The 113,314-nt window shown below is 39.9% G+C and overlaps 2 protein-coding genes across 3 annotated transcripts; one reads left to right on the top strand and one right to left on the bottom strand.

Annotated features, from left to right (window-relative positions):
* The first annotated feature begins 1,041 nt into the window (after positions 1-1,041).
* On the top strand, positions 1,042-40,884 carry pigk (phosphatidylinositol glycan anchor biosynthesis, class K). Its single transcript, XM_049599253.1, has 11 exons — positions 1,042-1,161; positions 1,368-1,421; positions 1,497-1,588; positions 2,681-2,816; positions 5,581-5,692; positions 6,740-6,836; positions 9,242-9,359; positions 11,220-11,330; positions 14,476-14,648; positions 26,565-26,640; positions 39,223-40,884. The coding sequence occupies exons 1-11, from the start codon at positions 1,096-1,098 to the stop codon at positions 39,337-39,339; spliced, it is 1,152 nt and encodes a 383-aa protein (XP_049455210.1). The 5' UTR covers positions 1,042-1,095; the 3' UTR covers positions 39,340-40,884.
* A 3,133-nt stretch (positions 40,885-44,017) lies between these two features.
* Positions 44,018-112,362, bottom strand: st6galnac5a (ST6 (alpha-N-acetyl-neuraminyl-2,3-beta-galactosyl-1,3)-N-acetylgalactosaminide alpha-2,6-sialyltransferase 5a). 2 transcript variants are annotated; one of them, XM_049599095.1, is made up of 5 exons: positions 112,226-112,362; positions 111,230-111,439; positions 71,669-72,081; positions 56,532-56,639; positions 44,018-46,702 (listed from the first exon to the last, which is right to left on the bottom strand). In XM_049599095.1, the coding sequence occupies exons 1-5, from the start codon at positions 112,238-112,240 to the stop codon at positions 46,444-46,446; spliced, it is 1,005 nt and encodes a 334-aa protein (XP_049455052.1). In that variant the 5' UTR covers positions 112,241-112,362; the 3' UTR covers positions 44,018-46,443. The 2 variants fall into 2 exon arrangements, with proteins under 2 accessions (XP_049455052.1, XP_049455053.1); XM_049599096.1 differs by having other exon boundaries at positions 56,532-56,636.
* Positions 112,363-113,314: the final 952 nt, after the last annotated feature.

Raw genomic sequence — 113,314 nt, 5'->3', positions numbered from 1 at the left:
AGAAATCAAATAACACAGTGAGATCCAATTTGCAAGTCCATAAAATCATTGTCTCATGATATCCCATTGAGTGCCTTTAAAACAACCCATATGCACAGTCACTGTTATTAATTATAATCTTGGTTCTCTCAATATTAACTTTGAAATCAATTCGTTTACTCCAACATCAATTCAGTATCTGTCTCTTTAACGATAAGCCACACATGCACAAGCTGCATCATCTGATAACCACATAGAGCTCCTGCGAATAGTCACTCTCAGCAGTCTTGTCAGCATGTATCCACCAATATTAAGTATGAAGTTAATTAAAACACAATATTTCATATTTTCCACAAAAAGATAACACAATAACACAATGTAGTTTTTGTTTTTTAGTTAGCATTTGTGAATTAAATTGTAGCAATGCCCACATTTCCCATTATCATCCCACTGGCGGTAATTTGCCTTCTGTAATATTGAATATGAATTGTAATTGTGAAATGTCAATAAGTGAATGATTTTGTGTTTCACTCAAGAAAGGTTCTTATCACTGTAAGTTTTGCATTAATAATGATTTACTTATTTGTAGTTCTTTCCCATATGAAATTAAGATGTGTGAAGTTAATTTGTTTTCAGCATGTATTATGTAAATATCTGTGATTTATGTTTTTATTTCTCCCCTGCAAAAGGTCTGAACAGGCTATAATATATAGGCTCTTTCTGATATACTAGGGAGGTTATATAATTTCTGTGAGCATGTACAACAGTAGAGTAAAAGGAAATTTTCTCCAGACTCACTTTTTTAGTTGGGAAACAATCAATAATTGATCACAAAATGGACAGTGTTGTATAATGTACAGTATACGTCAGTGACATCTTTAAATAGACATGATGTACAAGCTCAGTCATAAAATGTGTTTGCATATGACTTTGAGGCAGAGCAGCTTACTGTGTGACCTTCACATGTCATTTTTCTACCAGTTAAAAATTGATGTTGGGTCCATCCACATTATTCATCAACCGAAGCTTTTATTTTGACACACTAACCGGAAGCACTAGCTGGGCGGAGCCACCGGTGTTCACTTCCTTGATGCACACAGCTAACAGTGCTGCACAATGAAAATACTCACGTTACTGAGCCTGTTTTCCACATTCTTATCAGCGAACAGCGTTAACATTGAGGTGAGTATGTATTCTTTCGCATGCAGCAGTGAATATCCCGATATTTATTTGTTTAATGTTGAATTTTACCTTAAATGTCTCTCCTATGTTAGTCCTATGTGCTGTCATGCTAGCTGTCATGATGTTGAGTATTGTTGCTTGCACGAGCCGAAACTAGGTTTAAAAAAAACTGTTTATTTATTCATTTTCCTCCGCTTGTTTCTCAGGATAGCGCAGGGCAGTTCTTCAGCAGTGGTCACACTAACAACTGGGCTGTTCTGGTGAGTATTCATTCATTTATTTAACCGTCACATCTTTAGCTGAGTATATGCTAATTGGGTTTTTGCTTTGCACAGGTGTGTACATCCAGATTTTGGTTCAACTACCGTCATGTGGCCAATACTTTGTCCGTCTACAGAAGTGTTAAGAGGCTGGGCATTCCTGACAGGTAACTGTCGTACAATGTTTATCATTCTTAGGTCTAAACTATTGTGTCATCTCCAGATATTTAATGGAGATAATAATCTGCTGCAGCTAGACACAAGCATTGAATTATATATAGTTATGAAGGGTTGAGTTGATATAAGCCTTTTCCCATGGTTATGGTGTCCTGACATTGCAACTACTGATATGTTGGAGGCTGCTAAACACTAGAAGGATAAATTACAATTGTATTTTCTTTCTGTGTGACTGTAGGTGTATTGTTGTTGTAGTGGTGGTGACAGAAGGGATGAACTAACATTACATACATTGTGAGGGACCAGTTAGAATACCAGCAGTACATGTCCATTAACACAAAATAAGAAGCAGTTTATAAAGCTCTTCCTCAGTATGAAATGTTCAAACACAGGCTGTTAGCTCTAAAAAATAAATAAATAAATAAATAAATAAATAAATAAAAAAGTCTTCAGTCTGAGTAAAGGTGTTGTATTTTTTAAGTAAAGGAGCAGTGATCAGGTGCTTCTGGTGGAAAACATTAAGATTGTTATTGCTTTTAAAGCACACACTAGTCAAATGCTACTGCTTTTTATTGTTTAACATGCACCGTCATTCATTGTTAACATTTTTTAATTGGTTTCTCTGCACCAATACCAATATGAATCAGGATATGATGTGTCCTGAATCATTATTCTGTAAATTACCTGTTTTGTATCATGACAGATTATCAAGTACATACAATTTACTGTATATTACTGTATATTAGCAAAGTAAATTTGTGTTTTCACTCATTTACTGGCGCCTATAGCCTAGGTGGGTCAGCTCTTAACTATAGTGTTGTTGGTTCAATCACTGGCTACTCCTGTTAACATGATGAAGTTGCATTGAGGAAAACAAAGTCATATTTCTTCCCATTTGTGTATGCGGAAAAATAAAGTTTAAATTGCTTTGGACACAGACATGATGAGCAAAATGATTGTAATGTAACTAATCATCAACATAGAACTGAACATATGTTGAAACATTAGTGCAGCGTTTGTCTTTCCACATATTTTCTAATGATATAATGTTAAAATGTCTTTGTCATTTTCTGTTTTTCCAGCCACATAGTTCTCATGCTGGCCGATGACATGGCCTGTAACCACAGAAACCCCAAACCTGCCACAGTGTTTAGCCACAAGAACATGGAGTTGAATGTGTACGGTGACGACGTGGAGGTAGACTACCGAGGGTATGAGGTCAGTTCCCATTTCAGTCGGACAGTTACACAACAGTTTGTCTCTTTGAAATCTGTTTTAAATTGAGTTTTAAAAATGCATCTTACTTTTTCTTACATTTTCCACTGGCTTCAGGATTGTAATATTAACATGTCAATATCTTGAAAGCTGAATAGGCAGAACACTTCACAAGGATAAAAAAAACCAAAAACAACTCAATGTACATTTTTGTCACGCTGTATTTTGTTTTAGCCAGTTACTGTGGTTGTTCCACCATTTCCATTCACACTACTTAGGACAGTATCTGCAAATAACTTGCACTGATACTCTTTGGTAATGTGGGATAGCTACCAGGGAAAACAAAAGCTCTATCCTCTTCCTGTGTTGGTTTCACAATGGTTGAAACACTTCTTTTGTACCATATATTGAGCCGCCAGTTTCTCTGGGTATCGTACCTGTTGGCAGACAGAATTACATATCAGTGGTGGAAAAAAGTTTTCGGACACCCCATGCATTTGTGAAATATTGCATTAAGAATCACTCTTAGGTCTTCAAGTGCAATTTCTTTTAGTACAGTCACAGCCAAAATACTAAATAAATCCTAAAAAAGCCATTAAAAACTTAAAATTGATTGGTTCCATAAAAATACATAAGAAATTTTGAGTATTAGGTCATTTTGGTACCAGTGATGAAGGTCGTTCTTTTTATTAAAAGACACAATTTTTGTTGCCAAGCTTCGTGTCTACATAAAGCCAGCACATTTGAAAGTTCTTCAGACACAAAAATGGCTAAAACAAGGAACCTAACGCAGGAAACACGCCTGAAGATAAAGATTCTCAGCCAGGAAGGGTACAGCTGCCGCCAGATAGCCAGGAAGTGCAGATGCAGTCCTTCAGTAGTTGGATACACTCTGCAGAAATGCAGACGAACCAACAGCTTGGAAGACAAACCAAGATCTGGGCGTCCAAGGGTTTCTTCAGCAAGAAATGACCGCATCCTGATCCGCATGTGCAGGCAAAACCGCTGAATGACATCACAGGAGCTTCAGCAGCAGTGGTCAAACCAAACTGGTGTCCAGTGCTCCACCCGCACTGTACGTGGCCGACTTTTAGATCATGGCTTAAGGTCCTACAAGGCTATCAAGAAGCCCCTGATCAATGAGAGACAGAGGTTAGCCTGCGTCGTTGGGCCCAGGCACACAAGAACTGGACAGCCAGGAATTGGAAGAAGATTTTGTGGTCAGATGAGTCCAGTTTCCAGCTTTATCTTCCTCCTACTAATGTGAGGGTATGCAGAAGGCCAGGCGAAGCATTATCTCCAGCATGTACAGTACCTACTGTCAAGCATGGTGGAGGCAGTATCATGGTTTGGGGATGCATGAGTGCTGCTGGTGTTGGTCATCTCACTGTCTGTGATGGCACATTGAACTCTACCAAGTATTGTACCATTCTTGAAACCCACATGCTCCCTTCTGCAGTGCACTGTTCCGTCGAGGTAAAAACTGGACCAACAAGATAATGCCCCTTGCCACACATCCAAGGCCAGTAGAACTTGGCTGCAGGAGCACAGTATCCAGGTCTTAGAGTGGCCAGCTCAATCCCCGGACATGAGCCCCATTGAAAATCTGTGATGGATTATCAAAAGGTCTGTTTCAAAGCATAAACCAAAGAATTTAGAAGAATTAAAAGCAGTAATTCAAGAAGAATGGGACAAGATTACCCCTCAACAGTGTGAAAGGCTCGTGGGGAACATGCCAGCCAGGATTAGAGCTCTACTACGTGCCGATGACAGGACTACTAAATATTAATTTGATGATGTGATGGTTTATTTATTTTTTGTTCAGTTTTGAACACATTCTCTGTTATTTGTTGACTTTGATACCAACAATGTTGAGAACTGACATATTGAAACTGTCAAGAATTTAGTTTTGTTAGTTTTTCTTGTAAACAATAAACAAAAAAATATAATTTGTATTTGTTTGTATCTGTCTAATGCAGCCACACCTTTTGAAACACAAAAAAGATTTTTCCACAAATATTTCATGATAATATTTGAGATTGTGTAAAATTTTAAGGGTGTCCGAAAACTTTTTTCCACCACTGTATGTGATCTGTATGTCTTGCTACCTGTGCAGCACAGGGGGAGGTGTCACATACAATATTTCACCTGCTTTATAACAACTGAGTACTTAAAAGCATCACTTGTAGGCAGATATTATACAGGTGCTGCAGGGTATTAGAGGGTGTTATGGTCAACACTGTTTGTCTGGTGTTTGCTCTGTATGTTTATCAGGAAATGACTTGGTATCATTTGCATTCTCAAATAGAGGAGCACCCAAGTGTTTTGTTTGTTATTCTAAGGCAGAGTCCCAGTGGTGTATCCACTCTTTATCACAGTTTGATATTTACTTTGCTTTGTGCTGGTCCTTTAAATATGAATAAACACCTCACTGCTGAACCATGTTTGCATTCAAACGGTAATCAAGTGCAAGAAAGATTGATAAAGATGAAGAGGGGTAAAAGAAGAAAAGAATACAATGAGTGATTGATTTTCACAGTTTAATTAAAAGATAAGTAGAGCAGTTACGTAAAGTGCACCCCACTGATGCAGATGTTTGTGAAATGTGTTTGGTCAAAGTTTTTTGTTTTTTACAGTTGCAATATAATCACTGTTTTATTAAACCTATGTGCATAGATTTAGAAGATGTTCATTGCATAATGTATCGCTTCTAATCCATCCTAGGTTATGAAAATCTTTTCCGTTTCATATCTTGTCCATGTTTTAGGTGACAGTGGAAAACTTCCTGCGTGTTTTGACTGGCAGGCTGCCGCCCAGCACTCCGCGCTCAAAACGCCTCCTCTCCGATGACCGCAGCAACATCCTCATATACCTTACAGGTAGTTAAAGGATCCACTCTCAAAATACTCCACTCACTCACTTTGTTTAATTAATGTGCAGTAGACAGTAATAGGAGCTTTTTTATGACTGAAGCATTGGTTTGTATGTACATTTCCTACAGTGTCTACACCTCTTATTTAGTTAAAAACGCCTTACATTTCTCAGAATGACTTTCAACAACCCAAAGAGACAAGATCAAAACATACACCTTTGGGCTTTCAGTTACATGTGAAGGCAAACAGAGCAGGAACAGTAAGGTTTGTTCCAGGAATTTCTCAGATCTTGATGCTTCTAGTCATCAGTTCAGTAAGTAGATGATGGCTTTAACAGCCACAGTAATTAAATATACAGTAAGGCAGTTGTGAGAAATAGCACCTCTGCTCTTTTCCCTCAAACGTTAATGTTACTTTAAATCAAGTTAATTAAGTTTTATGATTAAAACAGAGGTAGCTTTTGTTTCAAGTGATGTATTCCACCTCCTCTATAAAACGCCGCAGGAGGAAACCCCACATAGTAAGAGCAACAGTTTTTATTCTTGAGGAAAAAGGGATAGTTGTATGGTATTACTTAGACGGACTTGGTAGCTTGTCACTACATTGCATTTTGGGGTACTTTACTGGAGTATATTGCTGCTTGTAGCTGGGACAACAAAATTGTCCCAGATGTTAAAATCACAAGAGGGAGTATTTGTTTCACCAGAACTGAAATGCAAAAGTCTAAAAATGGCAACTACAAAAAGGAAGCTGTAAATTTGTCACTTGCAACACTGACCATTATCTACCACATATTAGTAAGTTATAAAAAGCCCTTCACATCATGCAAGTTGTGTGTTTTCATACTGAAATATTAAGTTGTTATCAAACTTTTTCTTTATCTCATTTATCTGTGGCTGAGTGGAGCTACAGTCCTTCAGTTGTTCCTCCCACAGAGTGCGTACTGTTGCTAGCCCTTTGCATGTTCATCTTGTTATTTTCCATTCTGTATCATATTTTTGCATCATGAATCAGAAATTAATGAATTATTAACAATATATGTGTGTTTAATAGGCCATGGCGGAAATGGCTTTCTGAAGTTCCAGGACTCCGAGGAGATAAGTAATGTGGAACTGGCCGACGCTTTTGAGCAGATGTGGCAGAAAAGAAGGTAAATAAACTAGAAAATGACATGAAACTGAGATGGAAAGGGTCTTTCTGAAGTAACATCAAATACTGCGTTTCTCCTACTGCAAGTCCACTTCACTTGGTCCTTCTGTCCCCTGAGGGCCAATTAGCTGTGGTGCATGCCAACAAGCATTTAATGGCATGAAACTTAAAAACCAGTAGATAGAAGATGGGTTTTTCCTTTTGTTTTGATGGTACAGACTTCTAATAGCTCTTTGCTCAAACACTACTATATTCATACATACATTTTTATTGCAGCAGAGTGTTTCTTCTAGTAGACTGAAGCTTTTGATTTTATTATTCCAGTAGGCTACCACATGTTAAATTTGTAATTGTAATATTAATAATTTAAATGATAAAAAATGATACATGGCACAGTGTATAGATATCGTATTGATTGATTGATACTATGCTATATAGATTCTTTCCCCAACCTCATACATTCATATACATATAGTATGCTGCACAAGTGCATAGTGTTTGTTGATTGTCTCATTTACAACACTTGGATGCAGCAGTGCTTTTGTGCAGAACAGTGGGGTTTTCACTTAACTCAAAACAGTGTTTTTCATTACCTCCTGTGCTTTAACTCCTCTTCTTGCTGCAGTGATGTAGAAGTGTACTCAGGGTCAGTGGTCAGTACATGGTGAAATTGCTGTTAGATGTGACTACAAATGCAACAGACCACACCTCTGTATCACCCTTGGGTTTGTCAAAGGTGGAACAGACATTAAACTTGTGTAACGGAGCTTTTCTGGATGGAATTCCTTTACTTTTAAACTCAATGTATTTAGTTTCTAAGGAACTGCCTGGTGATTTAGGGCCTCTTGCATACTCCTTAAGCCCCTTTCACACTGCCTGTTCAAGGCAGAAATGTTGCGCTGTTATTTGGCCTTGCTGTTCTGTATAAAGTGTGCGAACATGGAATCTGGGAACAGAGTTGTTTGTCGGATAAACCAGCAGTGGAGGCAGTAACCGAGCCAAAATAACATCTGTGTAAACGGGACAGCTAGCATGGTGGGACTATAGGCACGCACAGACACAGTAGATGCTGACATTGCAGTGTTACATGTCATACCTCTTTTTCCTTCACACCAGCATGGCATCTAAAATCAAACACTGGGGCAGCATTGTGCTGGTGTTGTTTGGTTCAGTGCAAAAAAGCAAAGGTGGCACAATGGCAGATCTACTTTATGGCAGTATTGCAGTGTGTGAAAGGAGCCTCAATTCCCTAACCGCCTAGTATCACAGAGTAGTTTGGCTGGATGTGGTCAGAAGTGAGCTCTGTTGCACATGTAGCTACACCCAACAGTGTTGCCACAGGGGAACTGGCTCACTGGCCTTGTATGGCCTTGACAGTGCAATTTTGCTGTAATTTGCTTCAAGTGTGACACATAACCAACAATGTGTTTGGAAACTAAGCTGATGAAAGACTGTAAAACAAAACCAATGAGTGAAAAGACCCAGGAATGATGTGGTGTGGTCTGCTGATAACTGTCTGTGGGAGTCGCACTATGCAGGGGACCTTTCTCATAACACATATATATTTGGTCCTTTGTTAGTATAGAAATACTGATGATAAAAACTTTCTATAAACAAAATGAATTCTGTCAGTGTTAGTGCTGTTGAAACTGCCATGAATGTGACTTGTTTCCCACCTATTAAACTAATGAAACACATCATACATCACTTTAACAGCAAGGGAATTACTGTTATACATATATTAACACAACTGCTTATGAAGGAGAGACTGTCTCTGTTTATAAATGGAATTGGTCGCCTTTTAAGGTGCTGCAGTGTTTAATTTGTGTAAATTGTGAGACACTAAATGAGCAAAAGCGGCTCTCTGTTACCAGCTCCTCTATTGTCCTCCAAACCTATCAATAGAGAGTCTGGGTTACAGTCAGGCCCCAGGCTGCTTGATAAAAGCTTAGTGACGCCAGCTTTGATGCTGATGTGATAATTACCGGCTTCAACTGCCACATTACTGTCACCATAGAGACTTGGCCACCTCCCTTCATCGTCCCCAAACCACCGGTTCAGTTAAGTCAACTGGATATAAAAGTCTTATCATGTTTGACTAAACAACCGAGCAAAGTTAAAGGGAAATTTCTCTTTAATAGAGGAAGACAAAAAGGGAGGAAGGAGGAAAGGAGGGAGCAACTGAGGAAACTGTGTGCGTAGGTGTGTAAGAGGGGCAGAATGAAGCTGTTGGTTTTTCTTGGTCACCATGGCAACTGCAGTATGAGAGATGGTTAGGAGGTTTGTGTTATGCCAGGTTTTATTAGAGCAAATGGGCGAGTGATATGCCAGCTGTGTATTCTCTCAGCAGCCTTGTTTGAGAATGTACATAAGTGTGTGTGTGTGTGTGTGTGTGTGTGTCTCCAGGTACAACGAGCTGCTCTTCATCATTGACACCTGTCAGGGCGCCTCCATGTATGAGAGGTTCTACTCTCCCAACCTCATGGCTTTGGCCAGCAGTCAAGTTGGAGAGGACTCCCTGTCGGTGAGTTACCTGCCCTCATATGGAAGAGAGAAATTAAAAATCATCAATCAGGCTGTCATGTTTACTAATAAGCAGTGTGATTTGATAACAGCGACTGGAGACTGAGCCTGGGCACTGTGTTCATTCCTAGTCACCCCATAATACAGTCTGATGTGTCAAATTTCTGCAGATTGGAATATAATAGGTGATTTCATGTCCTGCTCTTCATTGGATTTGGATAAGTTTACCCTTAAGCAACCTGTTCACATTTTATACTTCTACTCCACTAGGGGGAAATATTGATCTTTTTACTCCACAACATTTAGTTGATAAATGAAGTTACTAGGGCTGGGCAATATTTTGATATTATATTGTGATATGAGACTAGATATCATCTTAGATTTTAGTATTGTAAGTTGTTGTCTTTATGAAAATAACTTTGTGTCACATTTCCTGAAACTGTCATTATATTCTGAAAGAAGTACGACATAGATAGTCTGGGAAAAATCATGCCCCTCCTCCTCTTCCTTCTGCCTCTTATGGCATTTGCTAGAATCTACTGTGGCGCAACCAAAACAACCAATCAGAGTCAAGGAGTCTCTCAATGCAGCTGTCACACTGTCAAACTAGGCAGCGCTGATCAAATTTTAATCATAAATCTGTTACTGCATTGTCTATTTCTTGCCTCAAATGTCTAAAGAAACATATTGTAGTGTACTGTTCAGGTGTAAAATGAAAAAGTTTGTGACTCCGCCTCCATGCTGGAAACAAGATACCAAGCACCGCCCGAGGGCTGGACCAATATATCCACATTACTGATTATTGTTTATTAAAAATCTCATTGTGTAAATATTTTGTGAGTGCATAAATAAACAACCGTACTATATAGTGGCGTCCATATCGGTATTGAGGTATTTGGTCAAAAATATTGTGATGTTTGATTTTCTTAAGGTCACCCAGCCCTACTAGTTACTTTCCAGGTTCAGATAAATGCTCTAGTTACACAGTGGATGACGTTTAAGGTTGGCTGCAGCTGCCTTCTTGAAAGACAGATGAGACTGCCTCCTTTCAGAACCTCTTCACGCCAAAATGTTTATTTACTGTTAAAAAAAAACTCATGACCTATGTTTAATCATCTAAATACTTTGGGTTTTAATGTCTTAAAATTGCGATCAGTTTTACCTTACTGCATACTCATTATAGTTCCCATAAAACCTGACATGCTTTTTGACATGTGTCCTCTCTACATCACAGACTGACACCCATGTCACTTGGCTTTACACACTTTGCCTCACTGATTAGGGGTGAGGCAAAAGTGGCATAGTTTGAAGACAAGCTGTCAAAATATTTCCTTTTTGATGTCAGTATCTTTTGCTGTTGGTGCTATTTATTTCACCCAGACACCATCTCGGAATACAAAATAGGCGCTGTTCTTCAACCTACATCCACAAAACCACTGCGGAGTTTGAGGTGATGGCAGTCACTCATTATGGCACCCTGCCACCACTAACCACTGATTAAATTCCCTCCTTACAATAAAAACAAATGCACTTGTATTACTTTAATATTTCTGTTTAATTGGCAGCTATGGGTTGGCTTCCATTTATTAACCTGTTAGAGTGTTAAATTTCACAAATGAGACTTTGATAGTACTTTAAAACTTACTCTGCACACTGTAATTACACATCAAAACAGAGTGACATATTTGTTGTGATGTATCCTTTTGAGGGGAATCAGTTATTTGTGGGGGATGACATATGACTGTTACTTTGTGTTGATAATCAAAAGAAAATACATTTCAGTGTGTCCAAAAATGTCACCAAAACATCTATACTGCTAAGTGCTATTGGATATTGAATATTCATATTCTTGTATTTCTAGCACCAGCCAGATTTGGCCATAGGAGTGCATTTGATGGACCGTTACACCTTCTACCTGCTGGAGTTCCTGGAGGACATCCACCCTGCAAGCAAAGCCAACATGAATGACCTGGTGAGGATGTGTGGGCCTTTTCACCAATGATCATGTGTAGCATAGAGCATAAGACAATGTTTATTTTCATTATCAAATATAGAGAGACAGGGGCGTCAGTGGCTAAGTGGATAGAGCAGGCGCCCCATGCACAAGGCTGTTGCCGCTGGACCGGGTTCGACTCCAGCCTGTAGCCCCTTGCTGCATGCCACTCCTTCTCTCTCTCCTTCCTTCACACTTGACTGTCCTATCAATTAAAGGCTAAAATGCCCCAAAATATATCTTTTAAAAAAAAGACAGAGACAGAGAAAAATGCTTATTATAGTTTCTAAGAGGCAGGAATGACTTATGGAGTGGGTAGGGAACTTAGAAAGTATCCTCCTCTCTGACATTGCCACCAGAGAATCCAACTTCACCCCCACAACATTACTGGCCGTGTGGGTAACTTTGTTGAGTCTGCTGAAGTCTGCTTCCCTCAACCTTCTGCCCCAGCATTAAACAGCAAACAGGATAGCACTGGTCACAGCAGATTCATAAAACATCCTCAGTGTTTTCAGGCAGATGTTGAAGGACCTCAGCCTCCTTATAAAGGAGAGAAGGCTCTGGCCCTTTTTGTGAAGGGCTTTGGTGTTTTTAGCTCAGTCCAGTTTATTTTCAGTGTACATTCCCCGGGACTTGTGGTACTCCACAATGTCCACACTGACCCCTAGGGTCACCAGTGCCTTTCTCCTCCTCAGATCCACAACCAACAGCTTTTGTCTTTGTCATGCTGAGCTGTAAATGGTTCAGCTCAGGCCATGGGGCAAAGTTAAGGTCATCAAATCTTTTGTAAACATTTTTACTGGATAAATAAGTAGTGGTAATTGGATTGACTACTCAATTCAGCTCTAGAGAACCATGCACACTTATATACACTAGTGCAGTGCTCATTTCCTATTTGGAACAGGCTGATTGGTTGGCCTCTGGTGTTGCTGCTTGCAGCTTTCTAGAGAACCAATCATCCAAACAACTTCACACGCGACACCACACTTTCTTGGGTCTGAACAATACACCTGCCATGACACTGTTGCGTCCCCTAGCAATGCTAGGGTACATGTGTCATTTGCTAACAGCTAGCTACGTAGGACCAGGTAGATCCAGGAACAAAAGCATTCAGTCTGAAAGTTACATTAATGATGCTTGAAACGTCTGAGTTTGCTGCAGGGCAACATTTCCCATCTCCCTTTCTTCATCTGTTGCTAAAGCACTGTAGTGAGGAATGAAGAGTGAGCTGTACGCAGCATGCTGTTCGACAGTGTTACAGCTAATAGGGGTCTTCTCTTCATACACTACACAGTGTGTAATTAACACACTACAAATAGATATATTCTATTGATACATACAGTACATAGAAACCAACAGAGACTTTTTTCTGTATTAGTTAGATGTCAACTCTGCATACACTATTGAATTCTATATAAGTGAACACGCTGCTACCTGGTATAACACATAGACGTGCCTGTACACATTTAAGCAGTATAAGTTTGTTTTATATAAACACTAAACACAAAAATAGTGTCTTCTCTGTTACTTAGTGTTCACTTAAAGCTACAATTTGAACCCCTGTTCACTTCCAAGGAGTCAGAATACAAAAATACTGAAAAATTTACATGATTAAATGACAAATCATATGTCTAAACTATTAAACTAAAATAATAGATAACAAATCTGATGATAATTAATTGTATCAGTTAGTTATATAAGCAAAAATGTCAAATATTGACTGGATCTCAAATGGTTTTATAGGTTTTATACCATAATTAGTACTTCACACTAAGTTGATTATCAGTAGATTTATGTCAGACAACACAAGAAATTTGAAGACCTCAGTTTAGGTTCTGAGAAAATGGGATTGATTAATTGATTAACCAAAAAATATCATTGTTAGATTATCATTTTAAGATAATTCTCAGTTGATTAAAAGGGTATCCCTGCAGGAATCCATTTTTTTGTGGCCTGTGGCCTGTGGCACAGTGATTCTGTTCCAAAGCATTTCAGCTTTGATACCTAAAATATTGAGACAGTTATCTGTCCTGCCATGCCCTCCTCCTCTGTCTGCTGTTATGACTTTTCTGGTCCTAAAGGAGCCAGATAAAAGTCACCCAGGACTCTGCACTTGAAGCAGAATGTCTGATATTGTGGTAAGGTTGTTGGCCTTTTGACACATGACGTTGGTGATGGCGAATACATGCTGCTCCGGGCCACGGTTCAATCTCAGCGGCACCTCTCTTTTCATCTTTTACACTCCTGCAGAGATCCACTGGCCCCAGGGACCACAGCTCCCCACTGCCACCCACCCCACCTCCCAGTCAAAACACCTTAAATCCTTACTCCTGCACTCAGTCCCGCCTAAATCAATGTGCTCTGACTAATGCTTATTATTCTTTCCAACTTTCCTGATTCTGGAGATGCGCTCTTTGTTCTAGAGCTATTCTGTGGAATTAAGGATCGATACTATGGATTTCCTGGACGGGTCCACCAAGTTTTTTTTTTTTTAATCCAAGCTGCAAAGGCTTGCCCTTTGATGAGACAGAAATTGCCTCCACCTTCCCAACAATACTCTCCACTAGTCTTGTGTTTTTCAAGTCCTCTTTTACTGATAGAGATAACGTTCACCTCAATTTAATGATTTTCTTTTCTTTTCAAATGGAGAGCACAGTTGGACAACTGTGTGATGAATCGCACACTTAAGTGGATTAACCCACAAGTGTTCACATACCAGGCACTGAAAGATTTGTAATTGACATCGACATGCACAAATGTCATGCTCCTTGCCTCTAATCTTCTTCAAACCCTTTTGCATATTTTGACACCTCCCACTGCAGCTTCAGCCACGTTTAATGCAGCTGGTTACTATCTGTGGTGTTATGAAAAGTAGGAGACCCAAACTCTTTAACACAGTCTGAGTATTCAAATCCCCTCTCTCCTGTTATTAATGCTTTTATCTAAAGCTCCTGGCTGCACCATAAGTCGATGTTTACAGTATTTACATATTAAGAATAATTTATTGAGTGGATGGCTCTAACCTGAATAAAGCCCCCAAACTTTAGCTGTTTGTGTGCTGTTTATCGCACCAGGTTACATATTTATAACGCACTGCTTGTGTTTTGTCTTCTTCCCCCCTTAGTTCAAAGTTTGTCCCAAGAGTCAGTGTGTGTCCACACCAGGCCACCGCACTGACCTTTTCCTAAGGGACCCAGGAAGTGTGCTCATCACAGACTTCTTTGGTAGCGTGCGCAAAGTGGAGATCACCACGGAAACCATCAACTTGACCGACCCCATCAAGCAGGCGGAGCAGAGGTAAGCTAAGTTTCTTTCTTTGTTTTTGTTGTTAGTGTCATGTTTTCATTCAACTTTATTTTTTTACATGACAGTAATTATAATATGGATAGCAGCTTTTGAGACATAGAAACATACCCTTTGATAAGACAGTATCTGTCCTCTGCAGGCTCTTAAGCCAGAGATAGACTTGGTTTAACTATCTGTTTGGAGTGATGGATTGTGTTCAAAATGCACTGCTAGTATTAAGTATGATGTAAAATTGAGTATGTAGTGTGTTGACACTGCATAGTATGTGGATTTTATGTACGCGAGACATGCCTAGATGTATACTACATGAGCAAAAAGTACAAGACGTGAGCTTAATGGACATACTAAACTGCCCCACAGTGCATTGCATCTCTTAAAATTAGTGCAACGGCAGAGATTTAAAGCTAGGAAAGAGGTGTTAATATGTCACTTTATTAAGTTTATATATTTCTATAGACAGAAAGTAACTATGTAGATTCTAGGGTTGGGAATCTCTCTGTGATAGACGATTCGATACGTATCTAGATACATGGGTTACAATATGATTCAAAAACGATATATTTTTAAAACAGAACGATTCGATACGATTTGATACAGTGTAGGAACGATACGATTCGATACAATTCTATGGTTAACATTTGTTGATGTAGACATTAATCATACATTATAAAATAAAGAAGCCAACTCTATAAAAGTGACGTTCTTACAGTATTTTCAAATTTGTAAAAGACCACATCCTTAAGCATTGTTGCTGTATGGCACTGGCAAAAATAAAATAAAAAGTCAAACAACAACAAAATCACATGTCAAATGTATTTAGTTTTAGACATGGACCAAAAAAAGTCTTTGCTGAATGAACATCATTTTGTTGAATGGGATCAATATAAAAATGAGAAGAAGTTTTAAAATTTAAGTGAAGTGAACTTTAAGTAAAATTTAAGTGTTTTAAACCTACTTGTTGTGTTGTTTTTATGGTATTGTCTGTGTTTTTGTATGTATCTTATATGGACTTGAGTCTAGAATAAAGTTTATCATAACGTTGTACAATATAAACATAAAGCAGAATATAGGGGCAGAATCTGACATCTCCTGTTATTAGTTGATATCATGGACTGTGATGACTAGCAGCTTATCACTTACAGCATGTCAGACTATTTCTCTGTGTTTGTTACACTCTGTTTGTCATTTATAAAAAGATAAATCACTTTTCTATAATACATCAATGATATTTCAATGGAATAAATTACTTATTGACTTATTCATACCTCAAAAACAGCATGAATAAGTGATGAACATAAGGGGGGGATCAAAATAAAATAAATAAATAAATAAAATCAAAATCAACCAGCCACCCTCCTCCCCTGACAAGTAAAGAACAGTCCCTAAAGTGCGCTGAGGTTTGTGGAAATGTGAACTGCTCGTTTCTCCTCTGACACGTCACATACCTGTGTGCTGGTGCTGCCACAGCTCGGCTTTTCAGGTATTTCTGGGCAGTCATGACACCGACGAAGACTTCTTGGACCTGGAGCTGGGCTTGTCGGTTACCGGTAAGCCGTTATCATGCGCCGCCGTATTTGACAGGAATACGTATTTCTGTCTGTGTCTGTGACCCCGCGTTCAACCCACAACCGGCAGGATTCGCCTTTAGTTTCTGCTGCGGCTTGGCTGCTCCCTGGTTTATCCAACCAGCATTAGCTTCTGTTCCTCAGCTCCACCGGTCAAGCTGGCGTTAATGTTTACAACCATCATCGTTGTCAGTCATGCCTATTACGAGCATGCCGCCGGCTCTCGCGTTGTTTTCGAGATGCAAACTGTTAAAAGTCAGTCAACCAATTGCTAGTCTCGCGATACCCGATCCATGACTCTACAATCGATTCATCTAAGGATTCATGGCTGATTCGTATCGATTGAGGAGGCTGCTACCAACGTAGCCGTATCTCTCGCTTGTCAAACCGGATATCCGGTCGTATCGGTTAATCGTTCCCAACCCTAGTAGATTCCTTACATGGAATTTGACAATGTTCTGGGACATTTGTGGAGATGTGAGAGCAGCTGGCCAATGTAGACAGGCCAACTGTTATGTGATCCAGTCATGTTGCCTGTGTGTACTTCTGTGTGAACAGTCTGTTGGTAATGGCATACTTAATTGTTTATTTAGTAGTACATACAGACATGCTTTATGCATACCATCTTCGATGGTGCCGCTGTTGGCTTTTCTGCCATCATCTGCAGAGGTGTCAGAATTAAGAATACAGGAACCTGTTTGAGTGTCGCCATGTTTATTGTTTACAACATACAAATTTAAATGCTCTATATGGTCTAAGTTCTCTGGTATGTCCTCTTGTACATGTATAGTACATAGGCAAGTGTATGAACTTTTCCTTTCACGACACAACAGGTTGTCTACATGAACTTGTGGTTAAAAACCAGGTTTATCTCAGCCTTTAAACCTAAGACCTGACCTACGAAAGGTAGTCCAGCCTTTTCACTGAAGGCCATTTGGAACAATCTGCCACTCCCAGCAAGGCTTGACAAATTTGTTTCTGCTTTTAAAGGGAAGTTTCGGTTTATTTTAACCTGTCTCCTATCGTCCTAAATTTGTTTCAAGTGACTAGTGACATAAAAATAATAGTTAGCATGTTAGCCGTTAGCCTAGATACAGCCGGGGCACATAGTAGCATCAGAGCTGTTAAAACCTTAAGTGAACGGGCATACTTCAAGTGCAAAGTTAGTCCACTAAACAAGCTTTTTTTCCACAAAGACCGCCTCATATCGTTAGGATAAATGTCAGAGAACATATAGAAAACGACATGTAAACGTGTTTGTCTTACCTTACCGGTGTGGTGCCATGTTTGTTTACCATTTAGCTCTGCTTTCCAAAGCGTGGCCGAAATATATCTCGCGAGCTCTAGATAAAGCCCAGCTGGATACTACTCCAGGCGGAGGTGTCTCGTCCTCGGTCACATCCAGACCTTGAAAATAAGGCTGCAACCGGTCTCATTCCTTGCAACAGAGGCATTCCTCTTCTGTGGGCACTGGGGCACAGCATTCACAGGTACACCACCAATCTCCAGAGCTAAAGCCTTGCAGCAGCCAATCCTCCTCTCTCATCCTCTACCTGTTGCGTCTCTCTCTCTCCCCTCCTCCGTTCTTCAATTTCACAAAGCTCTTCATCAGTGTATTCTGGCTCAAATAAATAAGGCCGGCCATCAAACTCTAAAATAAATGAATGAACTTTTCAGGCTACTGTCCGGTTCTGCTTTCCAGCTGTTGCTGCTTGTTCTCTCGAGATTTCAGGCACGGTATGAGATCGCTGCTTGTTCTCGCGATAATTCGGCCACGCTTTGGAAAGCAGAGCTAAATGGTAAACAAACATGGCAGCACACCGGTAAGGTAAGACAACACGTTTACATGTCGTTTTCTGTATGTTCTCTGACATTTATCCTAACAATATGAGGTGGTCTTTGTGGGAAAAAAAGCTTGTTTAGTGGACTAACTTTGCACTTGAAGTATGCCCGTTCACTTACGTTTTAACAGGTCTGACGCTACTATGTGCCCTGGCTGTATCTAGGCTAACGGCTAACATGCTAACTATTATTTTTATGTCACTAATCACTTGAAACAAATTTAGGACGTTAGGAGACAGGTTGAAATAAACCGAAATTTCCCTTTAAATATCCGTTAAAAATCTTTTTTTCTTCTTGATTCCTCTTTTTACAATGATATTTTTAAAGGCTAAATACAAGAGGAAAGACATTATAATGCATAGCAAATGTCACTATAGTGCAAAGAATACCAGTCATCCTGGTGAAAGTTAGTGTTACTTTTAGCTGTTAAGTGAAGTGATTTTTGAGGTGGATTAGGGACAGCCTGGATGTAAAAATCTTAATTGGGGTCAGCCTCTCTTAGTTTTAATTGGAGGGCTGCGGGCCAAATTCATTTTACATTTCATTCCCAACTTACCAGACTTTGATTTCTATTTAGAACATCTCTCAATATCACTAATGAGAGATGTTCTATTTAGAACATCTCTCATTAGTGATATTGATTTCTCCACTAATGATGTGTTGAGTGGTCGGTCCCTGGGAGAGTAAGCCTCGCAGTGGATGTTGCTATGACTACCCTGTATGTAATTTAGCACCTGATTTTTAAGGCTGACCAATAACATGATTGTGCGAGGTAATAATATAGCTCTTTTAGATAGTATTTATAATCGGTACTGGCACTTAATGCTCTATTTCGCAGCAAAGTGAAGAACATAATTAGACATTTTCCTTTTCTGGCTTCAGGCTATAACTGCAGTACAAGCAGTAACTCTTTGTAAGTGGCATTTAGGGAGCTACAGTTCATCTGACGTGTTATCTGTGGCACCACCCTGTGTTGAACTGGATAAAATGCATCCAGTGAAGTTCTTGCCATCAGGTTGACACATGCTGTGATAAATACATTTGGCCACTAGATGTCTGTAGAGAGCTGTCAGACTCTTACACAGCGTCAGCTCAGCATCCTCTGTGCTTGGTGACATACTGTTTACTTGCTCGTATTAGCTCTCAGATACACTAATCCCATAATAAGGACAATCACCTGGAGTTTTAGGAAATGCGCAGCTAATTTACCAAAATGCAAACAGTTCCCCATATATTGACTCATTAAACTGGGGGGAAGGAATAAATCGCAGTGCTGTACAAACAAATGTGATTGAAATTAAAACTTTATTCCCGATTACACCCCCACTTCTATTAATTTCATTAAGATGGGATTTAATTGAGCCACAGGGAGGTGTCATACTGAAAGAATCTAATGTGGTTGACTGCTAATTAGTAATTAGAGGCAATTGCCATACCGATTTTAGTCATCAGCTGTTTTGGCCTTAGGCAAGTTAGTCATTGCACACAACTTCCCCTATTACTTTATTATTGATTAGGGCCAACACATTAGGTCTACTGATCCCCCATGCAATGCAGAAACACACCACCAGCGTTATTGAGCCGGCTGTTGCCCTAATTCAGTCCTAGAGAGAGAGACGTTTTATCTCCAATTCTGATGTAAGAAACCAGCAATCCCCTGATTTATTTGATGTTTAATAGAGTCACGTTTACTGATGCAGCAGAGCAGTAGTTGTGTCTTTGTACTTTTAGGAATGATAGAAAACACCATTGTGAAAGGTTAAAGATATTAGGGAGGTTAACGACACTTTTTGTCTTTTTGTTTGTCACATTACAGTGTGTCATTAGCATTAAGTGCCGGACAAGATTAATATTGCAAGGGGATGTGGGTGATCAAATATTTGCTGGCAAACTGAGAGGGAGGTTTGGTATGCAATGATATTCTGCAGGAAAACCATGACTTTCATCACCACAGATGCTTATCAAATAATGTAAATTAATGTTACTATGTTTGGGAAGAACAGCAGTTTTCAAGGTGACAGTGTTGCTGGTGATAAATATGCACATAATAACATAACACTTGAGCTATACAAAGGTAGATTAACCACGTCAGAATCACCTGTGAAATGACATTAAAATAGCTTGTTGGATAATCTTTCAGTATTATGGTTTTATAATGCTCCAGTTTTCTTTTTTCTCTCATGATATGGGTTGACTGCTTGTTGTTGTCAACAAACTGCTATCTATCAGGTTGGAAAAAAAATCTCTATTTCCTCTAGTTACACAAAACTGAAATTGTGTGCTGAGTTGATGGATATTCAATAACAGAAATCCATTGTTATGAACACACATACAGAAATGTAAGACTTCAGTTATGGGAAAGACCAGAAATGCAGTAGGTAATTGGGACTGTAATTATTACCGGGGTATGGATTGTATGAAGTGTTAATTGATTAATTGATCCACAGAACAGTACTTTTACTATTTTGATGATCGATAAACCAAGAAAAAAGGCTGTCCGCTGGTTTCTGCTTCTCAAACATGAGGACTTGGTGCTTTTCTTTGTCATATATGATAGCAAACGAATTATCAATTCCAATGGGACACCTTAGGCTCTAATTAAAATGTGAATTTTTCACCTTTTCACAGTCAGTGAATAGAAAAAATGATGTGCAGATTATCAGTACTGAAGTTAACCATTAGTTGTAGCCTTGCCTACAGTTCTCATCCCACCTTCTATTAAAGAAATAATCTCACATGGGTTTGGCTATTGTCCATAAAATCAGGACTGAACTCGGTTAAACCCTTTGCCAACAAATCTGGATCATCTCAAAAAAGCAATCACTAAGAAGGATCATTATGAGACCTCTGTCAGGACACCACTGGTAAAATTAAATAATAGCGTTTCATAAGACCTGAAAATGGGTTGTACTGAGCTCTGCGTGTTCCCACGGAGAAAATATCACAGATGTTCTCTGAAACAAGCTGTTATTAAATATAGTGCTGCTTTAATCCACTTTTGTCAGTTCATTCGGCCACTCAGACAAGTGCAGCAGGATATTTAGAGAAGACGGGTACATGTGTGCTCGAGTGTGTAAGTCTCTTACTCATTCTCTTCTCTTGTTCACTCTTGTCCCTCTCTTGTTCTCTCTTCTCCTCTCACCCATCTCTAAACGTCCGCTTTTTCCCTCAGAACAAGCGCCTCCATTAAGTGAATTGCTCTTGATGGAGAGGACGTTTTAATGGACCCCCTCAATCCTCTTCATTATACATGGGCTTAACAGTGTAATGACATTGTGTAGTCACTCCCTCCCACCCTAGGTACTTGTTGACCAAAACATCATTGTCATCTTGTGGGTCACAAAGCTCCAAGGATAATGTCAATTATCAAATTAAAACTGAATTCATATCCCATTTGAGGGATAAAATACATGTAATATAATTAGTGACCTGCGGCTCTGAATAGAGTCCACAAAAACGACTTGGGTCATTAGTTGTGCAGATGTTAAAAGGAAATTTATTTGACCTAAAGATGGCAGCTGGAGACAGCAGTGATATGGAAGCTGAAAGTGCGGGGAGGGGCAGTCACATCCATTAGAATCAGCTAAGTGGATTGAAAAATCCTCTCCAAAAATATCTCTTTATATGGAAAATAAAGTGGAAAGTGGTTTGAATTGAATTAGAGTTCATCTTTTGGGCTAAATGAAAAGGGGAGGGGGGTGGCGGTGAGACGTCGGTGCTCTCTGTGACATATTTCCAGTGGCAGAAAGAGCTTGGAGCACATAGAGGGCTCAGCAGGAGATCGCTTCTCTGCCTGCCAGCTTGGCCAGTTTTCTTCTGTCGGTGTTCCTGTCTGTCAGAGCAACTCCTGCACTACCACACAGACGTGGTGTGATGAGAGACGGGCAAAGAAATGGAGTTGAACAGAAAGGGGTAAAGACGGGAAAATAAAGAAGGAAGGGCAAGAGCGAGAAAGCCGGGGTGAAAGAATTTGAGCGAATGTAACTCAGAGGGAAGAAAGAAGAGAAAAAGGAGAACAGGTTGCTTCACACAGCAAGCGGTGACTCACTGGGAGATGTGGCCCACTTTGTCAGCAGCTGTCTGACCTGAACTTTCTTTGATTAGACAAAGACAGCCACTCTGTCAAACCTCCACTCGACTGTGACCTTTAGCTGAGACTCTTCTTCCTGACTCTCGACTGTGATGTTGGAGACAAAACAGTCTTTCAAAAAAGGTACATGACGGAGGCATACAAACATGTCAAAACTGCCCATGGCAGTGGTGGCGTATCGGTGGATCTAAGTCACTGTAAAAGGTTTGTTTAATGGCATGTTGACCGTCTTAAGATAAAATAAGAAAAGATAAGATAAACTTTATTTATCTCAAGCAGCAATAGGAAGTGGAAATAGTGCAAATATAAACACTGCAAATATAAAAGTAGAAGATGTAACAATAACCAATTAAAAATCCAAAATACACACAATATATATGATGCCAGCATCAGGTTAACAGTATGGATCATAGAAATATACACACAGGTTGAGATCAGTAGTGTTGAAAATAGATTCATATGTGTTTTCTCAAATCTACTGGTAGTGTAAGAGTTTTGTTTCTTTGCTTTTATGTTTATTTTTCCATATATATTTTTCTTGAAGCTCTAATAGTGCTTGCAAAATTTGACATATCTAAGTTTCCCATTAAACAAAGTCAGTATAACACAGAACATGGTTAACATATAAGAACACAGAAGATATGTAGTAAAGAGTGCACTATGTGATTAAACAAAAACTAAAATTTAACAATAATAATAATTTAAAAAAAAAAAGGTTAAAAAAATAACAGTATAGCTAGTAGCAATTCTAGACTGATCCTCTGGAGTTATCAGAGTCTTATCATTCGAATAGGTATGGACTTCCTCCAGAAAAGTGATGAAGACATTTTCCTTAATTCATAAATTATATCCCTCAGAGCAAATCGGATATTTTTAGAGGTGTTGGGTACCTGACAAGTCATTTAGCTAAAACGGTGCTGAAGGTAGTTCTGATCTCTTCCAGTGTTGTAATTAAGTTTTAATTCATCACTTAGTGGCAAAGATTTCTAACACGGAGTAAAGCTGACACCAGAAAATAATGCTTTGGCCAAGTAGAGTAAGTCAGCTAGTAGTAGCCAGAAGGGACCATTGCCAGCTTAGCTTATATAGTAGCTGAATAAGGCCGGCAATATTTTATATCTCTATGACTGTCAACAAATCCCATGAAAAGACCAAAATCTATTGACTTGTCTGCTTAAACACGTCTCATTTCCAGATTGCTTGTTGCCCATTCATTCTAACTACTGTACAAATGTAAATATTTAAAAACAGTCACAGACATAAAGTTTCATTAAAAAAATGTAATTAAGCCAATAGCAGGCACTGTGGTGTTAGTAGAATAAAACAGGAGTTAATTTTGGATATGTTGGTGGTGCTATTTTCAGATGCGGTTTTGGTGCTCTAGTGAGTATTTACAGCAGCAGGATGGTGTTTGTGGGTTTGACTCAAAATAAACTACAGCGCCCATGTTCGTTGTTATGATGGAACATGTAACCCAGTGTGGCTCATTATGTTTTTTTTAATTGCTTTTGGGCAACAATGGAAGCAGGACAGCTCTGTGACTAGTTTGATAACCAGTTTTGTGTCTGAAAGGTCACAGGTTTAATACATCTTGTCTCACATTAACTAACATAGATCCATCAACTGCCATGCAGTGACCTTTTTCTATGTCCTTGAGGAAGACACTGAACCTCAACTTAATTCATTAATTTAAGCCTCCGTAGCTAGGAGCGTTTAATGCTTTACATGTAACAGCTTTTTTCCTAACTCACTATTCACAGATGTTTTAGGGTCAGATTTCCTAAAGGAACGAAAGGCCCAGAAGAGTCCCTTTTACTTTGAAAACTGAGCAGAGTTTTGTCCTTCATCAGTTTATTCGTCTTTGTGTACCGGCCTTGAACACAAGGATACGCACACAGAGTTTTCCAACCAAGTGCTTTTTCAGAAAAATGCAACTCAGAAGACACAAACTCTGATAGTCTGTTTGTTTCTCAAAAAACCCAAAAGTGATTAATCAAACCTTTAAAGATACCCTCCACACAAAAATGTGTTTTTCTTATGTTTATGTCCCCTAAAATGTCTGTCCTTAGTTGACTATGCTGACTTGTATCTGTGCAGAGTTGGTCATCAGAGACTTCCTCTACTGAGGGGGGCGATGTCTGTGCACTTCACTAAAATCTGAGATTCAAATGTACATTCAAATGTAGATAAGCTATGTCACTAAGTTAAAAGCCAATCACTAGTCCCTGTAAATTTCTTGTTCAAGGCGGTAATATTATTGCATTCTGTATAAAAGGTACAATCGCAGAATTGGGGACAGAGTTGTCTCGCCTCTGAGCTGGCATTGGAAGTAGTGACAGCACTGAAATGTGTCTGTATAATTGGGACAGCTGGCAAAATGGGATCAAGGGCATCATGGGTGCAATGTTTTAACCCCATGGTGTGTGACCCACTGAGAATGATTTGAAAGTAGCTTGTAGCAGCTAGCGGCTAACTCAAAGGGGAAAAAAACAGCTGTCAAAAATGTTGCAAATTGGGAAAACAATGCAGTCTGGGAGCTCCCTAACCTCCGAGCAGAGGACGAGATCAGCTGCCATATAACAGAGATGGTACATGACTGTTAATGCCATGTTATGCCATTGTTATTGTTTATAAAGCCCTGCTGACACATATTTTATGTGATTCACTGGAGGCTGTGTTGCTGCGTTACATGTCATGCCCGTTTTGCCTCTTATGATTCTGCATTGCCGGAATGCTAAATAAAATCACACATGGGAGCGACATGATGCTGCTGTTGTTTGGTTCTGTGTAAAAATGCACAGGCAGTATGAAGGGAATTTGTAGTGGCCCTATAGTGTGATCATTGTGCAAAAAGGGAAACTGTCCAATACGGGAAACCTGTATCTGAAAAGGAACAGATTTCGACACAACACCAGAAACAAAACCTGAAACCTGCAGCGCAGAGCAGATTTGTCAGTAAAAAAGGCAGAGTTTGGACTAGCATATTAAAAGTTTTGACAGTAAACATGGTGGAGTCTGCAGATTTTGGATGTAAAGCAGAACAATGTATGGCTCAGTCTCTCCGATGTTTGTTCTTATGAGCACACTAGCCTTCTTACAAGACCTCTGTAGACCTCTGTACAATCCTCTGTAGCTTGAGGGTATGTAAGCCACTACCAGCATAATGCACCCGAATCTCTGACCAAACTGCTGGCAGTTGAGTTGCATTGTGGGTAATTTAGATGCCAGGTTTTGACCAGAAAGAAGAACAGAATGGAATTAGAAACATGATCATTTTGGTTCCTGCTGCACCGATTTTGGTACTTTTTTTTTCAGTGTTCAGAGTGCAATGTTTAGATGTTCATCATAACCACCAAATGTTGGTTGTACAGACCGACTTGGGTAATTTGGAAAGTCTGAGGAAGACTGCCCAAGTTTGAAATACACAACAATCCAGAGAAGTTGCCAGTTGAGGCCCTTTTGAGTTCTTTGTCATTGAGTGCCGGTATTAAATGCTCAGTTTTCTGCATACTTTGTGTCATTGCTGACCCTCTTTTAGAAGAGATTTTTTCCACAGTTTTTTGTGGATTCAGGTAATTCAGTGCCTTAGGATGCACTAAAAGTTGAAGCAGAATTTTCATTGCATTTCTGGCAAAGAGCTACCAAGGTAACCAACCAGAGTACTGCTGGATGTTTGTGAAATCTGTTTGCTTTGAGGCATCAACAACAAACGTTAGCTCTTCTTGACGTCGCTGTGACATCATAATTTTCTGCAGAAACACTTTTCTTGCCATTATTTAACTTCATTACTCAGGAACAGAAGAGGAGACAGTCAGTCAGACACTGAATTGGTGACAGTAATCTTGGTCGTCCATCTTGAAACTGGGGATTGTGTAGATCACCTGTGCTGCCAGTCCGGAAATATGTGTGAAGCATTCACATTTTCGCATATGTAGCTTCTTTGCAGCAACATCCATATTTGGGGCATTGTCAACTCTCATGGCTACATATGAGTCGGACAGAATTATGTGAACTGTTACTTGACTGGTTGACTGAGGCATACAACTGCAAGGCGGTAATTCTAGTTTCCATTTGTCGTCTGTAGTTAAATACACAGGACAGGACACACATTGACAAAATAGTTTTGACTCTCTCATAGTTCCGCAAGATGATTTTTTTTTAATTTATCAGGAAGTAAAAATGGATTTACTCGCATCAATTTGTGCTGCAGTCATTGACTCAGCTCTGAAATGGTCTGTTAATCACACACACCCCGTCTTCACACACACTGCCAACAGAAGAGCTGGAGTCTTCATCACTGAATAATTGCATCCCACAAAACAAAAGCTGAATGTATCCAATGTGCAATTAACTTACTTCAGGTAAATGTTAAAAAATGCTGTTTTGTTTTGTTTATGTCATGTCTTTCAGTCCTGTGAATGGAGAGCTGCAAAAAAAGACGTACTCGTATGTGGACCAGCTACCAGTGTCTGAGATCATTCATCAGGTAAGAGGCCGACACAAACACCAGGGTCACTTGGGGACACATTAAAACACCATGAATTGGCCCATGTTGAGGCAATCCTGACATTTTTAACATCCATTTTATTTGGGATGGCATGTCGACTTTTTATTTTTGTCGCTTTTTTGTGTGGGGAGCCATTTATCTGGGCTCCTGTGTTTTTTTGTAATTTGAAGTGTGTCCACGGCCTCGTCCTTAATTTGGACACAGAACAGAAAGTTATGTGCAACATCCACCAACAGATGTCTTTGTGTCGTTTCCATGGTGACAGCTCTAAGTGTGAAATGCAAGTGTCTCCTGGTCTCAGTGTGGAGGGGCCACCGTGAAATCCAGCAGAATGGATAGGCAGGATTGTGGCGAAGAATTGTGCATTCACCTCATTCCCAAATGGATTGCGGCTTTCACTCGGGCCGACCTTCACAAATGAACACCTATTCCTCCTCATTCCACCTTTAGAACGTGTGCTCTGCATTCAAAACAGACGGTCTTGGGTCCTCTGTATCACTCTTGTAAGATTTTCCATTAAGAGCCTATTAAAAATACTATTTCTATACTTCCCCTTCAGCTTGTGCCTTAGAAAAGTAAAGAAATCGCATTAATCTTTGCCACAGGCAAGAGCAGACATTAGTGGTGCTTACATTTGAGGTTCAGCTGCCTCTGAGAAACCCATACTTAAAAACACTAACATGACCATCGAGACAGAGTTATGCATTGCAGTATCCTTTCAGTAAGAGACTGTCAGAGAAGTGTTACTTCAACTCTGTAGTTATTGTTTCAGCTGTAGCTGTATTAAATTGCACTTTGACAGCATTAACAAGTCACATTGAAAGCTGCACATAATGCTGTGCTGTACACACATTTCTGTTATTGTGCCCCCCCCGCGCTTCTGTACACACCCTACTTTTACCAAACCAAGGAAATCACATCTATTAAAACAAGACAGGTGCGTTGGAGAGAGAAGACAGACTGTGTGCAGGAGTCCATTTGCAAGCTTTTACCAAACCAACATCTTATCCTGCTTGTATGTGTTGCCCTCGAGTGAGATTAGTTTAAGGTATGCAGGATTGTTGGTTAGTGATTGTAATCACGCTTGCTAGCAAAAGTGAAAGTAAAAGCCAACTCCAGATTTACTCTGGTTTGATGTTTCACCTCGCTGTTTTTTTTTTTGTTTGTTTGTTTGTTTGTTGTTGTTTTGTTTTTTGTTTTTTTTTCCCAGCCCTGCGTCTCTTTGATGCCTGCTGCTTGTGGTCTGGCACCTTGTCGCTACTTTTTTATAAAGCCGCAACCTCACCTGAGCACTGTTGGGGTACACACCCATAAATGTCCAAAGCACAGGAAATGAGAAAAAAATAACAAAATACAGGCAGAGGGCAAAGATTACTTCTGTATAAGGTCTATACATTGTTGTGTGTGTGTGTGTGTGTGTGTGTGTGTGTGTGTGTGTGTGTGTGTGGTGGGGGTATAGTAGTATATCTCTGAGGCTGCCCTTACTTTTATTTTAACAAAGGAAAAAAATGATTGATTGTGTCCAAAAAGGGGGTCTCTCATAGTGATGAATCCACAGCTGCTTTGTGTTTTAGTGTATTTCAACTTATTGTTTTGGTTTTCCATCCAGCTGTGTATTTTGATTCTCTCTCAACATTGTTTTCAGCAGTAACAGACAGCTGCTAAACCAATTGTACACTACCTGCTTAACACCACATAACGTACAGACAAAGTTAGTGACTAGCTGGTGAACGTAGTGAAGCACTTCAGCCAGCAAGCCAAATACTTCCCTCGGGAGCTGTTTAGCAAAACAGAGCAAAAAGAGTGTGGCTATTGGATTTATATTTGCTAACATGTTCATCCTTATATCAACATTAAAAGGATGATGATATAAAAATAATAGTCGATGCATCAATCTGCCAGTATCCCATGTAACAAAATTTGAGCGCCTCATCATTTTAACAAAGATACACTACACATACTGTTTTGTGGGTTACCAGAGCAACAGTCAGCAACACTTCCCTTTTGATTAGTTAGCAGCGGTGTTGGGCAGTAATGTGTTATTAGTAGCGCGTTACAGTAATGCCGTTAGTTTTGGCAGTAACTAATACTCTAATGCGTTAGTTTTTAAATTCACTAACTCAGTTACTGTTACAGGTTTTTAAACCCCGCGCAGCATACAGTATTCCTTCACAAACTGAAGATCCCTTTCACTAAAACATTTTAGCCCTAAACAATAAAAGATAGTCAAGTCAGATAGAGGTATATGAACAATTCTTACCAGAGCATCTTAACGAAACACGTCTCTCACCATCTCTGAAGGCACTGTCGACCTGCTGGCCTCACCACAGTGATGTAATGTTACATTAAGCGGTAGCACTTCTGTGTACTTTTAGTCCCAGTAACGTTATATCTGGTGACATGATATCCATTGTTATCCCGAGGAAACTTGTTGTGGACAGACAATGTCTGTGGTGGGCGACAGACTCGACATCATCATGTAGCTCTTCAGATGTTCTCTTTAGCTCATTTTCCATGTTTGTATCCAAGTACCGTTTAGCTGCCTGACAGCGAGTGACTCCACTGTAGAAGACATGTTGCATGTTACCTATACCGTTGAATTGTTTTGTCAAGTTGTAGTCTAACAGTCCCTTGGTTAAACTCCATCTGCTGTCGCTTAGGCGATGTAGCTACGAGCCAATGCAGTTAGGGGAAACGTCCCCACTCAGTCATCTACAGCCAGGACATACTCAGAGTATAGATGACACTAGTGCGTGTGCGTCAAGGTCTTGGCGTGATGGCGAGCCAAGACGAGAGTCCTAAGTCGGGTTTTTTAAAGAGTCAGCTGTTTGTTAGATATTTGATAGAGCTGTTTCAAATGCTCATGGTTCAGATTTCAGTGACTGCTGTAGAGTTGAAGCTGCTGGCATTTGATTTGAAAATAATGTTCCTCTCCACTGTGTAGACAGATCCTAAACTATTGGTGTTAATACCAAAGGTCAGATCCAGCTGAACCAAGTAAGTGATCAAAAATAATTAAATATCTGAAAATCTGTGGGTCCTGCTGCTGGAAACATGGCTGGCTGACACTGACTTTGGTGTGAACAATGGTGTCACAGTCAGTTGGCAAAGAGAAATGAAGCTGACCACAGGCCTGAGCCCTGTCAGACGCTTATTGAGTATCGTGATGGGAAACAGGAGGGGTCTCCACACCCAGTGGCCCTCTGGGAAATTGATTGCTGAAGACTGCCTCAAAAACCTGGCAAATGCAGGCTGATTTCAGATCTGTTGCCCACTGCTCACATGAGAGTGCCCCATAAACTGTGTCTGTAATTTTCAATACACAGAAGCAATCACACTATTGAAAGACGCACGCTCACACACAAACAAACCCTATTAAGCCTCCGCCGTCTGCTACTTGGCTTCATATCTTGGCTAGCTCTTTTTTTGTCTCTTCATCAATACATCTTTTTTCTGTCTATACACCCCCCGCCTCTTTTTAAATGCACCCACACGAACAACGCACAAACACACTCGTCGACCCGACGACCCCTGTCAGAGATTTCGATTATTGGCTAGCACTCCTGCTGAGCTGAGGATGGGAGTCCTGACAGACTGAGTCATCTCTCTCCCCTCACCATAATCCATCTGCACTGCAGCAGAATGACCAATGTCCATAAAGCCTACTGACAGCTCTCCTCGTTTTGATTAGCTGTCATATTGTGCACAGCACTCTCTGAGATATCTTTGTTTTCATGCCACGGTGGCAGCGTCCTTTGCTGTCGCTAATCAGATGCACTCATCTGAAGAACTGGATGTGATTGAATCTCATAAGATTTGATGTCTAAAATATTCCCAAGTGGTTTGATTTCAGTTGTGCCACCAACAAAAACAAATTTTCTCACTGTGTTTATCTTCTAAGAAAACCATTTTTCCATTTGCAAGTAGACCAGGCGACGGCTTGTAAATAGAAAAGTCATCAGAGTGACTGACAGCGGATATATAAGCCTGTGTTGTATGGTGTTTGTGTACAAACTTCCTCTCATTGTGTATGTGGAAGCGTGTACGTGAGGAGTTGATTAATGCCCTGTCACCGTTGGCAGTTGTCTCGCTAGTGGTGACAGGGTGAATCCCCTCTTCCTGCCACCTTCTCTTTTCAACCTCGCACATCTCATCACGTTGCCAACACCTAATCACAATATGTTCAGTTCTGGAAATAACTAGAAGGAGCTCCTTTTTTCCCACTCTCTTGTGTATTCTACTTTTTTTCCTGCCTCACTGCTGTGAGTTCTGGTCTCTGGCGTCAAATTGTTATTTGTTCTTTTGCCAGCTTGACGCCACACCATATGGCTCCAGAGAATTGAAAATGGAAACACTGAAAATTAATGCTTTGCCTCCCTTCCATCTCTCGCCAAATCCCCCTACCCTTACTGTGTCTGCAACATTGACACTTTTTAAAAGTGGATGTTGGGATTGAGTGGCTCATGCTTGTGCACAATGTTATACAAAAATAATATTGTCTGGAAGAGCAAAACATGCTTTATGAGAGAATAATACACCCGCTGCTTTGACTTTCCCAGCTCTTAAATATCTAGGCAATACAGTGGAGTGTCCTGGCGGTGCACAATGGCTGCTGTTCTCTCATCCAGCTCCACACAACATAAATTTGCTGCAGTTTTGACCTTGGAGTGCTGGTGTTTGGCAGGGCGTTTCAGACCTCCCTCAACGACCATTAGCATCCTGCATGGCCATGTTAATTAGCTCCAATCAATCAGATGGGTAGCTGTTAATTGATTTTACTTGTGAATTGAATACGCAACACAAAGCGTGTGTAATGGAGGCAGGCTGCTTGAGTCTAAGTCCCTGTCCTTGGTTGTGGGATGTGAATGGTTCCCTCAGTCAAGGTCAGCGAACACTCCCCTCTTTTCTGCTCCTCGCTGTTATTTCTGTGCATAATATGTTTTTTCCTCTGCTTCCCTCATGTCTGTCTTTTTTCTGAAAAAGCTGCATTCTTTTCATTGTGTGAAAGTGAAAAACCTCATACTGAGAGGAGACCTGTTTTCATTTTTTGTGGTCTTGATTTCTGTCCAAGGCTTTCCAAATTTGATATTCAAAGCAGTTATTAAATTAGTTATTAAATTCAGGGCTGTATCAATTAGTCATTTAAGCAATTAGTTTGCCGACAGAAAATTAGCAAATTTGATAACAGATTATCTGTTGAAGTAATTTATCAAGCAAAAGCTCCAAAACATTTGCTGGTTCCAGCTTCACAAATGTGAGCACATGCTGCTTTTCTCTTTTTTATTTAATTATAAATTGAATGTGTGCGTTTTGGGCTGCTGATCAGAAAAAAGAAGCAATTCAAAGATGTCACCTTGGACTATGGAAACTTGCCATGGCCACATCACAGTTCTTTCACATTTTAAACCAGACCGATAAATAAGCTGGACCAATATATCAGGTGATAATAGCATATTACAGATATATGGGTAATGATGCATGCCTAGGTTGATTGATTTATTTTATTTTATTTTTTTACAAGGAATGTGAGCACAGAAATGCCAAATATATATGTAGAAACCTAAAGTGAGGCCAAAAACAGTGCTGATCTTTTTGGTGAAGTTTTATCAGTGCATATTGATCACAATTCTTTAATAACTATCAAAAAAGTTTGTATGCTAAAAAAAGTGGGTGGGCTGCATCTTACAAACAGACAAATAAGCAGTTAATGAAAAAAATAAAGGTCCAGTGTGTAGGATTTAGGGGCATCTATTGGCAAAAATGGTGTATAATATTCATAATCATGTTTTCATTAGTGTATAATCGCCTGAGGTAGTGTTGCATGGTATACCAGTACTAAAATAGTACCGTGGTACTAGAGTATTCCAAACGGTACTATACTGCATTCGGAAAATACCGGTACTTTGAAACTGATTCAATTCATTAATTTAGTTAATTTATTTTACTCAATTATGCACACAAACGCCTTTCTTGTTCCTATTGGAGCACAGATTGCGCAAGTGGTGTGTATGACAACACCTGTATCAACATTCGCAGCTGGCGCATGTGAAAAAAGGCAAGAGAAAGTCTGCCTCGCAAAGGGAGACAACACGAGACAACACAAACTTGGTGGAACATTTGAGTTACCAAACCGTGACGTCCGTACCGAGGTACTTACCGAACCATGATTTTTTTGGTTCCGTTACACCCCTACTATTTATTGTTCCAAAGGTTTGTATCCAAAAGGACTTTTCCTTAAGAAAAGTACCGAAGAGTATCGAAAAGTATCGAAATTCATATTGGTATTGGTACCAAAACAAAGATTTTGATATCGTGACAACACTAGCCTGAGGATAAGAATCATTGTGTTTTCATTACCTTAGAATGAGCCGTTAATATCTACATACGGAGCAGGTCCTCTTCCATGGAGTCCGCCATGTTGTTTCTACAGTAGCCCAGTAAGGACAAACTAAACACTGGCTCTGAACAGGGCCATTTGCTTTTTTGCGTAGTTCTTCTACATGCCTGGCACATGGGAGAGATTACAGTTCTGCAACCTGACAGCTAGATGCCACTGTATCCAACACACTGGACCTTTAACTGACAAATTATTTCATCGTGAAAATTAGTTGATTAAATTTCATTCGGTGAAAATGTGTGGTTTCCTCTGGCTTTATGTTGCTTACTTCTCTTATAATGTCTCTCTTTCTCTTTCCTCTTGACATATGCTCCTCTCTCTGCCGGCGGTGCTGACGTGGCTTCCTGTCACAGTCGATCCATCTCCTTTTGCTCTTCCTTACCCAAGGGGCTTGCACTTACACACATACACACACACACACGCACACAGAGTCACGCACACCTCTGCCTACCATTGTCACAGAGGTCAACTGCCCCCAATGGCCACACACTCCCAGTCGTCTCTTATGAACGTCCCCAGCCAGGCTCTGCCTCGTCCTCCAGGTGTTTAACCCTCAGCTCAGCTTCTTGTCTTCCCACCGGCCACTTTGTCACTAAGGCTGTAGCTGAAAGTGTCTCAGCTCAGATTGTGTTATGTAACACAGATCTGATGCGTGTAAGTATAGCGAGAGCAGAAAAGAAAACACAATGAGAACATGATTTGCACCTCATTTTTTTGCTGTTTTAAATCATTACAAATGTGTGATGGCAGCCGAAACTGTCAGATCAGTATTCATCTGATTATGTCAGCGTCTCAGTGGGACAGATCACTGTTGTCATAGCTCTGTCTCCATTTGACCGTAAAACATGGAGGACGACAACTCAAGCATGCTGTCAAATTTAATTGGGATTTGGGGAGTTTCAGCTAAACTAGAACAGATGGGTCAAAATCGACCAGTGTTTGAAACTGTGTGAGGAGTCAGTCAAAATTGAATAACAATCTGAATAATGCTCTGGTCCTGCTGCTGGAAACATGGCTGGACATTGGTGTGAACACTTGTTATGAAGCTTAGTAAAGACAAGGGGAGCTGCAGTTTCAGGTAATAATTCTCTGTAGGTTCACCACTACAGGTGATCCCTTTCACACCATCGCATTGTCTTTTGATATTCTGTTTATTATTAGTATAACACTATTGATCATGGTACCATTCAGTATCCATGACAAATAAGCAACCCTCAGCTCTGAAGTCAGTAAAGGGCAGCCACTTAAACGTTGACAGTGAGTCAACATTTTGCCAGTCCGGTCCCTGAATTGTTTTTAAGCTACGTCATGCAGTGCAGGAACATCAGCATGGCAGGCTATAAACTTTTACGTAGTCTTGTCTCAAAGTGACCTAACTACAAAACTAACAGATGGAAACAGAGGGCAGAGTAATGCAGAGCAGTGTGGCTTGTTCTCGTTACTTCACAGCAAAGTTAACTGAATTACTTTTGAACCAGATGCTGGTGAAAACCTCCTCTACTCTCGTCCTGTGTGATTGACTCCTTGGCTCGAAGCGCTGTCAGCAGCAGGAGAGATGATCTGTGGTGGATTTTATTACTGCCTTATGTGTGTGGAAATCTATTGTTTTCATGTTACAGATGACAAACATTAGTAAACTGTGAGCAGGTATGAGACAATATGAAAATTTTGTTTCACAACTAGCCACTAGCCAAAATAAATGTGATTTATGATATTGTGCTGATAATCATCAAAATATGCTGAAACTCTAAAAATATCACTACAGCATACTGAAATCATTTTACACTTTGTTAAGAAACAAATACTTTTATTGCATCACGGATAGGGCACACATCTCTTTTTATAGTGAGCATCCTCTTTAGTGAAAAGCAAAGAATCTTAAAAGCCAGGGTTTCTCAGTGTGTTTGCAGCCTGTCTTTGCAAAGTCTCTTTTAATGTTGGTTGCCCAGAAGTCTCTTTAAATTCTACTGGATACGATATTTACAATTATCCCGATAATTAAATTTCACCAAGATCAATTTCTTGTTTTTTTTTGTTTTGTTTTTCTTTTTACAAGCCACTATAAAATCTTATATTGTGCCATCCCTGAGCGTAAACCTTCTCCATGTAGGCTGTTGCATTAGTTGAGTGTAGGGCAGCTTTTCTGCAGAGACCATAAATAAAATATTTGTCATAATTGTGGATGCGGTGTATTGACAAAAAATATCAGTATTAATGTTAAGTATTTATAAATCTGTTGATAAAAAACTGCGAAAGCACAAGACATAAAATACCCACTGAGTTTATGCATTGGTCACAAGTGTTGAATATTCTGGTACAGTCCTGGTCTTTAGGTATTTCTCATTAACACTCAACCCTGCTAATCTGTGGTTTGATCAGATTTGAAGTCTTTCTTGTGAAATAACGGAGAATGTTTTAACTTAGAAAGTATTGTGTTCATGTTGGCTCCTATCATTCACTGTGAGAAGTTGATTGTGAAAATAGGTTTTCAGTATTGTGCCCATGTTGTCTCCCATCATTTATTGTAAGAAGTTGATTGTGAAAATAGGTTTTCAGTGCCTTTTTAACAAAGTTATTTTTGGACTAAACACCTACTTTGATGTCTGCTATTCTGACGTCAGACAAACAAGACCAAGATGTGTCTGTCTGTGTCTGAGATGGTTGCTGTAGTTTCTTTAACAAAAGCACCACTGAATCAGATGCTGAAAACATCCCTTTATAGTTTGAGTTTTCATTGTCTCAGTGCTTCATCAGACAGTCTGTCTGTGAGTTCTTTCTACCACATAACCTGCAGCTTGGTTTCTGTCAGACACTATCTGCCGTAGATATAGTGTATGTAGGAAATGTGCCTGTGACCGACTGGAGGATTGGCCCATTTCACAACATGATTGATGTTCTGCAGCTCCTCTATAAACCTGAATATAAATTCAGTCCTTTTTTTTCCTCCTCTGATTCCATTTCATACATGGTTATTGCCCGGCATTGTTGGCCAATAAAAAAAAGAATATAAGCAGAAAATATTAGGTAATATCTGCACTGTGAATGCGGTTTTAAATCAGAAGTGCTTTGCCTTAGACCAGCAGCCCTAACATTGTCCAACACTGTGCCTAGTCTGGAGCTCAGGGCTCAGATGCCTCGCTGTCTCTGCTTTAGCATTCTGGATGGCAGTGGAGCTCTATTGATTTGACTTGATTGAGCTGTTAAATAAATTTGGAGTCAGACGTAATCCAATTTTACTGCTGTCTCCAGTCTTTCTACGTTAGAAATTGGCAGCGTTGTTACGTAAACCTGGAGTTTGCATTGGAAAGACAGCCTTGAGAGGACCATGCCCTGCACACAGAGGCGTGAGTACACAGCCACACAGAGTTCCTGAAATTAACTTTTCGCCTCACTTACCAAGAACTACTAAACTAATAAGAAATTCCAATAATTTTCACCAGCCAAAGTATTTAATATTCATTACTCTAAGAAACATGTAGTCATGCCTGTTCTAAATGCTATTTCATGAATAGAATTGGGTGCAGTGTGTTATTTTAAGATTCACTGCATTATGCAGTGGGTCAAGTTCATCGTCATCCCCTCTCCACAAGCTGGAATAATGCTGCTTTGTAGAAGGAGCATGAGAGTCAGCCACTGAGAAGCCCGTTTGCGACAGAGGGCCTGTTAACACCTGGTATTAGAAAGCATCTCCACATGTGTCTCGACTGGTCACTCATTATCATCAATCATAATGCCTCATTCTGTGGAAAAATAAACGTGAATATTTCTGTTTGCAAAGGCCAAATGCATTTTTTTAATACAAGTTAAGTTTTTTCTCAAAGAAGGTACATATTGTGACTATTGCCGTTGTCACCTGGATTTCAGCAGGCAATGTGTTTTGTGTGTATTCTATTGGAGGTGGGGCCCCGTTCATTCCTATGATAGTTGTTCAGTGGTGCATGAAGCCAAAAAAGGTTCAGTTTCGTATGAATCACCCAAATCTTCGAAATCCATGGACCTATAGAACAAGTGCACAAGTGTTTAATCCCCTGCCTTCTAACTGCTCTGTCTCAGACATGCTGTAATGAATGACAGGAGAAAAAATAAGTCCGTCTATTTTACGAAGTTTTAGGACATAATGACTTGGTTAAGGGCAGTTTAAATCTTCATACTGGGAAATTGGTGCACCTCAAAAAATATAGATCTGCTGATTTACAGATGCCTATTTCACAATGTTAGCCTATGTGAAGAATGTCAAGTGACTGACTGGGAAGTTGTAATTCCACAGTTTGCCCACTATGTGAAATTGGCTTCAAAACATGGCGCTGCTTCATTCACAAGAATCCATTTTGCCTGATGTTGTTTCTTCTTCTTTGTCGTATTCTTTGTCTTTGTGTTCTTCTTCTTCTTCTTCTTCTTCTTCTTCATCTTTTATTGTTATGAATTCTTCTTGTTGTTTCACACTTAAACAAGTGCAATTTTGCATGCAAAAGAATACATACTTTGCAAAGAACATCATCTGAGCAGGTGGTCGTTCATGTGCCCCGGAACACATTAACATACATACTGCTCAAAGAATGTGGCAATTTGTGGCCCAGACCAACTCTGAATGTGGTCTTGTCTATGTATAAAGTTCAATATGCATTGGGTGCATTGATCACACCTCTACTTAAAGCTGTTCACTTGTGATCAGATCACCCAGGATGTATGTTAAAACCAGGTGTAAACAGGGCCAGAGCCATTGTTTTGCTTTGATTTGATTGGCTGATGGTCAGCAGGAGGAGAGTTAGAGAAAGTGAATATAACTGAGGTGTTATCGGCCAGTTTTGTAGAGATTTTAGGTGCCAAAGACACATTTTAATGGCACGCTTAATGGGTGGTAATTTCAGACACTACACATACTTAACTCACTACAGTATGTGCCAGTCTCTTTGCATATGCGCACATACTGTCGACTGTATTAATACCAACTGAGCAGTTCTCAACCTCTCAGAAAAGGGATATGCAGCAATATTAATGTCCACTTAAGTTGTGCAGGTCAGTATGGTCAATTAGACAGTTTTAACAAATTAGATGGGGGACAGGTCAGCAATTTTTTTTTTTTTTTTTTTTTTGGTAATGGTTTCACTATGTCATTGTATCACAGAAGAATTATCATCAGTCTGAATGACCCTCAAAGGAATGAAACAGAAAGGTTATTTTGAGCTGAAGCTGAACAAAGGATATTAACTCTGAGCGTCCCTGCTCACATTGTTATATCAAGGCTGCAGTCGGACTGAGTTTGTGGGTAATAATGACCCTGGCCTCAGCTTTCACACTAGCATCTAATCCTCCAGGGCCTGTCAGTCTTCTGTCAGCCTGGTTCCATCTCCTGCTGCTGTGTGTGTGTGTGTGTGTGTGTGTGTGTGTACGTTGATACTTCAGAAAGAGTAAATGTACACAAGGTACTGTAATAGCCAAGTCAGCCAAGTGTGATAGACATGGATCTCCGAAGTATTTGTGTAGCAGCTTTACTGCGCTGTATGTCGTCCTGACGCTGTACAGTTAGTGACTCAAGCAGAGTTGGAGTGCATGCTGTGTGTTCATCCTCTTTTCCAAGTCTCTGGGTTTTGGCTTTGGGGGATGCCTTTTCTGACTAGTGATTTCTTGACTGGATAATGGCAGCATGTATAGCGAGGGATAACAGAAATCTCTTAAGTGCGTCCTCGCAGCCTATCTATAGCTTTGTCGCCAGCGGAGGAGTTAGGAAGATTTTTTAGAGGTTAAATCTCATCTCTCCACAGAATATTGTCGCCCGCATTAGCATATAAATGTGCTCCTTGTGAGATGCATGTTTAATACGGGGGAGATTTAAAAGTATAATCATACACAAAGTGATGATGTGGCAGTGAATGGGACAAACACAAGACAGGGGAGGTGTACTGATGAGCTTTACCACCCGCGCTTTGTGTGAACCTTGTGTGTGTGAGACAGCAGATAGTGTACATAAAGTGTGCGAAGAGATAAAGCAAGTGTATATGTGATTCTGCGCCTGCCTGCCTGTGTGAATGACAGAACAATCAGCGGTGGCCTCAACAGGAGAAATATACACACTACTGCTAACCTGCAATCTCCCCCTTTCTCTGCTTTCCTCCCCCATCATCCCCACCTCACCTTATCTTGCCTCACCCCCCTCCTCCACTCAGAAACCAAAGCAGAAAGACTGGCATCCTCCTGATGGCTTCATCCTGGGCCTGTGGACTCTAATCCTCCTGGTGTTTTTCAAGACGTACGGCATGAAGCACCTCAAACACATCTTCTGAGACCTGAGCATTTATGCCACTGGGTATCTGCAGACAGCTTTTACTGAAGGGATATTAGAAGGAAGGTGTGGTTTGTGACAGGCTTATTTTCCTGAAAATGGAAAAGAGATGTATGGCACGAAAACTGCTTGGCCAAAAACTGTGTGATGCAAATGGTGCCTTTTTTGGATGATTGCTCTCCACTGATGAAATGTAAAGCTGTTTGTGTGACAAGAGTTGAAGGGACAAATACTTGAAAGTGATGCATCAAATGTGTGGGTATACCATGGGTATACCACAACTGTTTTAACTGTTTTAATTAGTTCTCTGACAAGGACTTCAACTTATATTTATTTCTCTTTGTGTCAAAAGTTGTGTTTTGTCAAGCCATTCCATAATTGCATTGATCTGGTTAAAAATGCACTGAATCGAGTCCGCAGATAAGAATTTAATTTATTTTCAAGAGCGCGCTTCTCTGCATATTTCAGCAGCCTTTTTGTTTAAGTACTACTCAGAATGTCTGCTCGGTCAGAAAAAGGAAAGTGTGGCACGAGGGCAGGCTGATTGGCTGTGAGTGGGCTGTGAAGAGATTACCATTTAATGTCTCCCTTGTCCATATACATTACACCCCTTGACCGTCATATCGCGCTTGTGAAGGATAACAATCGCGCATAATCCCATCTTGCATGATGGACCCATCCACTTTCCCATTCACCAAATTGCCCTCCCTGTGGAAACATCCATTAGCTCCCCAGCCGTGTACTCCGCTGATTGTATTCTTGGTGATGGACAGCTATTTCCCTGGCCATTCCACGTCTCGCGCTACAGCAGCGATAAGTGAGTGATAACCTAGTAAGCCGCTGGCTGTCCCAAATGAATCTCCTCTATGCTGAGACGTGTTTTCCTCCTTTTTCCCCCCTCTCCCTTTCTCTGCATGTGTAACCACTCTGCATTAGGCTCATTGTTGGGGGAGTGACGGATGCTCAAAGCATATGGATTGAACCTACGGTAGTTTATCTTTGCTCCTTGGCGCAAGGACCCGCCCATCAGGTGCCCGCTGCCACTCTCCCTTGCGGCTGAAGTGGAAAATAGATGGAGTTGGAAATGAAACCATATGTATGGGAAAGCAGCTGCTGCGTCAGCTGCCAAGTACCTTTTCTTATACATTATTTATCCAACGCTTATTTCCTCTTCCTTTTTCCTTCCTGTTTCTGATTTCCTGTAATTTCATTCCTCCTGGTCCCCTTTCAGAGAGAGCAAGCTCATTTTACTTCCTCAGTTGGGAGAATTTTGATACCCTGATTAAAGATGAAATACTGAATCAAAGAAATGTATTTGTTGTTTTTGTTTGTTTGTTTTCCTTCCTTAATGACCCTAATACTGTATAAAAACACACGATCTGCCTTTACTGTTACAAACCCTTGAAGGTATGCCTGGCAGAGCTCAATCTAAGCTTATTTTATACCACAAAGACATCCTTGAAATCTGTGCACTCGAGTTGACTTACATACCTGCTGTGTTGTTTTCTTTACTGGAAACATTTCAAACAATCCAGAGAGGCTTTTCATAATGTAGTTACTTTCTGTTCCAGTCTGCTATTTCAAAAGGCAGAGCAGCCATTGGATCCAACCAAGCCTCCGTATACAATCAGTGTAGCAGCAATCAGGCTGGCAGCAGATACAATAAAAATTAAAGCCAAACTATCTCAGATGGATTTGTTTGTTCTTAAACCCACTTCAAAATTGACTCCATCTCTTCTGTGCCTCTTGTTCTTACTTCAGTGCTCGCAGATGGAATTGAATATACTCAGCCTTTCACTGTGGTGATGTACTCTCCCATCTCCTCTGTCACTATGGTTTCCCTATGCTAATAAAGATCTGTGTCTGTTTTCCTTCACACCTGACTTGGTGGGGAGAAAAGCCAGTGACAGGACAATATTAGAGCAGCCATCTCCAAAGAGACAGCGAGATTTCAGGCTGAAGAGTCAGGCAGGATGCTCTGAATATGTCACACAGGTTGTTCAAACGGCAAACAGCGTCGGTATTCACCAGTGAGCGCACACGCACATACGCTCGTTGTCTTTAGAAGTGGAACAACATCGACATTAGCCCCATGTGGCAGCCTGCTAAATTTAATGATTTACGCACAAACAGACACAAGCGCACACATGCTGTTTGGAGATGGTGACAGGATGTCCAATTTCCATGGAAACTCAGGATTTCCAGCCGCTTGGTTGTCAGCGAGCCTTTGTAATGTCAATCATTCCAAGGAATGATGATAGTAATTTTAGCAGTCAGATTTTCATTCTCATCTGCCACAATAGCTGTGGCATAAATCATGCTCAGTGGCGCTTGCTTACTGTAATTTTTTTTATTTATATACGGCTTTCTCTTCAACTTAGTGTAAGAAAACAAAACTGAAGAAGAATGGAGAGAGTGTCACATTTTAATGATGACTGCTCAGACAGACAGTCCTGTAATAAATATGAGCGGCTTTCTTTTCCTCTCCAGATTGCATTATTTGAATGTTTCATTCATTTATGCAAAGGCAATTTTTCACAGAGTATAAACTAAAGCAAAAATAATTCAACTCAAGGACTGCTAAAATAAACACTGTGTGCATTATAAGCATAAAAATCAGTTTGGTATGTTTAAATCCCAAAGTGAATAGATTGATAGCATTTTTCAGTAACTGTAGTAGACTGCTTTATTAATTGCTGTTTCCAAGGAGACAATTATTTCCACGACAACTGGGCATGCTCCATCTACTGCTGAAGACTGAGAGATCTGGTTGAAAGCTCCAGAAAAAGGTAGTAAGTGGACCTTGAGGTGAGGTTGTTTTGTCACTTAAAATATATGTTTAATGCCTTGATGTGCATGGCAATAACTTTTAAGGCAATACAGTATACCTTTTGTGTGACATTTCCCAATTTTGAAACATCTTAACTTATGCGCTTACTAGTTATTCCTCTGCTTTCAGGCCCATCTCATGGTCTTCATACTCCCAGCCATATGCATGACAACTGAGCAAACTTGTGAACTTTCAAGTGGACAAGGTTGTAAGCTCCAGAAGAAACTGGTAAGTAGACCGTAAGTTTATTTATTTTTTATTATCTTAAAAGGTCAAGAATTAACTTTTACCCTTAGGTCCCAAGCTCCTTATTTTTTTTATAGGCATTAATGTAAACACAAGAATTGTGTATTATGTAGTGTTTAAGCTAACAGGGGAGAAAGAAGGATGACATGCGGCAAAGGGCCATTGGTTGGAATTACACCTGTGGTTGCTGCAGCAAGGACATTGCCTTCGTAGATGGGCTGTGGGAAATTTGGAACAGCACTTCACTATTTTCTTATTTTTTCTCAGGGTATCTGCCAGTCTTTTAGAATTCTTAAAAAGCACCATTCTTCACAAAAGGCGATAGAAGGTATTAAAAAACTCTTAGACATAATTTACAAAAGTCTCCTCCTGCTGTAGGCTGTAATGTTAGCTGCTAAATGTTTCTGTATGCGATTACTGTCTGACGTTTGACACCTGTAAACTAAATGTGATTATTGTGACAGTGGATTGTGTGCGCAGGAAGCTCTTAAATCCTTTTTTGTGGAGTTTTAATCAGACCTCGAGCAATCACTGTCACTGCTCCCAGCTACAGTAGCCAGGAACCTCATCTCTACAATCTTGATTTTTACCAAAGACTCAAACTAACTTTAATAACAGCAATTTAGAGCAATTTCCCTCAGGATAAATACAATTCTAAATTATAAGGTTTTTTATTGATTAATCTAGCCCTTTATTTTTTGCCACTTATTGAGGCCAGGCAGCACTGATTTCATAAATCATGTCATTAGAAATTATTGTTAAATACTGCTTACATGTTAAAAAGTGTTTTCATTACACTTGTACTTATAGCTGGCAGGACTGTAAAACAGATAATAAATGACATTCTGTGCAGTATTAAACATGTCTCATAAAGTCTTAAATTTAATTTGGCTAGCCCTGCACAATCCTGTGTATAGGCCAGTTTAACGCTCAAGTAAAAAAACAAAAAAAACAAAAACAGATTGATAATGAAAAAAATAGTTGTTAGTATTTTTGTATATGTTTGAAGAGGATGAAGAGAAAAAGCACTCTGTAATTTTTCAGCCCTGTTCATAGTTTTTTGATACACTTTCATTCATATCAAGTACATTTAACTGATCTGGCCCAGCTGTCTAATAATTACTATTTAAGATCCGCTGCTGAATACTTGTTTTCCCTTCATCATCTCACAATGTTACCTAGATCTGTCTGCTTTACCCTCAGTTTACACGGCAATGCTATTTTCATTTTTCAAAAATGCTCCAATGCTCCGTCATGAAGACAGTCAGGGATCTATTTGTAGCTCCAGGGAGTAATGGCCTTGTAACGCTGCCTGTCTTTCATTATTATTTCAGTGTGACACAGCCTGATGTCACAACCAGACAGGAAGAGAGAGATTGAAAAGTAAAAATGGCAGCTGCCTTCAGTGGAGGGTGAAGGTGAGTCACTGGCCTCTCATCCGCCATGAAACCTCCATGTTTCATCTTCATATCTGCGAGGCTACGACACATACATACAGATGTTACATTCAAATGTTTGCGCTCACATTTTTACCATGTTGTTATTGTTACATATAGACACTGCTGAATGCAGGTTTATTGATAAAGTATTTTATTGAGTGGAATGATACATTTCTATCATGTGAAAGAAAAACAGATTAACAACATCAGTGCTGAAATGATTAGTCAATCATTCCATCAACAGAAAATGAATAGGCAACAATTGTTTCAAAGGAATAGCTGGATATTATGAGAAATGTGCTGTCTTGTTGAGAGTTAGATGTTCAGATTGACTTTACAGTAAATGTTTATGGAATAAGCAGCCAGTTAGCTTAACTTAGAATAGAGAGAGGAAACTGCTGGTTGCACCTGCTTCAACCACCTCTATAGCTTACTGATTTTTATGTATGTATTATATCTTTTTATCTATAATGTAAAAAACACAATTTTATGTTTTATGGGGAGGTTATGTGGCGGGACTTGAGTTCCCCTTTATGTTAAGCTAAGCTACACTAAGTGGCTGCTGAATCTGTATTCACAAGAGATGAATCAATCCTTTCATATAACTCTCTGCAAGAATGGAAATAGTCACATCCCCCAAAATTTCAAACTAGTCCTTTAAGTTATTCACGAAGCAAAGATTCCAAATATTCCACTGTTTTCACCTTGTCAGATGTGAGGTTTTACTGCTTTCTTTTATATCACTGCCAATTGAGTATCTTTGGGTTTTAGAGTGTTGTTTTTACAAAACAAGCAATCTGAAAATGTCACCTTGGGCTCTGGGAACTTGTGATTGGCATTTTTCACTATTTTCTGACATTTTATAGACTAAACAATTAATCTGAAATGAAAACAGCAGTTAGTTGCAGCCCCAAACGACAAACTGAGACTCAGTTAATTAGGCAAACCCCAGAAATATTCAAGTGCTTATCATTTTGCTCATACAGACCGTTGGTCACAGCCATTTGCAGATGAGTTTATAGAAAACAAACATATCTCTGGCTATTCAGCAGCAGGACTCTCAGTACAGTAGCACCCCTCCTGCAGCTGTGTGTGATGTATGAAAAGTAATCGCGTCCTCGTCTCCACCGAGGAAACGCAATGTGAAACATGTCCTCATGGTGTGAGCACCTATGTATCTGACCCTCAGCATCCCTCCTCTCATTACTCACATTACAGAGATGAGGGCAAAATCAATAGGGACTTAGCACCAGGATGTGTCATTAAGATAACCACATGTCTCATCACTTTCTTCAGACCGACACCTGATTCTTATTCATGGAGGAGAGAAGAGGGGGAAAATAGGAGATCTCAAAGAGGAAGGGGCAGTCTACAAGCAGCATATACTCCATCAGATGAGAGGAGAGTGCACATAAAACACAATTGAGAGGGAGAGAGGAGAGGACTGACAGATCACATACTCATCAGTTTAACAAAAAACGGTGTAATTCTCCTGCGAGGCTATTCAGGCTCACGGAAGAGGCAGCAGATGAATACTGTATAGTAGGATGGATGGCGCTGCTGCAGCCCTGCTCTCGATTTTAATCTTCCACTTGTCTTGTGTGACATGGCTGTGCATTTACATGGAAATCCAGCTTGTAGCTATATAAATTGCGCTATTAAGTGGTGACAGGAGCCGACAAAGCTTTATGATACACGTATGGGCGGGACAGAGGAGGTGCACACACATGACATAGCCTCCCGGTTAATGTTACACACTTGTCACTCAGCCAGGAAGTTGCTGCATTGCAAAGTTTGACTTGGGTGACACTTTAGTGAGCTTACAATGCACTCACATCTGAAAGGCAGTAAAAATGAAAGTCGGGGTAGTGATTCATTCCTGCTTTTAAACGTGTCTGAGCCTTTGTTACACGACACAGGAGTCTAGAGAATCTCATCCTACTTGACCTCCTCAATTTTGAAAAACTGCAGAAGAATATGACTCTGAACAGTGATTCACACTTCAAATAGCCAAATTTTCCTACACTATTATTAGTATTCAGCTTGCACTGTTGCCAGCACTACATTATTAGATTTCAGGCATTGTGATGGTATTTTTCTTTCAGTGAACTGTAAGCAGTGAATCCTGCGTAGATCCTTCACCCAATGGAGGCTTTGTGGAGAGCCCAACCTCAAGCTTGTATCCTCTGTGATCCCTCAGGTAAACATCCAGCACATACACACTCATACACACATACAAAAGACAAGGAGGATCCACAGTAAGACACTGCATGCATGCACTGAAAGTGGAGTATGTAATTGTGTTGCCTCCTTTATAAACTCACTTTACAGAGTTGTACAAAACATGTACAACTTTGAACTGGTAAACAGAACACACTGCTGGAGATGCAGTGGTGGAGCTGGAGAAATGCTCAGAACAAATGTCCAGCAGGATCAACAAGTATCGGTCCTCATCTGGGATAATAATTTTCCTCACCTACTTCATGTTTACCCTTTCTTTTTAGGGTCCAGCAGCCCTCAATGCAAACGTTCCCCATTCTCAGTCTTTCTTAGATACATCTCTAAGGCCTGTTCTCCTTCCCAACACAGGTCACGTCTTCTGGGGTACCAGGGGCGCCGCTGTGACCGTCCCTTCCAGGGTCTGGTTGGCTGGGAGAGGTGGGGGGCTCCAGTCCGGCTGGTAGAAGTGGATGTCAAAAGTCCGTGCCCAGTTAGCGAAGACCCGCTTTTCTGTGATGAAGCGGTGATGGCTTCCCCGCCGCCCACGCTCATGAGAGATGTACATAGCACACTCATCTGGACCACGTGGCTCGTAGTAGTGGTAAGGGACGGAGTGGTGCTGAGGCTCCCTGCAGTGGCAGTGAGAGAGGAGAGATGGCTGACATTTAAAAACACTTTAATGAGTGACTGGAGTTTCATGTGACACCACAGTGTGTTTGCATTCCGTGGTGGGAGAGGGCAGGGGACTTATTTGCATTCATTTGTTTGTCTTTGCATGGATTACGCAACCAAATATTACCCATTTTAATAACTTTTAAATGCCACCTGCAGCTCAGCACTGTATGAAAAAGCCAAATAAAGAAACAACATCTGAGCACGAACAAGGAGTTCTAAAAATGGAGCCTTTTCACAGCTCGGGCAGGCACGAATGCCATTCACAGTTACATGTATGTTCTCTCTTTGACAGCAGTCTGCACACCATACCTGCATACCAGTCAGCATATTGATTATTTACAAACCCATAATCCCCAAAAGTTCTGGAATGAAATCAATAGATTGGGTCCCAGAAAGTCTAGGGAAATACCTTCTAAAAACTCGAGAATGGTGAATATAGTTCTGTTTTAGGAGTAGTATTACAAAAGTGGGAAAAAGACTTCACAGATCTATTTTGTGGTTGCAAAAGTTCTTTTGATGATACTTTTTTGAGTGAAGTAACTAGTATAAATGACGTTATGGAAACTGAAATGAGAGTTGATGTAAATAATTGTAACTCATTTTTGAATGCAAATTTCTCTGTTGAAGAGGTAAAAAATGTTGTGGAGAAATGCAAGCGGAAAAAAGCCTCTGGAATTGATGAAATTTCGAATGAAATGTTAAAGTCGCCGAGATTGTTTGATGTGTTATATGAGTTATTTCAGTCCTGTTTTGACAGTGGCATTATTCCAACACAGTGGCACAAGACTGTTATTAAACCTATTCCAAAATCTTCAAAAAATGATCCCAAACTGCCACTCAGCTACAGGGGAATAAGCCTCATTAGCTGTGTCTATAAATTGTACTCTTCACTTTTAAATAAGAGACTTGTAGACCATCTTGAGAGGACAGGTTTGCTTGTAGATGAGCAAAACGGATTTAGACAATCGTATATGCAGTAACTTCCATTATACGTGCAAGAATTAAGTTGAATAAGTCCACTTTTGTTTGCTTTATTGATTTTAAAAAGGCTTTCGACTGGATTAATAGGGAACTTCTTCAGTATAGGTTGTTAAATTCTGGTGTTAATGGAAAGTTTTATTATGCCATCAAGTCTCTTTATCAAGCACCTGTTGCCTGTGTTCAGGTTAATGAATATACAACTGGATGGTTTCCTCAAAAATTTGGTGTGAAGCAGGGAGATGTTTTGTCTCCAACATTGTTCTCCATTTATGTAAATGATTTAGCTCTTCGAATTAAAGCATGTAATTTGGGAGTTAAAGTTGAAGATCAAACTGTAGGAATATTATTATATGTGGATGACGTAGTTTTAATGGCGAAACACGAAAAAGATCTGCAGTTTATGCTGAACATTGTGGTGGAATGGTGCTGGAAATGGAGACTGGTGGTTAATGAAGACAAAACACAAATAGTACACTTTAGGTGAAAATCGCTGTCTAGAAGTCCAGTTGTTTTTAATCTTGGTTCAATAGTGCTGTCATATACTGATCAATATAAATATCTTGGTATGACACTGGATAAGCACAGCTCTACAGTTCATGTGTTTGTCCTGTGTCTGATTATGCTTCGGGTGTTTGGGGTTTCCGGGAATACTCAAGTTGCAATGCTGTGCACTATAGAGCTATTCAATCTTTTTTAGGAGTGCATAAATTAACTTCAGTTTTAGCTATTTGTGGAGATATGGGATGGGAACCTCCAAACATCAGACATAAATGTGAAATGCTTCGACTGTGAAATAGACTTGTAAGGATGTCAGATCAGAGACTCACTAAAAAGATTTTTATCTGGGACATTTTACATGGTCATCCCTGGGCTAACGAGATGAAATCCTTATTTAATTTGAATGATTTTTCATTTATCTTTCATAACAGGTTACTTTGTAATATTCGGGAGTTAAAGAATAATATGTTTCTCAAGTATAAGGAAAAGTGGTCTGTCGATATATGGTATAAACCAAAATTACAAACTTACTGTCTCATAAAAAACTGTTACGATGTTGAAATGTATGTGAAGTATAATTTAAACAAAAGACAAAGATCATTATGTGCACAGTTAAATTCAGGAACATTACCCTTGGCTTTAGAGACCGGCAGGTTTAATGCCATTCCAGAGGAGGACAGACTTTGTCAGGTGTGTGAGCTCGGTGAAATTGAGAGTGAGGTCCATTTTCTGTTTTACTGTTTTGTGTATGAGGACTTGAGGGATGTACTTTTTATTAAAATGTCCTCTATTTATGCTGATTTCTTTTGGCTGGACGAGTATGAGAAACTTGAGTTGTGTTTTAGAAAGGGAATCTTTTTTGTTGCAGATTTTATTTGTAAAGCGTGGGAGAGAAGGAAGAATATTCTGTTTAAAGTCTGAGCCGTAAAAGGGGCTGTAATTATGTATGAAATGAAAAATAAATAAATAAATTAATAATAATAATAATAATAATAATGTACACTGCAACTGTACTTTTTTTGGTGTCTTATAAACCCATGAGGGTTGGGCACTATAAAAATAATCAATCAATCAATCATTCAATCAAAACCTATAGTAACAGGCAAGCTCGCCGTCCCTGCTTTCAGAAATTCAGCTCACCTCTGTATTAACCTTTAGTTGTTGGTGAATCTGTATCTTTGGTTTGCTTTTTATTCCTTTAACAGTTGATATCCTTGAATTTTGTTCATGTTATTTCAGTTAATCCTTCTGATGCACAGCTCACACACTTTACCCTGAACTGTCTGTCAAAGATAATACATTCTTCTCTCCTGCCCTAGTCAAGCACTAGACATTTTTGCATACCCACACATTTTACTACTGTCCAAGCTGTATACACTGACCTATGGAGTATCCATATTTATGCCACTGTTTGCAATGTACAGATGTATATGTATGTATGTATATAATGTCTCCTGTTAGTATTACTGTAATTATTCCTGAACTTTATATTTTACACTATACCTGCAGAACTGTGGTCATCTGTGTGTATCTGAATGTATTCATATATACTGTTAATATTTTTTCTGTTTATTCATTCATTACATTCTATTTGTTCACTGTACACTCTGTCCATTACTCAGCACTTTACTGTTTTTTGCACTGCTAATCAGATGTGCAGCTGCATTCATCGTCTCAGTACCTGTACTCTGTGCAATGACAATAAAATTTAATCTAATCTAATTTATCCACATATATTAATCACCGTACCATATTTTGGACTGCATTGACTTTTTAATATTATCTTGAAGCAAAAACAAATTAATCCAGCTATCAAGAGAATCATTTTGTATACAAGAGAATAAACAAGACTATGAAGCCCGGCGCTGTCTCATTTTTTGTCTCTTTCAAATACAGATGCTTATACTGTTTGTTTTTCTATATATCAGAGACTTAAAATCATGTGCTTTTGAAGATTTTGGGTAAAGCCAAGCCTCCTCTACTGTTTTTAAAAAGACATTGACTGGTTAATATGGCAAGACTATGAACTTTTCTTTATTTGTCCAGATGCCCTACACAACAGACTTGGATTTGGTGAAACTTTTGAAACTGTACTCGTTCATCGGTCTAAGATCCATACGTTAAATAATACAATGTCATAAAAATCTGATCCATGTCCTATTGTAGTCTCTCTGTACATATTGACTATAAATGAAAGGGCACAAAATCTGCCGAAAAAATAATAACTGGCGGAAAGACACTTTCACTCCACTGTGCTCCAGCACTTTCAAAAGTAATGCAGGCTTATACACAGGGCCACCAAATTAAAAAAATTAAAGGTTGGAAGTGATTAAGTAGTCTGTAAGAAGTCATTAAGAACAATGATTCCTTTGTGAGTTGACATTTTTAAAATGTATTTTTCGAAAAAACGGAAAGGGCAACACTGAGTTGCAGTAACAACAGAAAACAATTCCAAGAAGTTACTAGAAAAAAAGTAAGAAGAAAAGAGGAGGGCATCTAAAAATACTCCCATTGTACCAGGATGTTTGGATGTATTGGTTATTTATTCAGGCTTTGGCTTCATAAACGTCTACCCCTCATGCCCTTAAAATATATTTGACATGACATTAGAGAAACATGTTTTTTGTATTTTCGGTTGGATCACATCCAGTAAATTCTACAGACTTCACTCGTTGTGACAACTAAAAGGATTGCCAAGTGTCAGCCTAAGCCAACCATTTGTTCGAGAAAATGAACCGGCATTCCCTCCTCATTACCATCAAGATTTAAGTGGTGCCTAAACCCAAAATAAAAAATTAATTATTTAATCAATCAGAGCCAGGAACAAAGATATACTGAGCATTTTACAGTTCGTTCTTTTTTATTGAGAAATCTAATAAGATTTGTTCCTTGTCCAATAAAATCCCCCAATTAAAGCGTTGGCTGAGACGGATGAGACGTGAGCTGTAATTTTAAACCATTAAACTCTGCTAATGAGAGGCTGGATGAGTTAGTTGCTATAGGAGCCAGACAGTCAGAACTGGCTATGTATCCCATAATTCTTTGCATTTCTGCTGCACTGGACCAGCATCATGGGGTCGTAAATGCTGAGTGAATATAGAGGGAAACAATTGTTTGTTCTGAGATTTATCGAAAGTGGACGCTGCTAAAAAAAAAAATCCCTTTTTTTATTTTTGCCAAATATTCTGTCGCCATGGCAGCTAGCAGCCGGCCTAACCTGGATGCTTTTATCCTGCATTTCATTATTTGAGGTGGATACATTTTGTTTCCAAGTTGGTGTCTCTGTGTGTGTTATTCTGTCGTGGCAGAGTTCTCACTGCATTCATTTGCAGTTAATTACTTGATTACTGCAACTTTACTTGTTTCATTTCAATGTCACCTGCAAAGTCTCCACTAATAATGACAATATTTAGAGAAACTTAATTATGGTTATCACTGCTACCCAGTAGAAAGCATGTACTCCACCTCCAATAATAAGAGATTACATGCTCCTCGATGAGCTGAGAAAAAAAATACTTGTTTCTCTGTTTCTAAGTATTTTTCAAACATTAAATATTAACAGCTAATGTCATTAGGTATCAATTAAGATTTTAGCCATATCTGTTAAAACATAGATGCTTCAGACACATCTTTCCCACGGCAGCACAGAAGATCTAAACAATCAGCACAGTTTCGAGGTGGACAACCAAGACGAGTGTCACCAATTCGGTATCTGACCAAATGTGTTCCTCTCTGTCCCCGAGATACGACATGGAGTAATGGCCAAAAAAGTGTTTTGTTGCAGAACATGATGATGTCACAGTGAAGTTAACCTTTGACTTTTTGGATATAGAATGTCAACACTTCATTATTTTATCCTGTTAGACATTTGTGTGAAATTTAGTCACAATTAACACATGAATTCTTGAGTTACGGCCAAAAACATGTTCTGTGAGGTCACAGTGACCTTGACCTTGACCTTGACCTTTTATCTTCGACAACTAAATTCTAACCAGTCAATCATTGAGTCAAAGTTAAAGTTTGTGCCACATTTGAAGAAATTCCCTTGAGGTGTTCTTGAGATACTGCATTCATGAGAATTGAGCATACAAACGTATGTCTGTATGTCTGTATGTCTGTATATATGGACAGACGGATGGACGTCCTGAAAAAACATGATGCCTCTGGTCACAGCTATGGCCTGCGCAGAGGCATAAAAACTATTTTGGCAGAGAAATCACTCAAGTAAAATGAGGCCTGCCTTTGGCTTCACAAGTGGGCAATATTATCCCTCATGTAAGTGCACCTCTTTTAGATAAGCTGCGTTCCAGTTCATGAGGCTGATCTTCAGAAGTCTGCATTTCCATACGGAATAATCCAGAATATGTCATAAAGGGTGAACAAAGCCTGTCTTATCTCAAATTCATCCAAGAAACAAAGCCTTCTTTTGCCTGAACTTTGGGGAGTACAACTTTTGTATCTTTCACAGCCCTCAGTAGACAATAATCTACCCACTTTGTGTTTTGGTCAATTCTTGGGTGAAGTGTTTGACTCTGTGTCTGCAGGGGATGAATGAGTGGAAAAATGGGCTGCAGGGATGCTGTATGGTGTGACAAACAGAAGAATATAACCAAACAAAAGCCAGGGGAGACAAAGGGAAAATGATTGTCACTGGGGTAAGTAGTGGAGTAGGGAGTTAGACCATGTGAGCAATCTCCCTGCAAAGGCCTGTTGACGACAGACAGAGAATACTATACTATGACTTTCTTAAAGACACTTTTTTGAAGACATTTTTTGGCATACTATACTATGACTTTTTTTTAAACAGAATTTTTTTGGCAAACTATACTATGACTTTTTTTAAAGACACTTTTTTGAAGACATTTTTTGGCATACTATACTATGACTTTTTTTTAAACAGATTTTTTTTTGGCAAACTATACTATGACTTTTTTTAAAGACACTTTTTTGAAGACATTTTTTGGCATACTATACTATGACTTCTTTTAAACAGAATTTTTTTTGGCAAACTATACTATGACTTTTTTTAAAGACTTTTTTGAAGACACTTTTTGGCATACTATACTATGACTTTTTTTAAAGACTTTTTTGAAGACACTTTTTGGCATACTATACTATGACTTTTTTTAAACAGAATTTTTTTGGCAAACTATACAATGACTTTTTTTAAAGACACTTTTTTAAAGACATTTTTTGGTATACTATGACCTTTTGAAAGAATTTTTTTGCATACTATACTATGACTTTTTTAAAGACTTTTTGGTATACTATACTATGACTTTTTTAAAGACATTTTTTGGCATAGTATACTATGACTTTTTAAAGACAGTTTTTGGCATACTATACTATGACTTTTTTAAAGACATTTTTGGTATACTATGACCTTTTGAAAGAATTTTTTTGCATACTATACTATGACTTTTTTAAAGACTTTTTGGCATACTATACTATGACTTTTTTAAAGACATTTTTTGGCATAGTATACTATGACTTTTTAAAGACAGTTTTTGGCATACTATACTATGACTTTTTTTAAACAGAATTTTTTTGGCAAACTATACAATGACTTTTTTTAAAGACACTTTTTTGAAGACATTTTTTGGCATACTATACTATGACTTTTTTTAAAGACATTTTTTGGTATACTATGACCTTTTGAAAGAATTTTTTTGCATACTATACTATGACTTTTTTAAAGACTTTTTGGCATACTATACTATGACTTTTTTTAAAGACATTTTTTGGTATACTATGACCTTTTGAAAGAATTTTTTGCATACTATACTATGACTTTTTGGCATACTATACTATGACTTTTTTTAAAGACATTTTTTGGTATACTATGACCTTTTGAAAGAATTTTTTTGCATACTATAGTATGACTTTGTTTTGAAAGACAGTTTTTGTCATAATGACTTTTTTGAAGACATTTTTTGGTATACTATGACCTTTTGAAAGAATTTTTTGGCATACTATACTATGACTTTTTTAAGGACTTTTTTTGGCATACTATACTATGACTTTTTTTAAAGACTTTTTTGGCATACTATACTATGACTTTTTTTAAAAACATTTTTTGGCAAACTATACTATGACTTTTTTTAAAGACAGTTTTTGTCATAATGACTTTTTTGAAGACATTTATGGCATACTATACTATGACTTTTTTTTAAAGACATTTTTTGGCATACTATACTATGACTTTTTGTTTTTTTAAATATATTTTTTGGCATACTATACTATGACTTTTTTAAAGACATTTTTTGGCAAACTATACTATGACTTTTTGTTTTTTTAAATATATTTTTTGGCATATTATACTATGACTTTTTTAAAGAATTTTTTTGGCATACTACACTATGACTTTTTTTTAAAGACATTTTTTTGGCATACTATACTATGACTTTTTGAAGACATTTTTTGGCATATTATACTATGACTTTTTTTAAAGATATTTTTTGGTATACTATACTATGACTTTTTTTAAAGACCTTTTTTGGCATACTATACTATGACTTTTTTTTAAAGACATTTTTTGGCATACTATACTATGACTTTTTGTTTTTTTAAATATATTTTTTGGCATACTATACTATGACTTTTTTAAAGACATTTTTTGGCAAACTATACTATGACTTTTTGCCATGCTATACTATGACCTTTTTAAAGACATTTTTTGGTAAACTATACTTTGACCTTTTTAAAGAATTGTTTTGCCATACTATACTATGACGTTTTTGAAGACATCTTTTGGCATACTATACAATTAATTTTTCTTTGGCAAACTATAGTATGACTTTTTTAAAGACTTTTTTTGGCATACTATACAATGACTTTTTTAAAGAATTTTTTGGCAAACTATAGTATGACTTTTTTTAAAGAAATTTTTTTGGCATACTATACTATGATTTTTTTTAAAGAATTTTTTGGCATACTATACTATGACTGTTTTTTCTTTACAGAATTTCTTTGGCAAACTATACTATGACTTTTTTAAAGACATTTTTTGGCATATTATACAATGATTTTTTTGGCAAACTATAGTATGACTTTTTTAAAGAATTTTTTTGGCATGCTATGCTATAACTTTTTTAAAGACATTTTTTGGTAAACTATACTTTGACCTTTTTAAAGAATTGTTTTGCCATACTATACTATGACGTTTTTGAAGACATCTTTTGGCACACTATACAATTAATTTTTCTTTGGCAAACTATAGTATGACTTTTTTAAAGACTTTTTTTGGCATACTATACAATGACTTTTTTGTTTTACAGAATTTTTCTTGCATACTATACTATGTCTTTTTAAAGACTTTTTTGGTATACTGTACTATGACTTTTTTAGGCATACTATACTATACTATGACATTTTTAATGGCATACAATATACTATAGACATTTTTAAGGCATACTATACTATGCCTTTTTTCAGACATTATCTGATAAGTTCAATTTTTATCATGTTAATTTAAATGAAAGTAGGTTGTCTTTAACCATTCAGCACATGTTTTATGATTCTTTTTCCTTTTAGTGACATACTATATTGTAAAATTTTTATGGCAACACTGTATTTTTAGTCCTACTTATATTACTCTGAAATAAACCTTGAATTATGTTAGTCACTCAGTTAAGTCTGTACTTTCTTCACAACCTGTCTATCTGATTTATGTTGCATTGATACAGTGGTCCAGTCTTCTGTTCAGGTGTGCTATCTTACAATCAATGTATAGTAAATGTAAGCTGTATCGCTGATGTAACCGGTTAGAACTCAGTAGGTTGCAATGAGGTTTCAAAGGGTCTTAAAAAGGTCTTAAAAAGTATTACATTTTACTTCAGGATATTTGCATATATCTTGACAGACTTTAAAGAAAACCTGATATGTGTGTAACAAAGCCATAATTCACTCTGACCCACTGTGCAATGATGTTTGTAGCGGCCAGAAAAAGGAGTAGGGTGAGAATTCTGTTTTTGCTCTCTCTCATATCTCACATGCACACAGATATTTTAAAAAAATCAGCATGAAGTTTCAATATTTGTAACGCTTGCCTGTTTACTAACTTATTTTCAACAATATTCAGGCAATCTAAGCATTCCAAAAACATCTCCAGCCACACTGACATTTTATTTATCAGCTGCCTGAATATATTTACAGTTTTAATCTTTCTTATCAGGTAGATGTGATGTTATGAATTTCTATACTCTCCAAGCGACTGCATATACACGCTCTGCTTCAAAAACTCTTCGTGGCGGTGTTCGTTGGTGAGCTGATGATGATGTTTCACATTCAGCTCCACTGTCTCACCTGCAGAAGTCAGGGGCAACCATGCCATAGACATTGATCCTATCGCACAGCTCCAGGGCGATGGTCATAGTGAACCAGCCGGTGCTCAGCCAGGAGTTTGATATCCTTCTGCAGAAGAGAGGAGGAGGGAGAGAAGAAGACAGTGAGATGGATTTCATGCGTGGGAGATCACGAGGATGAAAAATGTACCATATTTGATTTTTTAGAATGTGATTAACTGGGATAGATAATCAGAAAATCTCACATCTGCGTAATACGGAAGAATAAAGATTTATCTAAATCCAGAGGTCGATTTCGCGGACTGCAAGATCATTCAAGTTCCTTCGCAGCTTCATTAAAATACAGATCCATCCTACATATCGACTGATACAAATGAACCCTGTCAAATAATCAAACCCTTAATCAGAAAGTAGTCTTGGTGTGCATGTAGTTCAGATAGTTGAAGTGACAAAGCTTCAGCCTCAGACTGATCTGCCTGCTTTCACACTGCAGTTTTTTTTTAGTCACGCCTGAAAAGAAATGAGCAATATTCACAGTTTTCTGAGTTTTCTTATGAAAGACATATGAAATTATATTTTCATTCCATTAAAAAAAATCTCTCTAAATTTAAATGTCCATCTGAGTGGTCTCTCTCACAGGGTTGCTGTCAGATGAAAAAACATTACAGTCTGACTACCATGCATTTTTAAGAATCCCTTGTTGGTTTTGAATAGATTGAATGAGCTCCAGAGGCATAAAACTTGCACCACTTCTTAAAAAAAAAAAAAGAACCACGAAATCTCCAGTTTAAAGTGAAAATAACTTCAATTAAATAAAAGTAATTAAAACTTTGATACTTTGATTCTGGTGGTTCGACACTAAATTAAATAAGCCCTAATGAAAGTTAACAGAAATGTGCTGTAATGAGAACATTATGAAATATACAAGATACTGAAATGTTTATCATAAGCCTCTCTCACTCAGGCTGTAGCAGAAAAATAAAGACTTTGGAAAATATTCCTTTTACAGTTATGCTATGCCAACATGTGTTGAGAATGTGTTTTCTGGACCTGATGATTGACTACACACCATGTTAATGGCCTGAATTAAATCATATAAATCACCACAACGCTTTTTGTGTTTTTTTGCCCAGTGGTGGTTCAAGTGAAGGTAATATTGGTCAGTTCACCACTTTGATCCAGACCAGTGCTGGGAAGGTTACTTTTTACTAGTTACCCTGTTCAGATGTAATAAGTAATGTAATAGTAATATGCGACACCAGGGGTCAGCACGCCTGGGGCCCCGCTCTGGGCTGCAGTGGGCACGTCCCACTGATAGGAGGCCCTGGGGCAGACCCATAACACGCTGAAGGGACTTGGGGTCTAGGTGGAGATGGAAAGCATTACTGGGGAGGGGGATGCCTGAGGTGCTTTGCTCGGCCTGCTGCCCCCTACCCTGGAAATCCAGAGTACTCGTGAGAGCACAATTTGAATTTGCTCAGCGAATCACTCTGGCAATCAGTTACGATGCTCATTACTCATGCAGAAGTCCGGAATCAGTCAGTAAACATTGCAAGATGGCTATGGATGAACACCAGTTGTTTGAAACGGCTTTGGCCGCTACAATGAACAAGTTAGACTTGGCTTTTTCTCTAAAAGAGGAACAGAAGACGGCGCTCGAATCTTTCCTTTGCAAGAAGGATGTTTTTGCGGTTTTGCTGACTGGATACGGCAAGAGTCTAATCTACCAGTTAGTTCCGCTGGTAGCTAAGCTCTGGATACGTCACCCCGTGTATTGTTCTGATTGGCCGTAGTGTTATCCAATTGCGTGCAGTGATATTTTCAAATGCATGTTTGGTGCCGCCCCTCGAGTTGGGCCATTTGCGTTACTTATAGCCAGACCCTATATCTTTCTAGATTTGGGTCTGGATTTCCAGGCTAGCTGCCCCCACTACTAGCTGCCCCAGATAAGTGGATGATGAGAGTAGTGTAACTTATTATATTTGCTCACTTTTTATTTTATTTTTTTTATTTATTTATTTTTCAACAATTGTTTTAAATGGGGCAATAAGGTTGAAAATTATCTGGCTACACCCAAAGCTTAAAGATGCAAAGCAAAAGAACAGTTATATTCAACATATAGACTTTCTTTTAACCAAAAAAATATAGTTGGATGTAACCCCTTTAATCACCAACATTTTGATAAATAACTGTTATCTAATTACATTTTTTTTCTCTTAGTAACTGTGACGGATTACAATTACATTTATTTTGAAATTTAATTACATGTAACTAGAAGCTCTGGTCAAGACTGAAATCTCTCTACAGCTAATTGCCATTGCCATTACATTTTGTCAGTATTTGTGACTTTGGTGATCCCTCACTTTTTCCTCTATCACCACGACCTGACTCACATTGTTGGTTTTAAGTGGATCTGTATGATATTTGACTACAGCTATTAACAGTCCATTGGAGGAGAAAGTGTCATTTCTTCACTGATCTCCAGGTAAATAAGGTATTGGAGCCAATGAAACAAGCAAACAGCACAGGAGTTAAAGTTATCACCAAAACAAAGAGCTAACTTCTTAAGCAATATGCAATTACACCTTATATATCACATCATTATACAAGCTGTGCGTGCACTCAGCAGAATATGGGTGCATGAGAGCCCCCCATTTGACCACACAAAACCAAAAAAATTGAATAAATCTACACACCACACACATACCTGCACACATGCACACATTACAGTCGGCATTTGCGACTCGTGCATGATGACCTTTACCTGAAACTTGGCATGGTGCACATAATTAGATTTTTTAAAAGTACTCTTTGATGAAAGTTAAAAGTAGAAAATGAAATGATGGGGTTGAAAAAAGCTTTGGTATTTCACGATTGCTATGGGTGCAGAATTTGGGAATATTTCAAATGAGACATGTAGGATAAAGTGGTTTGGATGAAATGATCTGTTTCAGGGCAAACTTTACAAATCCAACAATAATTTCTGTTCTTACAGTTTCAAGATAAATGATCAGATTTTGGTGATTATTAAAGCAAACATGCCCTTTAAACCCACCAGCTGGTTTAAGGGTTCAGATGGTATTCCAGTTAAATACAAAATACAACCATTTAAAGTTAATGGTCCCTTACCAAAGCATGACTAAAAATCTTAGTCTCTCCCCAGTGCTAAAAATCATTTGACACTGCTGCCCCATTTTGTACCACCCCCTTCTCTGTCTTAAATAACCAGGCCCCCTAAGTGCAGCCTTACAGAACTGTTAGCATGGCTGCTAGCTCTGGTTTTCCCTAAGCAGCAGGGACAGAAAACTTCATGATGTTGATCTCTGGCTCGTTGGTTCTAATCGCTGCCAAGCACAGCCTACGGGAGGTTTAGCTCTTATGGTCCAAAGCACTTTTGGAACAATCAGTATTCATCAGATCAATTTATAAATTAGTTAAAGTGCAAATAAAATTCCTGTTCCCTCACACGCAATGTGAAAACATTCAAGTATGAGATGATCTAACACAATTCAGCAGGGATAAATCTGAATCCTTCAGCTGAATCAGGCACAGCTGTGTATCTCATCACGCTCCCACTGCCGCACAGCTGAACCTCATCTCGACTGGGATTGTGACTGGTGACCAGTGGATGTGTTCATGCATCAGTTATCAGGTACGTTTTAAGATGGGCCCCTGTGGAAATATCAAATATGGTGGTGAGGCTGCAAGACGAATATGAGTAAACCCTGCAACCTTTATGATAACTGTTCCAACATCATCAGTCATTTATGAGAAAAAATAAATTAACAATGAAGGGAAAAAAATGAGTCCTACTTAACTTCCTCATTCAATAATTAAAGATGTAGTGGTGCCATCTGTAGGATTCTATCATCAGTAAATCATTGCCACAGTAACTCTTATACCTTTGTCTAACATTGAATTACATATTGCATTTTATTTTGCATGAAGTCCAGTTGAATTTTGCAGAAAAAGCACTGGGACAAAGAGAGAGCACATAAAGAACAAAGAGACTGCTTTATGGTCCAGAGCCAAGACTGTCAGACTTCTGTGCTTTGTCAGATGACAAATGGAATTAATTTTGTTATGAATTTACTGGAAACTAATCTATATTTTTGCATTTCTGATCGTCTTACATTTGCTGGTTAGCGGCAAATATAAAGTACAGCTGAGGTGGGTTCATTTTGCAGGTATTTGGTCATAAAACAAGTATTGGACAAACTGAATCCAACTGTATAAATGTGAGTCTAATGGCTCTGAGGGTGGTCAAATATGTGTGTCCCAGATTTCATGACAATCCAACGGTTGTTGACTCATGTCGCTCAGCATCATAACTGTCAACCTCATGGTGGCACTAAAGGAAAAGTCAAGAGGATCACTAAAGCCATGAGGATACATCATCAGGAAGCACGTCTGTCCAAAAATCAATTTCGAGGACGTTTCACTGGAAAAGTGAAAACTTTGGCCTGCTGGTGGTGCTGAATGAAGCGACAGGGGACCAACAGAGTAATCATGATTCCTTCTCCGGATAACATGACATTTGTACCAAATGTCATGGCAATCTATTCAATAGTTGTTGAGCTACTTCAAACTGGAGTCGTGGACCACCTGACAGAAAGACCAACCTTACATAGAGCCATGCCACTGGCAGGCTGTAAAGTAATTTTTCTTTGACTTTAAACCCTTAAATGTGTTAAAATAAGTCTGAACCTTTCTTCGGTCATCATATTTTTTAAATGATGTAAACAGGAGTGAGGAGGCAGAGGATCAAACTTGCTTAAGTGCAGTTTGACAGGATCTCCTGATCTCTCGACCAGCTCGTCACCCTGCTGCTTTCAGAGAGCTTGTTACTGCTTCTCGTCTGCTCCCACACACTAGCATCCACAGCGGCGGAGGTTTTAACTTAGCAAGACAGAGAAACAAGGCTCGGGCCTGATAAGGAAAAACTTGACAAGACAACAACCAGGCAGGCATCTCAACACCCTGCTCGCCTCCGGTTGATGAGGGTGACACATTTGGAGTGGAGGGTTTACCTGGTTGTTTGAAAAGGTGTTTCTCTTATTTTCTCACAGAGAGAACAGTGTAGGGGAGGGATACATGTCAGGCAGGAATCCTTACATAAAAACCCTGTTTGTATTTTGAACACTTACAGTGATTTGGGATGGCAGAATAGAAACACATCTTCCTGGGATGCTGTGGAGGGTGTGTAGAAATGTTCAGGGGGCATTGTGAACACGATCTGACAGTATCATGGAAACTACAGCTCTGTTTATAATCACATACTATCACAGTATTCGTACTAATTATGACAAGAATTTGAGTACATTGTGTGGATGCGCTGCATATTGTATGAAGTTTCGGGCAACCTTTAGCATATCTATGTGACAAAGCAGCAGTATATGACGCTCTGGGAATGAGAACGGACTGGATGTATAGCTGAGTAGAGGAAATTTTGAATATGAAACACAAGCTCAACCATCCAAAAATGCATTATGGCTCTTTAGACTGCAACGATTGACAATGGTTGGATTAAAAAAATAAATTAAATGTATAGCAAGTGACAATAAGGTCTGCTTAAGAGGAAAAGTGCAGTAGCTCACATATATAATGCACTGTAGGAAGCTTATTTAACACTAAAATATAAAATAATTTTGATTTGCCTTAAAATAACACTAGAAAATACAACATTAAGTGAAATAGGTAGTGCTGATTTGCATTTGTGATGAACAATTTTCACGTATATCAACAGTGCAGTGCAGGCAGAACTCTTAATTAGTTTTCTTTCCCTCAGCAGCAGCTCTCTGAGTCTCAGGGTAGAGAATTGATCAGTCTGTGGTTGGATTGATCGCAGCTGATCAGATCTATGGATTAGATTAGAGGAGCAACTGCTGCAGAAGGGAGTAAATGCAAACTTTTCGACTCAGCATGGTTTCTATGGGAACTCAGCCAGTTTCATCTAAAGCAGGGGTGTCAAACATACAGCCCGGGGGCCAGAGCTGACCTGCCAATCGGGTCCAATCCGGTCAACTAGATGACTTTGCACACCTAATACTGATGCACTTGTGAAGGCTAAGAGGTGCCAAATTTCAGGAGCAAGTTAAACACTGAGTAGGTAAAATGCTGCCTCAGTTGCTTTTCCACCCTGACTAGAATACAGATCTCTTAAAGAACAATGAATACTTACTGTGGCCATATTTAAAGATATTGAACATTGTGCAAAATATTGTCAACCAGTATCTTTAGTACAAAAGAATCTGTATCAGACTTCTATCTTAAAACAATACGGGTGGAACCCTGTTGCTAAAGTACTGACAAAAATCCAGTTCAGTCAGGACCACTTTAGTCAAAGAAAACTTTATTTCCATGTGCAGTATTATATTTGGTGGTATGGCTCTGTTCCGGGGCCTCTCTGTCTGTCCTTGGGCCTTTGCAGAAATTCTCTTCCAGGCATCTACATGGAAAGCCTAAGGCGGAGAGTGCACACTCCTCTGCCCGTCCACGCACAAATGAGGAAAACCTAAGGCAGGGAGAGAGCAAACCTCCCTGCCCTTCCATGTGCCTACAGGGAAAGCCTAAAGTGCAACACACCCTGCCGCCGGTGCGGCGCTGCCCAACACACATTGGCAGCGGCACGCAGTGGCACTGTCAACACTAAAGTGTATTTCCCACCTGTATCTACACTAGTTGCCAACGGTTGCCAACTGCTAGTAATGGAAAAAGAAGAGGAAAAACTTTGAGGCAACAACAACTTGGATTTCATGGGTGAGTTTCTTATCAAAATCTACGATACTACGGTGGCCGAGACGTACATAAAAGGCTTTTCTCGCAGCGCTGGCTGCCTTGGAAATAGAGCAGTGGGCTGAAGCAGAGCGGTGCGTCGGCTGGCGCAGGTTTGTTCATAAAATATAATGAAGGCGGGCGTTTTGACGCGTGGTGTATGGCGGCGGTGTGTGCTGTACTTAAGGCAGGTAGAGCAGCAGCAAAGACCCCCCGGAGCCAGCATCAATGACAAACAGAAATGACATTTGTAAGTCATACACAGCATGAAAAGGAGGAGCTGAGGTGGAGGTGGGTTGCAAAGCAGCTTGCAGAGGAAGCAGCAACAGTAGGCAGGCCAGAGCAGTTCAAATAGGGCACCCTGAATGAGATTTGCCAATTGGTTGCATAGAAAGGAATCATGTGATCTATCAGCTGACTCCTTTCCATCAACCATCCGCTCTATCAGTTGATTGGCTGTTTGAGATCAACTGATGTAGCTGGGATGTGAGCTGAGCTTGACATGGTGTCCTGCCTGAACTACCGCTATGCTCAATATTGCAAATGGTTCGTAAGGCAGGGGATGGCTTAACCTGCTTCCACTTTACTAGGAATAGAAAATTCTGGGAAAAAAAAAAAAAAATGCACATGTAATGAAAGTGAGTAGTAGACTGACTGAATGTGGAAAAACTAAGACATACTGTACAAATTTGCACATGTTTTTCATCATTTGTTTTGTAAATGGATGAATATTTTCAGAATGTACTTGTGTCTCTTTACACTAAAAAATGGGGAAAAGTTGAAAGGGGTTGATATTTATAGGTTATTATGCAACGGTTTTACTGGTCCAGCCCACTTTAGTTCAAACTTGGATGTATTTGGCCCATGAACTAAAATGAGTTTGACACCCCTGATTTATATTAGAAATATGATAGCCAACAGTGAAATGATAGTACTGTTGGTCAAAGTAATAGCAATAGTAATTAATTCTGTATGAATTAATGAACACTTAAATTTCACTTTGACGCCTGGTGTTCTGTTGCTCTGTCTCTGCCCACACTACTCCCTGTGCTCTGAGGGTCTGGTGCTCTGAGTATCGATATATATTCCAACAGCGCTCCTAATGAGTGGTCCAGCTCCTAAAATAGAAAATCAATACATGGCAGTAAATGCTGATGTCCTGGCAGGTTGCCACATATAAATGAATGTGAGGGAAACCCTGGCACTACACCAAGCATAGGTTTCACTCTCGAATTCAGACACTAAAATAAAATGACAGACAGTAAATATAGTGCATTAAGTAGTAAATGGGGGGCAATTTCAGACACAGCTTTATATTTTTTTTCTTTCAGCAACTGAGCAAACAACTCTCCTCCTTCATCCCTCCATTATTTCACCTCAGTCCAACCTTTATTACAACAACATTGTGTTTGCAGGAGAAATGCATCTGCAAATGGTCACTTCCTGCTGTTTTACTGTGTTGCCAAACAACCCCTAACCCTCTGAATCAATCTGCCCGCACTGCACTGAGTGACAGTGTGATGAATAGCGACGACACACTTTTGTCCGACTTTCATCTTTATTAGAGTCTGTCCAGGCGACAAACAACAGTGCCGACCCAAAGTGATGCTATCGCAGCCGAAGCACAGACTTCTCATTTTCATTTAATTACGACAGGACCCAGGTTGTCTGGAACATGTTGATTTGTTGTGATATGCAAACTCAGCTACTGGGCTTTACTATGAGAACAGCGCACACACAGACACACACACACACACACATCTCGCAAATTAGAAAACTTTCAAAGTTCAAAGCACAACATTTTGTCAGTGGTTGATCAGCAGAGGTCTTAGTCAGGAGGTATGCAGCCAATCTCACTTAAGAAGTCTTCCTCATTTCCTTGTTTATGAACATGCTGATGAATAATGTGGTGTGAAATGTCAAGCTCTTAGCTTCAATGGCTGTCTTTGAAAAGGACTGGAAGCAAGCTGTGAGTGGGAAGATGGATTTATCCTTGCAAAGGAGAACGGTGTTTACAGTTTGGTATTGAAAATCTAGCAAAAGTACCCAGTTAATGAGTAGTTTATTTGTGTGTTGATCCTTGAGTCTTAACTTTTTTTTCTATTAAAAAGTGAGATTATTTTTTGCTCCCATTTAATAAGAGGAGATGACTGGTTTGGATATAATAACAAGAAAACAAGTTGATTTGCCTTAAAAAAAAAAAAAAAAAAAAAAGTCACACCCTGCAGGCACACACACTCTATTTACTTCGACAAAAAATAATACCATAGATTCAAATTAGTCAAGAAGTGTATATCTCTAATTATGAAATGGAATTATGCTGCTCTTAGGATTTTTTGTTGTTGCATTGTATTCATTTCTAAAGAGCAGGTGTATTGTCATCGAGAGTATTATAGTAGTTGTTATGTAACTGCTGAGAGGTAGAGGTCACATGAAGATGTGATGAGGTGCAATTAGTTAAAGCTGAAACACCTGGTGAACATCATTATCTGCGTACCCTTGAGGATACGTAGCCAAAACGTGTTAGTGGAAAATAACTGTTTTTGTTTTGTTGTAAAGGTTTCTTTTGCTCCTAACAGTAGAAACGCCAGCAGGCACGTATACAGTGTAAGGTTTATTTATACCCGACACCTCTAATGACTGCAGTGATTAGAAGTTGATTGATGCTGATTACTGATTTAAGGTACTACACTCCTGCTTCTACTTGACTTTCATGCCACTTTCTGTCTGATCACAGCTCCCATTTCGGTTGCATCACCTTTTTTTTTCTTGCATTCCTCAGGGGTGAAAACTGCAAGAATAAAGCAGCTGCTTCTTTTGTTTGCAATCTCTTTTCCATGCATGTTTTTGCACTACATTCCCCTTATTGTTATATGTATTTTCTGTTCTTGCTTGCTTTGAGCAACCGATTTTCTTTCGTGGTTCAGTTTGATTTGCTCTTTGTTTCTTTTTACTCTCATTTTCTATAAATTCCTCCCTTTTAATATGGTTGTACTATAGGGTACCTGTCCATTTAACGATTTATTTAATATCTTATGTAATACCTTACTCTTACTCCTTACTCTTACTGTAGTATCTTTCTGTTCTTTTCCTGCTATGACAAGCCAAAATGTCTGCTGTGAAAATGGTCTATTGGCTATACGGTCTTTGCCCTGCACACTGATGGTCCACCTACACAGGTAATTTCACTTATTTTGGCCAATCCGACCTTTTTTCCAGTCTGTGCTGGCATACGCAGACTGCAGTTTGTAGTTTCCATCCGGACGTAGCATAGCCTGGAAATCCAGACTCAAATCTAGATAGATTTTGAGTCTGACCCTTACCGATACACCCTTCCTACCCAAGGGGTGGCACTAACTGAGGCATATTAAATGCCGCCTCACGCAATTGGATAGAACGATAGCCAATCAGAGCAAAAAACAGTAAGCCTCATTTGTTTTCCGAACAGTGGGGCTAACCAATATATTATGCTTTGGCTGTATCCCGTTGGTAAAACGGGATACAGCGAAGGCTTCTAGGGCAGTCTTCTGTTCCTCTCTCAAGGAAGAAGATAAATGTAGTTGGCTTGGCGTTTCTTCCAAAGCTAAATTGAATGGACATGGTCCTTCGGTAGCTGCCATCTTGGCTGTTTACTTTTCGACTCCTACGGCGCAGTGCTGTCCTCATCATGTTTTGCCCGCCCAGAGCCCGCCTCTGTCAGATAGACTGATCTGATTTGTCCGATTGTGATTCACCAAGCTCTGCTCGTCAGGGCCAGATCCTTGTGCAGTGAAAATTCGAATTTGCTAGGGGCGGGGCATCTGGATTTCCAGGGTAGACGTAGCACAAATTTTGACTGAATTTCAAAAAAGTGATAAATAACTGAAAATAAGTGCAGGTGTTTGCTGGCCTTTTTTTAAGTTACTCAGATGCTTTGTTGTAAGTAGAAGCGAATTTCTTTGTAAATGTGTCTCATTCTTCACATTTAGCGAGGCCCTTAGATTGCTAAATTCTGTAGAGATTTCCTGGGTGTAACTCTAACAACAGATAAATAAGTCTAATGGCTGGTCTGGTTCTGGTCACTTTAGATCCATTTCAGCCTGTAGGGTTTGTGACTCCCTAAAAACTTGGTAGTTCACCCCGGGACTGTGCCTTACACTCTGCATCACACAGAGTGTTATGTGCCTGAGGCATGTTCTCATCTCTGGCATTGGGCCATCTCATCACTTTTTGGATAAGCTTGCAAAACCATAACATATAAAATTATTATGAAACATGCCACCATGGAAAATGTGGATTTACTGATTGATTGGGGCTGTGTTTAACAACAGCAAAACTATATCAAAGCATCCTTCTGTGAACTCCAACACAACTCCTGCAGTTTAATCCAGGTCTCATTTTTCCAGTCGTATGCTCAGTACATCACAAACACATGCATTTCCGTAACTTATCCATTATCCAGAGTTTGTAAATGGATGTTTTGATATAGTTTTGCGGTTATTAAACGTGGTCCCCCCATTTTCTGTGGAGGCATGCAAGAAAACAATTTCTTGACAAATTCAAGGTAACACAGCATGCCTAACTGATATACAAATGGTCATTTTGTGAGTGAGGTATTTCTTTCACCTAATCTTTGCCTAAACCTGCAGGAGACCTCACGCTGTAACTGTAACTTATGATGATCACTTGGATTCATGCTCCTTGCTGGTACGGCTGCAACCACGACTAGACTTCCCTGCAGATTTTCAAATAACTTTTACCTGACTGCTGATGAATTCTCAAATTGACCATCATGACGTTATACTGGAATGTAAAACAAAAAATAATAATGTAAAACTAAATGGTGCTGAAATATAGTCATTTAGATGGACTAAATTATGTCCAACAACAAAATCTACTCAGATGGGGGTCTGTATTCTGATATCAATGTATTATCTTGCATCAGATAGATGCTCCGACAGGCTTGTGAGGCAGGTAACGTGTGTGACATGGTGTGAGACCAGATTATAGGAAAACATGAACAGTGTATTCTGTATGTCTTCACACTTGACATGCATTAAATTAACTGATCTCATTTTGTATGTGTGTATTATTCAGTCTAGTTTGCCTAATTTTCCAAGCTTTAGAAATAAAACTAGCTAATTTTTTGCTACACAGTCCATCCTCTCGTTTTCATCAAAACCAAAATAATGCAGGATTTTTCTTTTGCATCCTTACAAATGCGCATGGTTACATGCAGCTTATCATACAAGGTGAGACTGTCATGGAGCTTGCCAAAGCGTGCACGCCCACACGGTTGAAATACTGACTTTTTAGGGCGTCCCTGGAAGGTTCCTGTTGTGGCCAATTGTTTTCCCAGGTCTGTGAACTCGCCCCTGCTGCAGCTGTTGCATACAGGGCTTACTGTGGTTCTTTTATCCTCTTTTTGACCTTTTAAGTCAGCACAGATTAGTTTTCCAGGATTGCCGCAGCTTTGGCTGGCATGCAGCAGGTAGCTTTGCTGTTAAAGGGATCGACTTGTGATCTCTTGGTAACTGAACGAACCTGGCAACTACACGTTTTATTCCAGCAAACTACATCACTACTCAGCCCAAATGTATGAAGTAGAAACCTAACAGTGCAGCACAGTGGGACTGTTGGCGATTACAACAAAGCATTACAGGAGCATAAAATACTGCATAGGAAAAAGTTATTTCAAAAGCTAATAGCCTTTAATCACCGGTTGATGCTCATCCCGGCTTAGCAATTTAACACAGAGGATGCAGAGGGACAGCTGTTTTTCATTGCTCTTCTGCCAGTGTTATTAAAATGGGTGGATGTGACAACATCCCACACCATCTTAATTACCTTTACTGAAACGGCATAACCCATAATTACAATTATAGGCTTGCAGGGTTGCCGATCGCACAGTTGATTACCCAGAAACTCTGCTATTAATGCTGCTCACACAGGCTCCCAACCCTTAAAAACAATAGGATTCATTTTATATATTAGGGTAAAAATATCATTTCATACTTATCGCTTCCCCTATACTTTTCTCCAACACTCGGAAGATATAGAAGCAATACTTTAAGGCTTCCTCTCCCTGTCTTCCCACGCTCCACGGAGGAAAAATGACCTCATATAAGCCTCACAGATATTAATGTCTAATGCTATAAAAGGATAACAGTATATCAGAAGCTGCTTGCTCACTGTAAACATTTACCATGAATGTAGGCATTGATCCTGAAGGATGGATGTCTGAGCTATTCACCAAATCCTCTACTAGGCAATTTCCCCCCTGACATCTATCTTAAAGCTGAAGTCAGATTTAGTCTCCGCCGACACCGCGGACAAAGAGAGAGAGACACACAAACAGAGTGAGCGTGTGTGTGTGTGTGTAATAGTGTTTTCATTAAGCATTAATGGCCACGGGACTGAGCACTCAGCTTGGACTCATTAAATTTGAGTCCTTTAACACTGTTCAGCGCAAGAGGAGTTGCAGACACAAATACTCGAATAGACTTTATAAACCATTTGTACATCACACATTAGCAGAGGGAGAGGTTTTTTTGCGTTAGTTACATTATTATTTAATGTCGAGCATTCACTTAGAAACATTTCCCTTGGCGATGCATTCATGTAGTTGCAGGACACTCCAACATCAGGCATTTTCATTAAAGCACAGTTTAGTTTAGGGCTGTACCCAAATATTCGGATATTCGAATATTCATTTCTATGGGTAGGTATTCGTTATGAAAATTTGGTATTCGATATTCGTTTTTTAATTTCTTTTTTTTTTTTTTTTTACTTTTTTTGGTGCTAAATGTAGTCTTTTTGTTGTTGGTAAATGTAGGTTATCAATAAAAATCAAAACTTTTAAATTGCATTGTTAAAAATGTGAAAATATAGTATCGCCTATCAACAGAGCTTGTGCGCATGGTACGCTTGAGCGCATCCGTCTGAGGCTGTGGATCAGTGCTTTTACCACTTTATCACTATTCCCTCTAACTTGTAGCTATTTTTTCGTTATCTTTTGAATTTAATATGAATTATGGAACCGTTTTTGTCAACGTTTGTTTTCCCTGTTTTTACAATAAATTACTGTTTAAAGTTTCAACAAGTTTCTTTTGGAGTGCGTGACACAAGTGTGTTTTGAAAACGGCCGCGGACTGTCACCTGCTCAACGCATCAGTACCTTCGGATGCCATGACAGCAATAGCCAATAATGTCAAAATATCATTTGCAGACCGATTTAACAGAAGATCACTGCTGCCCGACCCACAGGTCCATTTGCAGGTCCCGCGGGTTACGGGTCGACCCGCGCATCACTACTCAGCTCAGTCTATAAGGGTGTACACAACAGTAGACATTATATTCTATTCAGGCCGGCAGAACCAGCAGCGCATCGGCTCTACAGTGCATGGCACTACTGATTAACCATTTTATTGCAGCACAGAGTGTCTGCCAGCAACCAATTAGGCCTACTTACAGACGCTTCCTACAAGTTGTTTCAACAGTTCTGATTTAATCAGAAGACAAATTAAACAGGATGACTAGCCAATGTGAAAATCAAAAGAAAGTATAGAATAATGTACTGAAGGAGACTGTTGTGCCATCACATTTTTTTGTGGTTTGAGAGCAAAGATCCGGTCGCCACTGTGCAAAACTCCGCAATACAATTAGGTCCGAAAAACTTTCTGCAAATCGGGGTCTCAAAAATATGAGCAAATTCTAAGCTAAAAATGTGTGATATTAAAAGTTTATAAGTCCTACTGTTGTTTTGTAATTGATAAAAATATCTGCCAATCTCTCTGCTCTTATTCTGATCAACTGCACCAGATGTAGCTCACAGAACATTTAAAAGTATCTGTCTCTTATAAAAGCCGATTTTCTAAATGTTTTGAAATAAATGTACTATGTACCTTGAATGTTAGATAAGTATTGACTGTTTTGCACTGAAGGTCAGATGATGCTTTATTAACACATACAGTAACAACTGTATGGAAGTGGCTCTCACTCGAAGTCAATCCTTGCCTTCTATATGTTGAACTGCTTTCACTGGTTTATGTTTTACTTCTCCTTGGACCAAAGTAAAACAAATACTTTATTACTATGGAGAACGGCCACTTCAACAAATAGATTTTTGGAGCCCGTAGGAGAAAGCTAAGCTCTTATCTACCACCAGCCTTGGAAATGAACTTATATTTAACCACATATTTTACCCCAAGTTGCTGCACATTGTTGCCTCCTCCTGCAGGTCGTGTGAGCAGAACCAGGTGCATATTTTTCCCAGTCTTGCATTGTTCATTGTTCAGCACTACTAAACAGCTATATGTGCTGTCCCCCCATGCATCTCATGGCCAGAATCAGAATGACATATTGTGTTTTCATACATTCCCTCACCTGTCCTTGCCGGTCTCCTTCTTAAAGAGCTCGTCAAACTGCAGCATCTTCTGCCAGGAGATGATGTAGACTTTGAGTTTGGGCAGCACCTGGTTCATCAGCCTCAGGTTGTTGTACACCAGGCCCTTCCCGTCGCGCCTCATGTAGCTGCTGGGGCCCCAGAAGATGAACACTGTGTCCTGACTGGCATTAAGCAGCTCGTGGCGATTCCGCAGTACCCTCTGCATGCTGGAGTGAGCGATGACGCGCAGGGAGGTCCGGCGGCCGACATCTCGGGCATAACCTCTGGAGGTGGGGGCGTCGTTCATGCGGATGACGCACTCGGCCCGGTCGATCTCTTCACCCCGGCTGCCTCCGATGAGGTGACCTGAGCTGGTCACCAGGGCGCAGGTCTGGCAGTGCATCCTGGGAGGCTGATTGATGGAAGAAAACAAGAATGAAGTAAACAGGAGGAAAAAAATATAAACTTTCTGATACAAATATGTTGTCTGCATAAAAATATTTGGCCTCCTCATTCCCTGTGGAAGCACCTGCAGCAATGCCAGCAGAATTTTTAGTTTTGCAACATATTTGTTATAAACTCTACAAACTCTTTTTTTTCCAGAAGTCAAAAATGCTCTGAAAGTTGTGTTTAGCCCTGGTTTATACAGAAATATGCAAAGCAGACAGAAATGCACACCTAGGGGGACTTTGGTAAAAAGCTTTGCTATGTGTTTGAGGCAGAAAATGCTTTGTTGACAAATGGGTAGCGACAGAGCCTCCTGGGGATGTGTAGCTTGTCATATTGCTTTGCGATTGGTAGAAACCCCGGGGTCTTACAAAGGATTCACCTTACATCTTTCTCCCACTCGCACACAACAGAGGAATGTGTGTTTACCTCCAAAACAACAGTCTTGATGCATAAAATTCATATTGAATTCCTCTCAAATATGAGCCTATGAAGTATTCACCAAATCTGAAACTCAGGAACACTATAGGAAACTCATAAGACATTACTTATCATAACATAATACACATGATGAATATGTAGATGAAATACACACACAAATATGTTTACTACTTCAGAAATTTACAGCTTTATCACTTTATCACACTGCAGAAAATTATCATTGCATCAAATTAGGATGACAGACCTGATATGGGATTTGTTTATCTTGGTATGCCTTTGGTTTGATTCATGTATATAAGGACATATGGGTACCTATGTACATACTCGTGTTTATTACATACATCTCTCCTGAGTGTTTTCTCTTTTAACTTTGCTTGTCACTTAACTTTATCTATAAATTATCTAACCACCTGCTGGCTGTGGAGAAAAATAAGAGAGACTCATACACATAAATAAGACACAAGTATGTCTTCAACTCCATGGCTACACCTGGAGTGAATACTGGCACAATAAAGCCATCCCTCTAGAAAGTACCCATCATTGGCAAAGACTCTTAAGACGTTGTCAAAAGATGGTGTGTAATTCTCAATAAACACTCCATGGACCTCATGCTGCTGATTATTGAGGAGGTTACAAATCAGACAGGGGACACATTAAGAGACACTGAAACCATGAGGCACTAATTTGTGAGTGAAACTAGGTATTAACTTCACTTCTCATAAACAAAACTTTGGGAGAGTGGTTGATGACCACTAAAATTAGAAAATACGAGAGGGATTCTACAAATTGCCAACATGGCAAGGTCTGCATATGCAATAAAGATACCCAGCCTTCCTTTTGAGAGACGCCACTCACCACTCCAACGTCACCATGGCCCAACAGTGAACTCTCCAGTGACTCTGACTCCTCCTGAGGCTACCGTCATCCAACAGAGAGACAACAACAACCGAATAAACAGCCAACAAGGCAGAGACAGGGGAAGATGGGGCGTGGGAAGAGGAAATCCAGACACCAAGAGCAAACCAAACACCCGCCAGCAGGCGAAAGCCCAGTGAAGAACTTCTCAAGTAAGATACTCACTACACATAGACTCAACTTTTTACCACCATGAAATATCAAATTGATTCTTTGGTCAATGATGTGTGTTGATATCGCAAAGTCTGCCACAATGGGGTTTTGATTCAATTCACGCCCTGTGATCGCTATGAGACGATATCAGTAAATATCCTCATTGTCTGTTTCTTGACTGCTCACCACTGTCTGCCTACTGCTGGGCTGCGAGCACTGTTCGAATGTTTAGGAGGGAGGTGTGCTTGGACAGAAATTGACTCAATATATCAATCCAGACCGACCCCTAATACACAGCTGACTAGAAAGATTCAACTGAAGCACGTTTGGTATTTCAGAAGCACAAAATAAATCTGTGCTTAAAAAAAAAGAAGTACATTCAGTCCCTTGAGTTTGAATCCCTCCATCTACACTTTCTGCAGAGTGAATGAAAAAGAAATCCTGGACAAATATAAGATCCTCTCACTTGAACACGAATCACAATCAGAAACTAGCCATACAAGAACTCTTAAGAGACACTGACATGGCTGATTATTAAAAAAAAGACGCCTACCGCCAGCTTCATAATGAACCATTTCACAGGAAATTAAAGGTTAACACTACTTCAGATTTCCAAAAGCAGATTTTAAATGTCACAGACATGGCATTGGGACTGAACTGGATATCTAAAGACAAACATTACTTTCTCAGCAGTAAACATCCTGTGACTTATGTGTTCCACATGTTAAAGACCTACCTAGAGATACTAAATTGGTTACAATTGATGTGGAGAGCCTTTACGCAAACATGTACCTTAAGAGAGGACTAGATGCTTTGAGCTTTCATCTTCAAGATCACACTGACCTCCTCCCCAGCTAATTCATTTGTGAATTAGCCTCCCTGGTCCTTCAACTCTGTTATTTCTTCTATATAAGGGATTCCAACTCACAACTAAATGGCACATCTATAGGTTCAACTTTGCTTCACATTATGGCAACCTTTATATGTTTCACTGAGCGCAAAGTTTCAATCTTGATAACCTTTTTGTAAAAATCAAATAAATAAAAATCCTTAAATGGTACTGATGTGTTTTGCATTTTCCATTTCAACAGGAATGTGATTCTGGTGGAGGCACAAAGCTGATATTGTACTGCATCGTACAACAGCATGAGTGTGGTATTGCTTTTATACAACAGTTCTACAAGTGCCATTTATAAGTTCACTGTAAAAAGTGACAACAGGTTATGATTTGGTTTTATAACAGGTGGTGCAGGGACAGGAAAGAGACATGTAATTAAGTACTACAGTGTGAGGCAACAAGGTTACTATTGACACTGTGTCGTCACCCTGAGGACATTCATGTATTGTTAACTGCTCCAACTGGCTCAGTGCACGCAATTTAAATGCTTCAACTATTCTTAATACGTTTAACATTGGCACAGACATTAAATTGCCTTACAACACAAATTATATACAAAGTTTGTTCAGGTTTTCAAACAACCTACACAGGAAAAGTCACATTAATTGACCATGTTTATTTAGGAACAACACAGTATGTTGCAGGGTCAATAGTGTTGCGGACATATTTAAGTGACTATGAGGGAGTTGTATTATTATTTTATATGTAGGACTTTTTACAATGCTGAAGAAGAAAAACTTAAGGCTTTTAACAATGTCAGGTTAACTTATTGTGTTTTTTAAATTCCTGTATTTTTCTATCCTTTATGTTGTATTATATTACACACATTTTTCCTCTAAATGTTCTTGTATGTTTTTTGATGTGCGTTCAATATATAAAAAATAAAAACAGGCACTTTCCCTGCATTGCAACTGCATTTAAACATGTACTGACAAACATTTATCTTATAGAACTAATTCAAAACTGCAAAAATGAAATAATTATCAAGATTTGGTGAACAAAATACAGTAAAATTATGCAACCAAATTCGCCACAGTGACACCACTGAATTGTTTATTCACAAATTTCAATTAATTGCTTATTTTTTGGTAAATATTTACTTTGTCTAAATACATTTTTTTTTAATCCTGGCAATCTCAGATGTATCTGCAAATTAATAGGCATCCCAAATTTAGCTAGAAATTACACTATAAATGTTGTTCTGCTCTGTTTAGTTCCAAAATTAGACCTGGTGGACTGGTGGCCATCTTGAATTGGATCTCTATAACGCACTGTGGTATGCCAATGCAATAACTGAAGTTTCCCTGGGTTTTTTTATGTCCCAAATCCTGAGCATCTATTTCTACACATTCTGGACATGTTTTCAATAATAGATCTAGATTATGACTCCACCGGTCTCACACCACTTCAACAAATCTACATCACTTGCTTATAAACGGTGTTTCCCCTGAATGTGTCATCAATCTATTTAAAAACTCTGCAATCAAAGCATCTTTCTGGCTAAAAGGGGTCTTTAACTCGACAACTTCAAATACATTATGCCACAGCAACACCTACATTGTGAAAATACAGTGGCTTCCCTTTTAATGGAAGCAACTGGTAGAAATCTCCAATAGCAACCACACTTACATTACAAAATGAGGTAAAAATCACCACTCTGTTTGATATGCTGTAATCTGCAGTGAATATATGACATCAGTTTCATGTCCATGTCAGTGTTAAATTATGAAGTATTATGAATAGTTGAAGAATGAAAATCTTGTGCACTAATGCCAGTTGGAGCAGTTAACAATACATAAATGTCCTCAGGGTGACGACATAGTGTCTATAGTAGCCACATTGCCTCATACCGAAGCACTCTAATTAAATGGCTCTTTCCTGTCCCTGCACCACCTGTTATAAAAACATGAAACGGGTCCAGATTTTCAACACAGATCTTCTAAGCGCCATTGTCTTATTTCATTTTTATTGAGCTCTGGCAACCTCGGAGGTATCACCAAATGAATTGGCATCCCCAAATGAATTGGAAATGACACCTTAAATGTTTTTCTACACCATTTGGTTCCAAAATTAAATACATCTAAGCTGTAGACCCAGTGGACTGGCTGCTATCTTGGATTTGACCTCTAACAGTCCTCAGAGGGGAGATCTGACTTCCCTCCACTTCTGAAAATAAACATTATGGTATGCACCAACTATGTTAGAGATTTTATGCTTCTCTTGTAAAATGCACAGTTATTGTGGTTATCTGCTGAACAGTCACGGTATGCCTTCTGTCCAATTAAACTGCTCAGTCAGAACAAACTCCTGATTTAAAATTCTCAACGAGTATGCTCTATTAATATGTGGGCTGACTTCAATTTGGGGAGTACTGATACTAAGTTGTACAAGAGAGAAACAGATCGCAACACTTTTCTTCTAGCTTGCAGTGCCCACCCTAGAGCTTTAAACTATGGCTTAAAATAAGTCAATTTTGCAGATTAAGACGCCTCTGCCATTCTGATTAAAACTTTATATTGAGAGAGATGAAACAAGGCTTCTGAGAAAGGCTTTTTTTTTTTTAACTCTGTGTATAGATGAGGCCTATCATAGTGCTTTATCACAGCCTAGACCTGACTTACCTAAAAAAAAAAGAGCACGAAGGAGAAGAAGCAGTTAGTGACATGCAGTAATAGGACAAGAATGTTAGCAAATGAAGAAGAACCAAGTTTGCAGAATCTTTTTTTTAGAAAAGAGCGAGAGAGCGAGAGAGAGCGAGAGAGAGAGAGAGAGAGAGAGAGAGAGAGAGAGAGAGAGAGAGAAGGGGCTTGGTGTATTATAGGAGGTCCCCCGGCAGACTAGGCCCATGTCAGCCTAACTAGGGGCTAGTCCAAAACAAGCCTGAGCCAGCCCTACCCTTAAATGTGGAGACAGTGTCTGCCTTCAGGATCGAAACAGGAAGATGGTTCCACAGAAGACGAGCCTGATAGCTGAAGGCTCTGGCTCCTGTTCAACTTTTGGAAACTTTAGGAAGACTTTTCACAAACCAGTCAAGTTGCAGTTTACATCCATATCTGTCCACACTCTCGTAGCCACAATAGTTGACAATGCTTCAAATATGAATATTGCTGCAAAGAAGCTACAATTTCTAAAACACGGATGCTTCACACACATGTTAAAGCAGCACAGAAGATCTATACAATCAGCAGTTCAAGATGGACCCCTGAGATTAGTGTCACCAATTCAGTATCTGACCAAATGTTCCTGAATTATTCGACATTTGTGTGAAGTATTGACATAATTAGTGTAGGAATTCTGAGTTATGGCCAAAAACATGTTTTGTAAGGTCACAGGGACCTTTGACCATCAAACTGTAATCTGTTCACCCTTGAATTGAAGTGGACATTTGTGCCAAATTTGAAGAAATTTCCTCAAAATGCTGTGTACACGAAACATGATGGATGGACAATCTGAAAACATGACTCTGTCCACAGCTATCACTGGTGCGGAGGCATAAAAAGAAAAACATAAATCAGTATCTCATTAATTTTTTACACTCCTCAGACTCACATTAAGAATGTTATCCGGAAATACTGGTATATCTTGACCACAGATCCAGCCCTCGCACAACATTTTAAGGACTGACCTCCTTTGGTCTATAAAAGAGGACCTGACCTGCGCAATGAAGTGGTTAAAGCCAACATACTGACTCAATCCTAAACAGATCCTAACTAAGCTCAATGCCATAATACTTGGAGAACTAATGACTTTACACATCCTAGGATGGGGAAAAAGTTTCCAGTAAGTGGATGTTGCATATGCAATATAAAAATGTTGTCTGATAAAATCTATGTTGGTAAATCTACCCACAGTCTTCAGGTCCAGGTGAAACAGCATTTTGACAGTATCTAGCTTCAGTATTGTGATGTATTTGTAAGTCTTAGAAGATAGACAGGCAGGATATAACACGATTGTGCCATAACAGTGGGCGTGTCATAACAGTGAGACCTTGATGTGACGCTGATGGGATGGTAGCATGTTAGAGAGAGAGAGAGAGAGAGAGAGAGAGAGAGAGAGAGAGAGAGAGAGAGAGAGAGAGAGAGAGAGAGAGAGAGAGAGAGAGAGAGAGAGAGAGAGACGAAGCCCATTGTATGCTCCATGTAGCTGCTGAAGCAGTACACTGTAAAATGCCTTGGGCATAATCTGGAGCAGTCACAGATACCATTTTCCTCAAAGTGAATAAATTGTAGCCAGGGGGCCCTTAGCCACGGTGTTATGGGGAAACAAAGACACACCAATGCAGCATGCTGTTGCTAGGTAGCTAACTTAATCATAGCCCTATTCGGCTATAAGTTGCAGATCGAGTGATGGGTGGATGCCATGTGGGTTAGTACCAGTATTTAGTTTTACAGAAAGAATACATACTTAGATTTTAATATAAGAATAAGAGGATTTTTTATAGGTATTGTTAAACAAGTAGGTGCACAATGTGATCTGAAGGATCAAAAGGCAGTATTCACTTCATCTCGACTTTAAGCAAAGAATTAGTGAACATGAAAGTTCCATAAGACGCAAAGATATGAACTATCCCATAGCCTGTTGCTTTAATAACCACACACATCCCATTTCTTCTCTAAAGTTTCTGTGCACAGAGTAGATTTCTCTTCATTGAGAGGGCGATGTTGACAGCAAGTTATGCCAGAGAGAGCTGCTTTGGATCCATTCCTTAGGAACACTGCAACACTGGGTCTCAATGAGGATTTTGAAAAAAGTGTTTGATTGTGAATAAAGTATAATAGATTGTATGGCTGTAGCCTCATGTTTACATAGCATTTATCTCTATTGTTGCATGTACTATCTTGTGTATATTGTAAAGTTTCATATTCAGTGTGTTTGGTATTTCTTCACTGTCTCTCAAGACACTGGGACTTTTACTTGTAGTCCGCTATACTCAAGACTACAATCCCTTGATGTTTTGCCACACAAGCTCAACAGAGTGACCCAAGTGTTCTGCATTCAGAACTTTCAGGCAAACCAAGTGATCTTTTTACTTCTCACACTGCTGCACTCACTTTCAACCTGTTCATGTCTTAAAGAAGGCCTCTGACCAAAAACGTGTTTATTATAAAAAATATTTTGCACAGATTTGAGTTTGCAGCAAGCATCAACCTATAGGGCTGAGAACTGAAGCCAACACACACAGAAATGCCAAAAACTGCAGTTCCTCTAATGGCCACTTGAGGCTGGCTCCAGAAGCCAGTCAATCTCCACAGACATGCCTAACTTTACAGCAGAAATAAAGAGCCTGGTACAACTGTTTGGGTCTCTGTAGCTAATTTCAACATTAATGACAACTGTACAGGGGGTGCATTTTTAAATAACTCACCTATTTACATTTTATAAGGACTTAGAGTTCCGTACATTTAGGGGCAGGGCTGCTTGAGTGACAGGGGATCTGTGAGGTGTCACTACAGTCTGTGAGTTAGATCCACCCCTTCCTCCTCCACAGCCCCACCCTCCTGTCCAAAAAATGCTAACTTCTAGCTATAAAAAACCAAGATGGCGATGGCCGAAACACCGACTTTGAGGATTCACAATGGAAGTCCACAAATCAGTGGTTGATATCATGGTAGCTACGTCCATTATTTTTACAGTCTATGATGTGCAGATGCTTTTCTCATTTATTTTAAAATGATGAAACACTGTGGCCTCATGTTCTTTGTTTTTCTTTATGCTGTCATCTCACACCAACTTTGTCTCATTGCCATAGCCACAAAATGAATAAATTAAATGATGAGTTTAAACATGAGTTAAAAAATTTATTCTGCAACAATTAATCATTTATGTCAAATTTTAAGAAAAAATAAATAAATCTGTTCCATTTTCTTCTTTTGGAATATCTGCCTGTTTTCTTCCCCTGATACATTAGTAAATCATCATCTAAACAAAGCTGCAATCAGTAATGGACCCCAAGTGAACATCTAAACTGAGTATCTTTGGGTTTTGGGATTCTGATCAGATTTCAGTATGTCAACTTGGACAAATATGAACATGGTTGCAGGCAGGTTTTACTATTTTTTGAAACAACAATCATCCCCTGTTGTTGTTGTTTTAAATCTATTGGAAGTCATGCATTTGTACATGTATAAAGTGTGTGACCTCTTTTCTCTACAGCCTGCGTTTGCATTTGAGTTTGAGTTTGTGCTTGTGCATAAATCATTAACATAGACCTATTTGTGTATGTTAAGCTGCTCTGCATGATCTGTGTGTGCGCTTGAGGTTGCTCTACACATGCACTTAGTATGTGCATGTGGGTGTGTCTTGAATTTTCCCCATGCACTGAAAAGCAATGATATGCAAACCAGGCCCTGCAAAGCCCTTTAACACACCCTGAAATATCTCCCCAGCAGAAATATGGTGGTTATTTACATTCTTATAGCCATGACAAATTTACATTTTCATGGCATTAACAAGAACAAATGATTATAGCTGGATGTGTTTGTGTGTGTGTGTGTGTGTGTGTGTGTGTGGGTCATTATCATCCTCATCTGCTGACTTTGACTTAGTGGCAGATTACCAGATGAACAGCCTCATCTGGTTAATGAGACCTTGAGGAACAGGGGGACAATGATACAGAGAGGGAGGTGGGAAAGAGAAGGAGAAAAGTGATAAAAACAAGAAAAAAAGAAAAGATGGCAAAAGAAAAAGAAATATATGGAGGCAGTGAGAGCCACCCTGGTGCCATAGTGTTTGATGAAATGTTGAGCTAATGAGGTCCTGGCGGTCTACACCATCATCACCAGCAGCAGCAGCAGCAGCAGGATCCATCCATTCCTCCCATCTCCCCCCACCCCTGCCCTTCCCTTCTCCCACCTGGCAGCGCCTTGACAGCCAATCTGGCTGTAGAGCTGCAGCACCAGTGGAGCAGGTCAGAAATCCCATTTTCACCCAGGGGCTTTTAAGTGGCTCCACAGACCCTATTCTCTCTTCCTCTGTCTCATGGAGAATTTAAGTGGGCCTTGCTGGCCAGAATTGGCCTCTTCAGGGAGCTCGGTCAGGCTATTACAGAGAAATAGGCTGATGGTCTGGACAAGGCTCTCCATTTCAGCCGGAATTACGTGACCCATCCAATATGGTGGTTTGGGTTGATGTGATGGACTCGAGGTAAACTGTAGTTTACCTCAGAACTGTCTGCGAGTGACTCATGACTCCTAAAAACTGTAAATTTCATTCAGATTGAATCCATCCTTGCCCTAACTCCAGAGAAAACTGTTCTCCGCTCAATGATTCATGTGATGAATGGTTCATAATTTAAAACACATCTTTCATTAATGTGTTTGAAATTTGCTGGCTTTGTTCTTTCTAACACAACAAAATACCTTTGATCATAATTAAAAGATTTACCGCATCTAAACTCTGGCTGTTAAGGTTCTTTCAAAGTGTACTCCATCAGTGTCCCGTTACATCACCTGATCAAAGCTGCAATCAGTAATATAACCCAAGTGAATATCCAAACTAAATTATGTATTCTGATTAACATTAGGCTATTTTTGTCTTACTGGAGGCATAAAAATAGCCATAACAAAGAAGAGAAATGGAAATGTTTTCCAGGTTTGCACAAAGCAAAACACTCATTTCTCTGCTGTGCCACATTTTATAATCAGAAAACAGTAAAGCTGCATTCTGACTTCCCCAAGAAACCATCTTTGAGATAATTTAACAGAATACAAAACCACTTAAGGAGCTTATTCCATTGTTAAACTCACAATTAAACAGCATGAAACCACGTTTTTTGTAGAAACTGAGTGGTGTCGGGTTTGAAATGGATTTAGATTTATCCACAAAAAGCTGATTAGGGAGTGAAATGTAGTTTAATTTATCATGTTTCCCAATCTATCAAGATACCCTCGCTAAAACCATAAAATAATCTTGAGTTACTTTATCTACCATTTGTGCAACTTGATGCTTCTACAACATGTCAGACAGAGGGAAATATTCTACATATTACTCAATCACATGGATTTGATGACTATAGTTATTTCTTTTCAAATTAAGGTTTTATATTAAAAACAAAGATTTTGTTACAGATTTAACCAGTGGTTCCCAAACTTTTTAGCTTGTGACCTCCAACAAAGAGGCAGTGTTTAGCTGAGACCCCATGTCACATTCCAGATGTCTGTAAGTTGTTAGCATTTTCACCAAAAAGACATATTACCTCTAAACTTCTGACATGGTGACATTTAAGTAAACTATCCAATATTTCAAGGCACAATGAAAGATGAGAGCAAAATCCAAAACATGAATACAAACTTACGTAGCAGAACATTCTGTTTTTTCTTCTTTCCTGTCTCGTTAATCACCTCACGACCCCTTATCTTTTATCTTGTGAGCCTGAACCCCAGGGTTTGAAAGCACTGGACTAAACCACCTAAGTGTAGATTATATAAAGTACTTAAAACTAGCTCCACCTCAATCAGCTACGTCTGTAAAAAAAAAAAAAACTGCCTTTACACTGAAGCATGAGTACAATCTAACTGATCAGCCTAAACATTAAAACCACTGACAGTAACATGGATCACCTTGTTACAATGCTCTGTTGGGAAACCTTTAGTCCTGGCATTCATGTGGATGCTCCTTGACAACCACCACCCACCTAAACAGCGTTGTAAACCAAGTGAACCCCCTCATGGCAAGCGGACTCCCCAATGGCAGCAGCCCCCCAGCAGGACAATACACTATGACACACTGCATGGGCTGCTCAGGAATGGCCTGAGGAACATGACAAAGAGTGCAAGGTGTTAAGCTGGCCTCCGAATTACCCACAACCCAATCTGATCAAGCATGTGTGGGACATGCTGGTACCCCAGTGGTGCCCCAGAGCCACAGTGGGCCTCTTTTGATCTGACTTTGCTCTGACCTGTCAGGGACCTGTCAGTTGTGAGGTGAGGTACCAGCATTTCCCACAGATACTACATCAGATTGGGATCTGGGGAACTTGGAGGCCAGGTCGATGCCTTGAGCTCTTAATCACATTCCCCAGGCGTTTCCTGAGCAGTTTTTGCGGTGTAGCATGGCGCACTGTCTTCAAGGAGTGCCATGGGGGACACTTAGTCTGCAATGGTGTCTGGGTGGGTGGAGCGTGTCAACTGGCATCCACATGAATGCCAGGACCAAAGATTTCCTGCACTGTAACAAGATGATGAATGTTATTCACTTATCCCGCCATTAGTTTTAATGTTTGGGCTGATCAGTGTACATAGTAGTGCATCAGTCACATAGGACATTTCTTCAAAGAATGAGTACTTTCACATCCAATACTTTTAAGTGCATTTTGCTGATGATACTTCTGTATTTCTACCTTAGTTAGACTTTGACTTCATCATGTGACCATTTCTGGAGGCAAAGCAGAATTTTAACTGTGTCCATTCCTATATTAAGCGCTCTGACAGCCTCATTTAGATTTTGACTACTCAGTGGTTTCATGCAATATTGGTGAAGTAAAAGTCACTCTGCATCACCTTGAGAGCCGCCATCGGACATAATTGGCCCTAATGTGCACAATAACTTTCAAACGGAGGCCGTTACAATCTTTATAACAAATCCAGTTCATTAAAAACTAGACCTTTTAAAAAACAGAAATGTAGGGGCATAACTGAATACGTGTACCTGGGTAAGGCTTTGAAAACAAGTTTCCCTTCAGGGACAGTAAACTACCCATCTATTATATAACTGAATGAATATGTGGCAGTTGTAGAGCTGCCACTCATTATTATTCTCAATTAATCGCCTAATTATTTTCTAGATTAGTTGAGTAATCCTTTAGTCTTCAAATATCAGAAAATGATGAAAATGCCCATCATAGTCCCCGAGAAAAAAATGTTTTGTCCAAAAATTAAATTAATTATCATAGCAAATAGAGAAAAGCAGTAAATCTGCACATTTAAGAAACTAGACCCAGAAAGCTTGCTACTCATTTTATTAGCTCAAAGAACGACAAATTCGTTTTTCATTTCTTAATGAGATTTCTAGCCTTAGAGGTTAAACTTGTCCCACTTGTGGCACACACTGGGAGCCTGCCCTGGTTTCATTCAGCCCACCCATCCATCCAAAGTGGCCTAGTAAAGGTACAAAAGCCCCAACAGGCAGACAGACAACAGCCAGTCACATCTCTGCTGTGCCTGCCAGAGCGACAACCCAGACAGCCGGGGCCTGCCCTCTCCTGTTTCCTCATTCTGGTCAGCATCTGAACCCTCCTCAGCTTCCAGTGAACCCGTCCTTCACAGGGCTGCATGAACCATCACTGTCTGCACACCGCTCACCCTGCCTGACTTCCTGACCCGAGGAAAACATGGTTGTCAGAGCTGCAGGGATTAACCTTGAGAGAGATGGTGGAGGAGATGAAAGCGAGAGGCAGCTCGAGTCCCAGACCACCTGGGGAGGCAGTATTCTTGAGACGGGGTGCTTAGGGACCAAAGACAGTGTTCTGGTGTTGATTCAAGCACTGTATAAACATAATGCTCGCCACTGAAAATGTGTTCCTAGTGTTATTAGGCTGTTCTGGACATCCTGTGTGAGTCAGAAGCCTGGTAGTGTTGAGTGGCATTTGTGGGCCATGTACAAGAGGAATAAAATTACTCATATAATCACACATTATTACTATGTGATTGTAGTTGGGCGATCGTGCAGTTCGGCCGGCCTGATTGGCTTCAAACTCAGCACACAGAGCCCTTTGCTGCCCATGGGTAACACAGGCAATAATTGGTGGTTAAAACTCACATGGGTCTTAAGGGGGCATGAAATCAACTTTAATTCACCGCCCTCCCTTCTCCAACTCAGCTCGGTCCCTTAAGGAAGAGACATACTTACACTGCAGGGAACCATTACGCTTGACGTGTGCCATACCCCCTCAGAGCGGAGAAATGGCATTCGAGTGTTGTTATTGATTTTGTGTGGGTGAATGCAGTAGAAAGGGGGGATCGAGCGAGGGGCTTAGTGAGGATGCTGGGTCTTCAAGGAATGCGAAATGGAGGATATGGTCGGTAAATGTGAGTGCTGAGAGGCGGCAATCATGCAGCCCAGCAGGATGCTGTCTGGCTGTCTAGTATTGCCCAGAGAGACAACAACAAAACTGAACATTCTTAGCCTCCTCCAGGCCTCCGGGCCTGACCTTTAGGCTCGTCAAAGACGCCTTTGTTTTCTGTAGCCTCTTCAGAGAGAAGCCTTCCTATCCGTGGTCAGAAATTAATGGTGGCTTGAAGCAAAAATGCTCTTGGAAAAGCTCTTAAAAAAGAAATGGGGAAATCCTGACCTCAATATGCATATAAATATCTTTCATTGTATGTCACTCTGCTCATGTGATGGGTTTTGAGTGCAGCTTTTATCCTCCATCACATTCTCTAGCGTCATGTGGGTGAGGAAGAACAAAGCAAGATTTGATCATGAAATAGCCAAAGAAGCAGCTTACAGTAAGATGTTAGCACCACAGGGCCAAGAAACAAGACCAAATCCGCACTTACCCTTAACACAAGCCCCGCCATAGATACCCACATCACAGTGTAGATTTTGATTTACATCCATGTCTGTCCAGACTCATATGTTGCCATGACAACTGACAATGCGTCAAATATGGATGTTGCTGCAAAGAAGTTAACATTCCAAAACATAGAAGCTTCACACACATCTTGCTCCTGGCAGAGAAGATCTATACAATCAGCAGTTTTAAGGTGGTGACCCGAGAACAGTGTCACCAACGCAGTATGCGAACAAATGTCTTCCCTTCTCTTCCTGAGTTATGATGCTGAATAATGTCCAGAAAAGTGTTTTTGCAGAACGTTATTATGTCAGGGTGAAGCTGACCTTTGTCCTGTTGGATATAAAATGTCACCACTTCATCATTGTTTCCTCAATTCTGACAACTTCTTATTCTTCTCTGAGGCTCGCTTGATGTTTAAAATCATTCATGATCTTGCACCCTCTTCTGTTAGAGGAGGCCTGGCCTATGCGGGCAGTGGCAGTGCCAGTAAGACCAGAGCATCTGCTAGGAGTGACTGGGTACTGCAGTTCAGAAAGACAGTCTTTGCTCAATCTGCTATCTTGGTTAAAGTAGTGAGGAAGTGGAATTCAATACCCACAAATAATAGAGACTTAGGAAGCTTTGCAGTGTTTAAAACCAACGTTAAGCTCTGGCTAAAGTCAGCACGAAAGGGTCATCACCAGTGATTGCCTTGTATTTATTGTTTTAATGATTTTTATTTACTATTTCACACTGATGGATTCTTATGTGTTGTATTTTATTTTGCTGTTCTGTTATCTTTGTTTTGATGTCTGCAATTACTTTTAATTGTGTCCTGTCCCCCAAAAATACATATTTTATTCAATTAGACATTTGCGTGAAATTTTGTCATAATTAGCATATGAATTCTTGAGTTATGGCCAAAAACGTGTTTTGTAAGGTCACAGTGACCTTGATCTTTGACCACCAAATATATAAGTTTAGCATTGTATCTAAGTGGATGTTGCTGCCAAATTTGAAGAAAATTCTTTCAAGGTCGTCTTGAGATATCGCGTTCACAAGAATGAGACATGACGTGAGGTCACAGTGACTTTGACCTTGGATCACTAAAATCTAGTCGGTTCATTGTTAAGTCCGAGTGGACATTTGTGCCAAATTTAAAGCAACCCCTCAACGGGTTCTGGAGGTATTGCATTCAGGAAATTGGGACAGACAGAAAACCCGAAAACATAATGCATTCAGCCATGGCTGGCATGGAGGCATAAAAAAAGTCAGGATCACCAGAGTCGTTAAAGAACCATGAATGTCTGTACAAAAATCTAAAAGTAGAATCTGGTATATTTTATGATATTTTCACTGCTGGAGCTCACCAGTTGACCAACACTGTCATCCCTAAAGCCATGGCTCAAACTAACTAACGACTCCAGAGCCAACGAATGAAATAAATAATATAAAGAATCCTTGAACACAATAAACATCAGCAAAGCAGAGCAGAGGACAGAGTGGTTGGGGAAAATGGCATCACAGTCATCTGTAAAGCCAGCTGTTTCTAACAGCAGGGTAAAGTTAAAACAAATCTCACTGGGATGAATCCAGTGGATATTTGCAATGCTAATGTATTATTTCATCATCGACTAAAATTGCCTGTGAAAAAGGCCATAAAAAGCCTCTAAGATCTGATAAAAAAAGGGACAAAAATAACTTAATTTCTTAAGTTGGTTCATACTGTGAGAGCCAAAATGTGTAATTTATGATATGAGATGATAAAAAAAAGGAGAAGAAGAAGAAGAAGAAGAAGAAGAAGAAGAAGAAGAAGAGGGGGGAAATGGAAGGAGAAATGCAAAGATAAAGAAATTAAATAGTCAGAGAGAGTGAAAGTGCGAATGAATGGAGAATTAACGATTAGAGAAACAAAACGGCATTTAGAGTTGGTAGCGGCACAGGAGGAGCGGATGTGAGGGGCGGTACCAGCACAGTTACCAATTAGAGTAAAATCTCAACAGCTGGAGGCTACGGCAGAGAGGAAGAAAAACTGAATTCAGTCAAAGGTGCTGTATTCAGAGGAGAAGCAGACCTGTTTCTACTGTGCTGATGAGCGCTGGAACACACAGGTTGAGTGCTGCAGGGCAGAGTTGATGGAGGAGGGCTTATTTGGAGCTGTTTGTCCGGTATGTACGTTTGACCGGTCATTAGAGACAGCTGAGATGGGGAGCGAGCACTGCTGAGAACTAATGAAGACGAGGAGGGAAGGAGGAAGAAGAGGAGGAGGAAAGAGAAAGGGAGAGTGGATATCGAAACAGGGGCAATTAGGGATTCCAGCGATCAGCAGTGGTACTCCAGGTTGACAGCTCCTGCTGCTCTGACGCTCTGTTCTTAATTAGGGCAGAGTTTTCTGTGAGCACCTTGAAAAGAAGACATCTTTGATGGAGGGCAATTATCTACTTCAGAATAAAAAAAATAGCATCTGGCCTAAAAAGAGACTAATGAAAGTTCAGTGACGGAGGTAGAGAGTGTTTTCTCTCTTTTTTTGATAAGTGACATGGCTGAGGATCTGGGGTGGGGGTGGGGCACTGGTTGAAACAAGAGCTAATAACATCCAGAGCATTTGAAGAAGAGGAGAGATTGGCGGCCGAGCTCTGATCTTCAAAGCAAGCAGGACTGTAAGAGGGCTCTTTACTGCCTGTGAGTGTGTGTCTGAGTGTGTGTGCTTGTACAGCTATCTTTGTGAGAACCAATTTCAGTTCTAGGTCTTGTGACTGTGGACATTTTGGAAAGTGACTACATTTTGGCCGGTCTTCACCTTCGGACAGATGTTCAAAGGCCTGTTTAAGGGTTCAGACTTGGTTTTAAGGTTCAGGTTAGAACTAGGTTTAGGTTAGGGTTAGGGGCTAGAGAATGCATCACATCAATGAGTGTCCTCACAAGTATAGAAGTGTGCATGTGTGTGTGTGTGTGTGTATCAGTGCTGCAGAGTGGAGATTTAACGTGCGCTTGCGATCAAAGTAAAAGTGTACAGCCGTTGGAGAGGGATGCAACAGTTAGCAGGACATCAAACCGAGTCTCTCTCTTTCTCTCTTAAACACACACACACACACACACACACACACACACACACACACACACACACCAAAAACACCCAAAACACATCTGGCACTTTGACTAGACACTTTTGAACACAAACTGCGATCAAATCCACAACCAGAAAAATTCAGTAATGACTCCCAAATGTGAGCTGCAGTTCATCAGGCTGACAAGTGTAAACCAGAGCCTCATGCTGTTTTTATTCATTTATAAAAAGGGCAGATAATACAGGACTGTCATAGCTTGAGTGGGAGACAAAAACACTGATTAGGATTAAGTTAAAAAATGATGTGTAAAATAAAAACAGTTACGATGCCGCCAACATGGATAAACTGATGGTTACCTGGTGTCAAATAAACTGAATAATGTCTGAAGTGGCATATTAGCAGCCTCTTTTATTAGTGGCGAGGCGTCTAGAAAGACTTCCCGCAGACAAATTGATGACAAGTCTTAAATCGATTCAATAAAAGCAACATATTGTTTTGAAAATCATCTCGGAGAAACAAATGACAACAATTCCTCTCTTGAAGTGTCCTTTCTTTGAGTACCAAAGGTGACTGCTGGCTGTCCTGCCACGTGTAATAAAGTGAAATCACACAGGATTAATATCTGTTTGGTTTGGAAACGTTTCCTGTTTGTACTTTTCCTGCATGTATCAATTATATTTCTGTCGAGGCAGCGAGGGAAGGAGGGAAGAAAAGCCAAAGAGGAAAGATGCCAACTTTGGCTCCCAGACTGTCAGTGTAGAGGACACTGGAGCTTTGAGAGTCTGGTGCAGCAACAACAATAACAAAAAAACACTTGTTGCTTGTTAAAATATCCCCAAATCAACCCATGGTTACGTTGTTTTGACAAGTAACTCCTTGTGGTCATGCAAATAATGAGAAAAACACCAATATGTTCAACGTGTTCATCCAGCTACAAAATGTACAGTCACATTACACCTGCAAAGATTTAAACCGAGAGTGTGCCAGTAGAAACACTGACGCACTGTGTTATGAGATGGAGAAGTAATAATTGCAGCAAGAACCCTGTTTTGTACATTATTCAGTATTAGCAGGGGACCTCATGTGATTCAGAAATTACCCCCCACATGTGAGTTTCATGTGACGCATTCGAACAGGATGAGCACAGGCTGTATTTTTCTTGAATTATGATTATGTCAAGGCTCTGTGTTGCATGACCTCACATCATTGCTGCCACACATGTCATCCGTGTCATCCATCTTTCGACATTATACTCTTATGATGGATTTGAGCTCGCTCTTTCAGCAACTGGGTCTCCACACAGTGTAGCCAGATGAGCCTCCTGCACCCAAAATCTTGTCATAACTTCATTTATAATTGCCAATGCAGCCGCCATAATTCTCAAATGGGAAAAAAAGAGGCAGAAAAAAGCTGCAGAGAAAACAAAAAAACCTTGCAAAAAAAAAAAAAAACTGAAATCACAAAGATGACCTTTGTGTTTGGTGATTTATAGTAGATACTTTATGACAGACTTACTTGACAAATTACAGACATGGCAGATTTGCATGGGATTAAAATCGCACATGACTTCTTCAGTTATTACAAATTATGCAAGATCCCCAGTTGAGCTGCAAAGATTAATTAATTAATTGATTAGCTGTAAACTATTGCATTAAATGCCATCTAATTTGATAATGGAATAATTAGTTTGAGTATTTTTATAAGAAAAAAAAGTCAAAATTCTCTGATTTCAGCTTTTTAAACATGAGTATTTTCTGGCGTCTTTCTTTCTCTGTGACAATAAGCTGACTATACTTGGGTTTTAGACAAAGCAAAACATTTAAGGACATCATCTTGAGCTATCACAAACACTAATAGACATTTTGTTCACCATTTTCTGACATTTTAAGACCAAACAACTGATTAGTTAATTGAGAAAATAATCAACACATTAATCAACTGTAAAAATAATTGTTAGTTGTAGCCCTAGTCCTCTGGCAATATCAGTCCAGTGCAAACAGAGCTTAATACACCATTTAGTGTATTCAGTGGTCTCTGTGCTCAGTCATTACTGCACATCATTAGGACTGATGTGACTCAACCAAAAGTCCACATTGGTTTCTTGTAACTGTGAAGACAATCTTTACCGAACAAAACTTTCCAACATGGGGGTCAGGACCTCGACAGGGCATCATGAAATGGTTGCCCAGGTAGAAGACACAAAAAAATAAAGCCTTGATACTTTTCTGGCTTTTCTCTGATCTTTGAATCTTTGCTTGTAAAATGATCTAGTTTTATTTCTTGGCCTTTACCAATGATCCATGTGAAATAATCTTAGAAGTGAAAATGTTAACTGCTCACTTTATACATGTGCAGTTTATGACAAGAGCTCTGAAGAGGACGTAACTCCTGCTTTTTTAGGATAGTATGTGCAGAAAGGAACTTATAGACTATAATAAAATCCAAGAACACCACAATCTATGATCCTTGACCACAAAGTTGTAGCAGCATCTGTGTGACACAGCCTCAACAAAATTTGACCATGGTGTTAAAACTTGTACCACACTGAGCTGCATTTTATTATTTATTATCATGTTGCTATTGTTGTGTCCACCCACAGTAAATCTGCAGCCTTGTTTCTGTCTCTCACTCAACTCCCCTGCACTGCCTCCCCAATCTAAAATGCCCTTGTATCCCAAACAGCAAACACCTCTGCAGCTCATGTGCAGTCAGACACTGCCCTGAAGGCAGGACTCGGTGTCATTAAACCTTAACTCTCCTCACCACCTGCGCAGAAAAGGTGAAAACAAGGATGCTGCACCTTGTTTCTTTTCTTTCTCTTCCTCTCAGATAAAACTGTGAACCTCCATCTCCTCCTCCTCTTCCTCACCTCGTCCAGCGTGGTTGACCCGGAGACTGGAGACGCTTGCTGTGAGTTTCTATTAGTATGAGCTGCTGGAAAAATGGACCCAGGCAGCCTGACGTGTCAAGCCAGTGGGAGTGTGGAGACAATCAGGTTGCGCCTTGTTACAACACACACTCCTTTTGCCTTAATTGGCTCCATATAAGCCTGATAGCTGCTAGTGTGCAGACTGTACAATGGTGCAGGCACTGCTTGTCCCTATAACCTCCACCCAGATAGAGGAGGAGAAAGCTACTGCTGTTAGGACCACACAGACACATCCCTGTAGGAATGATTGCCTTGGCATGAATACAAAAGATGAGGTGCAATTTACCAGGTCAAAGGATCTCTCCCTCTTCCCATCTTTTTTGCTCTAAAATTGCAGCAGGAGGTGGTGAGAGGAGAAGATGGAGGAGGAAAAAGCCGGGAGGAAATAACAGAGGGGGACATTAGGAAGGAGAGAAGGAGGCAGAAAGATGGGTAAAAGACAAAGAGCGAAGGTGGGGGCATGACAGACAGAGGCGGGCTGAGGAGGGGAGGAAAATGAAAGGCAATCTGATAGATGAAAAAGAGGAGCAAGAAAAAGGAGTGGCTGTCAGAGAAAGAAGCACTTTGGAGACCAAGAAATGTAGGCCAGGGCCTTCAGAGAGACATAAGAGGGATTTCAGGGGCATCCTTTGATGACGGAAAAGTTAGAAATGCACACTCACTTGCTTCGTGCTGAAGTCATGATATCTGATAAGGTCATTATGCGAGCACAAAGCTGCAGCATCACAAACATCATTAACACATCTGCAGGGTTTCTCCTCCTGAGCGCGTCCACACACCTGACATCCCCGATTGAGGAAGATTTCGCATTTGCAAGTGAGCCTTTATCCGCCTTTATCACCTCACTGGTTCTTGATGTGGTGGGCTGATACACCGTGTTCCTATATTCCTCTCAGATTGGTCGTTGGGACTGATGGTTGTGGTCTGGCGCGGCGTGGTAAACAATGGACTGAATCGATAACAAGAAGATGATCTTGTTAAGAGAAGTCTGGTGAGAGTAATGATTCTGAGATGTCTGAGCACAAGGTGTGTGCCACCATTTCACGTTCACATCACGTCCACCCCTGCACTGCAAAAGTCCTTTTTCTACACAAGATACAGCGAGTTGGAAATGAAACTGAAAGATAAAAGGTGCAGTATAATCCTAGCGTGAAGGCGAATATATGCATGGGTAGGGACAGCGGGAGGAAATTTGAATATGGCACTCAGGCGAACTGTTAACCGTCAAACTCGAGATGACAAGTTTGTTGTGAACAAGGGCAAACAGGCAATTTTCACACCAACGCAAGAAACTTCTTCTTCCAGACCGGAGACTGGCTGTTAAATCTTGGAGTGCGAGTGTAATAAATCCCGTTGAGCTAAATCCCAAAGGAGCAATTACTGCTGTGTTCTCGCAATATAACAACAAGCCCAAGAAAAACAAAAAGAAGACATCAATAATACATCGCCAATACTACAGTCCCTATGTGGGGGAAGGCTTTGCTTCCTTCTGAAAACATTTTCAATACTAAATATTCTAGTTGGAGTTTGTCCATTATGTGCTGGAGCAGAGGATAATGAGAGACAGTAACCAAAAGTGTGTGTGTGTGTGCGCGTGAGTGTATAAAACACCAGCTGCCAGTGACAACACTCGTCAAGCAGGAAGAATCTCCTGGGAGCTGGCAGATTTCTTATTGGCAAGCAAGACACGTGAGTGAGTCTTTCAGGCTCTTTGTGCTTGTGTCTACACTATGTCTGTCAGTGGGGGAAAGTAACTAATTACATTTATTCAGGTACAGGGCTGAAGTACAGTTTCAAAATACTCTGTACGACATTCTACTAAATATCAAAGGAAATATACTCTACATTTTATCTGACAGCTGTAGTAACCATTTACTTTACTATGTTATAAAACGCAACAAGCTTATAAAACAAATCACTTGGATTAATTCAGTGATTTCTAAACCTTTTGGCTTGTGGCCCCGTTAAGAAAAGTAGTGTCTAGCTGGGGCCCCTTTTCATCCATTTGCTTTAATGTGCATTTATAATTTACACATAAAAAACTGAGTAGAAATGGAAGAAATTCAAAACACTAAGGTTTTACACTTGGCTGCTAAGACATTACTATTCAGAACTGAACTGAGAGTGAAACTTTTCAATGCTCTATTCAATGTCAGACTTAAATACCAAGATTTTTTGTAGCGACAAAATGCATGTGCTTAGAAAGTGCTGAACAAATGATAAATGGATAAATGAGACTTGGATTACACTGCGCGAGTTGTGTGAGGGTTTGTAAATGGATGATTTTGATATAGTTTTGCTGTTATTAAACGCGGCCATAAATCAATCAGTAAATCATGTTGTCTGAGGCATGCAAGAAAAACAAGATTTTCTTCATGATTCAAGGAAACACAACAATACTAATTGATTTACAAGTGGTCATTTTGTCTGTTAAGTACTCCTCTGGAAAAAGTTATAATAAAAAATCTGTAACAGTTTAAGTGTTCGCTATATTGAGAGTATTTTCACTGCTTTACCTTTGCATCAGACAGCCAGTTTTGACAAGAGGTAGTTCACGGCTATGCTCTTATCAAAGCCACCACACTCCATCAACAAAAACAGTAATTTTACCTCACTGAACACAGGAGCTGCTGATCTACCCCTGCCTCAATCAGTTAGTGTGTTTGTGTTATTGTGTGACCTTGGTGACACCAAACTAACCCTTTTAAATGCCAAGTCACACAATAACACAAACTAACGAGCTGATTGAGGCAGGGGTAGAACTCCTGTGTTCAGTGATGTTAAATCACTGATTTTCTCAATAGATTCTGGTTTTGAAGAGCAATAGACCCTTTTAGGGCTGATGTCACAATGACATCAGTTTATCATCTGGAGACGAAACACGCCTCGCCACCACTGGGCTGTAAGGCTGCATGGGAGTCATAAAAATGTTGTTTTGTTGTGTTACTGGGAGCCAGAATAGAAGGAGTCATGGCTCAAAACTTAAATATGAACACATACCAGCTTCCACTGCCCGTCAACAAAAACAAAGACAGCTATGATTAAATGTGACAAAAGGACTACATGGGGTCGATCATCAAAAATGCTAACGTGTCCAGCGCCATACTTCACATCAGGTTAGGGAAAAAGCATATACTGTTGTGGGGATGAATAATGTTATATGTATCAAGGATGATCATGTCCACCTTATCAGAAACTGGGCAGGTATTAATAAGAATATTGGATATCCCTCTTACACTAACCTTTTAGCGTTAACTAACGTTAGATTCGAGAGCAAAACAAACCGGAGGAAACCATTCAAGTATCGTCCTCCTTTGTAAGATTGGCATAGTAATCAACTACAAAGCTTCCTGTGACATCAGGACATCAGGTCTGCCAGTCTGGTCCCGTTGGTCAATGTTTATCTATTCAAGTAACACTCGTGGTGCATTCATAAATTCAGTCTGATGCTCTACACTAAAATGAGAGCCCTGTTGGTCGAAGAAACTAAGCTTTATATTTCTATTTGAATTTACAAACAGTTGAGTTAATCACGCATTCACGCCGCTCGGTGCTCTGCTGCTCCGTCTCTCCAGACAGAGTGCCAAGAGAGTGCTCTGCCACTCTGTGAATGTGGTGCTCTGGATAATTGAATGGTACATTCCAACAACATCACAAATTTACGAACGGTCCAGTTTATGCTAGAGTATGCTCTGACACTTCGAATGAGTATTTCTGAATGCACCACTCGCATAATCTTCTTCCATTGTCTAAAACAAGCCAAAATAACTCACTAGCTAGCACTGGCTAATGTCTGTAGAGAACTGTTTTGCCTCCAGCTAAGTCCCGCCCACCAAAAAACACCACACTGTTTACCAACAGTAAAAGGGTCTATGTAACGGCTTCAGTTTCCTGTGAGTTTCCTATGCTTAGCTTTGTTGTTGGACTCCTGCCTGCCTCTCCAAACTGGGGGCATGCAAACTAACAGCTGCTGTATGTAATACACTGACTATGGATAAGTACCTCACACATCCCACTTTAAAAGATCCAAACTATCCCTTTAAGTAATATGAATGAGTTTCTCACCACTGAGTCTGCAAACTCAAATAATTCATATTAATAATAATAACAATAATGATCCCGTCTGCATGATGGAACTTAAATTCCCAGTGTGACAAAGTGGAACTTGGAGAGCTTGTTTATGATTTTTTTTTTTTCAGCTGCGTTCCCAGAGACTCTGACTTTTAATAGAAAAACGCTATTGAAATGAATCACAGCCCTAATGTTTACTGCCAAGGTAATGCCTATTCATTTACTTAATGGGTAGGCACTTGAGATGTGATAATAGCCAAACTGATGATTAGGAACATGCAAGTGAGCGTTACATTCACACAGGTTGATCTTCACAATGAGAGAAATAATTCCTCACATCAGTAAATGGCTGTTTGGAGGTTGTTTTCTCAGTTTTTCACCAAGGTGATGAGCCTCCCCCACATACACGGGGCTCATTAGTCTAATCCTGAGTGTATTCTGCCTAGCAGGAATTCATAAAAAACACAAACAATGTGCGCATGCATGCTAACAGCCTTCTGTCGGGGAGCTGCTCCCACACCGTTTTATCTCCTAATGAGCCCTGATCAGCTTTTTTTTACGTTACCGCGTGCTGAAAGGAAGGTGAGCATTACATAGACACAGTCCTCAGATCATTTATATCAGTAAAAGCTCCAACACAACAGTGTAAAACTGTCTGTTAAAAGTAAAAGTCCTGAATTCAAGTATCAAACAAAAGTGCTCATTGTACCAAATGTCCCCTGTTTGTGATATAATATTTGACCGTTAATACAGACACATCACTGTGTAATCATGTGATTTCCAATATGAGGTCTGGCCCCCACCAAAGGGTCACAAGATAAATTTGAAGGGCTGTAAGAAGAAAAAAAAGAACAAACTTCTGCTTCACAAATTTATATTCATTACTCAGACTTTCATCAAATCTTTTGCTTCTTGGTGAAATAATGGATCATTTTTCCTCTTTGAACCTCAAAAAGTATTTAAATGAGTCAATGGGAGAAGTTTAGAGGGAAATAAGTCTTTGGTGGAACTGCTAATGGTCTTTTTTTTAAAACATTCGACAAAGGTTTTTGAATAGACACTGCTGATTCTTAAAGGAGTCACACCCCAAAAAGGTTGGGAACCACTGGTTTAATCTAGAACACTACATTATATTTCACACACCTATCTAGCTTTTAATGTAAATTCTTAATCTGAAAACTAACCAGTAACCACAGCTGTTAGATAAATGTAGTGAAGTAGAAGTATAAAGTAGCATCAAATGAACATACTCAAGTAAAGCACAAGCTACTCTCCCCCACCACACAGCCGTCTGCTCTGTGGCTGCAGTTTGTTTTTTGTGTGTTACGCCTGTGCAGTCGATGCTGCTCCTCTCAGTTATTAGCGGAGCATCTGATGCTATCATCATCATCAACGCTTTTGTTGCATTATTAACAAGATGATGATGGAGGACGGAATTAACGCTGTGATTACGAGCCAAGGAAATGGAGTCATCTTCGGCTCATAAACAGACAGATACTCTTTTGCATTTCTGAAACGAGCCTCTGCATCTGTTAATTTCTGTTAATTTTATTAGCTGTAGCCAGCTGTCTTGACATCATTCTTCCTTAGTGCAAAAGCGAGTGTTTTCAGTGTTAGCAGGTTTGTTTTTTCAAATCCAAAACTTTTTTTCCCATATCAATGTTGATGTTCACGAAACTTTCAAAGCATTAATAGTGATTGTGACGGAGATTTAAGTATTTAGGGAGCACTTCTAAACTTCTTTTAACCAAAGCAGAGCGCTTCGATTGACACATCTGAAGGATAACAAGCGTTGAAGCAAATTCATTCATAGATCCTTTTGTTTATCTCGACTGCAAATAACTGCAGTTTGAGACGAGGCAGAAGTTTCAAAGGAGTTCCTTCGTAAATAAAGTGAATCCCTGCTGACACGATCAGAGAGATACACAAGTGCTGTTCCAAAATTTAATGAGCAAATCATTTCAGTTTTTTATTAGATTGTTTTCATATCTCTGGCAAAAAAAAACCCAACAACACTTAATTTATTTGTTACAAAAAAGTCAAAGCAACCTTGTTAAAAAGCAACCTGCCTGCTGGCTCATAATGGACACTTGATTCTGAATGTATTATCTCAAAGCTCTAACTCCACAAAGAAGCTGCCGGGCTCCAATTTGTTTGTTGTTGTGTTTGTTATTTATCAGCGCAGGTTACTTTTGCTGTGCAGGAGCACAATACAGGACAGAACAAGGACTCACCGACAAAACTTTTTCTCAGGCGATACATTTTTGTGCAGCCTTGAAATACCTGTTGAAGGTTGTCTGACTCAAATATAACTTATAATAAGATCCAGAACTGTGTGGTAGTATTTTTTTTAGTCATTGTATGTGTTCTCTGACTGTAAGGTACTCAAATTCATCTCATAATCTTTTTATAGCACATCAAGGACAAAGTAGAAAAGGCTATGGTGAGCTTTTTCTTATTTGACTACATTTTGCCAATGCAACCTGGATTTTTGGGGGCTTCGATTTTTTGTGGCTCAGTTGAAACTTTAAACAGAATAACAAATACATATATTTTTTCCAATTCAGGCGACTGTGGTTCCATAAGAAAAACTCCTATTTATTTTTGCCATACACAATGTTCAGTGATTCACAGTTGGAGCTCTCCTACTGTCCTGGTGGGATCATCAGTCAAAAAAATGGCACATGTATACAAAAATATCTGGTTCTTTGGTAAAAAAAAAAAAAAAAAAAAAAAGTCAAAAGGTACAAGCCTGTGTTCATACAGGGATGGTCAATATTTCAATTTAATCTATTTAAAATATGTTTTTATTACCTCAGAGAAAAAAAGATTAAACTTGTGTTTTGAAATACTTAAAAATTCACAGTGAGCATGGCTCTATTCAGCTTGACTCTTTTGTGGCTTTCCATCAGCAAAAGTTGTGGATAGCACCGTGTACTTTTTTTGGTACTACCTCTATTTTTTTATTTACTCGACCCAGATTTTTTTGAAAATGACAGCCTGCAAAACTATGCTGTACACTCTGCCGTGCAATTGGCAAAGTGCAGACATCATTGCCAATGAAAGGATCCAGTGAGTGCAGCGGCGTCATTGTGGCAATCCGCTGAGAGTCCAGCCTATGTACAGTGGAAAATGAAATAGCGAAAAGAACCAGGTAGAAAAAGTGAACCAAGTCTGCAGTGGAAACGAGGCATTAGAAACCGAAACCACCCAGCATCCACCCCTGAATTCGCAGCCTCCAAGATATTCTGATTGGCCACTTCAAATCTATGATATGGGAAATAACAGAGCTCATCTTAAGGGGTTGTCAGATCCATATAGAGGTTATTTAATGCCTAAAATGTGTTGATATCAGTTTGTATGAAATGTATTTTTGTATTTTCAAATAAATTAAAAATATTTTAATTACATTTTCTCATATCAACACTTTTATTTTGGTACATTTGATGAGCAAGTGTTTGTTATTTGTAACAAGATACTTTCTGGTGTATTTGTGTCCATCACTGTGTGCATGGAAACTTCATGATAGACGTTATCAATGACTCCTAGGGCGCGTTTCGCCTACAAACATCCAATCACTGAGCTTAAAATTGTGCGGCATGTGCAGCCAACAGCGAGTGAAAGCCAAAGTTTAGTGTTATAAAAACTGACAGCACAATCTGCAGATTAAATTAATTCACTTTTGGATTCTGGGTAATATTTTAACACTGTGCTTTCTTTGTTCACAAATTCAACAACAGAATGTTTTGAAAATGCTTCCACTATGATTTGCATCTCTTATTGGCCTCTTCATCATGGCAGCAGTGGCTGAGGCTCATGGGTATTGTACAAACCTGTCTGAAAGCTTTTTATGATCCATTGACTGGATGCTTTAAAGTATCCTGGTCTCAGTGATGATATAGACTTCACATGTTTTTTGTGATTTGTCATTATTCTCTACAAGCGTCACCATTTTTCTCACAGCCTATGGGTTAAGACAGATGTATTTTTTTCTGGGTATCTTATCTCATGTCATGTGTTTTTTATTAACTTGTTATTTGTCATTTGATGACCTCTGATTGGAACCAAGAACACATAATGCGGACAAACACTTCTGAACTCAGCAGCTTCTCCCACTTCACGTTTATCTGTCTATTCTATTTTTTAATGCAGGAAATTGAGAGCTCATTTGATGAGATTGTGTTAATCCAGTGAGGGTTACACCACATCAACTACACCCTGTGCCTGCCTGCCTGCCTGCCTGCCTAAAATCAATTTAGTCGTACTGACAATCATGGAAACTTCCACTGTTGACCTACATGTCACTGTGACCCACTTGCAACTGCTGAAGCTTGTCCTCAAGATCTCAATACAGTTCAGATCTGAATGCTGCGATGATACAAGCCTCCTCAGTTCTCGAGGATGATGGAGGTGAGAGGTGCTGTATCTGCAGGCTAAGATATTCTTTCTGAAACAAACAAACCAACAAGTCACAACAGCTTTCCACAATGACACGGTGTGAACCAGTGTGGGAAGATGTACAGACAAATTGTATCCTCCACTCTCCTCAAATCACCACTTTCCTCTACTGTCTGTGGTCACTGCAGAACCACACTAAGAGGTCTGCTGTGGCAGAGATGGAGACTATCAGAGAGGAGATGAAGCAACCTGGACAGACTCTCTGTTCACACACACTCCATGTTTTTGAATCAGCTGGTATTCATTACACAACAGGAGACGGCTCTACATGTGTGCTATGTGTAAATGAAGTATTTCATTCTGAAGCCTGTTCGTTGATCTTTTGCATCAGCTTGCATCATACTTGCTTTATCATCCCTCCTTCTCGCTATGCTGACCGGCTTTTGTTACATTTACAAAGGTAGCCTCTCGAAAAACAAACACATTGGTGACAGCATAAAGAAAAGACAAACAAAGTATTGTTTGTCACCTTCATTTCATCAGTTATAAGTCAGAGATTCCAACGTCAACATCCAACTTGTAATCACAACTACGGAAGTCCAGTGTTCAATGTAAATAAATCCACATTTAAAGGATATGGTGTTATATTCTTCTAATCCTCACACAACCAATACTATTATTCTAAATCTGTCATCATGACGTGAACACTCGCAAGTCGTAACATGGAAATCTTTCTTATCTCTACCTTCCCATCGTCACTGTTAATTCAAAAGGGACCCATATCCCGATGAAAATTCTGGGGCCTCATTTATGAAACAATGCGCAGGATCCATATTAAAAGTGTACGTGCACACAGAAGCTGAAAATGGCATGTACCAAAACATAATCAGATTTATCAAACAGACTGCAGGCAATGTTCCCTTTATAAATCCCAGTCCACTTGCAAAATGCACACATGGTTCAGCCTCATATCCTGCCTGCTACACCGCTACATTCAACCATAAATGGTCAATACAAAGCACCCAAACCAACAGGTGACGTCAAGGTAGCTACGTCCATTATTTCATACAGTCTATGAAAGCACCTCATGAATGTTGATGCATGGAAATGAGCCTGCTGCAGTGTTACACAAGTGTCACAGCATGTGTTTACAGCAATCATATGGACTGCTTCTCACTGGAGCTGCAAAAATTACTCGATCAATCGATTAGTCGTCAACTACTAAATTTTGGCCATCTAATTTGATAACTGATTAATCAGTTTGAGTAGATTTTTAAGATAAAAAAGTCCAAATTCTCTGATTCCATCTTCTTCAATGTGACTTCTACCTGGTTTCTTTACTCTTCTGTGACAGTAAACTGAATACCTTTGAATGAAAAACAAAATAAGACATTTGTGGACATCATATTGGGCTTGGGAAACACTGATCAACATTTTTTTTTTTTCATTTTCTGACATTTTATAGACCAAACAGCAAATCAGTTCATCAAAGAAATAATCAACAGACTAGCTGCAGCCCTACTTTACACCTTGCAAAAATGATAGTGACAACCACTGGTGTAAGAACTGTCACTGGCTTTATTTCCAGACCATGTGCAGATGGTGAAGATACACATAAGATGACTGGAGAAGACAGAGTGTGTGTGACAGCACACTAACTTAAATCGTACTTGGGGATATATGCACAGTATTAGAAGATAATACTGGAAACTCCTGACACTGCTCTGCAATTCTTTCCTCTTCTGTGGTATTGGATGCTGACTTGGATTTCTGCAACTGATAGTGATAATATCATCATTTAGTCTACTTAAAAAAGACTACTGTATATTCAGGCTTGATATTTAGAAAAGGCAAGCCAGACTTTCCTGAATCCTGCCACCTGCCACATTCTGGCATCATCCAGCATTTTAACAGCTGCGGTGCGCTCCACAGCTGACCACGAGTGTCAGCAGCATTCAGTCCGGCCCTCTCCTCTGTGCTCCAGGGGTGAGGCATGTGATGGGGAGACAGTGCTGATGAAATATTGAGCAGAATTTGATTTGAGATTTGACTTGGCTGATATCTTTAACAATTGAAAGGGGCTTATGGAAAGGTTCTGGCTCACTGCTGGTTTTAATGTTCATGATAAAGTGGATTTTTAAGTAACGGGATATGTGAAGTGATACTAAATGTGTGAGAGGCATCATTTTACATTTGATTCCTCTCACATTTAATTTCTACATACTGGCTTCAATTCAGCATGTCACAATCTGTGTCAGCAATGTCCAGAATTTCCATACAGGTGCACACATTCTCCAGTCAGGTTTGTTTTTATAGATCCTAACTTTAGCGTGGGAAGTGGCTTCGACCTGTGTGTATGCACCAGTTACAAATGAGGCCCCAGGTGCAGTTTAATACATTTTCATTTACATGTGTAGCTACTTACATGTGCTTCTGGGAGCATCCAAACCAGAACTCTGAAGTCTGCTTCTCCAAAACATATTCCTCATTCAATGTCCTGTCTAACGTCTTGCTAAAATCTCCCACAGGTGTTCAATTAGGCTGAGATCTGGTGACTGTGAAAGCCAGTATACGATTCACAACATCTTCATGAACCATTCAGTGAGCCCTCAAGCATCCAACATTGTTTCTACACTCATTTATTCAGCTTTTTCCTTTAATTTGTTCCTCATTTGGATGTATATTGTGGCTTTTTTGCAGTGGAGGAGATGGGGTGTCATTTACAATAGCTCTGAGACAAGAGTATGGAGTATCTATGGCGCCTGATTTACACTACAGAGACTTGGGGTCCCATGAAAGACCCTGCTGTTGATATAACCTGAATTAATGTGGAGTCCCTCCAACAGAGAGAAAAGAAGAGGAAGTGGAGGCAGCTCTGTGTAATGTCCAGGAAAAAGTGCTTACTCCTCAACACTACTGGAGGTGTAATCAGCCGGCTCGTCAGTTAGAACGGGAGACCAAAGAACCCTCGATGAACACCCGTGACACCGTCTAGTCAATGACGGAGGGGTGATGGGATATACATCAAAGTCCACTCTGTAATTGGGACTGTTTCGAATGGAGGCAGACATCTTGGTACAGGCAACGATTAAATGTCACATCAGCAAAACACTTCAAGGCTACAGAAGGTTTCTTTCTTCATGGCTCTCAGGTGCTTACAGTCGAGGTTTCCTCTACAACTTTTGTCATTTCTTGTTTTACAAAAAAACTTGGCCAACTTTTACACAGCTCCTTTGCTCTATTTTTGGCCAAGAAGCTCATTGTTCTGGCAAACCCCAGGCCTCCATGATTAATAACCTTGGTATCCAATATGTTTCTAATCTGGGGGGAGGGGGGATGCTCACGGCATACAGAAAGAGATTATGCCAAACTACAAGTAACAGTTTGATCATTCCTCTCTCCCACCATGGAGGACATGCTCATTAATCACGTCTAAAGAGCTGAGTAATGTAGCCGGTCTCGTAGGTCTGCAGAGCCAGAGGAGGGAAAAAGCAAAGAAATTGGGTTTTATTGCGATGCTTCCTGCCAGCCGTCTCTTTGCATTCGCCCTCAACGACACGGAAGGCAGCGGCGGCAGCCCATCATCTATCTCCTGATGTTGTGCCAAAAGGTATCATCCATTTATCATAGTTTAACCTTTTCAGATCCTTCACAGGTCTCTCAGGGGCCAAATAAGGAGAGCGCCCCACAGGCTACAGCTTACCGCGCACCAAAGGTTAAAACACGCAGAGGCATGAAATCACCATTCAGCTCGTGACACACGTCTCAAGAAATTTCCCTCCACTTCCTTTATGTTGAAAATGTATGACTTCACCAGTGATTCCCTAACCACAGAATGCCAAAAGGCACCGAGTGTGAGATTACTCCGTCGAGGGAATGCTTATCGAGAGGCAGCGCCCCCTCCCTCCCCCTCCCACTCTTCATCCATAATTGCTTTCCAGGCCTGCATTGGAAAGAGCCTGAAGCTGTGTTATGTTTGGCGGGAGCAGAATGCACTGGAGATAAGTTGAAATCCAAGACTATGCCCCAATTGGGACCACTGTGGCATAACGAAACTACTATTCTCTTCTCTTCAGTCGAAACTGAGCATTTTTAGTATTCTAACAAGGTCTGCATAAAAATTGTGGTTATCTGGTTCTAATGTTACGTGCAGTTCATGTTTTAAACTCAAAATGGAACAAAACAAAAAGACAGACCTCACACACACACACGCGCGCGCACAAGTTCATGCACATACACACACAGACCTGCAAACTTCACAAACTGTTAGTTTGCATAAAATGACTACAGAGTCCTTGGCCATAACGGCCTAATTGGGGAGTTTTCAGTCTCGCTATCCAGCTGGCTGATTGCATAGCGAACTCCTAATGAACGGTGAAAAATGGCTTTGTTGCTGGAAGAAAACCGTAGAAGATGTGGCTGTCTGAGATGAAATATTAAACATCTCACTTCTCCAGCTGTCACTAAAGCTGTGGTTGGGAGAAAGATGCCTTGTCATGTCTCCTTGGCACAGATGGCTCCGTTCTCCTTGGCTCCTGCCTTCAAGCAGAGTGTACCTACTCTGAGCGCAGATATGTCTAAAACTGACTGCCCACAGTTTGTGCAGAAGAATCTGCTTTGTAAATTTTTTGTGTCATCTCAGCGGGATTGTCTGCAGCTGCACAACAGCTTCTGGCATTGGTTGGTGGATCAGTAGGTTCACTGTTTTGGTCTAGACTGAAAAATCTCTATTACTTTAGGACAAGCATTCATCATATCATAATGACTTTTTATCATCTGGCGCCACCATCATGCCAAAGCTTTCACTTATTCAGTCAAATATCTCAACTTCTATACATCAAATATATAAGCACAAAATTTGGTTCAGACATTTATGATTCAAAGAGGATGCATCTAGATGATGTTGGTGATTACCCAATCTTGAAACCCATCAACTATCTGGCCGACAACAATAAGACTCTGGGGCGAGGGCCAATATTTCTGGCTGATATCTGAGCCAAGACTTCCTCTTCCATTTGCCAGTCATTTCAGCTAATCTCTATGAAGAGAAATCTGCATATGAATGCAAATACATTTTTTTAAAAAAAGCAAACATAAATCTAACTTGGCATCAGACGATAGCCATTTTTTAGTAAAATATCTGAGCAACTATTGGATAGATTGCCATTAACTCTGTTTAGACATTCTTGTTCTTTTCAAATCACTTTATTGATTCCCTTACATCAGGTCAGAATGACAATTTATCCAGTACTTTGCTTTATGTCCAAATACCTGCAGAACTAATGACACTCTCATGAGCCTCAGCTGTACTTTGTGTTTAGTGCTTATTAGCAAATGTACTTAATACTATCCCTAAGCATCAACGTGTTAGCTTTATCACTGTGGACGAATACGTGCAATAAAGAGACAAAATCTTTGCTTCTGCTTGTTTGAGTGTGATATTTGATATTGAGTGTCCTTCTTTCTCACAGAGCAGCCAGCATGGCTGTACACTCTTTGTCTTGTTTGTTAAGGAGCCAAAGGTTTGACTTTTAAATCATATGAAACCATCTTGTATTTGTTAGATGGGAAAAGTCAGCATAGTTCATCCCTTTCCAGCATGACATCAGGGTGCCCTCATGTTTGATAAGACTCCTCGCTCTCGTCTGCACCGAAATCTCCCCCATTACTTCGCCTCCACCTGTCTTGCATGGTATCGGTTCAGAATCTGCATGATACAAGTGTCAGAGAGGCAATCAGAGGGAGATGGTTACGCCGTTTCGTCCTTCCATCTACACAGACACGGGGGAGAGTGGTTTCCTGTCCTCCTCCTCCTCCTCCTCCTCCTCCTCCTCCTCTTTCTCCTTATAGAGAAAATAAAACGGAGGATACTGCTAGAAGAAAGGAAACCCCTTGGGATTTCAACTCTCTATCTTTCGCTCTCGGTTTCTGCTTCCTTCACTCTCTTGTCTCATTCTCTCAGGCTGAACCTTTCCTGGGTCCTATATTCTCTTTTATCATTCTCTCCGTCCTTACCCTTTCCTAGTTTTGTTCTTTCGTCTCATTCCCTATGCCCTTACTCTTCAAGAGTTTCATTCCCTTTTCATCTCCTTCCCAAGTTTCTTTCTTTGCTTCCTTATCTCGTCCCTCCACCTCCTACAGGCTTCACATCACATGTCCAGGCCAACCAATGCTGCTGCATAACTAGAAATAAATTACCCTTCATTCTGACCCAAATCAAACATGTTGTATTGAAAATACTTGTTACACTGGATTTAAATGGATTTCAGACGCACAAATACTGTCTGTAGCACAGAAAAAATATCTTTGCTTCGGTTCATAACCCAATGAGGAGGGGGAAAAAAAGCATAAAGTTTTCTTATGTCATAATTTCCAATGTTCTTGTAAATGTTTTAGCATCATGGCCAAAAGTCTGCAGAAAACTTATAGGCTTCAAAATATTTCCTGGGTTGTGATGAGTTGAATTCTCTGGTGGAAGATAAAGTGAAATGGTCAAAGGCTGACTGGCACTGCACCCCCCATGCCAGCAAGCTGATATCTTGGAAAGATCAATATGGCAGAGAGGTCAGCAAGCAAAGATGAAGAAGACAAATGTTCATGTCAGAGGTTTTTTTTTCTAAACACGAATCATTCAGCACTGCGGGAGAACAAATGTGAGGAAAGGCCAATAACTTTTTCACTTCCCGACATGTACAGAGAAACGTTATGTATGTTGTCAGACCGCAGGGAGGACAGCATGTCTCTAGAAACTGAATGCAAAATATTTGAAGGCTGGACTGCATTATCCACATTCACATGCTGTAGTACAAAAGTGCATTCATATCATAAAGCATTGATTGAAGCTCGCAGTGGCAGAATGTGAAGGGTGACATAATAGCAGGTTTGATTGAAGAAGCATAAACGATGTTCAGTGGAGCCGTGACCCTAATTGATGTCCTTTGTCGCTAAAATGTCAATAAGTTTATTGCCAAGAGAAAAAATAAATTGGTGGTTTACTTACGATGCTCGGCTGCTCCCGTCAGAGGGGAAAATCAATTCTCATCCAAAGCTGGGTTTACTGACGCATTACAGACAAATCCTCATCAAATCAAAACGTACACTGTCACTGAATATTGGCATTTCAGGCAGTAAGAAAAAAGATGCTGCCGTGTGCCCAGTCAGCTGTCTTAAAATATGAATGACTCATTTCATATTTATTTGTGCACCGCTCGACTTCTGACAGAACTGCGAGACTTAGCTGTGCAATAATTCTGATTCCAAGACCAAAAGCTAAAACAGCCCCTGGCATATTGACCACGACTCAGGACAAATATTAACTGGATTTTAATGTTCTCTCGCACATCAGGTCCAACATCCACATCCCACTTAAAAACAAAATCGCAACTTTAAAAGTCTACACATTTAAATGGAAATTCTGTTTTTGGGCATTGGCTAAAAATAGTTTCCATAAAAACTTGATGAATGAAACACCAACTGAATTGTTGAGATCTCTTTAATTGAGCACATTAATGCAACTAGGTTGTGTAAAAACACCAGCTTAAACCAAATATCTCAACCAAATTATCTACAGGTGAAAGGGTGAATGCATGTGAAATTGTTCATTCTACATTTCATCTGACATAAAGTCCCAGGACCCTAAAGGGCTAGAGACATAACAGCCGATGTTCATGCATTTTCTGTTTAAACTGCATGGGACGTCTGCATATCGAGGCGTGTTCACACATCACTGTCAGCACGGTGATTAATGTCTGCATGCGAGGCAGTCCATGTAGACCCTCATGGCCTTGCGGACACGGAAAGTATAATCTGCACTTAATTCTAACCTTCACCTTCACAGCCACATGCCTAAACCAAACCCTAGCCTAACACAGTTTTACCACCCTGAGGGGGTCAGGCTCCAACCGTGAACCACAACATTTCCAGTTTACCTTTGCTGCATGTAACTCCCTGTTTCTCTCTCCCCTCTATTCCTGACATCTCTCTACGGTCACTGTGACATATAAGATGATTAAATGAGGGAAAAAATAAGATGAAAATAAAATACAAAAATACATATATATTGCCCTTAAAAATGTTCCCCACAAAAATGTAGAAATGTTAAGATTCATTCTGCTCACATAGAGTTTAAGTCACCATGACTACAAGTGCAGTGTGTCATACGTAACGTGAACTGTGAATTCACAGTGCACATCTCCAGCATGCATTTCCTACAGAGCGCAGCAACTCAAGAGAGAAACTTAAGTGGACAGACGAGCTGCATTTCTCCTGAGCAAACTCTGCCAGCTGAACTTTTCACAGTCATCAACATTAGAGGTTTCCACACTTGGTAGTTTCTGCACCGATGAGATTTCTTCTAATGAATAATAGTTCCAACTTCCGTTGCCAACCTGCATTACTTTGTCACAAGATTAAGTGACTCTTCAGAGCCCCCGGTGTTTAATTTAGCAAAAGTTCATTTCCCAACCAGTCTACTCTTTCTGACATTCAGGAACAATGTGTTTACTTCCAAATCTGTCCAACTGATACATGTTCAAGCTGTCTATTCGTCTCAGCCACACAGCAACACTCTGTCTTGAAAGCAGTGAGTAGGCTGTCAAATTACTCATATGCAAATCAACCTGTGACATAATCTGATGATTTAAAGCATGTTTTCAGCAGTCAACATATAATTTTCTTGAAAGAGTGAGGCAGCACAAAGTAGCCCCATCATTCAAGGTGTCATCAGTACTGCTGTGTTTACTCAACAGGCCTCCTGGAAACAGGCCCAGGAGCCACCTGACTCCTAAGGTCCCTGAACAAAGCCTCCGGTTGAAGTGACTGTTACATTTCTTGTCAGAAAGTCATTCAGGGGTCTACAAAGAGACACAAAGCAAGTACAAAGTGCTGAAAAATGCCTACAAAGAAAACACAAACGACACAAAACGACTGCAAAGAGATGCGAAATAACTCCAGAGACACGCAAAATGACTCCAGAGGGTGGCAAAACAGCTATGAAGAGACACAAAACAACTTCAGGAAGATGCAAAATGACTCCACGGACACAAAACGATTACAAAAAACACAACATGACTCCAGAGGATTGCAAAACAGCTACAAAAAACACTAAAGGACTCCAGAGAAATGCAAAACAACTACAAAGCGACACAAAACGACTCCAGATAGATGCAAAACGAATCAAGAAATATTCAAAATGACCTCAGAAAGATGCAAAACGACTACCAAAACACAAAACAACTTTAGAGACACAAAAATGACTCTAGAGAAATACAAAATGACCTCAGAGAGATGCAAAACAACCCCAGAGAAAAACAACTTGTGAAAGATGCAAAATAACTCCTGATGGACTACAAAGAAACACAAAGGCTACAAAGGGACACAAAACAGATAATAAAGAGACACAAAATGACCCCAGAGACAAAATACCACTACTACTGTAAGAGATGCAAAACGACTACAAAGAGACACAAAACAATTAAAGGGGCTCAGAGTAACCACGACTGTAAGAGATGTAAAACAACTACAAAGAAATGCGAAACATCTCCAGAGAAATGCAAAACTACAAAGAAACACAAGATGGCTACAAAGAGACATGACTATAAAGAAAAGACACAGAACAATTGCAGAGACTCAAAGCAACTACAACTGTAAGAGCTGCAAAATGACTCCAGTGGGACAGAAAGACTCCAGAGAGACATAAAATGTCTACAAAGAAACACAAAATAACTATGAAGACACAAAACAGCTGCAGAGATGCAAATCGACTACTACTATAAGAGACGTAAAACAATTACACAGAGATGAAAAATGATTACAGAGCCATAAGGTGATGACTATGAGTCATAAATCAACTACAAACAGACAAACACGACAACAACAAGCCACAAAACTAAAACAAAGAGACTCAAAATGATTGATGTTGTGTCTCTCTCAGTCCGAGTGACTTCCTGTTATGTAGCAGGGTTCAGGAGCCTTTCACATGTCTGTGCCCAGGGGCCTATTGTTTTATAATCTGTCTACGAGTTGGGACAAAACTTTCTATTTCTCTCATTCTCAAACATCTTCAATCCAACGGTTTGAGAACTGTTGCATCCATCACTTGGCTCAGTGGTGCAGACCACTACACAAACCGCCCAACAGCTCATCAACCAAATTGCCTGCAGAGAAGCAAGTCGTCTTGTATGTTGCCTAAAACAAGCCTTTACAAGGTGATTAGGTCTGCTTTTCTCGCAGCGCATTCGCTCCCTAGTACTCACATTGATTGTTTTCCCCTGGCTTGGTAAATAGATGGAAGTCAATATGCTCCTGCTGTGACGTCAGGGTTCACCTAGCTGCAGGTCTCCTGGGTTTACCAATTAGAGCGTAAGAATGCAGCGAAGGATTTCATTTGTAGCCTAAGCTGTTATTAGTAACGACAGGTGGGTATTGAGTGTGGCGCAACACTGTGCTGGAGAAAATTGTGATAAATGACAGGGGGGGAGGCTCTCTCCCTCTAAAGAGCTGTGCAGATAGATGACTGCTGGTCATTAGACAGGAGGAAAGGTGTGTGTATTAGTGTGTGTGTGCATATGTTTCAGTGAAGAGAAAGTGAAGATGCACAAATGGGTTTCTGAAAGCAGAAAGTAAAACTGGCTTCACTTTCAAAGCCTGTGGTGCCCACTTTGCAGCGCATTATTTACATTTACATTTGAAGGCATCCATCCGCCCCCCTTCCCTGCATTATGGGACACGCGCACAAACACATCTGCTTACCTTATGGTCGATGATGCCACTGTATCCCTGGAGGACCGGAGGGTGAGGCTTGGCCACCCTGACGGGAGCTTCAGTGGGCCGCCGCAGCTGTTCATGCTGTCGGATGTGCGTGTCGTTAGCGTCCCTGGAAGCGCCGTTGAAGCTGCCGTTGTACACGAGGAACAAGCTGGCGCACAGGAGGAGCACGAGGAGCACAGCTATCCCATGGCGCTGACACAAAAGACACAAACAGATGCTGACTAATTATTCCTGTTGCACCGGACTGAGCTCAGGCTGCACCTATAGGCGCAACGACAGATGAAGAGCAGCCTGCACCACCATCATCATCCCCAGCTGGTTTGTCAGTACATCCCCAACTTCCTGGAAGTCATGTCACGTGCGACCAAAACTTTAAAGAAAAGCTATTATCGGCTTAATTTAAGAGCATAGGCAGTCTCGCGACATTGACAAAGTGTCAAGTTGTTAATTATAGTCTTTACTAAGTTTGCATGGTAATGCTCAGGTGCGTTCAGGAGCAGCAAAGCTATAAAGTAAAAGTTCATATTGATATCCTGACCTTGTGAGTCAAAAAGCTTCCACTTTAAAATCTATATTAAATCAAATTTGCACGTGCAGCTTGTGTCACTTTTGGTTTGTTATGTCTTGATTGTCTGCATCTTTTTAAAATTTTCATAACATGCATTAATAGAAAGAATATTGAAGCAAAAAAACACTTTTTAAATATGTGCATCTGCATTAAAGCGCAGGACAAACAGCCGCCCAGCGCGCGGTGCCCCGTGCTGTAGTGTTTATTATAAGAAGGAAAAAAAAGCAAAGCGGGGCTTAGTGCCAAACAGAGTGCACAGCTGGATATCCATTGTTCAGATCCTAATCTTTTGATCCGACAGAGTGCACACAGCAGCGTTATGGCGATTGGAGCGCACTTCACACAACAATGCTGGATGTAAAAGCGAGCACAAACAGTTACCCACAGGGCTGCATGACAGAAACCTTTACCATAGGTGTCTTCATTTTGCGGCGCGCTGTCTCACGGCTGCGGCTCAGTGCGTCTCACTCCACTTTCTCTCATCGTCCAGCGGCATCTGTCCGCATCCCGGATCCACTCCAGTCCGTCCGCGCTGTGCCAGCCTGCCTGCTGCTGCCTGTGTGTCTTCAGACCGGAGCCCAGGCGCAATTCATACTGTGGAGACCGAGGCGACAGATGTTCACTATTGTACCTCTGCTGGGTCTTAAAGCCCCCCGAGTTTGTGAGGCTGGAGGAGTGGATGCGCAGCGCAGTTAATTAAAGAGACTACCTGCAAGAGGGTGATAAGGCCGTTTTGTTTAATGGTTATTTCCTGCTGAGTAGTATTTGATGGGAATCTCTGCTCGGATTACTCTGGGGTACAGTGAGCCCACGCCATGTCATCTTTTGACGTCTGCTGGATAAAATATAAGGTGGAGTATGACTGCAGGAGGAGTTAAACAGCAGCGATTATATCCTGGAGCAAACACACTGAGTCCCTGGTATTCAGGTGGATTGTTACAAGTAGTTTTACTCAGGTAGCACTGCACTTCAGTACACATTTATGGTCACATTTAAGGTCCTTGGACTTTACTTGAGTATTTCCCTTTCATTCCACTTCACATTTCAGAGATGCTTTCAGGCACAACATTTCTTTGACAGTTTAAAGGATAACTTCGGTATTTTTCAACCTGGGCCCTATTTCCCCATGTGTATGTGTGCGTATGATTCATGGGTACAACTCGTTCTAAAATTGGTTCAGTATCAAGGAAGGCAGATGCAACCGGAGCCGCGAAATGAGCTAAAACCGTAATGGGGGCAAATACGTCCCGTATAAGTTTGCTCATTAAAAGTGCTTTTTTTGGCCATTGACCGGTTCAGAACGCCAGTGCTATGAGTGGAGTCAGCTGTCAGTCAGTGTTGGAGCAGCGAGGGGGAGGGCTGCCCCGCTAGGTTCTGTAAGTGAGTATGTGTGTATGAAGTGTGTGTGTTACGCTAGAAGAGTCAGAGTCAGAGGACGCAGTCTTTTACGTGCTACCCCCTGGAGTGTTACCGAGTTTTTGGAGTGCTCAAATAAACAG

This window comes from Epinephelus fuscoguttatus, linkage group LG15, assembly GCF_011397635.1.
Source record: "Epinephelus fuscoguttatus linkage group LG15, E.fuscoguttatus.final_Chr_v1".
Lineage (NCBI taxonomy): Eukaryota > Metazoa > Chordata > Actinopteri > Perciformes > Serranidae > Epinephelus > Epinephelus fuscoguttatus.
The sequence above is the reverse complement of the archived record's forward strand: the minus strand, read 5'-3'. Positions and strand labels throughout refer to the sequence as shown.

What these genes read in the sequence shown, in the direction of transcription:
- pigk (XM_049599253.1), top strand. Translation starts at nt 1,096, where the DNA reads ATGAAAATACTCACGTTACTGAGCCTGTTTTCCACATTCTTATCAGCG. An exon ending in CGAACAGCGTTAACATTGAG is followed by an intron (nt 1,162 to 1,367) that starts GTGAGTATGTAT and finishes CTTGTTTCTCAG; the next exon opens with GATAGCGCAGGGCAGTTCTT. An exon ending in ATCAAGCAGGCGGAGCAGAG is followed by an intron (nt 14,649 to 26,564) that starts GTAAGCTAAGTT and finishes CATGTCTTTCAG; the next exon opens with TCCTGTGAATGGAGAGCTGC.
- st6galnac5a (XM_049599095.1), bottom strand. An exon ending in AAGGAGACCGGCAAGGACAG is followed by an intron (nt 56,640 to 71,668) that starts GTGAGGGAATGT and finishes TCTCTTCTGCAG; the next exon opens with AAGGATATCAAACTCCTGGC. An exon ending in GTTGCCCCTGACTTCTGCAG is followed by an intron (nt 46,703 to 56,531) that starts GTGAGACAGTGG and finishes CTGCCACTGCAG; the next exon opens with GGAGCCTCAGCACCACTCCG.